General features: G+C 38.9%; 1 protein-coding gene across 2 annotated transcripts; it reads right to left on the bottom strand.

The window, feature by feature from the left end:
* Positions 1 to 68,080: 68,080 nt before the first annotated feature.
* LOC307101811 (uncharacterized protein) lies at positions 68,081 to 128,076 on the bottom strand. 2 transcript variants are annotated; one of them, XM_079775245.1, is made up of 4 exons: positions 127,965 to 128,076; positions 100,217 to 100,344; positions 68,287 to 68,459; positions 68,081 to 68,166 (listed from the first exon to the last, which is right to left on the bottom strand). In XM_079775245.1, the coding sequence occupies exons 1-3, from the start codon at positions 127,994 to 127,996 to the stop codon at positions 68,308 to 68,310; spliced, it is 312 nt and encodes a 103-aa protein (XP_079631371.1). In that variant the 5' UTR covers positions 127,997 to 128,076; the 3' UTR covers positions 68,081 to 68,166; positions 68,287 to 68,307. The 2 variants fall into 2 exon arrangements, with proteins under 2 accessions (XP_079631371.1, XP_079631370.1); XM_079775244.1 differs by lacking the exon at positions 68,081 to 68,166 and having other exon boundaries at positions 68,168 to 68,459.
* Positions 128,077 to 144,179: the final 16,103 nt, after the last annotated feature.

The raw sequence follows: 144,179 nt of genomic DNA, 5'->3' as shown, positions 1-144,179 counted from the left end.
CACACACCACAGTACAATGCAGTGCTGTTCTTGCTAACATTTCATGGCTATTTTAACTTAAGTATCATAACCCTGGTTAAGTCCAGACCTGCTTAGGAAGTCATTTCATTCTATCTGAATTGTTTCCTTAGACCTTTCTGTGGCATGTGGATGGTCCTGGATTTCCAGGGAAGGAGCCCTGTATCATATTTGGAACACCTGGGTTTCTAGGTCCTTGTTTTCCTCGTAACTAGATTATATCTAGCTAATTTTTCTATATGCTAGTTTCTTTAAGTGAAATATACTCTCAAGTTTCCACTCAAACTCTGATGTTCTGAGAATCAGGCAAGAGCACTGCTGAGGTTCCTCCCACCTCTAGCATCAGAAAGCCTGCCTTTGTTTTCATCTCTATTGGGAAACCTCTCCCCTCTCTGGAGATTCCTGATAAGACACTGTTTGTTTTCCTAATGTATTACCAACTTTCCGACCACCTTTCCATCCCACCCCCCATAAAATTCTCTTTAATCAGAGCATTTCATCCATGGTGTATAGTCCCATGAAAATAATAACCACGATAAGTATGTGAGTATTAGAAAAGGGGGTTATGAAAAGTTTTTCTGGGACAAGTAGAATATGTTTACTGGGTATTAGGTAGAATAACAAAAGAAATAGGCAGAACCAATCAAAGGTAAAAATGCGTTGCCAAACACCTCATTACAGATAATAATCTTCTTTATAACAGTGTCCCGTGCTCTTTTCAATTTTCTAGGTGGTTGTCCCTTAAAATGCCTAGGTTGCTCTTGATGACACTGATGTTATCAAGTGAAAAGCAGGGCCTCTCCCACATCAAATGCTCAATAGCCACATGTGGCTGGTGGCTGGTGGCTAGTGGCTGCCGCATTGGACCATGCAGCTTCAGAAGATTTTGTTGAATTGTTTTGGAGTCTGTAGTGCAAGGTGGCTATGAATAATGTAAAGTAAAAAAGGGATAGTATTTGGGAAAAAAAGGAAAAGAAATTTCCTTTAGGAATTGTCTTTAGGAATTGTTGAGCCTTTGGTGGCATTTGGAGAGAGTACAATGCATCAATCTTGGATGTAAACTAGATCAAGGTGACGCAGTCAGAGTGGCTGTGGGAAATGTGGCTTCCCTTCGAGCATCAGTGGTTGGACTCTGGTGAGGAGAAAGGGAAAGATATTGATACCCAGACCCTAAACTAAGGTGTGTCTTCAGGATTAGAAGGTTAAGTCAACTTGTTTCTTATTTTTAATTAACCTCATAAAGAACTCCAGTATACAATTTTTCAATGCTTTGCCATTTGTAAAATGCCTTTAGGATCAGAATGCTCTTCTATTCCTTAAACAAAACAAAACAAAACAAAACTAAAAACTAAAAAAATCTAACCTATACATAAATTTTTCTTTCAATTAAAGATCTAAAGGAGCACTGGTTATTTAGACAAATGACATTTTCATATTGGAAGATTCAGATATTCTTCGATGAATTTAGTCTGAGTGTCATTTGTACTTGGAGAGAACACCATTGTGGAAAATACAGCAGTGCTAAGTGAGCATGACTATACATTCAGATCAATATGTGACAGTGATAGAAAATGCAGAGCCTACCTAACCCGGCTAACTATGCCCCTGACAAATGCAGTGTGAGCACTGTGTCATTGGTGCTTTTCCTTTCTTTATTTGCATTATCCATCAGGACAGCCCATGAGGGAATGCTGGGAACTGTGGAGCTCTCCGTAATAAGCCACAGCACTAATGAGGCATAACAAATTTAGCAAGTATCATGTATAATCTTGATCTCTCATTGACACTATTACCCGTATACATTACATGTTGCCATTTGTTATCTGCCCTGATGCAGATGAAATGGGAGGGTGTAGCTGAGTTACTCCTCCTATATTAAACATTTTTAACAAATTGTCATCTTCCAGAACAAAAACTCAATAGTCCTGGCCTGTTTTTGTTGCTGCTGCCTCTCAGCAAGGTTGGCTGGTTGTTTTCGTAGAAGGTCAGCCAGATTTTGTCTTTCTCACAGTTTCACATTCCTCCTGGGATTGAGGGTCTAATATATTTCTGTAATACACCAACTGAACCCAAGATAAACAAGTGCCCAGAGGAACATGGCCCTAGTGTATGCCTCTGGTTAGTTCAACAACTTAGAAATCACATGTCTGCAATGATCGTTGTCTTTAGGAATTGTTGAGCCTCAGCCAAGAGAAGGAAGTTGCAGTGAGGCCATGTGTCAGGGATGAGACTTTTGAGTTGAAATCAATAATAATAATTTATAAAGAGTCTGTATACATTACTATTTCACAGAACTTTAAAAAAAACTAAATTCATTAACCTCTTGGGAGGAGCCAAATGTTGGTTTTATTTTATAGATGAATGCATTTTCTAGAGTCATTGAGGTCATTACATGACTAGAAGGAAAATGTGTAAATCTGATGTTTAGCTCTGAAATTTTCTGAAAAGGGGGAAACAATCATAAGTATAGCTACCTATGAAATACATATGAAAACACTTTTAGAGATCATGAAAATGCACCAGTTTTTCTAAGAGCCTGCTAGGTTTTGAAGATCTGGGAGGACAGGGTGATAAATGAGAGCTGTATCCTTTCATGGGTGTATTATGGTGTTGTTCTCTATAGAATATTGTATGCTGTATAATTCTAATATTAATGAGGTACACCTGACTAGCTTGAGGGTGTCGCCAGAACATTTCTGGGGTGTTAAGAGTACTACAAATATAAAGTTGGGATTAGAGCGGGAAATGTCAGTATCTAGCCATCTAATGGGACTTCCATTTATGCAGACTTGGTCCATGGTGTAGTGTGGTCCCTGTGAGGTCTGTTTGGGAAGAGCTCTACTGTCACATCTCCATCCGTCTTTGGGGACCATTGCTTTGATATGACTACTGTATCATAACCATGATGACTTCTTAGTGTATCCTTTAAAAAAGGAAACTTATGGGATTCACTCCAATGTATCTGATTTCTTCATCAGATTGAAGTCATTGCTACTGAAGTTTGTTAAGACAGTGGCTGTACAATGACTCTTAGTTATGTCTTTTACTTTTCTTTGGTAACAGATTGATTTTGGCCTTTGTCTTTATGAAATAAGATGATTGGAACTAATGATGTGTAGGTTGGTTTTTAGCTGTAATATTCTATTGTTCTCTCAGTGGAAAATCCACATTTTTAGAGGAATAAGTTGTTGTTTTAATATCCTAACTCGGATTTCATGCTACATATCACTTGAGATGGAAAGTTCTAGGCTTCCATTGATTTCTAATAAAACCTGAATCTATCATATAGTCTCTAAGTGTTAGGCTGTGATCTAGGAACACAGATATCAAACACTACTATCTGGTCAGAACCCATGGGCTCACGTCTACCTCCTAGGTTCATTCATGTTACTGGAGCAATATTTATCCTAAAGAAAGTGGTATCAGCCTTGAGGTATCCTATCAAACTAGGAGTGCACGTATTGTAAAACAGTATTGTTTTTAGGGTAGTTGGACTTTCTGGCCTGATGCACAAAAGACTCCCCATGCCTCATTTGCCCTCTGTGTTTTTCTTCCTACTCATTCGCCAAAGGAATTGCTCTGAAGAAGAGCAGGGACTGTGTCATCATGGACAAAGTTGGATCAGGAGGACGCATATAATCAGTCTGGGTCCAGGAGAGAAAAGTAGAAATCATGCTGGTAATTTAAACTGAGGTGATTTAGGACAGAAAATTGGCTATGAGTATTACAATGTTTGAAGAGAAAAAAAAAAAGATATGAAGTAACCCAGAAATTAGTAACCATTTCTAGGCTGGAGAGCACAAAGGAAGAGCCAGTGTTCGTGGAACCTGAGAGTGTGGAAGAGGGGCTGGTGCTTCTGGCAGGAGGGTCTGCTGCGAGCAGATCTAGGGAAAGGGAGGAGAAGCCTCAAGAGCTGGAGTGGTGGGAGGGATTCAGACACTGCCTGGGACCACTGGAAGAAGGGAGAAAGAAGAGAGGTAGGAAATAGGAACATCAGTACTCTTCTCCTCACAACTTCTGATTTAGCCCCTATTAGCAAAACAGGGCAGATAAGAACTAACAAAGAATACCAGAAATGCCGTTTTCAGCCTTGGCATTGACAAACAAAATGTAGAAGAGTGAGCAGAAGATGATGAGAAAATAAGTAAATAATGGCCACACCAAACAGTTGCTGGTTATAGTGTCTTTTGTGTCCTCTTTTCTTTTCCTTCTCTGGTGAGTTGCAAGTGTCCTTGTGATAAAAGAAAATGAAATAAAGAGTAATGTATGTGATTGTGAGAGTTTTTGCTGTGTCTGTGTTTGACTGAAAAGATGAGAGATTAAAGTGAAAGGCCCAGATTCTTTCTTTAGACTTATCAGGGTCTGGTTCTGGAATACTCCATGTGTTTGGCTTTGCACAAAGACTTCATATATTTCTGAATTCATATATTCAGCTGCCTGTGAATTGTCCACAGTGTCATCTCTGGTCTGAGAGCTAGAAGATTGTACCTAACATTTATTAATCAAATTTATGAGTGGACAAACCAGTTTTTTCTCTTAGCTAACACTACAGATTATCTATAATAATAAAAGTGTAATATGCTAATTAACCAGACTACCTTCCAGACTGCCGGAGGGAAGCCCGGGTCCCGGTGACAGAGGGAAGCCGGTGCCAGCAGCCGGGCGAAGGAGGGCCTACTCTTACACAAAATTTGTGCACCGGGCCTCTAGTACTTAATTAAAGACAATGTTGGCTGAGTAGTAACTTTAGACAACTCTAAATACATTGTAAAAACTTGTCTCCTTTATAGTCATTTTTATTAGTTAGTTGTGTGCATTCTGAATGAAGTTACATTTTTCAGGATATTCTGAATATGAAGTCCTGAATCAAAACTCCACATATATCCCTATATAAAGATGTAGAGCAGCTAAGAAACGACCTTAAAAAGATGTTAAGAAAATACATTTACTCCATATATGGAGTATAAAAAATAAAGCTATAGGAGCCTTGGGTAATTTACCATTCTGTGCCCCTTTCCTCATGTAAAATGGAAATAATAGTGATACCTATCACATTGTTATTATGAGCATTCATTGAGTTTATGCATGTAAAGTGCATGGAACACATTGTCTGGTCCATAAATTGGAGGTATCTCCAATGTAGACAACAATGTGATGATCTTAACTGCTTGTTCCAAGGATCCAGAGAGTTGCTCAAGGATGACCTAGAAGAGCAGGTTAGATAAGTCTCTAGAAATGTCAGCTCCTCACCAGTAGCTCTGACCTCCCCTGGCCTAAGGGCTTCATGATTTCAGTACTCTGCTTTTCTTTGTCTGAGAGGAGTGCTGACTTCAGATTGGTCTGCTCCTTGCCTGAATCATGTAAGATGGGAAACATTATCACAATAAACTTGATCTTTAGATCAATCCTCCCACCTCTTATCTTTCTTTCCCTTCCCTACATAAGTCTTTGTGTATGTGTGTGCTTCATTTTTAACCCATCACAGAACTCCTGAACTTCTCTACATGGCATTTGGAATGGCACTGTCCTCAGCTCATTCACTAGTCACAAGGGATTCCAAAGCATAATTATGCAATCGTTTCACCATGTTCCATTAACACTACCCAGTGCACGGTTATCTATAATAATAAAAGCATAATATGCTAATTAGACCAAATGTCCTTCCGGACGACCTTCCAGATGGCCGGAGAAAAGCTCAGGTCCCAGGTGCCAGAGGGAAGCCAGTCCCAGCAGCCTGGGGAAGGAAGGCCTACTCTTGTACAAATTTCGTGCATTGGGCCTCTAGTGTTTAAATAACTTATAATTACATAAATACTAAGCACCAATACAGGGCAAAAGAATGCAAGGTGTCAATACATCTGGAGGGCAAGAGCTCCCTTGGACCACTTCTGGGACCAGTTCAATTTAGTGAATTACCTTCAAATTTTTAACTTCTTTATTTTAATCAATGGGAAAGGTAAAAAAAAAATGCCTTCCAGGGTGAGGGACATAGGGGTGATATTAAAGTAAATAAAGCATTTCTGAAAAACATTGTGGATATACTTAAGTTTATATTAAACAACTATATGTACTCATTTTTGGTGTATATAGTTGTAATAGAGATATTCATATCTGCAATACTTAGTTTCTTCACCTTATAAAGTCCCTCTTATATTAGATTTTGAATGGAAAGCCCACTCAGTCTAGATAAAACTGTCAGATCATCGGAAATAATTTTATTCATGAAAATACATTCATGGAAAGGATACAGCTGTGTGTCCTTCCTGTAAAAATCTTCCTGAGATTGCATTTGCTTCACTGCAGCTCTGCCTGCATCTGGCATGGCTGACCAGTTTTTCATTCTCTCCCTGGCTACAGCTACCAGTGGGCAAACACTTCCTGTCCATTAGACTCACTTTGGTGTTCTTGTTCCATGGTGACTCTGACTCAGCCTGGCCTTGGTTCACTTGACCTGGAGAACCTACTTGTTCACTCCTGTTTTAACCAACTCCTTGGCTTCTAGACCCTCTACTTGCCCTGACTCACTTCTAGCTGCAAAGTGCCGGCACCCAGCCAGGTTTCCAAGCCATGGTCTCTGGCTGGGCTGGGCTGGTTGACCAGGAGCCTGTCTGGCTTTGCTTTAAACTCCAGCTTGACTCCCTCAGATTTCTCCAAAGACATTTTAATCTAGTGTTCAAATTTGATAGAGCAGGCCAAACCCATTGATGCAAGTGACAAGTGTCAGTGGCTGGCTGGCTGGTGAGGGACCAGAGACTGTACAGGATGGCTGTGACTGATAACTTCGCTGAGGCTGAGGGGAAGCCAAGAAAATGTGTCATTCATCATGAGCAGTCACACTTTTATCCTCAATTATGTTGTAGCTCTGTCGCCTTTCCCATTTCTAGTTGTTGTTTTTTCCTCTGTTTTTTTTCTTATTTAAGTTAACGACTTGTTTGTGTCTTATTGATCTTTTCAAATAATCTGTTTTGGATTTTACTTATGCTGTTTTTTGTTTGTTATTTTTTCTCATTTTATTAATTTTGTTATTGATTAATTTTACTTTCCTGTTTCTCTTATTTATTTAGTGCTAAGAACAACTTCATAGCCATAACCCTGGCTCCACTGAATACTAGGCCTGTAACCTTGGATGAGTTATTTGGTTATTAATAACTCCATTCCCTCACCTATAAAATGGGAACAATGATACACTTACCTCATTCTGTTGGTATTTACACTCAAAATTAAGGTAAATACTAGGCCCACCACAAGAATTTGTTAATTGTTCTTTGTAAGACATAATTATTTTATGCATCTCCAACATTTACATTGAGATAGGTTTTACAAGTCTGCCAGAGGGTTCAATGACAGCAACAAAGTTTATAAAGCCCTGTCTTCCAGAATGGAACAGCAGATTGGGAAGAACTTAGATCCTCGAGTTAACCCATAGAGGACCCTCATTCACCCTCTCTCCTCTGTGCTGTTATAGGAGAGAAATAAATTTCTATCTTTTGGGAGATATTAAATTTTGGAATTTAGCATCGAAACATATACTCTAAGTTTACATGCATACAAATATCTTATTTCACTCTGACAGTGAATGCAGTTTGGGCTGGCTGAATTATTCTTGAGTTGCATTCCTCCCTCCCACCCCCATAATAACTTTGTAGACATTATTCTACCACCTTCTAACATCCAGTGTTTCAGATGAGAAGTACAATGCCAATCTGATTGTGATTCCCTTGGAAGTTCCTTAATATTATTATCATCATCATTATTATTATCCAGAAGCTTATAATAATCTTCTTTTAGTGTTTGGATTCTAAGAATTTATAGTTGAACATGTTTTCTCACCAGTCACTTCTGGAATACAAAGAGCCTCTTCTGCAAATATGCATTCATCTGCTTTGGAAATTTTTATTTTATTATATTTATTAACTATTAATTTTATGTTTCTTTTTTTCTTTTTCAGGAATTCTCATATTAGGTTTGCTAAGTTTATCTTCTATTTATCTTGGTTGTTTCTCTCTAATAATGTTTACGTCTTTTTACATTTGCTCTGTATTTGAGATATATCTTGCATTTATTGAGTCTCAAAACCGACCATTCCCTATTTCAGTTTACAGATCTCTTAAGCTTAAATATAATGTTGTCTTTTCCTTCTGAGAACTCTTATTTTTTGTTTTCCTGCACTTACTATGTTAAAGTATATAGTAGAAAGAGATGGAAAGCATGTATGATAAGTGAAAGAATTTAGCAGAAAGATAAAAACTGTGAAAAATAGACAAATGAAAATACAATATTAGTGATGAAAACTTCCCTCTCAGGTAGATCAGCAAACTGGACACAGAGATAAAATAATCATAAACTGAAAGTTAGGTTAATAAAAATTATCTAAACTGAAATATAATCAGGGAAAAGTATGAAAAAATAGCTCGGAGCACCTAAGATCTGTGGAAAATACATAAAAACAAGAACAAACATAATGGAAATAATGAAAGTATGGTAATTGGATATATATTGTTGTAAAGTTCTCATTTTGTGACACAATAAAATGTTTTTTGAATATAGAATGTGGTAAGTTAAAGATGCCCATTATAATTTAAAAATGTTTAGGTATTGTAATTTCTAAACTGACAACTAAAAAAAAAACAACAACACAGGGGTATAACTAAATATCCATGAGAAAAGGTAACATGAAGGCTAAAAATTATATTTTATTCACCTTATATAAAAATACAAAGACAAAAGAGGGACAAAGAACAGAACGAATAAATAAAAATAAAATATCAAGATGGTAGACTTAATTTGAAATATATTAATAATTATAGAAAATGTAAATGGACTAAACATTAGATTTAGACACCTGGCAAAAGAATCTGAGAGAATGGCTAATACGAATAGGGGCTCAATATCATTACTCATCAGGATAATACCAATTAAGTACACCACGAAATAGCTACCTACACACCTACTAGGATCACAAATTATCAAGTAAAAAAGAGTAAAATTACCAATTTTTGGAAGGGATATATAACAACTGGAACATTGGTAACAGAAATATAAAATGATACCAACATTTTGGAAAACTGTCAGTTTCTATAAAAGTTAAACATCTATTTCCCCTCTGATCCAGCAATTCGTCTCCTAGGTATTGCTTCCTGGAAATAAAAACCCTTGCCCACAAGAAGCTTTGTACAAAAAAGTTTATATTATCTTCATTGATCATAGTCCAAAACTAGAAACAATCTTGATCTATGTCAGTAGAACTGATACATGAACTGCATTATCCATACAATGGAATACTATTACTAAAAAATAAAAATAAAAAATCATCTGCTGATACATGCAACAACATGGATTAAACTCAAGAATATTATACTCAGTGGTAGAAATCAAATGCAAATAATGTATCCTACATTACTGCATTTAAATGAAATTCTAGAATGGATAAAACTAGCATGTGGTGAAAACAAATCAAACAATAGTTGATTTATCAGGGGAATTAGTATGATGGGACACTAGAGAGCCTTCTTGGGTGATGGAAATATTCTGCTCATTGATATACATTCATAAAAACAGAATTATATACTTAAGATTGGAATACTCCACGATATGTAATTTATGCCTCTCAATTAAAAAAGAAAAACAAGGACAAGACTGTCTACTATATGCAAGACACAGTTCTAAGTGATGCTGGAGAAACACCCAAAACAAAGAATAGAAAAGCTCCCTGGTTTTGATAAACAAATAAACCAACAAAAATGTTTACTGGCTATTAAGGTATAAAATAACTGGAATAGTGGGTAATAATTGTTTTGGACACTTTGGAATGTAACATTTGCATTGATTCCTGGAGAATGACAAGAAGTAATCCATGGGCTGTGTTAAATAAAGAACATTGTAGGCAGAGGCCCTAAAGTGCTTAGGGTATTAAAAAATCCGTAAAGAGGTCAGTGTATCAGCAACATAGTGAGATAAAGAGGGAGTGGTATGAGATTAAGGACATCTACTGAGGTACCAGATGAATAGGTTCCTCTTGGTCATGATAAAAAGTGTAGATTTTAATCAACATGGCCAACACTGTTCCTGATGGAGTGGCAGAAATCAACTTTACTTTTTAACTTAAATAACTAGGCAACCAGGAAACATGTATAAAACAATATCTTTCATACATTGACTAATAGGCAGTACAGGACTATGCTTCCTAAAAAAGTGGAAAAAAGAACATGAGCCTTATGATTTTCCCAGTTTATTGCCTAGAAGCAGTTTCCAGTGCAAAAGAAGAATGTAAAACAGATCCTTTCAATTTTGCCAAATAAAAAAGATGGAAATTGGACTTTGAAAAGATATAAATAGGTGAAAAAGTTTTTGCACAAAATGGAAAAAAAGGAGAGAGCTACACTAAGTGAAATCACCAAAGATTAGAAAAAGAGAGAGACTCCCTCAAATCTTTGGTTATATGCTAATCTCTAGGTGGTAATGGGAAAGTGTCTTAAGCCAAGAAAATAACCAGAAAGCAATGGCCCGAACAATTTCCAAAGCTTACACAGGGCTGGAAAATATTTGCTCCAGATTGGAAAAAACTTAAAATGCACAACATATACTGTAAAGTCTTCTGAAGGATGGCCTCTTAGTTAAAGGGTCTAAATTAGTCTAAGATTAAAGTCGTTTTCACTTTAATGAAGCCTGAAGCAATACACAAAAGTATCAAACTTTTCCAGGTAAAGTAACTGAATGCCATAAAAAGTTTAAATCTACGTAAAGGATAAAAATAAAATCTAGCACATGATAAATAAAACACAAATGTCTAACTTCCAATAAAAAAATTACTAGACAGGCAAAGAGACCAGAAATGAAGGCCCATGATCAGGCATAAATTCAATAGACAAAGATAATGGACTTAGTAAAAAAAAAAAAAAAAAAAAAAGACTTTAAAACACATAAATATGTTGAATATGCTCAAAATGGTGGAGGAAATATGTGAACATGATGGTAAAAAACACCAAATGGAACTGCTAAAATCAAAATAATATAACAATTGAAATTTAATAATGGACTAGATGGAATTAATAGCCTATTAGACACTGCAGGAAAAAAATCTGTGAAATAAAAGACATAAGAATAAAAACTTGCCAAAAATGAAGCACAGAGAGGAAAAGGATTCAGCAATTGAAGACAGATCATCAGTGATCTCTAAGGTAACAATAAGCAGTCTAACATATATAGTATATAATTAGAGACCCAGAAAGTGAGGAGAGGAAAGTGAGGATAGAGAAACAAAAGAAATTATTTCCAAAATTATTCCAAATTTGATAAAGGTATGTACCTCAGCTAAAGAAAATCAACAAAATTTAAACAAAAGAAATCAAACTAATGCACAGCATAATAAAACTGCTGAAAATCAGAGGTTGTTTAAAAAACCTTAAAGCAACTAAATACAAATGACATATTACAACCAAATGAACAGAGATAAGAATGACAGCAGATTTCCTTTCAGAATCTCTACAAGCTAGGAGAAAGTTAAGCAATATCTTTAAAGGACTGAAATGAAAAAGATATTAATCTACAACTATATACCCAGTGAAATGTCTTATATAAATTAAGGGGAAATAATAACTTTTAGGAAGAAGGAAACTGAGATAATTCTTTTCCAGCAGATTATAATTAGAATAATTTTATAGAAAGATCTTCAAACAAAGGAAAATGATACCAGACAAAAACTTGGATTTCACAAAGAAATTTAAAACACCATACCAGTAAATATGTAGGAAAAACTATTATTAGACATTTTAAAAACCCTCTTTGAAAAATAATTTGATGTTTAAACCAAAATTAATTACAAAGTGTTGTGGGATTATAACATACGTAGAAATTAAGATATGACAAAACCTACACAAACAAGAGAGATTAAAGAAAATATAGATGAAACTGCATAATATTTAAAAGTATATTTTGATATATTAAAAAATTTATTCTAAACTCTGGGTCAATGACTAAAGAATAAACAAATAAAACAAAGAATTTTCTAGTAAATCAATAGTGGAGAATAAATAGAATCAGAAAAAATATTCAATTAAAATGAAGTCAGAAAAAGAAGAAAAGGTGATAAAGAAAAGATGGTATAAATAGAAAAAAATAGCAAAATTATATACATGAACTCAGAAATATTAACAATTCAATTAAAGATTAATAATACAAACTAGTGAAATGCCATAACTTCTTAGATTGATTTTTTTAAAGCTAGATTCAACCCTATCTGTTTATAAGAAGTCAAGTGTAACTATTTGAATATAGATAGATGAAAAAGTAAAATAATGAAGAAAAGATACCATTCTAACACAAATCAAAAGAAAGGTGAAGTGGCTATATAACAAACAGAGTAGATTTCAGGACTAGATTATTTCTAGGGATAAAAAGAAGTATTCAATTATGAAAAAGATGCTATTCATCAAGAAAACAAAACAATACTAAATATGTATGCACCTAATAACAGAGCTGCAACATACGGGAAGATAAAACTAGTAGAATGAAAAGAAAAATTAAAAGATCCAAAATTATAGTTGAAGATTTCAACATGCTTCATTCAGTATGTGATAGGACAATTGCCCACAATATCAGTAAGGATATAGAAAATTTGAATAAATCTTTAAAACAACTTAAATTGATTTATATTTGTAGAACAATCCATCCAACAGCAGCAGACTTCACATTCTTTTCAGGTGCACATAGATTATTCATTAAAATAGACAACATTTCAGACAACAAACCATGCTCTAATAAATTTAACAGTATGCCCACTGACCATAACAGTATTAAACTAGAAATTAATAACAGAAAGATATTTTTTAAATCCCCAACTATTTGGAAATAAAATATTTTTTTTTATTTTAAACAATTTAAAAATACAAGTGAAATTAGAAATACTGTACTAAATAAAAATAAAAACAAAAACACAACATTAAAGTTCTTATATGTAGCATAGAGAAGATTTTATAGTATTAAATGCTAATCACCATGATGTACATGTGAAACCTATCCTATATAATAAAAGGCTAATATGCAAATTGTCCCCTCCACCGGGAGTTCAACCAGGGAGCGGGGCCAGCCTACCAACCACCCATGGCCCCTCCTCCTGGCCAGCCCCACCCCTGATCAGAGCCCCCAACCCTGATCGGGGGTGGGGCTGGCTGGGCAACCACCCGTGGCCCCTCTCACCCCCCACCTCCCCCACTGGCCCAATCAGATTGGCCCAATCGGGGTGGGCTGGCCAGACCCCACCCATGCACGAATTCATGCTCTGGGCCTCTAGTACAAAATGATATTGAATGTAAACTATAATCAGAAAAAAAATTAAAAAGGAATTAAATTACCTGAACAGTTTTTCATCTATTAAACTTGTAATTATAGATCTCACTAAGAAACTGCAGGTTCAGATGGCTTTATTGATAAATGTTACTAAAGGGTTAAGGAAGAAGTAATACAAATTGTATACAAACTCTTTCAGAAAAGAGAGGAGCAGGGATCACTTTCCAGTACAGGTTGTGATTCCAGATTACCCTGATAAAATAACCAGTAAAAAAATCACAAGAGACAGAAACTATGAAACAATCGCCCTGATTAATATAGACACAAAAATCTGTAACATAATTTCACACAGTTGAATGCAACAATATATAGTAAAAAATAATACAACATGATCAAGTTAGGTTTATCTTAAGAATGCAAGGTTGATTTAACATCTGGAAATAATTCAATGTAATTCACCTATTAGCAAACTAAAAGCACAAAACAAAATATCCAAACCAAAAAGCATAATTATCTCAATAGATGCAGAAAATATATTAGACAAAATACAGCATCCACAGCATACTGGGAGTAGAAGGAAACTTCCTTGATCTGATGAAGAACATCTAAAGAAAGCAAGCTATCATCATACTTAATTAGGAAATTTGAATAGTATCATTTTATGGTTAAAAAAAAGCAAAAAAGATTGTGGTTTTTTTTTTGCTGTAGAGGGTAGGAATGAGGGGGGGGGGGGGAAGCTTTATTTTTTAACCCAGTGAGCCCTGGCACAATATTATATTTAACTATTTATTTTCAGTTCAATTCTCTCCTTTCTCATTTTCTAATACGCAGTAAGAACAAATGAGGAGGCATCTTCAACATTCTGCCTGGAAATCTCTAGCTAAATCATCCAGGTTACCAGATTACTGTAGACAACATTGCTGTTAAAATTCTAACAGTATCTAACAAATGTCTCTCCTTGCCTTCAGTTTCCAATCACCTTTTCCTCACTTTCCTTTAACCCATCACTACCGGCCTCTTCAAAGCCGTTGTAGCATCTGTCCTCAGTCCAGTCCGAAAGCCAAGGCCAGGTTTTCAGTTTTTGTTACAGTAGCAATTTGGGACTAGTTTCAGGTACCAAAATCATTCTTAGTCATCGACTGCTGTTGGAACATATTACCACAAATTTAATGGTGTAAAACAATAGTTATTTATCATCATCATCACCACCACCATCTGATGGTTTAGGTCTGACGTGTTACTGAAATCAGCTGGTAGCTGGGTCTGGAGTCATCTCAGACTTCCTCACTCATGTCTGGTTGTGGACGTTAGCTGTCAGCTGGGACCTCAGCGGGGGCTGTTGATCAAACAACAGCATGTGGCCTCTCCCTGTTACCTGGCCTTCACAGCATAGAGCAAGCATGTCAAACTCGCAGCCCACGGGCTGCAAACCTCGTTTAGTTGGCCCGTGTGAGCCTTGGAGTTTCACCTGCTCGGATAGATCCCAAGGGCCGGAGTTCCAAGAGAGAGGCAGAAGTTAGCAGCACAAATCATGCAGAGTCACTTCCTTTACATTCTGCTCTTTAGAAGCAGATCTCTAAGGCCACCCAAATTCAAGGGCGAAGAATTAGGCTCCACCTCTTCATAGAAGGAGCATGCAAGAGTCTGAGGACATGTTTGAAAACGTCGCCAGCAGCGTAAATTATACAGGTACCAACTGGAAAACAGCATTGGGAAGACGAACATTAAGCACATGCTCCTGCTAATTCCTAGGCATCTATTATGACAAGCCCAAACAACTTTTTGGATTTCCCAGCAGTGAGGACACCATTATTGGAGAAGGTATTATAAGGACGTCCTCATGACTGTAGGTCCAGGTGAGATCTGTGAGTGCTCTCACACTCTCTACATCCTGCATTTTCCAACTCTATGTCTGGACCGCTTCATTATTTTTTTTTTCATCCTCACCACCATAGGCTCTCACAACCAAAACGTACATCTTGTTATAGTCTCTTCGATCCCCTTGGTCCTTGGATATAAGACATATAAGCTTCTCCAGTGCTGAGACTTTACATCAAGTTTGCCTCCTTAAGTCCCTCTCTGATCTGAAATACTCCTCTCTCCGGTTTCCCAGGGTCTAGGCCAAGCTTTGTGCCCTGGCTGTAGGAATCAGGTCCCTCTCATTTCCGGCCTATTTTCCTGCTTGCCAGCCCCATTGTTTGAAAGACAAGAGTCTCCATGTGAGCCCCATTCCTCATGGCTGCGACCCTATCTGCTGCTGCCAACATGCCCTCATCCTGTGATCAGCCCACCTGCCAGGGAGCCACCTATTGTTCACCTCTGGCCACCGTTTTTGCCAACCACCTGCCTGCCTGGACATTTAGCTTCTACCTGTTGCCAAAGCCCCTGGACAGCTGGCTCTGCCATCTTGTTGGATTTCCCAGCTGCTGAGTCCTTCTCCAAAAGACTGTTTACTCTCCAGGTCTGGCCCTCTCCCACTATATCTAGTTCCTAGCCCTGACATCTCCCAAAGAGCATTTGACTTTCTCTCTGGCTGCCACTGTTTCCTTCTCACTCTTACGATCCGTGCCCAGTGAGATCTATGGAAGCGATTAGAAAAACAAAATTCACCAGGCGGGGATCCGTCTGATTTTCTAGTTCAGTTAAAAACCTGCACAGCATCAAACTCCCTTACTTCCTCTACCGCTTCATCTCTAGGAAAACTTCCCTGACTGGTTCCTCAGCTTCTTCCCTTTTGGCTCTCTCTTGGCTTGCAAGACCCGCAAACTCCATGCCTATGGCCTGATGCCCTGGATTTCAGATTCCTGGCTTTCTCGCGATTCAGCAGTCGTCTGGCCCTCAATGCTCAGACTGCACCTTGCACAACCAGCTTCCTGGCCCCTGACTAATCAATCCTCCTAGCTGCCACCCACATCTGGTTGGGTTTTCTTATATCTGGAAAAGTGGGAAATAAGTTAAATTATTTTGCATCTATAGTACAAAACTTTATTTCTGCTACTTGTAGATATTTTAGATTTTTAAAATGCATAACACACAATAAAACCTTCGCTAAGTTTTCCTTGAGCTCCAGTCCACTTAATGGAAGCTTGATTCTTTGACTTTACATTTACGATATATTTTTTTCTAAGACTGCTCAAAACTGGCATGAAATTTTTTGATGGGAATAATAATATGATTAGCATGTTTATAAATTAACAGTCAAGGAGGTGTGCAAACCCAAAATTATTCCCACAGGAAGCCAGTTGCTGGCTCTGACATCCCTTCTCTTTCTTAGCCTGCCAGAAACAGATGTTGACAGTTCTCTCATTTGGGGAATTTATCCAGAAGGATGAATATTACCCTTGAGAAACACAATATACTGTACATGACTTCTTATAAGCAAAGGAGAGGTTTATTTAAGCTTAGAGAAAGTACATACTGACAACCGGCGCAAAGAAAGGAAAGAATGCCATAAAGCAATCTACGAGCTTAGCCAGGCCTCAGCTTCATGGGCCTTTTCTAGGCTAGTTGAAAGGGGCAATTGATGGTGTGCTCAGAGGCTGCAGATGGAGTCAGACCTGAGAGACCAAAGCCTTCTCCACACAAAGCCAGAGTTCTCTGAGAAGTGAAAAACATCAGCCACCCAGCTGGCTGTTTTGCCCACATTTCACAAAGAAACCCAATTTCTTTTAACACATAAAAAAAAAAAACTATAATTAACCTGTTTTCACTTAAATTCAAAGGTATTTACAAGGAGCTTCTCATATACCAAACACTATACATGCGTATATGTTTGCATGGAGGCATAAAAATGGTGTATGATAGTTCCTAGTCTCAAAGACGTCAAAATATAAATTAGTTCGATTCTGAAAAGTAAAAAAGCCGTGGTGAAATAAAAGAAACTAGTTTATTTGTCTAGTAGTGCCCAGAAAAATCTAGTCTACGTTTCTTAGCATACATAGCTTTTGTTTTTTAATGCAGCATGCCTGATATTGCTGGGGGTCGAATATCTGACATGCAACTCACAGAAATATATATATATATATATATATATATATATATATATATATATATATATAGAAGTAATATGCATATTAGGTTGGTATGCTGTAATGGTCACGACCACCTTAGGAGGAGGGGCCGGGCGCGGCCCAGAGCCTGAGAGAACAACACGCAGGGGCACCTGCCCCAGGCCTCCGCGCATGGCTGGGGGCAGGCCTGCAGCAGACACACACGGGGCGCCTGCTCCGAGCTGACGTGGCCAGACTGTGGCTTAGGGGAGCAGACCTAAGCCGTCAGTAGGACATCCCCTGAGGGCTCCCAGACTGTGAGAGGGGGCAGGCTGGGCTGAGGGACCCCCCCCCCCAGTGCACAAATTTCATGCACTGGGCCTCTAGTGTGTCTATATTATTGAATGAATGGAACCATATACTGGGAAAGAAATGAAACAGCTCAGCGATTCCAGTAGATGTGGAAAGGACTGAAGCCACCAGAGACCAGCGCTGTGCAGCAATCAGAGACGGATGAGTCCCTTTGAACAAAAACGTCACGCTGACCTGGTGGGGAAGGTGGCAGGATGCAAACCCTGCAAGTGGTATCTGGCAGCCACTATCAAAGGAACAGAGTCAGTGTATAATCAGCCAATCACGCACCTCTGACTTCAGGGCCCCAAGCCTCCAGCACTTTCAAATATGCAACACGACCCTTCTATGCTCATCAGGCAGGAGGCGCGTGTGCTTCAGGTGCCAGCGGACCGCTTCAGACAACCAGTGCAGGGACACTGAGCTGCTGTCCTGTGTGACTTTGATGCCTGTGGACAGAGCCCTACCTGGCATTTGGTCCCAACATTTAATGGTCATTAAAACATGTCATATTTGATCTGAATACATCATATGTTGAAAGTTCAACACTCTCTTTTGACCAAAAGTTCTGACAACTTTATTGGTTTACAGAAAACATCAACTGAGTTAAAAATAGGATCTGCCTAATATTTTTAGCTGCCAAGGACTTAGTTCAGGGTCAATATTGTTAGTTATGCTTGTCAAAATATCTGAAAAAAAAGAAAATCTTTTAAAATAAAATCAAGGATACTATTTCACCCAATGTTTTGATTTCTATGAGTCTGTTGTGAGAAAACAATCATGAAGTAGCAAAAAATGTATATAAAATGAAGTTTGAGGAAACATTATTTATAATACATAAAACATAAATGGTTACATAAATCAGGTACATTTGCCCCATGAATAGAAAGAAATTTCAAACATAAAAATTATATTAGCAGGAAAAAATTCTCACAATGTAATATTAAATGATAGAACTTGTATTCACTCAACAAATCTTAGGTGCTGACCATGTACCGAGCATTGTTCTAAGTCTAGGGGAATGACTACAGACCAAAAAGAAAATCTCTTCCCTTGTGGAGATTATAGTCCAGTGTATCTTAGAATGTTCTTTTCACTATGTAAACAGCCAAGCAAACAAAATAAGCAAGTATAGAAAAGAAAGTAGAAGGGATACATTGTAATGGACACTCCATTCATATCCCTCAGATCCCTATATTTTTTGTGCACAATTTCTCCTGTGAGCTTTCCTTCCCCAGGCCAGCACCTTCATCTGTGGTGAAAGGCTACTCTGTCCCTAACCAGTTTGGCCCAGTGGATACAGCGTCGGCCTGCGAACTGAAGGGTTCCAGGTTTGATTCTGGTCAAGGGCATATACCTTGATTGCAGGCACATCCCCAGTAGGGGTGTGCAGGAGGCAGCTGATTGATGTTTCTCTCTCACCAATGTTTCAAACTCTCTATCCCTCTCCCTTCCTCTCTGTAAAAAATCAACAAAATATATTTAAAAAAAAAGAAAGGCTACTCTGAGCTGGCTGCAGAGCCTGCTTTGCTAGACATGCCTGGAAATACACAGACCCTGGGGGCAACCCTTATCCAGTGGCTGAAGGAAGCCTGGTATAAACATTGCATCTCTCATGCTCTGATTGGGACATCTCTCTCCTGTGGATCGACCCACAGATGCCCACTGTACCACCTTGTTTCCTGCAGCACCTTTGCTGCTAGAAGCCAAACTGAGACTAACATGTGAACATAGATGACACAATAATAACAAGTAAAGCTTATTTACTAAGCACCTCTTATGTTTCAGATTTAACATGAATTATCTTAATTTGTACAGCCACAATTGAGATAAATACTATTATTATATATCCTCATGGTACAGGTAAATATAAGGCTATGGGCATTTTATTTTTTTATATAATCATTTTTCAATATATCTTTGTCAATTTCAGAGAGGAAGGAAGAGGGAGAGATAGAAACATCAATGATGAGAGAGAATCATTGCTATGTGCCCTGACCAGGAATCGAACCATGACCTCCTGGTTCATAGGTTGACACTCAACTACTGAGCCAGACTTGCCAGGCTCTTTTTCTTTCTTATACTTCCACATCCTTTACAATTTTCTGGCAAGATATGCATTACGTTTATAAGCATACAGGACCCAAGCACTAGTTTTCTCACGTGCTGGCTTTAGTAGCTGCAGCATTGTGCACACTGGCAGCTTGAGAGCATTACTGCTCTTACATTTGAATGTAATTCTTTATCCATCAACAAATGGTAAAATGACCACATCACCACCAGGGTTTGTTTCTCAAGCTCTATCTATAAATTTCATTATGAAAGTGAGCAAATATTCATGTATTTGAGTGGATTTCTGCTATTGCCTCTGAAATTTGCTGCATTATCTGGAAGCTTTTATTTAGGCTAACTTAAACTTTCAGAACCACCTGTATTTACAAAATATTATTCTTTCACGTATAGGTATACCTCAGAGATATTACAGGTTTGATTCCAATGACCATACAAAAGCAAATATTGCAATAAAGTGAATTGCACACATTTTTTATTTCCCAGTTCGTACAAAATATGTTTATACTATACTAGCATATATTAAATGTGCAATAACATTATGTCTAAAAACAATGTACATACCTTGCTAAAAATGCTAATATACAAAAATGGCACCAACAGATTTTCTCCATGTAGTGTTGCCACAAACCTCCAATTTGACAAAAATGTAATTTTCTGTGCTGCTCCATAGTGAAGCACAATAAAAAGAGGTATGCTTGATTCCTTCCAATTTGTCCTAAAATGTCCTAATTTTGTTTTTTAAGTTAATAATGAATTTCTCTGGTCTTAATGTCATTCAGACATTAAGTTTTACATTCAGTTATGGAATTTTTCTAAGATAATGACATTTTCATAACAAAGAAAGAAGTGATCATCTAGGACAGTGGTTCTCAACCTTTCTAATGCCACGACCCTTTAATACAGTTCCTCATGTTGTGGTGACCCCCAACCATAAAATTATTTTCGTTGATACTTCAGAACTGTAATTTTGCTACTGTTAATGAATCGTAATGTAAATATCTGTGTTTTCCGATGGTCTTAGGCTCTACAGTAGCGGTTCTCAACCGCTAGCAGGGTCGCCTAAAACCATCGGAAAACACAGATACTTACATTACGATTCATAACAGTAGAAAAATTACAGTTATGAAGTAGCAACGAAAATAATTTTATGGTTGGGGGTCACCACAACATGAGGAACTGTATTAAAGGGTCGCGGCATTAGAAAGGTTGAGAACCACTGATCTAGGATATCAAAACAGAGAATAGGATTAAAAATCAGGGATAAAGTAAGCAATATTTTAGGTAATTATTCATTAAATTCCTCCATTAGTAACTTGCTTGCTATATATTAGCATTATAAAACTATGGTTATTTATTCAATTAACAATCACTGAATATCTCTTGTGTACCAACCACTGTAGTATTTATGGAAAACATTGTCTGCCCACATTGCTCACTTTGTAGGCAGCACTATCCAACAGAACTTTTTGCAATGATGATAACCCTAGCCAATATTTACAAGTGATAGTGAAACAGATGAACTATATTTTTAATATTACTTAGTGTTAAAATTAAAACTTGAATAGTTTAAGATGGCTAGGGATGCTAATACAGATACACATGCATACTACACACATGAACACATACTTATAGTTAAACCTATTAGTACTAAATGCAGGGCTTCTAAAATAAGTTTCAGAACCCAGGAGGAAGCATTTAATTCTTTTGAAATTAAGATGAGAAAGGAGAACATTTGGCTAAAATTTGAAGGAAAACAATTTAAACACACACACACACACACACACACACACACAGAGAGAGAACAGTGATGGAGAAAATGTGTTCTTGGTATTGGGAAAGGCAGTTGCATAGGATTTGGAGACCTGGAAGTCAAGTGGGGTTTTTTTTGTTTTGTTTTTGTTTTCTTAGGCCAGAAAAAAAAGTATGTAGTGGGCATTAGAAAAATATGAAGTAAAAGTACATAGAAAGGATATACAATATTCATTACACTACAATGTTTGAACTTTTTGTAAGGTGCTATTAATCAGAATAATAAGTTAATTTTTAGAATATTGTGTATTTAGCTTGTAGATAGAGGTGTCCAAGAGGCTATTAAAATAACCTCTCTGGGCTTAGAAGAGGCCTGGGCTGGTGATACTGGAAATACTTACAGAGAAGAAATGCAAAAAAAAAAAAAAAAGAAAAAAAGAAAAGAAAATAGGACCAAGGAAGCTCCATCTGGGCTGATTTTATTATCAATTGCCCTAAGAAATAATTAACTTAGAAAAGAATCTTTTGAAGACCTAGACCATTTATGCTGTGGCTCGGGAATTGAAATTTCTGAATCCTCAGAGGGCTAACTCAAAAGTAACCTCATAGGGCAGATCTCAGATAGGTGTCCCTGACTCATAGTGAGGGACACTATGAGTGTCCCTTCTTAACCTTGGAGTCCTTTTCTCTAGGCCTCAGCTGCCCTCTGGAGCCAGGTCTGAGGGTCTGGCATACAGGCCTATTACCATCATACATCCCAGGGTGGCATAAATGTTCACCCTGGACTACTTCAGAGATGATGTGCTCTAACTAAGAATTCAGATTAAAGGATCTTATTCCAAAGGTAGATTCTCCTTGTCTTTGAGACTATTACCAGGTTACTTTCATTGGGATTGTAAAATGACTTCATGTGGGTCATCTGGGAGAAGTGAGTTTTTATTGTCTTCGGGGCTAAAAATAAAATTAGATTAGCAGTAATTAGTGAAGTGGGTGTAATTTCATACCTTTGACTGTAATCATTTCCCAAAGTGGTTTTCTTTTGATTTGACTTTTGAGTGTTTTGTATTCTCTTGTTGAAAGAAAATATGCATTCTGTACCCCCTACAAGGGCAATTTTAAGGAAAGTACAGTTAACATCAACTAATGTAATGATGGGCTACATAGAACACTCTGTTTTCATGAAATAAATCGCTAAAAATACTTCATACAATAATAATATTGTAGTTCAAAACAATCCCAAGCTATTATTTTATTTTGCAAGATGTTGTTGGCAGAATCTAGTCTCAATAATTACTTTTTTAAGAAAAGAGAAAAAACAATTTAATGCACTCCAATGCAGACTCTAAAAATATCAGAAAACCAAGTATACAAGGATCAGGCTATTAATAGCTTGAAGCACTGTCAGTTGGTGGGATGAGACACTTTTTTTTTTTTGTTTAGATTGTGAGCCAAAATCTAAATTTTACTGCCGAGATATACTTTGAATCTGCAGCATGCTTAAAGGTGAGAAAAGGCTGTAAGTGATTAAACCCCTTGTTTCATAACACCCTGTAGGAGACATTGTTTCTTTCACGAGATGCAAAAATTCTCAAATGTGATTGATTCAAGTAAAATTAATTTCAAACAAAACATATAGCACTTTTACAGAATTGGTAAGAGCAATATGCAAACTAAAGTGTGATTCGATATGACAATTTTAAAAATCCATGCATCCTTGAACTAAGCGTTAGAACCAGTGTGACTAAATACAGTAGGAAATGGGACAAAAGTTCAGCAAATAGGGTTCAATCCTGAGAAAGCCTTTCAGCCGCTGTAGACCCTGGTTTATCTGTCACCTTCCACGGCTTATTCAGGCTCACCACTATACATACTGGGTAAGTATTTCACCAGTGGCCATTTCTTTGACATTTTAAAAATCACTAAGCATAAAAGAAAAGGTTAATAACATATTTTTATACAAATTACAAATTTATCTTCTTCAAACAACGTCAGGAGGGTGAAAAGGCAAGTTAGGGGGTAGAATAAGAAATGTATATATTAGGAATTTGACCAGGGTTAAACATTTTTTTCCATTTGTCACACACAGTGAGGACAAGAGCAGTAGGTGCTGCTTTCCCAGTGCTACCCATGGTGCTGGGCATAGAGTCGGTGGTGAATGACTATCTGGGAATGAATGCATGGATATCACAGTGAATTGAATAAAGGGGTGGCCCCTATTGAATGGTATACAGATTATGACCCTCTGATGGACAATTTGTTTTCCATAAGCCTATGAGAAAGCTCAATATAAGCAGACAAGGGGACGCTGACTCTGAATCTAGTACCTGAGCAATACCAACCTGAGAGATGGCCCAGATGACCACTCATCCTTAGAGCTAATGTACAAGTTCCAGTGGAGTAGTGTCTGTCTCCGCAGCCATCTTTATTGGTGCCCTGGGTCACAGTGGCTATCTAACCAAAGATGCACCTTCTGCATTAAAACAGGGGTGGAGACCACTCGAGGGGCATCCTGGTCTACTAAAAAGAAAATACACACTACCACAAATGCATCATAAATAACTAGTTTCCCATTCTGGGCTTTCGCTTCCCAAATGGTAAAATAAGAGGGCTCGTCTATGAGCTCTCTAGACCCTACTTGCTCTTAACATTCTGTCACCGAAGAGTCTGGGGAAATAGCTTTCATGGGAGAAACAGTACTTGTCATCCCTGGAGGTCAAGATGACCTGAGCAATGTGCTCTGCTCATGTCCCAGAAGGCCCACAGTATCTTTATCCTGGATCCAAAAAGGCAAACTTTTAAGTTGCCCCAGCACCTAACTACTCTTTTCTGTAGGCTGAGATGAAAAAAAAAATGACCACACTTTTTTGGAAAGTGAGCCCAAACCCTACACAACAATGCTCCTTGGATACAAGTAACATTTTCTTCTAGAAATAGAAAGTGTCCTCCAGCATACTTACAATTTCTACAATCTGTTCTGCCAATTTTTTTGTTTGTATAACTGTTATTCACAGTTGTTTTGGCAAAAATGAAAATCTAGCTTATTTCTAATAGCCTAATAATTTTCATGGGTTGTTCCATTTAAGAACTGATGAAAAAGTCACCATAGAAATCTTGTTATTAAGATGTTTAACCATAATTACCTATTTGTTATTAAAAAACAATCTGTGGAATACCATCACTGTAAAAGAAAGCTTTTTGAAAGAGTTCACCATGCCATAAACATTGCTTTCTCCTTTCCCACTTAAAAACAAATCCTTGCTGCCAGTTTAAAGAGCTGTATCCTAGAATATGTGCTGTATAACAGAGCATGTTAATTATTTTGCCTTAAAAATATAAGCTTCTCTAATAGCAATCATCAAATTCAGTGATAGAAGAGATCCACCAGCCTGCATGACAGGCCATTCTGGCCTCCTTGACAAAAGACATCATATATGAATGGCATGCCAGTACCCAATCAAATGCAAAGTAGTAACATCCCAGCCAATGGAGAAAGCATGTGTGTAACCAACTTAAGATGCCACTGATTGCGGTCAGAGTAGCTCTATCATGGGAGGGAGAGTTGATGTCCAGTCCTTAAAGTGACAAATACAGCCCAAAATTGTGTCATGCTCTGCTGAAAATCTTAATAAATACATAGGTATATACATACATCAATACTTTTACATGCCTGTGTAAGCCTCATGTAAACAATGCCACTGTCATGTAAACATGCCTTGCAACATCATCCTCAAAACCCTGATAATGATAATAATAATAGGTAATAGTTGCCAGGTACTGAACCAAGCACTTTTTAATGCATTACTTAGTATTCTTGAACTACCCTGTAAGCCAAGTACTTATCACCATTTTACAGATGAGGATGCCAAGGCACAGAAGGGTTAAGGAAATTACCCAAGACCAGTGGGAAACAAAAGTCTAGATATGAACACAGGTAGTACAGCTTTTAAGCACTTCTATATTACTTCTAGAGAGATGCCGATATGCTCTATGGTACATTAAAATGACCATAAACTCTGCTCTTTACTGCTTTTTTTTTTTCTCCCTTCATCCTCTAGGTCAGGGACAGGGAACTTTTTATTTGCCAAGGGCCATTTGGATATTTATAACATCATTTGCGGGCCATACAAAATTGTCAACTTAAAAATTAGCCTGCTATATTTGGTAAAACATTAATTAACGCACCCCAGTGGTCGGCAAACCACGGCTCACGAGCCACATGTGTCTCATGTGTCTCGGGAGCCGCGGTTTGCCGCTCTGTTGACTGAGTTTGCTGACCACTGGGATAGGGGCTTAATCACAAGGAACAACAACAGCCTGTAATTATTGGAATTGAGAGTCTAGGTCAGTGGTCAGCAAACTCATTAGTCAACAGAGCAGCAAACTGCGGCTCGCGAGACACATGAGACGCATGTGGCTTGCGAGCCGCAGTTTGCCGACCAGGGACTCACCCTAATGCCTTGGTAGGGCTAGGCCAAATGATTTTGTGGGCCAGACGTTCCCCACCCCTATTCTAAAATCTGGGTGGGCCTTAGTGACTTTCTTAACCAATGGAATGTGGTTGGGGTGCCATTCGGGACGTTGGGGACTAGTTCTACCTGGTCCTCCTGGAGCTTTTTCTGGATTTCCCTTCTCAGAACCCAGCTGCACAACTCTGAGAGGCCCAAGCCACATGGAGTGGCCATGGGAAGTTGATCTGTCAGTGTCCCCTGCTCAGCTACCAGATGACAGCCAGTGTCAACCACCAGGCATTTGTATGATCCAAGTTAGACATCTAGCTTAGTCCAGCCTTCAGATGACTTGCAGTCCCAGCTGCCACCACCTGAGAGATCCCCAAGCAAGAACGATACAACTGACCAGACAATTCACAGAACCATGAGACATATCACAAATTGTTTGGTACCACAGAGTATCTGGATGGTTTTTCTACACAGCAAAAGATAAATGAAAAAGCACCCCCCACCCAGATACAAATGAGTTATATTAAAAAAAAATACTTACAGATTGACTTTTTGAAACTCAAAACACATCTCACTTTAGTTACTTTTACAAGACTAGTAATTAAACTAAACATTTAAAATATGAGACACGTTGAATGGACATCAACTAATTGTTTTAATCATGCTTTCCTTTTGTTAGCTGCACCTAGTTCAGATCACACCTAACCTTTCACAGAAAAAGACACAGATTATGATTCATCTACTTTCAGTTAACATATTTATTTCTGCTGGCTGCAACACTTCTGACACCCTGTGAAAAGTAAATTCTTGAAAAATCTTTGCACATGGCAAGTGTGTCCACCTGGAAACACAGTACTGTACTTTATATTGTTGTGTGTTTTCCAGTTTAAAGTGCTTTGTAGTAAAATTTCAATTAATCTTCCCAACACTATAATGTTATTAATATTATTTGCATTTGTAACTAAACTGAAAATGAAGCATAGGGCGGTTAAATTACCTACCAAGGATTGAGGAAGGGGATTACACATCCAGGCCTCCCATACAATTTTATTTCATGATCTCGAACTTTACGTGTAAGCAGTAAAAACCTCATTTGTCCAGAATGTATCATATCTCATAAGATCCAGAGATGTTCTTAGCATTAGGCTGCCTTTCACCACCCCATTAGCATAAGAGGTGCTCACTTTTGCCTGTCTTACTTCCAACCACTTTGGATGCTTCTAGATTTACACTTTTGGTCTCCTTGTCTGCAGGCAAAGAAACAAATCACATAGCCATTCCTTTGGTGTCATGCACATGGTATTCTTTCAATAAATGCTTATTTAATTGAATTTAAAATCCCTATTGACAAATTAGCACAACATAGCATTTTTACAAAGAGTTTCTCTCTCTCTCTCTCTCTCTCTCTCTCTCTCTCTCTCTCTCTCTCACACACACACACACACACACACACACACAGACACTCAGACACATACACCTTAATCATTGAACTCTTCAAAACTTTCTTACTCCTTTACTATAGAAAGGATAGTACAAATATGTTTGCTTTATATTCATGCTCTCAAAAATAAAATTCAAACCTTTCTTTCTAATTTTAATTTTTACCACCTCTAAGAATGTCTTCTATTCTAGCCAGTGTACTCCAGTCACACCATACACAACCTTGAATCTAGGATTTCGCTTATTACATGCCTCTAGTGGAAATGTACTCCTCTTCATAATTCCAACAGAAAATCTTCATTTCTCCATGGACTAACATTGGTAATTTTCTCTTCTTTTATCAGTCAGGATTTAGTCCAGGAAACAGAAACCACTCCAGATATTTCAAGCAGAAATGGATTTTCCCCAGATATTTTAATGCAGGGAAATAGTTGGAAGAGCTGGAAGATCAGGGAGCTATCTTGCATCTATTGATTATAAGGTTATACTCTTAGTTACAATCTAGCAGTGAGAATATTTCTACTATAGCCTCTTAAACTCACCAAACTGTGCACCCAATTTGGTGGAACCTAATTTGGATCCATAATCCTAGCTGCAAAGGAGTCTGGTTGTTCATTTTTCGCCTTCCAAATATAAGTAGGGTAAAAATGGATATCAGGAGTATCTATTTAAGACATCTATCATATGTTTTTTCATGCTTAATATGGCTTTGATCTATATTTTGTTATATGTCCTGTCCTCTTTTACTTTTAAAAATGTAAGTTCCCTGAAACAATACCTTTTATATATTTATTTTGTCTAATAAACATTGATATAGTACTTCCCAAGTGTTTTAAGTGCTTTGCAAATATTATCCTATTTATTTCTAGTAACAGCCCTAGGAGGTAGATACTGTTATTATTTACATACTCAGCAGGATAAATCTGAGGTATCGAGATGCCAAATAACTCACTCAAGGTTCCACAGGTAGAAAGTGGACAGACCAGAATGTGATCATGAGTAATCTGTCTCAAGAGTCCATCTTCTTATCCATGGTGTCTTAGTTTTCACAGTGAGCAAAAGACTAACCCAAGAGGGAAGTGCGTGATTGTGTGTTAGTCTTGGATCTAATGGCATGCCACTCTACAGAGATTGTATAAGGGCTATTTTGATGAAATCAATGAATAAGCGACATAGCCTTTTGCAGATTAATTATGCATAAGTTGATTACAGACCATCTGACTTTCATTTGATTATATTTAAATATTTGTACAAAGTAATATGTTTGAAATTGAAAAATATTAAAACAATATAGAAATGTATAACGTAAGGACTTCTTCCCCTACCAACACCCACATCCTGGAGGTAACTACTGTGCAAAGCTGGTCTCCAGCTTTCAAACATTGTTATGGAAATATACTACACATATATCCACACACACACACACACACACATGCACAGTAGTTTTTTCCAAAATTTGAATCATTATATACATGACACTGACAACTGGCTTTCCCACTTAGGTTCATGACGTCTCTCTGTTCAGTACATGTTCTTTCTAAGGGCAGTGTAATATTCCATTCTATCTGTTATTTTACATGTGATTTCTCACTTTTGTATCATAACTTACAGTTTGCAAAGCATCTTTGTATTCCTCATCTCATGATCAAAAAGCTTTGGCTAAACATATCTGTGCTCATTTTAATAAATAAAGAAGAAATCAACAGCCATTTTTCACATTAATAGCCTCCAAGAACATAACCTAAGAACAAAAAAAGAAGTTTACTAGTATGGTCTGAATTTCTTGGTATTTTAAAATATTCTTATGAGTGACTCCATTGGTGAGAAAACAAATGGAAATCATGATTTATTGTGCTTCTACCTCTGCCGGGATCCCAGTGGATCCCTGAGGAGGGGTAGATTACATCAAGCAATATTTGACCAGAGGACCGAATCTCCCCCAGTGACTTCATCTGAGCTCTGACACTTTCCCTGATTTCACGAGAAAATCTTTGAGGCTGAGAGGGAATTGAAAAGCTGGCTCAGTGTTGGGTAAAAGTAAATCTACTTTATAGAGTCACCATATAGGGGAGGGGAGTGTTATTTTAACACTTTCCTCCTACAGTGCTCCAGTGTAATGCTCAAGGTCCCTGCCTCTTTTGATGCTATTTAAGCAGGGATTTCATTTTATACTAGTGACCCAGCACGCAAAACCGTGCGAGACCCGGGACCCTGGGGCTCCTTGATGGATTGCCCCAAAGAGGTAGGCCGGAGCCACGGGTCCCGCCTCCGCGGCGTGCACAGCCGCGAGACCCCCAGACCCCGCCCACCCATGTGCACCCACTGCACACACAGCCTCCTTGTGATGGTGTGAGGGCATCACGGCATGAGGGCATGACGACCACCTAGTATAGATATGGAAGACACAGCTCCTGCAGGAGAGAGCACTCCTGGCATTGCTATTTCATTCACCAGAGATACCTAAGGTCCTTCACTGTTCAGAGGCAAAGCAGAGTTGTCTATCTAGCACCATTTGACCCTCTCTTAAACACCCTGGTGTTTGGTTTCAAACCATGGAACATGGCCTGAAATGTACACTATTACACCATTAGAGCAGGCAAAGGCCCTCAAAGGTCTTTGTCATGCTGGAAAAGTAAGGGAAGGAAGGAAGGAAGGAAGGAAGGAAGGAAGGAAGGAAGGAAGGAAGGAAGGAAGGAAGGAAGGAAGGAAGGAAGGAAGGGGCTCTCTTTACCTCCTGGAGCTTTCTCCCGTTGCTCCAATAGGAAGCATTAGTGATACACAGCTTTGGTCAAATTATGGCTCAACGAAGGCATGCTTTTACCCCAGTTTTTCAGGTACTTACTTTTTTAAAAAGAAAAACACAAAGAATCTGACCTAATACAGTAAGATTCAGCATAGATGTTTGTTAACGAATTGAAAGGCAAGCAGAAAATTCAGTGTGGCCATGGATCACCAGAGAATATTCCAGGCTTCCCAGTGGGAAGAAGGGCAAGGCAACTTAAGTGGATGGACATCAGAAGAAAAAGAGCAGAATCAACTGTGGCTATGGTGGAGGATTTGACTGCGGCCTTACAATGAGAGAGAGAGAGAGAGAGAGAGAGAGAGAGAGAGAGTTAGAGAGAGAATTGTGTGTGAAATTTTGAGCTTCTCCCTTTCTAGTACATTGCCATGTTTCAGGACATTGGGACTTGAATTGTTTCCCTTTGACTGAGCGTGTAGCAGAGAAAGCTGTCTGGAGAATACTGTATTGCACACAGCAGTGAGGATGTCTGCGCAGAAAGGTAAGAGTGTGGTAGATGGGTACAGCACTGGTGGCACTCTGCCAGCTCGCGGTAAGCATCTGCAGCAGCACCCAGTGGCCTCTGACTTAGCAAGAGCATCATAAAGATATTTGGTGCCATAAAAGTAACACTTTATTTAACCTTCCTGTACAAACTTTAGGAGCATTAATCTGTCACAGTAGGCTGCATCTTGTACATGTAAATGGATGAGACTCTGTAATCAAATCCTAAATGTGTATTTGTAGCAATATGGCTTTTGCGAAGAATGTGTGATAGGAAGCAACAGACGGAGCAGGGGACAATTAAAGGAACAGCATCATGCTCGGCGAGACCTTTTACACCCTGAATGGAGTTTCCCAGGACTGCACTGATTTCTGAATTTTCATGTTTATTTACCAGCCAGCACCACTTTATTGGGACCCCACATGGCCTCTCCTCCTCTATCACCTGCAATGGAGACTCATTTAGGCCCAGAGAAACCTTGCCTGGATATGATTCAAGGAGCATTCTAATTTCCTCTCAACACTGGCTCCAATTATGCATTGCAGCTCTGTGTTCAAAATATTTTGAGTCTGAGAACAGTCCTAGAGAGAAATGCTTTGTGAGTCTCAGGCTGGAGAAGGGCAGGCCACAAGCTCCAGGTCTTGAGATTTTGGCTCAGTTCTGTTCCCACCCAGACTGTCCCGGCGAGGAAGGATGCATTTGCAGATGTCGCCAAGCCCACTGGATATTCGCCAGTCTGTTTGGAGCTTCTGATTTATTGAGCCTTAAATTTCAGCCACCAGAAACAAATTCCTCGTGACCAAAACCAAAAATCTTAGATGACTTTGTATAAAATATCCATTGTCAACAGTTGGGGCAGAGGAGAAAAGCAATCGTTGGACTTTAGATCAGAAGAGCAAGGGTGCATTAGAAGATATTGATGTGAATGATATCAACACATTTTCTCCCTAAAAAATAAATCTTCGCAAGATTTGCATTCGTGTTTATTGTGCAAAACATATGCATCTTGCCTGGAATATATTTTATTGTGTAGCATATGGTTCCTTTCAGCAAAGGATCTTAAATGACTTTAACAGAAAGAGTTCCTCCCTTCATTCACTCCCAGAGAATAAGGTGCTATTTAAGAGGCAATAACTCTTTCCTGAGGGCTCCACTTAAGCCCTTAGTAACGGACTTGTAAATTGCACGCCCATCAGTTTTTCTCCCATCACTCTCTTGGCATGGCTGGCTGGGCTTAACTGCCCTAGGCAACCCGGGCCCTGCAAATCCATAATAGAAGGCAGGAGTGTCTCTCACTCACAGTCTAGAGGTGGGATTCCTGAAGGAAATCCAGAAGAATTACAATCTTGGGCAGCACCGTCTAATAGAACTATTATATGTCCCACATATGCGAGCCACATACTTAATTTTGAACTTTCTAGTAGCTATTTAAAAAAAATTAAAGAGAAACAGGACAAATTAATTTCATCTATTTTAAGCAATCCACTGTAATAAAAATAGTACAATTTCAACATGTAATCAACATAAAACTATTGAGATATTGCACATACTTTTTAGTACTAAGTCTTTTAAATCCAGCACGTTTTTTTTTTTCTAATGGTTCATGCCAGTTTGAACTAGCTACATTTCCAGTTCGCAGTAGCCACATGTGACTGGTGGCTAATGTATTATATACCACCGGTTTAGGGAGAATGCCAGACAATTCTACCCAAGTAAATTGTATTCCATAGCAGAAGAGGCAAGCATCAGGGGCTGAGGCAATGATAATGATGATGACATTGGTAAGGATGAGAATGGTGATGGTAATAGTTTATATTTACTATTACTTTAACTATTTAAAACTACAATAGTACTTATTTCTTATTATTTTATACATTTATTTATTATTGACTTACTACTATTACTATTATAGGCTGTTTTAAACATTTCACATGTATTTCCTCAATTCACAAAAGACCCTTAAAAAGTAGACACTGTTATCATTCCCTTTTATAGAAGAAGCTCAGGCAAGAAGGTGACACTGGAAGGATGTGGGAGAAGCTGGTGGAGAAAACAAGGAGCAGCAGGTGGTGATACGTGAAGAGGTGGGGATGCCGTCGAACATCAGGAAGCTGGGTCCAGACGCTGCCTTCTCAGGACTCCTAGTTTTGGTGGAAGGTTAGGTCCATTGTATCAGCTCTGCTAACTAAATCTCCCCCGAGCCACCCTAAAATTAATACATGGCACCTCATGCACTCCCATACAAGGTAAGGTGAGAGAGAATTTGGAGATGAAAGGTGTTGAGAGCAAGTTTATACAAAAGAGGAGAAAAGTACAGGTGGAGAGACTCCTCCCAGCTTAGCCTCGCATGCAATGGTTCTGTGATAACCTGAGCCTGGTCGTGGGAGGGCAGCTTTTTTTAGTGGACCTCAAGGTGTGTGATGCCCTGGAGTTGTTCCCCTAAAGATCCTGTCCTGTGCTCATCCCCCGGCTGATCTGGTCTAGGAAAATAAGGATTACAAATGAATAAGGCACAGGCCACAAGTGGCCCATGGAGTGGGAAAGATGGGATCATCGTCACATAATCCCAGTGCCATGTGATAGAACTAGCTGTAAGAGCCACCGCGGGGAGAGAAGAGGAAGTCAGAGAGAAGGATGTGGGGAAGAAGCGGCGTTGGGGGCCAGGCCAGGCAGGAGTTAATGCTGAGCAGCAATCTAGAGGATTGAGGAGCTCCCAGAGGGCAAGTGGGAGAGGCATCCCTGAGATGCAGTCCTACTTACTCATCTTGTAAATTGTGCTGACAGCACACCAGCGCTTTTTCACTGAGCAACAGGAACACACATCCAGTCAGAGAACTGAGTCATCTGGCATTAACAACATGTTCACATGCCAAAACATGGCCTGACCCACATCACTCTTCTGTACACCCAAATATAACATATATTCACTGCAAGAAGTGATGAGAAGCAGTAACTTTTTCTTTTTCTTCTTCTTTCCATGGCAGCACTCTTGCTCCACGCCCGGCGCTGTGCGAAATTTACACATGGGAAAGATTGGAAAGGTCATGTGACATCAGCTCAGCCCACACATTGGAATGGGAATCTGTTGGCAAACTATTGGTCCTGCAAAATTAATTGGGACGGGAACATCAACATGTGAGAATGTGTCCTTTTTGTTTTTACAATGCCATGAAGAAGTATGTCATGAATATCCCAAAGTGTACATTTAAGAACGTGAATTTGAAATTCAGTAGAGGAGAAGGGAGAGAAGCAGGTAGAATAAAGGAAAGGGAAGACAGTAGACCATTTTTCCAGATGTGACTGTTAGCATCTCCTATTCCTCCCCGGAAAGCAGTGAATGTTGATAACAATTGTGAAGACTGGGGGCTTTCAGTATTTTGGAGAACATTTCACAAAGCAAACTTTAGTCATGTAAGATGGGTAAACATAATGTGAAATGTATTAACACATTTGGTGAATTCTGCAAATATATTTTTGCACAATTAGCTTAATTATTTAAATACATATTAAACCTTACTTGCCTCAAGCAATTTAACATGGAATGCAATTTCACATATTATCACAAGAAAAACACATTTATAGAAAATCTGTGTCTCTCCTTTCATAATAACACTTCAACCCATCATTACTTGAGACATAAATAGATCATTTATATTTCAAGGATGATGAATGTTGTATTCCAGAGAAAGTGTCTCCTAATCTGAACAAGTGGCCCCCTAAGTCCCCCTCCATTCGTTTGTGGTGCTGCAATAGGCCCTGGTACTGCTCCCTGGGTGACACCATAACAATATGCAAAGCATGTGCCCCCACCTCGTTCCAACTGAAAGATTAGTTTTAATTTACTTTGAGGAGCTTTAAAAGTAAAGAGCGTGCAGAATTAATTTTAAAGGACTTGGGGAGGAGGTGGGGATGGTTGTAGCTCTGCATATTCCCATACTTACAAGGCAATAGTAGTTACTTCAACTATGAAAATCCTGCTCTCTAGTCATTGTTGACTGCTGTTCCATAAATATTTTCAATGGATTGTGTGTAGCATTGCTTCCTGAGAGGGCAAATTATTTTTGGATGTCCCCTGTATCCGTCATCTTTGCAACAGAAAAAAGGTAGCATGCCCTGGCCAGGTGACTTAGTCGGCTGGAGTGTTGGCCCATACACCAAAAGGTTGCAGATTTGATTCCCCATCAGGGCACACATCTAGGTTGTGAGTTCGATTCCTAATCAAGGTACATATGGGAGGCAACCAATCAATGTTTCTCTCTCTCTCTCTCTCATTCTCTCTCCTTCTCTCTCTCTCTCTCTCTCTCTCTCTCTCTCTCTCTCTCTCTCTCTCTGAAATCAACAGAAACATATCCTCAGGTAAGGAGTCAAAAAAGAAAGAAAGAAGCATTAATGGTAGAAATGCTTTAAAAGAGCCGCCACATATATTACTTTTTTATGGAACAACTCAATGATCTAGGCAGTGTTTAGTACTGTCCATTTACATTTAGAGAAACTCCACTTTACAAAGAGACAAAATAAATCAGAGAGAAAAGTAACCTGCCATAGCCACTTAAACTGTGACCACACAGACAGAAGTATTTTTTTTCAAATATGTTTTTTGCATTTTACTATATGACAAGCAATAGCATTTTGAAATGAAAGCATGCACACACACACACACACACACACACACACACCCCTTCCAAAAGTATCTTTTTAATTTCCAGTTACATAGATTTGATCTCGAACACAATCGCCTGTTATATTTTATGGTTTGAGAGCTTCGGGAGGGTAGCAACGTAAGGAAATTGTCTGCCTGAGGGGAGCGAGGGACAAAGAGAACAGCAGCACAGTGGCCCCAGGCTGAGACCGCTGTGGACTTAAAGGCTACCCTGCTAGCCTTAAAAGTTTTCCCTTTGGGGCAGAAACCAGTCACACGGGAAGAAAGACCCTGAGCTCCATGTGTGTTGCTTCCCATTGAGAACTAAGCTAAGTGGGCTGAGAAAAATGTCTGTCCAGTTGGGCTGGGGGGGTGGCAGGTAGGGACTGAAGGAGCCGGAGGCAGGACTCTATTAGAGAGAATCTAAAAGGGACCCAGAATGAAGACATTTCCCTTGCAAACCTGAGGACAGTTCAGGTGGGTGTTAATGTCAGTTTAAATCCTTTGCCACTCAACAGACGAGTTTTGAGAAGGAGCTCTAGCTGCCAATCTGACTGAGGGCTGGCACCTCAATTAGAAAAGCTTCTATTCCGTGAAGGTCGCGGGGAGGAAGAGAGAGGAAGCCACTGAGCTCATCCACCCAGAAAAGGTGAGCCCAGCGCTCTCGGGAGGACAGGGCAGCACAGTGGGACTCTGAGGTTCCCATTTGTAATCTGCTCATTTTCCACAGCCCTGGGGGTCCCCGACTGAGCAGTGTGTAACGCGGAATCCCGATTTTAAATGGTGTTTGTCTGAAGGAAAAAGTGTCTTAGTCAATGAGTGAGTCTAACTGGCAACCCAAGATCCACCTCCCACTCGGGTTACTCTTCCCTCCTCAGTCGGGCACATTTCCTCAGAGGAAGAATTTTTTTTAAAGCCTCTGTGTGAAAAATGGTCATTGTGTGTGTGTGGCAGAGATAGCAATAATCCCTAGATATTCCATTTGCTTTGTTGCACTAAGGTGGGGGAGACGGGGTGGGGGAGATCTAAGGAAACCTGTGTGGAAATAATATGTCACTGTGGGCTGCAGCATGAAAAGCCACACATGGCTTCTCAATGCTCCCTTTCCACCCGAGGAAGGTCTGTCTTTCAGGGAAGCAGCGGCACGATAGGCCTCTGTTGGGCTCGTTCTCTGTGTGAGCGTGCCGAGCTGAGCCTCCCACTCACTCACGCTGAATCTGACCCATGAGTGTGAACCAATCCATGTGGGGTCAAGCACTGAGATGTTACCACTGTGGCCACAGCATAGCCTAACCCTTGCTAACGAACGCAACGGGAGAGCTACAACTTTGAACAACATTCCAAGGCAGTTAAATTAAGAAATGAAGACCCACATCAGGAGCCTATGGAAATACGTCTATGTTTGCAGATGTGAGGGCTGGCCTTTCCTGTTGCAGCTCCTGATGTAAAGAACTTAGCGATAGAGAGACAAGCTGAAGTTAAATGTTCAGCAGCAGGGCCTTTTGGGAGACTCGCGTACAACTGGTTGCCAAGTTTGGTTTTTCACCTACTAAACATATCACAAATCTCTCCAACTCTATGGCCTTAAGCTGAGGCTACCATCATCTCTCATCTAGAATATGGCATTCATCTTGGTGCCCTCTAATCCATTGGCTTCCTTCAGCCCAAGTCCCTTTCACTTCCCAGATTAGAACTCTTCAATAGGTTCCCATTGCTCTTAAAATAAATTCCAAACTACTGATTAAGGCTCCAAAGGCCACTCATGAGTGGAAGACAAGGACAAGAAGCATGGAAGGTCATCCCACTTAATTTATCCCATAGGGCTCCTAAAGCCAACTTGTCTTTGACCTAATCAGCTAGTAGAGATTTATTTATGGGTTCAGAAAAGTGTTGGGCAAACAGCTATTCACTGTTAGCAACACTCTTTTCCATAACTGAGGATAGAGGAAGTGAGAGGAGATCAAGACATGGTTTCAATGAAATGAATGAGCATTTATCTGAGTCTCACACTTCCAGAAAATTTAGCTTTTTGTTAAAAGTTAATTTCCAAAATAATTGTGTACAACTGGGGCAGAGGGGAGCTGGAAGACAATTTTCCCTTTTCATTTTCTACTCCCTTTATCACTATCAAGACCTGACTCCAATGATACCTTCTTTTGAACATTATCCTGAATCTCTCAAACAGAGTTCATTGAGCTCTTCTAGCAATGAATTGATAGTTCTGTACCAGGGTTAACCATGTGGTATTGTCATTGATATCATTATTATATCATATAATTATCATCATGTTATATCATTAAGTGTACATCATATCATATTATGTTTCTTTCTCATAAGGACAGAAAACCTTATTAATATACATTACTTAAAAGTGACTTATTTCTTAAAAAAAAAAGATATTAGTACTTTATTCAAGGTCCTATTTCCCAGGTTCCCCAAGATACTTGAATTTGAGGAGGAGGCAAAGGGCAAAGTGCTGCTGGGAACCACTCTGAGCAATAAAAATGGTGCATCTGCCATCTAGTGGTGACCATGTGTAAATGCACCGGGACATGATTAAAGAATCTCAAGGGCCATCCAATGGTGAACACAGTAAAAATAACACCTAACATGTCTTGAGCTCCTACTATGTCCCAGGCACTGTGATAAATGCTTTATATGAATTATCTCATTTAACATTCAAGACAATAATATTCAGTACATTCTATCTTTATACCCATTCTAGAGATGGAATGTTTAAGGCACTGAAAAGTTAAAGTTCCTAAGCCTGGCAGCCTAAATTCAGAACCCACATCCTTAAAATCAACACTATAATAAATGATGGTCAACTGAGCTAAGCTCTACCCAGAAACATTCATTTCTGTGTTAGTAGACATAACATTTCTTCAAATGTGTTTTTTCACTTTAGAGTTGGAATAACACATTCACCATTTGTTTTATCTTTGCAACCTCAAAGGTTGAGTGCATCGAGGGTTTGAAGAAGAACCTGGGAGTATCAGAGCACAGAAGGCAGGGAGTCGCCAATTCTCTTCTCTCCCAGAGGCTCTCCTGTGCCAAGTGCTCCATCTGCCAGAACATTTCCTCTACCAACAAGCCACATCGCCAGCACCAGCGTCCAGCCCTCCCTCCCTAAGCATGGCTGACTTCCCCAGTTAAAAATATGTCTGTGTCATCTTGAGAACTACCATTTCTTCCCAACATGCCAAACCTCTTAGGAAATCTGCTCAGACACTGCTCCAGTCAGGCCGTAGGAAGCTCTAACTAGCTCCTGCATCTGCTGGTGCTCAACTCGGGGAGACAGATAACTTTATAACAAGGATCTCAGCTTCTGATTATAGGATATGTTCTTTCCCTTCGTTGAAATGCGCTCTGTTCATTTGGGATGCACTTCAAGCTTTTCTATATTTTGTCTACTCAATGCTCCATTTTATTTCTTCTTTAAAAATATTTATTAAGATGGAATATGTAGTTAGTCCCTCACTTCAAGGAGCTTGCAGTCTTGTAGAATGATATATACAAGTTAAATTAATAGACAAGATAATGAAAGACTGTGCTAAGGACAGGGGAGAAAGTAAACAGCTGATGGATGGAGAAGACCGTGCTAGGGAGCACCTGCATTTCTGAGCATGAACTGAGACCCAAATGAATAAATGGGAAGTGGGAGAAGCCACGATTAGTGGGAATGTCTGAGCCTCCCTCGGATTTACTTTTGTAGAATGTTGTCACCGCAATCATGCCTCTGATTTCCTTCCTATCTTCTTATCTTCTCGTCTAACCTGCAGATCTCTGGGCATTTATATTCTATCAGCATACAATGTTATATAGATTTACACATCCCCGCCCCTTACATTTGTATATTATACTCACATATAAGCTTCTTAAAACACTATTTTCAAAGTTCTTCATATTTATATCTCTCTGCCTTGACGTGGTAGAGTAAGAGAAAAGTAGCAGGCAAATTTTTGCGGTGAGAGAAAGGAAATGGAAAAGGGGTAAATATCTGAAAGAAATGATTTTGGATAGACAATGGTCTTGATTATAGAACACTCAGGGTGGGTGTTCTATATGATCACAACATTGGCAAGTAAAAGGCTCTAAACAATAAAAACTTCAACTGATATAAAACTAGCTGTTCTTTTAGCACATGGATGATTTTGAATTAGTTGCATTTTGTGACATCAGATGAGAATTAAACTCTTAAATATTTTGCTGCCCACAGAAATCATCTCTTTATCGCAGCAGTGACAAGTGTGTGGGTTGTTCTTTGGTGGGGTGCATAGAGCCTCAATTACCATCCTTTTATAGAGAATATATTATGTGAAGAAGAATTCAAAGTGTCTCTATAAAAGTAGAATTTTCTTATTCAATAGTGTCATACCCTGTGTTTTCAAGTCCTATACCCTCCCTTCTTAATCCCTCCCAAAATATACAAACAAATGTAAAAACAATGACAAAAAAAAAAACACACAACAAAACCCTCACTTTTCTCTATTCTCCTTAGGCTATCAGAGTCAGAAAATCCTTCACAGAAGAGACAGGCTAGATTATATTCAACCTCACGCACCATCAACACAGTTGTCAGCCATGTAGCATGTTCATTACAGCGACAGTATAAGAAGCAAAGTGAACACAGCTGGAATTTCAGCTCCCAGGTTGAGTCTGCGGGGCTGACTATTAGAAACATCATCTTTTCACTTATACACTGAGAAAATTTGATCTGGAAGTCATTGAAGGGGAATATGGAAGCCCCATGATGTCACTCTTATTGAGTGACTTTTCCATTTCTCAGCTTTGGTTCAACACAAACAACATAAGCAAATGATTACTAAAATAACATTTTTAGATATACAATTATATACCGTTTGGAATTTTATAACAGATGAGTTTCTTTCAGGTCATTCAAAATCTTGAAATATATTTTAACTAATATGTTCTGCACTTTAAAATTTTTAAATGTTCTTTTCTCTTCATTACCACAAAAGCTGTTGTTTTTCTCTTGTGGACATCATGGCAGCTAAACAAGACTTACTGTGAAAGAAATGTAATTAATAGTTATCATAGCAGCAGTGAAAGAATTACTCTAATTATTTGTCTTCTGTGGTTCTTTAAGGACTGAATTTTTATTGTGTTTGGTTTTTAAAGGTCATATTTAGAATTATTTTGTTTGAGATCTTAAACAAGTGGACCTTTGTTTCTGCTCCAGAAGTTATTGAAATGCAAGCCAAGGTATCCCATATGCTTTTTTATTTAACTGCTTAATCAAACTATTCTCCTGAAGGAAAGAAGATCGTTCCGCTCATTCTTTGCTGACTGTTTAATTAATTGATTCTCTTCAGAGAGGACATGAACTTGATGTTTGGGGATTAGTTTCCTGAAAAAAGAATGAATATAATATCTGCATATATGGGTCTTTCCATTATTCACGCATCCCTTTCTTCCTCCTATCATATTGGGTCATAAACAGCCCAGCAGCTTCGCAAAGCACGCTGGTTACAGATCAAAGTAGAGTGTCTTTGGACTGTTTCTGGGGCTCTCTAAAAGTCTCGAGACTCCATTCGATAGTGTAGGCTTTTTATCTCATCTAACTCGCAGTTCTCTACAATGGAAACAATCTTGGAGAAATATATTCTGAAACACCCATGCTTATTTCTTATTCAACAAGCAAATTAGCTGGATCTTCCACCTTGAGCTACTGTAACCTATTAAGCCACTTTCATTTCATTAAAAGTGAAAATTTCTTTAACATATTACCAAGCTACTTGCCCGCACTCCTATTTCTTTTTTCTTCATTGAGCTCCTGTCTTTGTGCAAATCACTATGAACCTTAATTAAGACATTAAAATTCCCCACAATGACCCTCTATTGTCACTGGAATAGAAGCGCTATCTCTTGGCACTTCCCCACACTGTCCTTTAAATACTTTAAGGCAAAGAAAGCCCATGCTCAGCTTATGCAATGCTCTTTATCTTTGCTGAATCATGGCATACAGGGCCAAATCTTCACGTACTCTAAACTGCGACAATATCTGTGCGGTCCACATGTGCCAGTTCTCTATTTTAGAAGTTTGAAATGAAGGTCTTAGCACTTTATACTCAGCCATGCATTGTCAAAAAATTAAGAAAATGACTCAGAGAGAAATGTACTATATCAGACAAGATAAGATATGTGTCCCTTCCAATTTCTATCAGGCCTCGCCAGTCTGTTCTGTCCCTGTGGTTTTACTGCCTGGGGCCAACCAGTTGCTTACCCTGGGAGTGCCTCCCTGGCTGGAGCAATCTTTCTTCTCCCCTCTCCCTTCTCCCCTCTCCCCTCTCCCCTCTCCCCTCTCCCCTCTCCCCTCTCCCCTCTCCTCTCTCCCCTCTTTTGTCCCCTCCCCTCCCCCCTCTTCTCTTTTCTCTCTCTCTCTCTTCTCTCTCTCTCTCTCTCTCTCTCTCTCTCTCTCTCTCTCTCTCTCTCTCTCCTTTGTCTCTCAGTCAAGCCAACCAGGCCAAAGTTTCTGGCTAGCCCACCAATTCTGGATTACATGGAATCTGTGTCCCAAGCAGCCACCAAGGGGCCAGATGATGTTGCAATCTCCAAGTTCAGGGGAATTAACTCCGTGTATGAACTCTGACCGATGAGTCAGGAGATGAAGAGCTGGGTAGGTATTCTCTGTCCTTCATTCAATCCATGAATTGCTCCGAGGTTTGGTCATTCAGTCTTCCCAGAGAAGTACCATGTGTCCTACCAAGCAAATGTACCTGCTGCGTGGTCTTTGAAGCTCATTGTGAAGCACAGGCTGAGCAGTGACCTACTGCAGTGCCTGGCTTCCTGTGCTTTTCTGCCTCCTTCCCATTCTCATTTCCATGGATCTATACCTCTAAATAAAGCGAAAACACTTGATTCTTTGCCTCAAGTTCCGCTTTCTAGGGTGCCTCGGTGAAGGCAAACACAATAAAAGAGGCTTATACTTCTCATTTCCATTTGAGAGCCTATGAAAATTACTGAGAAAGAGGACCCTAAATGTTTATGTTTTAACAAATAATTATTTAAAATTTTATTTTTTAAACTGATGTTACCTGGAAAAATGTAAACTTCACAGTAGAGAACCTTGGCAGATACTAGCTTAACCAGATGATCAAACTTAAGATCTTCAACATTGAAACAATCCAGTATTATGTGCCTCCTAATGTGGAGACCAGCAGCACATTGCTGCCATGGTCTGCCTGACCAATATACATTACATGAATGGAGCCATGACAAAACAAGCCAGCCTTAATGGAGGGACATATTCTAAAAAGTAAATGGACTGTACTCTTCACTTTCGAATCTCAGAGAGAAGTGGGGGAGGGTGGGTGGGTGGGAAGAGATCAACCAAAGAACTTGTGTGCATATATGCATTACCCATAGACACAGACAATAGGGTGGTGAAGACCTGGGGCAAGGGATAGGGGGTGGCTAGAAGAGGTCAATGCAGGGGTGACGGGGGGACATATGTAATACTGTCAACAATAAAGACTTTTTAAATAAGATAAAATACTTCAAGGAAGATAATAAAGTCATTAATTATACCAACATTAAATGATGACCAGAAGAAGCCCAAAGGTGAGAAGTTTGGATAGAGCAGTTCTCAGAAGAGACAAAGAATTGAGTAAACAGAGAGAGAGAGAGAGAGAGAGAGAGAGAGAGCGCGCTTAGAACTCAGCCTAGCACAGATTATGTTAACAAACAAGACCAACATTTCTAGAAGCGTAGGAAAGAATAGTTTATTTCCCATTCATATAACATTCCATGTGGCTGTTTCTGGCTGATGGGAATTTTCCTCCACGTGATGCTTCAGGCACCTAGTCCTTTCCATCCCGTGGTTCCACTACCCCTTAGCATCTACCAGTTCTCCACAGTCAGCAGTGGGGGAATGAGAATGGATAAGGCATGATTGCCTCTAAAGTCTTTGGCCTGATCCCCATCACTTTTATTCACATTGAATTGGCAATAATTCACAAGTGGCCACACCTAGAAATAAGTGGGGCTAAGAAATGTAGTTACTGGCTAGGCAGCTGCCTCCTCCCTGTAACAGAACTCTATAGAGAGTGGAGCAGAGATTTATTTATTTTTTTGTGTGTGTGTGGATGGGGTAGCAGAGGGAAAGATTTTCCTATGTTGTATAATTTGCAATAAAATCACTACCATTTATTGAGCACTTACTATGTGTCAGAAATAATGCTAAAAGTTTTATGTCATTTATTCAAAATTCCTATAAAACAGATTTATTATCCCCATTCTCCAGTAAAAAGCCAGAAGCTTTCTGAAATGAAAAGCAGCTTGCCCAAGGGCCACAACTAGTTGGTGGTATTCTGAGGTTTGCCTTGCTCTCAGTCCCCTATAGTGGTTACATGCATGAATTCAGGATGGACATCTGATTCAAATCTTGGCTCTCATTTTTTAGTTCCATGACTTTGGGGAAGTTACTTCATCTATTTTAGCTGCAGTTTTCCTGTCTATAAATGGGAATGATGATCTCATGGAGGTTTTTTTGGTTGTTGTTGTTTTTAAGAAAAAGATAATGTTAACAAAGTTCTAATCTTGGCATTTTACTAAGTGCAGGGGATGCAAATATTAGTATTTGCATCCTGGGAATCTTAATCTCTCTCACTGCTTCTTCACCTGTCAAAATCAAAGGGAGGCTGTTAAAATTAAATGGCTTAATGTATAAAGTGATCAGCCTAGCGTGTGTTTGTATTAGTTTCCTATTTCTGCAGTATCAAATTACCACAAATTTAGTGGCTTAAACCACACAAATTTGTTATCTTATAGTTCTGGAGAAGTACAAAATCAGTCTCACTGGGCTAAAGCTAAAATGTCAGCAGCCCTTCTGGAGGTTTTCAGGTCAGAGACTGCCTACATTCCTTGGCTTGTGGTCCCTTCCTCCATCATCAAAGCCATAAGTGAACTTCTCTTTTCTCTGACCTCTGCTCTGTCCCTACATCTTCTCTCCCTGACTCTGACTCTCCTGCCTCCCTTTTATAAGGACTGCTGTGATTACATTAGGCCTACCCAAATCATTCAGTTCCTCAACTTAATCTCAAATTCCTTAGTTTAAGCACATCTTGTAAGTCTCTTTTGCCATATAAGGTAACATATCCACAGGTTCTGAGGATTAGGATATAGATATCTTTAGAGACCATTATTCAACCTACCACAATGTATGCAGTACTGTTTGTATAATCAGAAGTTAATCCAAATTAAATGAGATAACACATATATGTGACTAACACAATGCCTGATACTTAGTAAGAACTTAATTGGGTCACTCCCAAAAAAAAAAAATCTTGAATAACCTCTAGCACTTGAAGAGACCAGCTTGGTTCCCCAGTCAAAATATCAAGAACCAAAGTAATTATCCAACCTATTTAATTCTAAAGACTGAAAACTAACAAGAAAACAGAGCTGATATGTCTCCGTTGGTATAAAAATTCTGGAGGAAATTGAGATTTCTTTTTGGTTTGATTGCTTTTATTGAGATATCTGAATATTTTAGCCTTAATCTCTTTTGTGGCAAAGACCTGGCTCAAATCCCCTATTTTCTTATAAATTAGCTAGAAATATTGTCTTCATAGTTCTTTTTAAATATTTTTTTCTTTTATGCAATGAGCCTGCTGCAAGATGGTGGAAGACCATGGGCTATTTTGGGCTCTAGAGAAAGCTCACCCTAAGGCTTCGAGTGGGGGAAGTCATTAAAGACACAGCAGGACTACCCGATTTTAGAAACTTGCATGTACATTGGGAGGATCCTAGCTTGCAAAGTAATAATTTTCTTCTAAAACCAAATTGTTCAGCTCAACCCACAGATGATCTGGCTTTTGGTTACCTTAAGGTATGTTTTATGACATTAGAAAAATGAGAACATGTGTTATCTGGCCTGGGGAGGAAAAAGCAGCACCCTTAAATTCTAATAATTTCTTTCACAATCCAAAGGAAATCTCTTAAGTCTTTAAAAGGTTGGGTTAACAACACTGAAAATATTTTTATTTTTCACACTCCTCTGCTTTTCTTGGTTCCATCTGGGACCAGAAGCCAGTACATTGAAATACCAGGAGAAAGGCAGGCCTCAAACACTTCCAGCCTGATGAGAGGCAGGAAATAGCAGAGAGCTCAGAAGGGCAGATTTTCTTGTCTGCTTACAAGATTTCCAGGCTAATTTAATGTGTTAACAAGTATGCATAAGTAATACTTAATGTGATTTGGGAATACCCAAGTTTTGAAGCCTGTTAGGGTTTGTGTTCCAAAATGAATATTCATCTTTATTGTCACTGTGTTATTGTTAATATAAGTGATATCATTTTTATTTATGTAACAACATTCTTATGAGGATTCTAACATCTTTAAATAACATGACTGCAACAAGCCTTTGTTTTCTAAAGATCTCATTAGGAGATCAGAGTCAAAATAAAAAGTTATGTTTTTTTAAAAGATAATCATTATGTTGGTTTAAGTTCACTGACAAATGCAGCTAAGTCTTTCTTCAATTATATGAATAAATGCAAGATAATGTAGGAGGAATACCAATTGTTTAAGAAACCCAAAATGATTTAGCAAAGAATGTAAAAAATACCTCAGTATTTTCTTCATACAAGTAAACTCACAAACTCAAAGTTCTCCAAATATGGCTTCAAAATGCTTTGGAGGGGCCAGAGCCAACTCTCATGAGTCAACAAAGTAAAAATACCTTAAGAGAATGATTTAATAGCTACTTCCCATTATGGTTCTAATAGAATAGGCCTAATTTTAAAAAAAAAATCTGTAAGACATTGAGAAATTGGGCTTCGTTTGATGCTTGGACCTTTTCATATATTCATATTGAAAGACACGAGAGGACACAGACACCAGGGGGGGTGAGGGCATGAGTGGGGGGTAAGGGGAGCAATGGGGGGATAAGGACACATATGTGATACCTTAATCAATAAAGAAAAAAAAAGAAAAAGCAAAATATGAGAAACCTAGGGAAAAGAATAATTTGTAGCAGCAGCTTTTAGCCATTAGGGATTTCGAGATTGTTGAGATCAATGAGACTAAGGTTTAAAACTTTCCCAAAACAGTCCAGAAGCTAAATGGATTTAATTCACACTAAACATGCTTTTATGTGAAATTTGTTTGTGCTAGGTCTTTTTAGATCATTAACATACCGAAGGCAGGGTTTGTGTCTATAATATGTTCCTCTTATAGCATCTCTAGTAGGTTCTAGTCACCATTCAACATTTATGGAACAGCCAGTTCTAGGTTCCAGAATCTGGATTCTGTGAGATTAGAATAATATCCTAACCATTTTTAATGAAATGATTAAACATCAAACATTTCTTGGGTTTCTACTACATGCCATGGACAAGAATATACTTTAGATATTCAGGGATCTCTGTCTTTATGGAGCTTACAGTATCATGAGATAATACAGACAATAAGTGGGTTAACAATCAATCACTAAATTTCAAATTTAAAGAAGTGTTGAAAAAGAAACAGGATGTGGGGTTAGAGGAGAGGGTTTTGGAAAAGCCTATCCTATATAATAGAAGCCTAATATGCAAGTCGACTGAATTGTGGAATGACCTGTCACTATGACGTGCACTGACCACCAGGGGGCAGACGCTCAATGCAGGAGCCGGCCCCAGCCCACAGGCTCCAGGCCAGCCAAGGTGGGTGCCAGCAAGGGGGCCCCCCAATTTCCCCTCTGGTAGTCCCACAGATCGGCCCTGATTGCCAGCCAGGCCTAGGGACCCTACCTGTACAGGAATTTCATGCACCGGGCCTCTAGTTTATTTATATAATATCTAATGTGCAATCTGGATCCATTAAAATAACCAAAGAGGAGAATTTCAAGAAACCATATGACCTACCCATGTCAAAGGCTAGTGAATTATCAAGCCAGATCAGCCTTTGATCCATCAATCAGAGAAACAGCAAAGTGTGTCATCCACCTCCTGACTTGTGCCCATTTGGCTTCTCCAAGAACATAGGTTGAATCCCTTAGCACAGCCTTGCTATGGCCCACTCTCTTTACCTACCCATTTCCCACCTCTGGGGGAGAATGAAGCTAATTGTTCTAGCCAATATTATGTGCCTTCCCTACTGTCCTAACAATATGGCCTCCAAGCCCGCACTTAATCTGGTACAATCTTTTTCCATCTTTTCTAAGTCTTCTCACAATTTCAAAAGGTATGGTCAACCTTTTCCTAAAAATGCCATCATAAAAAGTTTAAGGGGTGATAAAGTACCCATGTTCACTACAAACTCTATGATCCCAATTTATTTATTGTTCATTTCTCTTCTCATTGAACTAATGCAGGTGACCGGGGTAGAAAGAAACTGACCCAAGCATGAGAGTGACCAAGGAGTTTACAGTGGGGTCTCCAGGAAGAATGGGACTATGCTTCAAAGCTACAAGTATATGGGGTTCACAGGCAGAACAAAGAGAAGATGAAATCGTGTTTGAGGATGAAATTATGTTTATAGCCCGATGAGAAACGGATTTTACAATTTGAATTTCTAGCTTTTTTTCTAATGCATTTTTTTTCTTTATCTTGCTTCTGCTTACCTAGTTTAAGATTTTGAGAATGAAAACACTTCGTGTAACTCTGAAATTTAATTTCTAGTAGTGTTAAACCAATACATTTTTTTTTAAATTAGCAATCAACTTTTTTAACCTTCCATCCTAATATTAGGGCCGAATTTTATTTGTAAGGCAGTAGATTGAATTAAAACTAGTGTGCAATATTAGGGAACCACCTGCCTTGTTTAGACAGAGGAAATAAGCAATTATAATGCATCTCTAAAAGTTGGCACAAAAGGAGTGAGAAGCATCTATAAGAAACTGTGCTTTTCCAGTTTTCTGATCTCAGTCAAGTTCTCTTTTTATTGACCACACCTCAATAACACTAAAATATTTCTCAGACAGTGCCACCAACCTAGTTAGTGACCTCATCCTTCCACAAATGTTGACTGAATTATTTCCCTTGTATATAGTTCCTTTGTAAAAGACATTTATAGTTGTGTCTTTTAAGGCTTAGAATTATCCAGCTGTTTCTGCCTTTTTGCAGAACTCATAAATATTTATGTGCTTTGATATATATGTTTGGGGCCCTGAATTTTAGGTACTAAGGTTTATCAACATAAAAGTTGTGCATTTTTTGACGGTTTGGTCATTCTACAAACATAGGAAAAGGATGCAGAATCTATCCTTCATGAGCATCATTCCCTGAAAGATAACAATTTAACCTTACAATCTCATAGTTCCAGTATATGTTTTGCTGTTGAAGGTTGTTATATTGAGCCTTGTTTTGTGGACAGATTGCTATTGAGGTTGTATCAGTAAAGGTAAAACATTCACTCTTTAATTAACAAACTTGTCTGCTCGGAGGGAAAAGTACCAAGATAAATTTGCAACCCTTAGGATACTCATGACCAGTGGGAGGAGAGGCAAGGAAAGTCAGAAGTTATGAGTGCAATGTTATGAGCCTACCTGGTCCTTGGCCAGTGTCCCAGTGGATGAATAGGGGTTTAACAGGCAGACCAAAAGGTAAGGACATTCCAAGAGAAAGAAATCCTATCTAATAATAGAGTAACATGTAAATGACCATCACTCCACTACGCCCACGATTGGGCGGTGGGAGGCTGGGGGGTGGGACTCGGGGTGGCCTATCCGGCCATTGAGAGGCACAGATCCGCTGCCACTGAGGGGGGCTACCCTGCTGTTGAGAGGCGCAGGGGGTGGGACTCCCACCCCCTGTGCCTCTCAACGGCCAGATCCGCGGCCGCTGAGGGGGCCTGCCGCGGACACCCAGCTGCGCCTCTCAACGGCAGGGTAGCCAGGTGTCCGCGGCAGCCCCCCTCAGCGGCCATTGAGAGGTGCAGGGGGCGGGAGTCCCACCCCCTGCGCCTCTCAACAGCAGGGTAGCCCCCCTCAGCGGCCGCGGACCATCAAAAGTGGGGGAGCTGGGTGCCTGTCTGCTCCGGCACCAGCGGACAGGCACCCAGCTCCACCGCGAAAAGCGAAAGCGTGTAGGGGACCCTACACGTGCATGATTCAATCATGCACTGGGCCTCTAGTATTATCATAAAGAAATGGAGGAATGAAGGAACATGGAATATCAGGGCAATGAAAGAACAGTGTGAAAATGAAAAATGGGGTCCATTTGGGGAAGTAGCTAGAGATGAGTGGGCAGGTCATGGAATTTGCATTATGGAGTTAACTTGGGCGTTTCCTTGAAGCCATTGGAGAATCACAGAAAGATTTTAGGCAGGAGAGCAATATAGTCAGATTTCTAATTTAGAAAGAGGTTCCTAGTGGCAAGGTGTAGGAGGGATTGGGGAAGGTGAGCTGAAATTCTTTGGGCACATGTTGTACTAAACCTAGAGAGAAGTGATTCAGGCTAGACAAAGGCTGTGGCAATGGGGATGAAGAGAACTGCTGTGGTATCCGTAGGAGCTGGTGACTGCTGAAGGGGTTTGAGAGAGTTGGAGAAATCGAGGGTACCTCCCAGAAGCTTGGGAGTTGCCTTGGATGCCGAAGAGCATGGAGCAATTTGTCAGCCGGTACAATCTGTATTATGGCCAAAGTGGATAATTAGAGCAATGCCCCAAATGCTCTTTGCCAGTTTACAGTAATAGCTAACAGGCAGTGTGGGCTGGCTCTGGGCCAGGCTCTGATCTCAGGGTGTTCCATGTGCACAGCATAAGGATGGAGAGCACTTACTCAGGGCCCAGACTGAATTCAAATCCTACCTTTGCCACTGACTGTGTGGCCTTGGCCAAGTTACTGAATCTATACCTCAGTGTCCTCACTTGTAAAGTGGGGGTAATAATGATAAAAACCAACCTCAAAAATGTGATTGTAAAGATTAAATAATTTGAGTAATTCAGTTTGATGAGTGATGGAAATATAGAAAATGTCCACTGAATATTGATTATTATTGTTATCACATGTGTTATATAATCATGTAAACTCACACAATCTATAGAGATAGGTGCTATTATCTCCCTTTGCAGAGAAGGAAATTGAAACACAGAAAAATGGTAGAGCTAGGAAATCAAGCAGTCAGACTCAGGAGCCTTTACTCTTAACTATTTTGCCATCATCCTCTAAATCAGCGTTGGGGAACCATTTTTCTGCCAAGGGCCATTCGGATATTTATAACATCATTCGTGGGCCATACAAAATTATTAACTTAAAAACTAGCCTGCTATATTTGGTCAAACATTTAATTAACTCACCCCTAATGCCTTGGCAAGGTCAGACCAAATGATTATGCGGACTTTATAGGGCCCGGAGGCCAGATGTTCCCCACTCCTGCTCTAAATTCAAGGGTATTAACAGCACAGGACTATTCCAGGTAGAGGCAAATAGAGGTTTGAGTGGTTTAGGGAAGGAGGTCCCGGCACACATAATTCTATTAAAATCAAACCTGAATTTGATACTCCTATGCAAGTGCTGACAGCCATAATAGCCATGCCACTTGCTGACTTCATGATAAGGACTCTGTCCCTCCTAGTAGAGAAGCAAGGAATCATTTAGCTGATTCCTGCTACCCCACACCTTGTTCCAGGGCTGCCTGGACAAAAGAAATGACTGTCACACCACTGCTATAAATTAGCTTAATTTGTCCAAATTTAGTGCTATTTTCCCTGTCTAAAAAAGGAATAAGTTTTGATAAATTTGGAGTTTTCCAGCTTTATGTTTATGGAAAGAGGCAGTTTAGTGTAGTGGTTAAGAGTTTTAGCTAGGGAATCAAAAAGACCTGTCTGGCTCTGCCAACAACTAGCCAAATTTAGCAAATGAAAATGATGGATGCTTAGTTAAATGTGAATTGCAGATAAGCAACTATATATATACTAGTAGCCCTGCGCACGAATCCGTGCGCCAGTAGCTCTCTGTGGGGCCTGGCCGCTCTGTGCCCGCTGCCCAGAGGCTCACTGAGGCCCAGAGGCCCATCCGCGGCTGGGCGCAGAAAGCTTGTCTTGTCGCTGGGGCTACGATGCAAGCGTTCCCCGCCCACCCCTTCCCCCGGCCGCTCTGTGCCTGCTGCCCAGAGGCCCTCTGTGGCCAAGGTGGAATGCTTTCCTCATCACTGCATTGACGAAGCAAGCATTCCACCAGGCCGCTCACACTGCCCGCTCTCAGCACCTGTTCCCCAGGACTGGGAGACTCCGATGGGGCTGAGAGGACTGGGCACTGCCATTTTGTGATGGAGTGATGGTTAATTTGCATATTACCCTTTTATTAGATAGGGTGTATATATATATATATATATATATATATATATATATATATATATGCGTGTGTGTGTGTGTGTGTGTGTGTGTGTGTATGTATATACCTATATATATAGATATATATTAGTATTTGATATATTTCCTGGGACATACTTATACTAAAAAGAAGTGTCCATTGTTTATCTGAATTCATATTTAAGTGGGCATCTTATCATATATCTGGCAATCCTATATGGGAGTTGACTTCTTGGTACCTCTGTTCTCCCACCTACAAAATAGGGATAATAAAATATAGTAATAGTGACCACAATTGATATTTTCTATGAAGATTAAATGAGATAATATATATTGGCTATGGTTATTGTTATGCTAAATATGTATTGGTTATTGTTATTGTTATACTGGGATGATGGGAAGCTAGCAAAATATGAGGGAATTTTCCAGTACTGATTCTTTTGATGATATTTTAAAAAGAATTGGACTTGGGAGTGAAAAATATTCTGTCTAAGCTACATGTGTGCACCTCAGAAATGGAAATATAAATCCAACTTCATTTTTCTGATTTTTCAAGAGGAACTGGATAGATGCTCTTAATTCCCAACATAATTTTCATATTTTCTCCTACTCTTCTGTTCATAAAATACTTGCCAAGCCAACTTTATAAACAAGGAGAGGTTCCAGGCACTTAGGCCTTTATCATTAATAAATTCAATGAAATATAAAATAAAATTGGAAAAGCATTTATAAATAAAATAAAGTGGAAGTAAGATGGAGTAGTACTCATTAATCCTCCCCTATTTCCTTGGGAAGAATTTGACAAAAACTGATTCTACAAACTCAGCCAGCCATCTTGGAAGGCTATATGCTCTGGGCCAATTATATATTACATGATAACCATACCCAATAATTAACAAATGAATTAGTTTCTTTGGGAAATGATCAGAAGTGTCAGGGATTGACGAATGTTTAGATTGCAGCCATGAATCCTGCTGAAGAAACATCTGGTTCTTTTTTCTTCAATCAACATGCACCCTGAAGGGTCCCAAATTCAAAAATGATTATATTTCATGTCATTTATGTGCCTTACAGTGTGACAAATTTAACTTGTAAGAATAAGTGACTCCGTGTTCAATTTACGTTGATCCCATTTTCATCCAAACATCCAAAGAGAGAGGACCATTATAGATTGATAAAAGCTGCTGATTGATCTATTGATTTCCAGACCTTAAATCTCCTAGGGACATCTTTGTAAAGTTCGTGTTCATAAAATTCTTGTTCTGCCACAAAAGCTCCCAGTGGATTGTGTTTCTCAACTACAAGGAAAATCATCAGGGACAAACCCAGAAAATGTTTCTTTAGTATACACTAGGCAGGAGGGCCTTCCAAATTCAGTCTCAATCTGGTTTCTTCAAAGGTTTATTTTTATTTCATTTTTGAAAACTTTTAATTTGAAGAGGGGGGAAAAAGCCCTTTAAAGTTTCACAACCCGCGGTGATGTAAGTGCCTTTCCGTCTCATATATAATCATGTCTGTTTGGACGTGCTGGGTGTCATGTCCAGGGCGATGGTGCCACATTGAGAACAATATTGAACTAAATAGTTTTGACAGAACAGCCAGACCTTTTCTTGGGGCTCCTGCTATATTGCATATCTGCTTCTTTGTACACAACGGGGTGAACGAGTGATGGAAAGCAGAGAGTTCAATTGTGGTTAGAGTCCGAAAAAGAGCCATCAATGGAACCTCTTTACAGATTTGCACGAACACCTGGGAGACAGAGTCCAGGTGACTATATTTTCCAGGTTATCAGGTCTGAGAGAAAGCAACATCATTTTTCTAAAATGAGTACTCTAGCACAATAAACGCCCTGGGTTTTACCCATGCAGATTAATGGTGGCCTGTGTGGACTAGGCTGAAAGAACATTGTTAATCTCAGCTCCTCTTCTCCATTGCTTTATGGAGAGTAGTTTATGGGTAATGGGTTCTGTGGGTGAACTCTAGATGCATTTATCTCTAAGCAGGGTGTTTCATGTATTTATTGACAAGAGCTCATCTTTCCGATTGTGTAATTTACGGAGATAATTTATTGAGATTTTAATTCAATAATATTAAGTGTTAGTGCCAGCCCCCCAGAACTCCACTGCCATCCCAAAGGGTGGCTCAGCTTGTAGATATGTGTGCCCCAGAGTAGATATCAGAGGCTTTGCTTTCAAAAAGAGCTACATTAATTAAAGGAAAGGAGAGGCTCAGAAAGTGGTGATGCAGAATCTATCAAAACTAGTAAATATTTTCCAGGAGGCACAGAAAGAAGATGGGTTCTGGGGCTTTCATGAGTGATGGGAGACCTGAATTATGCTCCAAGCAGCACTGAGAGAGATGACAAACATTTAATGTGGTGGCAGCAATGTCCTTTAGAGTTTCACTGAAGGATTGTGGTGCCCATGCGTGGCACAGATGGAAGGATCTGCTTACCTTGTATTGACACATGGGCTTACTCAGTGACCCATGGCCTTACCCGATTACTATAAGGAATTGAAAATTGAATCCTAATCACCTGATAGTAGCACTTACCTTCTCCCCAGTGTTATTTTGATTCTGTCACCTTTTTCAGAAATTTTACCTCTATTAGGAAATTTGGAATCTCTCCATCATGAATTTAAGGTCTTCCCATCAGGTACAGTGGCTAAAAACTTTTAGAGTTACAGTTTGGTGACTTATGGCTAAGTTCAGCCAGTAGATATGTTTTGTTTCATTAGCACAACATTATTCAAATTTGAGCAGCACTTAATTTTTTTTAATCAGAAGTTTCCTTATAAAAATCTGGAATTCAGGTTCTTTTAAAAAGCACAGATCATCTGGCATGATTTGGCTCACATTCCTAGTCTATCCACCTCTCAGAGCTGGGCAATGAATCTCCAGTTCACTACAATTCTTTCTACTCCTTTGACTCCCTTCTGGTCTGCTTCCCTTGTTTGCATGTGCTGCATGGTCTTTGTAGACATATTTGTTTGCAATCTCTTTGAACTGAACGGAAATGGATGGGTGAACTGGGACCAGAGGCGGAGTTCAAGAAGTGAAAGTTTGTAAAAGTTCAAACTCTGCAGCAAAGGGCCATGAGAAGTTCAGTGTCGCTTTCTATGTGGGGCTAGAGACATGAAGATCAGAATCTAAGTAGAAGGAGATGCAGCAATGTATTGACACAGGAGTCTATAGCTATGTAACAGATTGCCCCAATGCTTAGTGACTTGACTCAACAATCAGTGTTTCACCTCTCAGTTTCTGGGGTTCAGGAATATGAGTGTGGCTTGCCAGGTCAGTCTGGCTTGGGTACTCATGAGGGTTCAGTCAGGTAATAGCTAGGTCCTCCCAAAGGCTTCTTCACTCCTGGGTCTGGAGCCTGGGGAGAGTCTATCAGCTGGGATAGCTTTGACTCCTTGGGCGCGAATGTCTGTCTCTAAGTCATCTCTTCACCTGGTCTCCCCAGCACAGCAGTAAGGGCTTCAAGGCCAAGTACTCAAAGAAGAGAGCTAAGTGGAAGCTGCATCCCTTTATTGGATAGACAAGGATGTCCTTAGTCTCACCTCCTCCTCAACTTTAGAGGGGGAGCAGTCACGAGTCCCCATGCAGATCTGAGAAAAGGAAATATAGACCCTACTCTCGGTGGGACAGGCATCAGTTACATTGTAAGTAGAGTGTGTGGAATGGAAGCTATAGATCGGGGGCATCCCTCTGTGGAAAATGCAATTTGCTACAAACAAAAAAAAAAACAGGAAATAAGGTCAAGAACCCAGATAATCTGAATGGAATAAAAACAAATGAGAACTTGGGTTTCTCTGTAAGAATAAGAAACAGAAAAGAATGTCTAGAGATTGAAATACCTGCTTGGTTGGTTTGGTTTTTCCCCATCTGACCATAGCTCAGAGGTTAACTTGGGAATTCCAAGGCCCCTTACCATCACCAGGTTCTGAAACCCTCTCCCATTTCCACCCGGGATGGTATCATTTGTCATTACCCAGCTCTGACCTGTGCACAGTTCACCTCCGCCTCTGCCTGTCTCCTCTGACCTGGGTCCTCCCCCTCCTTTTATTCAATCACTGATCCCTTCTTCAGGGAAGCCTTTTCAGCTTCTGTAAGTTCACTCCCGGTTTCAGTCAACATGTATTGTACAGATCTCTCAAGCATGGTAGCTGCCCTTTACCAGTATATAAATGTGAGTGTGCTTTAAAATCATTATTTCTCTCCATTTAAAGAGTATTTGACATAGAGTGAGCCTTTACTTTCTTATTTTGCAGATGAAGAAAGAGAAGCCCAAATAGGTGAGGTGCCTGCCCAGACTTACTGGGCAGAGAAGGGACGCAGCCTGCCCCTGCTGGCTTGTTTGCAGCTCCTTTTGGTACTCAGGGGTCAAAACTGGTGGGCAGCCCACAGGCCTGGACACACCTGGTTGGCCAGCACACAGTGTTGTATTTTACTTTGCTTTGATTTTAAGCCTTTACAGTTCTCTGCAGACTCCACTAATCTCTACCACCAAGTCACTCACATAGTTCATTACTGGCCTGGTTTATGAAGGCGTTGAGTTTCTGTAGCTCCCACCCCACCCCCACTTTAACTTTATGTACTTCTTAAAGGGAGAAATTTTACTCAATAAGAACAGCTGACACTTGTGGATCTTTTAGTCTGTGCCAGGCAATTTACAAATGTTAACCTGTTTAAGAGTAATAGCACCCCTATGGTTATCCCCATTTTATAGATAAGAAAACTCAGACACTGAGAGGCTAGATAATTTGCCCACATCCTAACACATATTAAAGACTGAAAGCTGGAATTTGAATCCAAACACTTTCACAGAGCTCATAATCTCAAAGGCTCTGCTGAAATAAGTAGACAGACAAAAGGCAGTAAAAATAAACGTTAGATCTAATCAATCCTTTTAAAAGTAGTCATTATATTTTCAGATTTATAAAGTCTATCTGTCAGTTTATATTTTAAAGAATAGGATGGGCCCAGCTGATGTGGCTCAGTGGTTGAGTGTTGACCTATGAACCAGGAGGTCATAGTTCGATTCCAACCAGGGCACATGCCCAGGTTGCAGGCTCAATCCCCAGTGGGGGTGTGCAGGAGGCAGCCAATGAGTGATTCTCTCTCATCTTTGATGTTTCTATCTCTTTCTTCCTCTCCCTTTCTTTCTGAAATCAATAAAAATATATTTAAAAAATAAAAGAATAGGATGATAGGGCACTAATGCATTAATGTGGCTCATCTGCCAAATGAAATGTTGTCCATGTATCACGAAAAGTGAATTTCACTACCTCAAAAATGCCTACCATCTGGGTTTGATTTTTTCAGGCTAAAACTCAAAATTTAAGCATTTTAACCAAATCACCATCTAAATCTTTATTTTAGTCTCCAAATGCTTTTGTGGCTAGTGTAAAGATGAATGGAATTCGAAAGTGGCCATTAAGATTACTACTGCGTGATGGAAACTAGAGTCTACTATATAAATATAAATCCCTCCATAAATTTAAAAGAAGATTTACTGCTCAAAAATAAAAATATAAATCATTCTCATTTTCTAAATCATAGCTGCTGATGATCATCCTCCGAGTGGTGAGAGATCACTACATTATTCTGGATATAGTACTACATCTAAATTTCCCAAGCAGTCTCAGCTGCCCAGGGGATTTACTGCTTCATGGACTTGCCAAGATAGAAGGTATTTCTGCATAATTCCTGTAGCTGAACATTATTGATGCTCTAAATGCATGAAACATTTAATATGTGTAGCAAGTCCAGCAAGATCAGTTATTGACATGAATTATGATTTTTACACTAAACCATTGAAGGCCCAATTAGAAAATTGGTCACTTTTGAGAAGTCTGTCTCCTAATCTCTCCTATTTACAGAACAGGACTCAGGGGCAGAAACAACTCACAATAGGGTCAGATAGTGGTGGGCCCTGAAGACCAGGCTAACACATTTGAACCCTTACAGATAACAGAGGGCCACTTAAGGATTTTTTTGAACAAAGTGAGTGACATGATCAAAGAAGTGTTTGAGGAGGGTGAATCTGTCAGCATTGTGTGGAATGTAGTGACAAGAAAATGGACGTGTGGACAGAAAACAGTGACATAATTCACAACATATGAAGAACAAACCAAGTTCAACAGCTATCAATCCAGACCAACATTCATGTCCATTATTCAGATGCTCTGATCACTTTCAAGTCATAGCCTCAGAACTTGGGATCACTGATGACTAAAGGATGTCCCTGGCTGTATTTGGTAATCAGGGAGAAAACGAGGAGGAAGAAAGCCTGAAAAGCTGTCATGCAGTCAGAGGAGCACCTGGGGCATCCCAGGAATTGACTGGAAGAGGACGCCTGAGCCAGTTAGTTTTCATGGATGACCTTCTGTTGAGTCCTAAGATTATTTCTGACTTCCTATTGTTCCCTGAGCATCCGTCCTTTCCAGTGAACCCTTTTTCCTTTCCAGTGAACCCTTTTCTTGTGTCTTCTGCAGCAGATGCCCAGCCATCCAGGCTGTTTTGATTCCTTTCTATACTGGTACAGTCTGGGGAGGTTTCTACTCTATCCAGTGTTGAGTGGATGGCCAGGCTTTCCTCAAAATAACCCATTATCGGTAGCTCAGGACTTAAAAGCAGTCATCTTCTACCATGCCAATGCAAAAGTGTTGACAAATCACTCGTTTCCAAAATGTTTTTTTAGCCAGTTTGGGTAATAATATTTTATTGTTCTACTATTTCAGGAAATTCACCAGTACTGGGAACTGCTCTCACATTAAAAATCCATGATTTTGTTACATATACTCTGGCATGGAACCAGATCTGTCTTAAATCAGGGATGAGAAAATCCTTAAGATCTTTTACTATGCTCTAGCTCTGCATGGCCTGTCTAGAGACGTGAATCTATCAGCTGGAAAATAAACAGGATGGGCAGCTGAGAGACTGCTGAACTAATGCTTATCTCAGAATGAGGTGAGTCTCTCTCTCTTTCTCTCTCTCCTTCTCTCTCTTTCTCTCTCTCCCCCTCCCTCACTCTCCTTTTTTTCTGAACTTCCCTTCTCTTGTTTATTCATTCAGCAAATAGCCATTGGGTATCTTTGGGATGCCCGTATTGCACCACATGGTTGGTATGCAAAGGTAAAAAAGACAGTAAGGTGCCTGCCTCATGGGGCTTATAGTCCCCAATGAAAGGAAAATGTGTGTTTGTTTTTTAAAAATGAGCAAACAACTGAGTATAAAATTTGAAATGATACATGCTATGAAGGAAAATAAATGGGATGGATGAGAGATCTGCAGAGTACATCTACATGAGATAAAGTGGTCAGGGAAAGTCTCTCTGAAGAAGTGATGTTACAGCTGAAACCAAAAGAATTAACAGGAATTAACTGGGTAAAAAGGTTGGGGGAAAGGGTATTACTGGCCTAGGAAAGAGAAGGTGGGGGAGGGAAAGACAAACTGGTAAATGCAAGGAACTAAGTGACAGTCTCTCTCTCTCTCTCTCTCTCTCTCTCTCTCTCTCTCTCTCTCTCTCTCTCTCTCTTTTCCTTTCCTTCATTACTTCTCTTTTTCAGTTATTACCTCATTTTTCTATCATATTCTTTCTGTTACCATTATGTCTTCATAAATTAAGTATTGTATAAAATATAAACACAGCTTTAGGAGATTTTAGGGATGAATTCCACATTTATTTATTATTTAGAAGTTAGAGACAACTTTTTTGAAGGTCATCTGTATGATCTAGAACCTTAAGTACCACTGTGGGAGAAGGTAATCTCCTGATTTTAAGAGTTACAGGACCTCCGGAAAATATTAAATCCATCCACTAGTGAACAGAGGTCTGCTGATATGTCTGATGAACAGAGGCCTGGATAGAAGCCACACTGCAAGGAGGAACAATGGAGCCTCTCAGAGGAAACTAACACAAGAGAAAAGGGATGGATCAGTCACTGAAATATAGCACGTGAAATGCTAGAGGAAATTGTGGCTTACATAAAGTCTGAGACTGTATGAAAGCTGCTCCACCTCGGGTATCTGTGATGCCTCTGCCCTGGGAGAACGGGCTGGCTTCAGGGACTGCTAATTGTCTTACCAATCAATAGCCATGGTCTCCTTCTGCCTTAGTGTGAAACCCTAATTTTGCTTAGAGCGGTGTTCTGCCCTGCTAAAACGTGAACTACCTCAGCCTCCTTTGCAACTGGTTGTGACCATGTGACTAAATTCTGGCTCCATGTTATCGTGGTAAGGACCTTCAGAAAAGACGCCTTCAAAGGAGCTGACTCAGCCAGGAGGCATGCCCCTTTTGCCCTTTCCTCATCTGCCTTCTTGCTGGCTGGAATGGAGTTATGAGAGCTGGATCTCTAGCATCTACATTAGTTTAGGAGGTGACCTTAGGATGAAAGCCACGTATTAAGAGAGTGGAGCAGAAAGAGCAGCTTTGGGGACTGATGAATAAGACCTCAACTACGTACCTTGGCATGTATGTTAGATGAACAAGAAATAAACTTCTATATTATAGAAAGCAGTGTTCTGATTTGTTATAGTTTCGTGTTCTTTCTCTCTCTCTTTTTTTTTTTTTTTTGCATAAAGGATAATTTTCTAAAGTATAAAACCAAACCTAACCTTGATTTAGGATTGTATGAATGTTTCATTACCTACAGTGGACAACCATAATTTATGATATCTCATGATTCTGTGGGTCAGGAATTTGGGCAGGACAAAGCTGGGCCATTCTCTGGTTCCAGGTGATGCCAGCTGGAGTCACTCATGCAGCTGAATTTATGTGAGAGCTTGGCTAGAGCTGGGACACCCAAGGTGGCCTCACAATCTCCAGAGCCTCTCTCCATGTGGCCTCTAGGAATTCCGTAGCTTTGCTTGGACTTCCTTCCAGCATGGCAGCTGGGTCCAAAGAAGGAGGTCATGGCTAGATTCCTGATCAGGATACATGCCCGGGTTGCAGGCTCGATCCTCAGTAGGGGGTGTGCAGGAGGCAGCTGATCAATATTCTCTCTCATCATTGGTGTTTCTATCTCTCCCTCTCCCTTCCTCTCTGAAATCAATAAAAAAAAATTTTTTTAATCCTATATAATAAAAGCCTAATATGCAAATCGACCAAATGGTGGAACGACCAGTCAGTGGGTGGCGCTAGCGGCAGAGCGATGGAGGGAGGGGCTGGCCGCTCGCGGGCCAGCACCATCCCCTGGTCGGCCCACGGGTTGCCTTCCACAGAGGGAGGCCAGACTGCAGCTTAGGCCCACTCCCCATGTTGGACATCCCCCAAGGGCTCCTGGTCTGCTAGGGGGCACAGGCTGGGCTGAGGAACTCCCCAGTGAATTAATTTTCATGTACCAGGCCTCTAGTAAATAAATAAAAATAAAAGAATATGAGCCCCTCTGCTACAAAACTGCTCACTGAGAGGTAGGTAGAGAAACTGAAAACCTGTCCTGATGGAGTTGTAAGGCTGGTGATGACAAAGCTGCAAAATATGACAAAGAGACTCTTAGGGGGAGTTGAAAGACAGGCAACTACCACCCAGAATAGTAGATGACATCCTGCAGATGGCATCAATATGGAGCAAGACATAGTGGTGGATGGTGCGAGCAACAGCTAGAGCAGAAAGACTCCAGAGTCACAGGAATTGGTTCCGATTATATATGAGAGCTTCCTCCTCTCTCCCTCTCCTTAATCTCCTACCTCTACCTTCTGGCCTCAGCAAAGACCCTTGAAGAGACTTAGGGGTTTGAGACTGGTGGTACAAACTTTTAAGGTGACCTTCCTAGTCACTTAGACAAACTGGTGATTTAAATTACCTTAGGGTATAATATTTGCATATGCTTCCCTCTTAATCTGAATGTAAATTCATTCATACATTTCTTTCTATGTGTAACTATACATCACTACCTTCACATAGGAAAAAAGTCTAAAAAGACATATACAAAATTTTAATAGTTACTATCCCTAGATTATAAAATGAGTTTTCTTCTCTTATTTATGCATTTTAAATTTTCTAAAATGAATGTGAATTATTTGCCTAATATTTAAGTATATTTTATTAAAGATGTGTTATTACTATTTTGTGGTTCCCAGGGAAACTTACTTCTCACTTATCAATGGCCTTTAATTGATCATTTTCTCAGCAAGTTGGTTGTCACAGATTGCTAGGAAAGGTCCCCAGTCTTGCCTCAGATTTGCTTGGTGAAATAGTAACATTCCTGCAGAAAGATTCACAATCCCATGACATACATCTTAGGTGTTGCAATGCCAAAGATTAAAGAAATTTCAAAGGAACCTCCAGAAGGTTGAATTATTGAAATGCTAATGAAGACATGCCCTCAGAGAAAATGCAGGGAGTCTTCCCAGTGTTTAAGGCTTCATCGGAAAGACCTTTGCAGAATAAACATGCTATTCAATTTATGTTTCTCCAAAGGGCTGCTGGAGTTTGAATTGGTGCTCCCAGAGAGGATTTCAAAGCACAGCTTAGATCACTAACCAGTATAATTTCCAGTTGGTGTCCACAAGATCCATGTGTCTAAAATATGAATTTTTATTTCATTTCAAAACCAATTGATTCACATAATCAGTCTATAGATGGGTAAGATGCTGAATGAAGTAAATTGGCTTGGGCAGGAGGAATAATATACCGTTAGGAATGTCACAGTATATTTACATAAAAGGTTGTCATTGCTACATTTTAAATGATAGCACTTTTAAAAGATGGCCTCTCCCAAGGAAGTAAGTTTATTATACAGCTCTTAAATGTCCATGTGGTAAAGGTAATTCTGTATCTCCTATCTTTTTTAAAAAGCCATAGAGAACAACTAGACATAAATAGTATAAATGATTGTAAATTACCTCTAGAAATATTTCAAATATTATGCATATGAGTATGGTGTGTGTGTGTGTGTGTGTGTGTGTGTGTGTGTGTGTGTGTGTAGGTAGATGAAAGAAAAGATGGATAGATGAATAGATAGATACATGGATAGACAGGTAGAGACAATATTTCATATGCATAAATGTATATAGTCTTATAAGAAATATGTTTCTCAGGCCAAAATATAACACACATAGTCATAATTAAAATGTATTCTTATAGATTACAATTATGCATATTTCCATGTTCTCTTACTAGTTTGTTGACCTCTCAAATTGTTTGAATGTCATGATATAAAAATCAGAGAAATATTCAACCTTTTGTGCCACTTCTGGAACACTAGAGAAGAGAGATCAAATTCCTTGACCCTCATTACTGATAGTTTTCATGTGTGATTAAATGACTTTTTAAAAAATGTTATCCTGCTTAGGATGTGAACATGGCATTCTAATTCATATGTAGCATGCCTGGGCATTCTATATGTTGTCACACACCCAGAGACTGTAGGCGTTAGGCTACAATAAATTCTACAAGGAAAATTCTTGAAATATTTAAAAGGGAAAAAGTCAGAAATTCTTATGAAATGAGAATCCCACTAGCAACCTAGGGAAGAAAAATACTGCAAATGCAACACAAAGGTTTCATGGTTGGCTGTGTTTGCACCTATTTTAACAACCATACACTATAAAATTATTGGTGGACCAACCTATCACATGATGTTAAGCTCAGCTCCTATTTCCTCGAACTATTTAGACCAAAAAGCATCCGTGAGTTAGGACTTAAAGTGACACTCATTTCTTATTAAGATTCTTTACCCAGTACAAATGGAAAATTCATTCTTGGTCTTGCCATATGAGCAGTTTCCGTGATTTTGTTCTTAGTTCTAGCATGGTTAGATTATGGTGATAAACAAGCAGCTATTAGAGAGAAACTGACAACATGAAAAGTGGAAAAGTCTCTGTTGATAAGATTCCTTGATCTAAATTTATAGATCCAATATACATTTCCAGAGCAGCCAGTTTAATGGCAGGGCAAGCATGGACATAATAACAAGGCTTCAATGGCTTGATATTTTGAGTGTCGAGGCATTACGTTTCAGAGAAAAAGAGAAGATAAATGTTGTCATTTTAGCATACAGATAATATGAAGCAATAGGATTCCAAGTCTTTATCAAAGACTCATGCAAATCCAATGCATGAGCAATTTCTCCAGCTCTGCATTTATTGGTTATTCACTCATCTGTTAAGCAAAAAATATGTTGAGCTATGAGGTAGCGGGAGCTATGGTTAGTCCAGTAAAGGATACAATGTGATAGAAAACACAGTCCCTGTTCTATAGTTGCTCCCAACTAATAATGCTGTAATAATGTAGTAAGTACGTCGATATATATTTGGAGCTCTGACCACTAGAGAAGAAACAATCTGCATTTGCTTGGAGGAGTTGAGAATGGCCTTGGAGTAGTGACATTTTAAATGGGACTTGCAGGATGAGTTTATCAAAGAAGGGCACCTCTTGTACACTCTAGAAACACTATGATCTTCTAAGCCTGTCATGGGATGGAATCAGTGTCATACGAAGCTAAAGCATATGCATTCTAGGCAATAGAGATCTACTGAAAAATATCTTCTTGGGCTAGAAAGTGGTGGCAGCATGAGTCATTAGAGATAGGAAGACAACTAAAGATACATATTTGCAATGGCCCAGAGAAGAGAAGGTAAACAACTCAGCTGTTTCTCATTGGGGTCACTCTTGCGCTCTTCTTCATGTCATTCGGTTGAATAGAACTCCTGTTCTGGGTAGCAAGAATGTATCTAAGAGGCACAGAGACCCTGGGATATCAGAGTAGGGCCACATTACTGATCTTTGTAAGGAGGCCTACATTTGGGATAAAAGAGAACATTTAGAGACCTAACAATCAAGTGCTGGCTCACAAAATGACTACTTCGAGCAAAGAGAATGAGGCCACTTTCAAACAAATTTGTGAAATGAGGAAATGACACTGTAATGTTGGGTGTTGACATGTAAATATCCTCTGGCTCAATTCCCGGGGAATGTGTCCATTTTTCTACAGAAGGGCTTATAAGCTCAAAAAACAGGCAACCTGAAAGAAGTGTGCCAATTTTTATTGTGCATATGTGGAGAGGAAGAGATGTGTAGCAATTTGTGTGTACATGTGTATATATTTTTAACTTGGCACATTGTTTAATTCACTTGAAATAAAGGACCATCATAAGTGTAAGTAGTGCTAATCTCTTTTCTAATTAAAGAATAAATAAAAGCAAGTATTATGTACCACTTGATGATACAAGATTAGCAACAGTTGCATTAACAGAATTACTCAATGAAACTTAATAGAATATTACAGAAATTAGTAAATGTTGGAGAAAAGTTTATATGTATACATACACTCATGAGAGAGAGAGAAGAGAGAGAGAGAGAGAGAGAGAGAGAGAGAGAGAGAGAGAGAGAAGAGAAGAGAAGAGAAGAGAAGAGAAGAGAAGAGAAGAGAAGAGAAGAGAAGAGAAGAGAAGAGAAGAGAAGAGAAGAGAGAATGAATTTATTTAGGCCCAAAACACCTAAGGAATTAGATGAGCAATGGACCTGAATTTCACTTCAGCCCTCTTAGCCCTGATGGCAGTGGCTGCATCTAAAGATGTGGCTGGGAATGACAATAGCAGCTAAGGAGTGACTAAGTGGCAGGCAGAAATGATAAAATCCAGAAGGTTTGACACCAGCAGGGCCTTTGGCAGCAGCCAAGCCACACAACCAACTTCCAAGGTAGATTGTGAGCCATTGGCATCCCCAAGCTGAGCAAGCACATGGAGTCAGGGAAGGAGGAGGTAGAAATCCAGAAATAACAATGCAATAATCGGTGAGGACTCGGAGAAAATTGCTATTATCCTTCATACTCATGAGTATTTGCTGAAACTGCTGGCATGATTCAGAGAAACAAGGGTTACACGTGCGTTCACCAGGACCTGAATCTGCTATACTCCAGCTGTACCAACACGGAGCCAGTGAAATGGACCATGGTATGGAAAATATAGTGTGTGATTTACTTCTGTCAACTTGTAAAGCTGAGACAGATTTCTGCAGCTGCACTAGACAAGCAGAGATCCATTGAGCTCATTAAGATGTCAATGGCCAATCATGTGCACCATGTTTCTCTAGGTTCACAACTCTGTCCGCAACGCTGAAGTCCAGAACCTCCTGGAAATCAAAATTTTTGTATTTTTTTATAAATTCGATGATTGAACAGATGTAAGGCTACTTTCCATTTTTACTTCATTTACTGTGAATATTCACACATTTTGCTGCTGAAATTTAATGACTGGGTGCCGCCCCAAACACTGCTGGAAGTATTGCATAATGTATGACACATGTACCCAATTACCCCTCTAAACTTTCTGACTTCTGAAGCCCATCTGGCCTCGGGGGCTTCAGATAAGGGATTGTGCACATATATGCAACCTTTTCTCCCTTACAATCTTTTTTTTGGATTTAGAAGCATTTTCGCAGTATTTGTATTGACCCTTTCCAAAAATACAGATGTGAGTCTACTCTTAAATTTGCTTATAATTGCATATTTCCATGCCTTTCAAAAAAAAGAGTAATAATTATAGCTAACATCAAGTGCTTACTAAGTGCTAGACTTTGTGCTTAAAAGCTTAGTTCACCAGCAACACGTAGGTAGGCCTAGACCCTAGCACCTCAGCAAATACCAGTGACATACGCTTGCATTCCTTTTGGTTCCTAATAACCATTGTCAAAGAATCTTCTTCAGACTCTGCCTTAGTGTTGCTGAATCATTCCAGCAGCTTCCAGAGAGGGCAAATTTGGCTCTGTGGGATTCCTGAGCCCCTCACAGCCCCTTGTTCTTTCTATTTACTGCATTGATCACATTTGTCAGGTTTCAAACTCACACCTTGTCACTTCTGCCACACTCTATTGGTTAAAGCAAAACGCCAGGCCAGTCCTGTCTAGGGACTGGAGAAATAGAGCCGGTCTCTGGATGAAAGGAGCAGCCTGTGCATACTAAGATGGGTGGCATTTGTGGCCACGAAACAATTTACCACATGAAACAATTACTCTACCATCTGGCCGCAAATTGTTCACAATCCTCCCACTTGTAAAAGATGCTTACTCCTGGCCCACTACCTGCAAAAGCCTCACCCCAGGTATTACACCAGGCTTGAAATTCACCAGTTTGTGCTACCCTTCTAGTCTACACACAAATGAGATTTCTCTGTGGAGCCCTTCAGTTCTCCAGAGATCTGTAAACTGGAACTATAAGGTATCTGCCCTCTCCCACCCAAATATCTAAGACACGAAGGTGAGACAAAGGTAAGATAAGCACACTGGATATGCCTTTTTAAAAAGACGAAGAACTGGAAGTACATAGCAGTCACTGGTCTGTAGCAATTGTGAAATCAAAACAGGCCATGTCCTGGGACAAGGGCATGTTGCCTGATTAAGGGCCTACTTCTTATCCTTTGAAGTGGTTCTCTAACCCATTTTGTTCCTACACTCTAGACTGATCAGCTCTCTTATTTTTTTTAAATATATATTTTATTGATTTCAGAGAGAGGAAAGGAGAGGGAGAGGGAGATAGAAACATCAATGATGAGAATCATCAATTGGCTGCCTCCTGCACGTCCCCTACTGGGGATCCAGCCCACAACCACAGCATGTGCCCTGACCGACCAGGCTTTGAACCATGACCTCCTGGTTCATAGGTCGATGCTCAAACACTGAGCCATGCTGTAGGGCTGTTCAGCTCTCTTAGAAGTCCTTCCTTTCTATAAGAACTAGCTCACATTTGCTAGTTCTCTCAGTCAGCTTTGTGCTTGTAGGAAGTTGATGGCCCAGAAGTTTCTTAAATGGCCTCTGTCCCTTTTCATCCACCTCAAGACAGCCTCTTTAACATTCCTTATGAGATATCTCAGATTAAAGTCTACTCTAATGGATAATAGCGAGGCTCACTATTCTTATCAAGACAGGCCTTCCTCTAATTTTCCTGATGTGTCCAAGTTGGGTGATATGTCTGGATTCACCGAAGATGTTCTATTTAAGTGAAACGACAACTAGACACCACTTTAAATCATTCTGGGCTCTTATGAAAAGATTTTATGGCCACACCCATGCGGCCCCATTTGACTGAATGTAATTTTTAACTCACATTTTCATTTTCTTTGATAATCTTTTCAAATCAAGCACATCCTGGGTCTTCTATATTTTCTCTAAGCTCTACTTGCACACTGAATAGTTCTTTCTTTAGTTAATCTCTCTCTTCCTGCATTTCATTATACATAGCTATAAAAAGCCAAGTCACAGTTGTAACATTCTGCCTGGAAATCCCCTAGCCAGATCCACGAGTTCATTAGGGAAAATTCGTATCTTCCAACCGTAGCAAAGAACATTTTGCCATTTGTTTGGCCAATATATAACAAGGGTGGTCCTTTTTCCACCCTCAATAGTAATTTCCTTATTCATCTCCCAGCATCTACTCATCATCTCCTCACATTCTTCCTAGTCACCAATCTCCCCCATTACCAAAGCCAATGCCATATGTTTTTTATTTTTGTTATGACAGCACCCCACCTCTATGTAATGATTTCTGTGTTAGTTAACCATTTCTGTGCAACAAACCACCCTGAAATCTAGTGACTTAAACAATAATGGTTTCTTACCTCCTATATAGGTCTGCAGGTTGGTTAGGATGGCTGGTTTCATGTGCTTGTTCATGCTGGAGAGTCATCTGAAATAGAAGGTTCAAATGGCCTCACTTGCATGCCTCATGATGGGATTGACTGTGGCTGGGAAGTCTACATTCTCTTGTATAAACCCTTTCCTCCTCTAGTCAGTCAGGCTGGCTTACTTATATTGTGATCTCAGCCCATCATTCCAGGAGGGCACGTGCAGAATCTTCAAGGTACCTCAAGGGCCAGTCTCTGGGATTTGTACTTGAATATGTCTCTTCTGCTACGTCCTGCTGGTCCAAGAGAGTCATAGGTTCAGTCCAGTCTAGGAGGTGGAGAAACAGCTCTAACCCTGGATGGGAAGAAAGGTAAAAATCACTAATCAAAAGAATATGCATACTGAGATGGGAGGGATTTTTGGTCATTAAGCAACCTACCAGACTAAGAATCTATTGAAAGAGTGAATGTTTCATTTTTATTTAGGGTATGAACATGGCCTTAGTCCCTAATCATTTTTAGCCTCTGGTGTCAGACTCATTATGTGAGATTTCCCAAGTGACTGGTTATTCTCTGATCTCTCCACTTCCTTAATCTTTGTCAACAATGGGGTCTTGAATATCCCATGTCTGTTGTTCTCTACCTCATATTCTAGACCAATCTGGAGGGACAGGTAGATCCGGTTTTGAAACTTGGCTTTGCCATTTACTCACTATGTGACCTTGAGCAGTTTATTCACATTATTTAAAATTTCTGCCTCATCATATTTGTAGGATTAAATGGAACAGTGTATTAAAGTTCTCAGCACATGGTAGTAAATTAAAGAATATTAGTTTTCACCCGGCCGGCGTGGCTCAGTGGTTGAGCATCGACCTATGAACCAGGTCACGGTTCATGCCAGGTTGTGGGCTTGAACCCCAGTGTGAGCATGCAGAAGGCAGCCAATCAGAAATATCATCATTAATGTTATCGCTCTCTCCCTCTCCTTTCCTCTCTGAAATCAATTATATATATATATATTTAATGCCATTTTCTTCTTTTGTGTCACCAGATAGTAAAGGACATCTAATACAAGATTAAGACTACAGATTTATCAATAGCTAGTTGTTGATAATTTTTTAAACCAGATCATTTCAAAAATAAAAGAGGTTGAGAAATTAAATTATCAGCTATGTGCGAATTCTATATTAGACTATATTCTTCTAAATTATTCTTCATTTCACATATAATTTCAGAGGTTGTGAAGAAGTATATTACTATAATCCTCATATAATGATGGATTATTTAATTAAACCTAGAGATATGTTTAGGGTACTATAAAATTAGGGCATTGCAGAAAATTTATATTTGATTTTTTTAAAGGACACTGAAATAGTCACCAAAGGAAAATCCAAAACTTTGTCAAACTTTCCTACACTTATATATTTTTAAATCTTGTTTTGTTTTTATTTGTAAATACATGATATAGAAGGTACTATACTCTTCTCAGTACTTTGTATCTTTGATTCAGCCTTTCCTTCACATATCATATAAAATCTGAGGCTTCCAACAGCATTATTAGAAATGAAATGGAAACCAAATAAGAAACATATTTCATAATGAAAATAAATGATAAACCTTGGTTGTTGGTAGATTGTAAAGATTGATGGCACGGGAAAAGTCAAAGATCTCACTATTCAACAAATATTTCACATCACCCAAATCATCAATGCTATGTCAAATTAAGTGAACTATCTTATATTACATATTAAGTTTTCTCTTCTCAGAATGTTGTACATTTTCAACAATAAGTCTTATTATAAATATCAGATCCTATTTTATCATTCTTTGAAGAAAATGCCTAATAATAACAACAATAATAACAAAACAATAATACTGTGAATGATGCACTTGTCTCAATTCTGCACCTCACTACTGACATCCATTACACTCTGTCCCCAACTTTCCATGAGGTCAAAATATACTGAGTAGTTGGGGATGGAAACTGAGTCCTACAATATCAGGATCAGGAAGTACCTGTTGAAGGAGACAATGATACTGGAATCAAGAACCGATGAAGCCAAGAATCTGGGTGAAGACCACGACTGGGGTGAGCACATATAAACCTTGGGTCCCATTGGGATTATTGAAAAGTTTAGAGACAGGTGGAGGCATGATCAAAGCAAAAGTAGGTATAAGGCAAGGTCACCCAGGTTATTTTAGGTTAATATACATAGGTTCATTTTATTTTATTTTACTTTAAATTATATTTTATTGATTTTTTTACAGAGAGGAAGGGAGAGGGATAGAGAGTTACAAACATCAATGAGAGAGAAACATCGATCAGCTGTCTCCTGCACACTCCCTACTGGGTATGGGCCCACAACCAAGGTATATGCCCTTGACCGGAATCGAACCTGGGACCCTTGAGTCCGCAGGCTGACACTCTATCCACTGAGCCAAACTGGCTAGGGCCATAGGTTCATTTTATAGTAAACAGGTGGAGCATGATAGGTCAGACCTTCTAAAAGGTCAGGGTGAAGCCAGAATAGAAATTCACTGAACACATTTTTTTTCTCCTACCATGCTTGATAACATGTGGCTTTTATCTCTGAGGATTTACTCAAATTTGTAATATTTTAAGATGTCTTTACATTAGTAAGTCTAAGGGTCAGTCCTGAGCTCATAGCAGAGTTAAAGGCCTTTTAAGTTGTTTATCTGAGAGTTTAGACACATGTCCATGAAGGCCAACGAAAGAAGTAGCTAGCTTTTTGGGGAACTGGGACTCAGGAGAATTTAACTATATGGTAGAAGTAAGATTCAAGTTTTAAGATTTAGAACGATGCACTCAAGAAAATTATATAAAATGAAAAACGATCATCTATGACCCTGCACATCTAGAAATCTATAGGTAAGATATTCAGTTTGACTTTCTATCAGGTACTTTATCCTTATGAAGTATGTCAGCTTGGTCCTCCGGTTTGAGCTTAACATGTTCACTCGAATAGTAGGCACCTCACTTAATAATATTAATAAAGTGATGTTTTTCTTCTTTTATACATTTTCAAGGTCAGGAAACCTTTCCACTGTGTTTTTAATACCCCAGAACTCTTAGACCTATGGGACCTGAAGGTAATGGAGTAGATACAAGTGAAACATGTCTTTCATGACCATACTTTTCTTTCAAAACCCCCAGAGATTTGAAACATAGTTTGAAAACCAGTGGACTAAAACAATGAATTAAAACAACTCTTCTTTTCCCTTGAGATGTTGGTTTAACTCCAGTGTAGAAATCCAAGAGAGATAGCGTCCGTTGGTCTTTGGATGGTAACTGTGCAAGATTTTTATTTTCCAAAGGGCAGATGATCTATTGAAAAGGTGCAAAGTCACAGCGCCTAAACTCTGCAAAGGTGCTCAGACTTCTGGTCCTTCCTCTGGTAAACTATTTGCTATTGAAATAAAAGTTCTACCTGATCTAAGCCATATAGCATACATGTACACATTTACCCCAGGAATGAGAAACTCTTATGAAATCTCTATTTTAAAAAAACAAACAATAACAAAAAACCACAACTGTTCATCATTCCATTCTTCAGATAATTCCTCTCCAAATGTATCTTTGGGGATGCAGGTGGTATTCTGAGGCATATTAGAGATTAATCAAGTAACACAGACAAATTTCTTCTCTGGCATGAAGTGGGGCCTTGGATTCCAACAGTAATTCAGCAGTAAGAATCCTGTGTAAGAGTTATTAAGTGGGCCACAAAAACCTCCTCTCAGTAACCGTTACCTCTTCTTCCTCTATGCCTTCCATAGAAGAGGAAGAGAAGGTCCTGCACTCTGTGATTTGAGGCAATCAATATGTACATTGCCTATTTAATTATGAATTTAAAACATTATTATACATTGTCTTCCTAAGGCTTTCTATCCAAACATATTAGCACTTTTTAATTGATCTTATGAAACTCAACAAAAGCCATTATGTTTGTTTTTTTTTAAAAAAGGAAAAAGAAAATCCTCCAGTGAACATGTAATAGTGAGTTCTAGAAAGCCAGATAATTTCTTTGCTTAATAATAGTTTTCTTTCCTCTTGGCTGCAGATTCTCATAACTAGCACCATGCCAAACATTCGAAGATTGGATTATGGCCTGTCGTACTTGATTATTTTTGTCAGCATGCTGACCCGGGGTGCCCTTTTCTTGTGTTGTTCCTTCTGTTTCCATTTTTCATGTCATCCCGCTTTTCATCTTGTCAATCAGCTTTTGACTTCCTGATTAAAGTGTCTGTCACAGGAGCAGCCTGGTCTCCAGTCAGTTGTTTAATTTGTTCCTCATGGCATCCAATTGAGTTATTCATCTGGCCCAGCTGTTCCCAAGTGCTTCCAGCATCACTTTTTCATGTGTTTGGGTTTAACCTCTATATCTATGTACAACAGTGTGAATTGTTCCATTCATACTGTTGACTGTGGATTGCTCTGCCTTCCTAATGCCTCAACGCTACTAGGCTGGCTGCTATGCTGTGGCCAAACCAACAGAGAGAAACAGTATTTCAATCTGATGTTATGGTAACAACTACAACTAAACAGACTAGTTTTAAAGAATTATAGCAAGCCCACTTTTTAACAATTAGGACGATGTAATGGAAACTCTGTACTGTTCAGATTCAGATCCACCCAAGAATAATGTTGATGGTGCTTGGCAGAGGAAAGGAAACATTGGTCTGCCAATATTGTGGATATTGCCGCAAATGCTCCAGGACCTATTTGTTGCATTAGGTGACATGAGATACTCTCTTGGCTTGAATTGGTACAGATACTCTACTGGAAAAATAAAATTAAGTAAATCTGCTGAGTTTGCAAGCTAAAACTTGTCTTCTAGTGGTCAGATGATTTATATTATGCAACATTCAAGAAGCCACATAATGCAACAGGAAACTGAAGAAAAGAAAACGAGAGCACATTTACCCACTCTTCCTTTTAGACGCTCAAACATAATTAATTCAAAAGTTCAGTAGATTGTTTATGAGTGAGCCATTCCTTCCTGCTATTGCCTATCATGTTTCTCCTGTACCCCCTGCAAACCTGAAATGGCAACTCCATTACAGAACCCATGTGCCTAGGACCTAAGAATGTAGAATGAGTCTAATGAGAATCAGGCAGGAGTCTTAGTACAACTTCATAGCCTACTTCCTATTTTGGGTTGATTCCATGTAACTATTTGCAAGGAATTCAGTTGCTCCTATAAGAATATGCATTTATTTCTTTAGGCTAATAATATGGGGTATAGTGAAATAGTGTAGAAATCCTGAAGAGGATTAAAGTTGATAGTACCATATATGGAGAAGGCTATTGGCAATTAAACAGAGGAAATAAAATCACTTTTCTGACTATGGGTTTTTACAAAATATTTTGAACTTTCTCAGAAAGGTATTGTACATATATTAATTCATATTATTAACAGTAATGCTGAAACTTATTTAGAGGCTTAATATATTTTATTTTCAATTAGAAAAACTATTATCAAGTAAATTTGACTTCAACAAGTAAAAATAAAATGTTTAAGAATGATAAATCATGGAGAAATTGTAATTTGAAATGTATATTTTTTGTTTTGTTCTAGTTAAATATCACCATCCCCTCCCCACCATGGAGGTTTTCCATGATGCATTTCTTAGAAAAATAATATTATCAATCTCTTCCCTGGGAGGTTTTCCTTATTGTCTTACATGGATTTACTTTCCCAACTTTTCCAAATTCATATCTCTGGAGGAATATCCCCATTAGTCTTTCCATTATTATCCCCAGAAAAGTGAATACAGTGAATTGGTATTCAATAATTATTCCATCCATCTTCTATTGTGTCTTTATGTGCAGCAGAGCCTACAAAGTTTAAAAATTATACTTGCTAGACTCCCTTGCAGCTAGGGTTCTAGATATGCTTTGGGTCTGACCCATCAGATAACTTGTGAAAGATTTGGAAAGTGTAAGTGAAGCAAAGACCACGATTTTTAACCATGCTGGCAAGCACAGTCCTGGAAATACTAAGCTTTGCTGTAGTAGTGTTAGCAGATGTCCCTATACCAAGAAGCAAGATGAGGGGTAATCACTGTTTTGTGGAGAGAGATCTAATAGGCACAGCATGACTGTGGAGCCAACAATTGTGGATGCAGTGCCCTAACCTGAGTCACACCTAAAAGGTGACCCAAGTGCTTGCAGTGCAAATGGTGGCTTCCTGATTCCTACCTTACCAATTGTGACTCCCCTGGTGGGCCAATTCTATGTTATTTCTCCAGGAGTTTTTCTTGGAGTTCTAACCCAGAGGCTGTTCTTCTAAACTAGGGGTGGGGAACATCCAGCCCAAGGGCCATATAAGGCGCTCTTAATCATTTGGTCTGGCCCTGCCAAGGCATTAGGGGTGAGTTACTTAAATGTCTGACCAAATATAGCAGGCTAATTTTTAAGTTGATAATTTTGTATGGCCCGAGAATAATGTTACAAATATCCAAATGGCCATTTGCAAAAAAAAAGGTTCCCTGCCCCTGTTTAGACCTTCCGATGATTTGCAAGCTCCTTATTCCCTGCATCAAATCCTTGTCTGATTTAAAAAGAGTAACATTTTAACTGAAAATTCATTCTGATAGTTTGTCTTTTCACTTTTTCAAAAACTCTTGCTTTACTGTAAGTGCCATAGTGCAAAGAGCAGATGCTTTGGAGTCATACACATCATTATTAGTTATATCACTTTGAATAAATTTATAAACGTATCTAAGCCTCAGCTCCTTCATCTGAAAAAATATGCAATAATACTTAAATGCATAGTTGATATACAAATAAAATGAGATAAGTATTGGGTGCCTGAACCTCTGATGCAAGTATTCAATAAATATCAGCACTCTTCTTCAATGTTTAAATTTGAACAGTTAGTTCCCAGCATAATATTCCCACTAAACTAATCAAGGACCACATTTAATAAGGAAAACAAAAGACTGGTAACATATTGCATATTTTATTAAAGCACATTTCTGTGTCAATTGGGATCCAGTGAACCAACTACTTATGGATACTAGCACTGAGTTTAACACAGGGAACCAGACCCCATGAGATTTCCAGATTGCTATATTTAAATTTAGAAAAACAATAGCAAATATAATCCCTAATATGCAAATAGACCAAACGGCAGAACAACCCAACAACTGGTCCCTATGATGTGAACTGGCCACCAGGGGGTGTGCGCAGAACACGGTGGGCATTGGCAGCAGAGCACGGAACATGGCGGGCATCAGCCATGGCAGGATGGTGGAGCACGTGAGCGGGGGTGCCAGACCAAGGCAGGGCATCGGTCACTGTCATTGGGGCGAGCCTCTGATGGTTATTGAAAATTCCTTACTCCCATGCACCACAGTACTGCCCAGTGCTCGCACCCACTGCTGGTGCCCAGCACTGGTCCTGATCACTCTCACTCAGTGCAGTCAGTGGGTGTGAGCAGCAGCTGCCGGCCCTGATCGCCCCTGAGGGCTTCTCCACCTCCTCCTGTTCCTGAGAGGTGATTGGAGCAGCAACCACCGCTTGCACCCGCTGCAGGTGCCGGGCCCCAATAGCTCCACACCATCAGCGGGTGAGAGCAGGACCAGCGTTATCAGCGCATGGGAGCAGCGGTGGTGGCAGGAGGGGAGATGCCAGCAGACAGGGGCCAGGGGCTGTGGCGAGAGGGGCCGGGCGGGGGCACAGAGGATGGGCCGAGACCCGCCCATGTTCACCACAGCCTCACGGCCCACAGTTTCTTTCAAGGTGCACAAATTTGTGCACTGGGCTCCTAGTATATATATATTTTTTTCATTCCTTGGGATTAAAGATTACCAAGTACTACACATGTACATGCTTGCTTCATGCCATGAAAAAATGAAGTGAATGAACTTTAATCCAAAAAGATTAGGTTAAAGATGATAATCAAATTTCAATCCCATCTCCTTACCTAAGCCTAAAGACATCTTTCAATTAGTAACACAATAAAATAGTATTCTCATTCGTTCAGACAAAATAACTTTGTATTATCAGGTGCCATTTCTTCTCAAAAGGGATATATGTTAGCTACGTGATGCACTAAAGTATTCCATAATTCATCTCAATTTTCCTAAAAGATTTGGAAACTTAATTTCACTATATTCCATTTTATTAACCTAAGACCGTGGTTGGCAAACTGTGGCTCACGAGCCACATGTGGCTCTTTGGCCCCTTGAGTGTGGCTCTTCCACAAAATACCACGGCCTGGGCGAGTCTATTTTGAAGAAGTGGCGTTAGAAGAAATTTAAGTTTAAAAAATTTTGCTCTCAAAAGAAATTTCAATCATTGTACTATTCATATTTGGCTCTGTTGACTAATGAGTTTGCCGACCACTGAAAGAAATTAAATGCATCTCCCTCTAGGAATAATGAGGAGAAACAGAAAAATGGAGTTACAAGAAAGAAAGAAAAATGCTCAGCTGTTGGAGTAAAAGTGGGCCTGAAATCTTGTAGGTGCATGTGTAGAAGATATTGTGGTGGTCTGAAATAGGACCTAATAGCTACAAATTTGAGTTTAAAACTCAATACATATCAAAAAGAGATGAAGCTTTGGGCATACTTGAGTAGGAAGGCATAAATGAGAACCCTACAAGCCAGAACCATCAATGGCTTCATCCTCAGTGAAAAGAAATACTGGAGAAACACACACTCATTGGGCAAGGGAAATGACAAGGAACCTTGCCTCTACCTGGGGCACTGGTCATGAAGTAAAAAAAATCACCATGAAAAAATTAATACCAGAGCCATGAGCAAATGCATATTGATTTCACATGTTTGGGGAGACATAAGAAGTTTCAAACCAAGAAATATGAGGGGAAAAACTAATACAATGGACCTTGTGTAAGCAAATGGGAATTCAAAACACTTTAGGGGAAATCCTTCCAAAACTAAAGCTAATTTAGATATCTCTCCCTCTCTTACACACACACCCACACCCACACACACACTCACACACTGCTGCTGAACTCACAATCAAAAGAAGTTTAAAAACACAAGGGGAAAATCCTTTATAATCAAGGTTAAATACACATAACCCCAAAATTTAAGATTACAGAAAATTATGAAAAATCTATAAAAGTAAATAGGCCTTAAATGATTTAAAATAAAATAGAAATAATAAGGCAAGAATGACACTATCATAAAGACAAATTGAAAAAGAACCAATGATGTCAAGAAATAATGTACACAGTTATTGAGTTATAGACTCAATGGATATAATAAAAAGCAGATTAGATACAAATTAAAAAGTAAAATGGAAAATAGATCTGAGGATCTTACGCAGAATATGCACAGATATATAAAAAAGTGGGAAATATGGATAATAATTTAAGGTAAAATAAAAATGCACCCAATAGGTCTGTGACAGAGTATAGATAATAGTAGCTGTATACTGCTCAATAAAAAAAGAAAACACTAATTGAGACTTTTCCTAAATGGCATATATCTTCAGATTCAACCATCATAACTAAAGAGAAGTACAAATACCTTCTGCACAAGACAATGCCAAAGCCCTGCCCATATTTCTTTATTACCTTCCTTCCCTCACCCCAAATACTGGTTCCAGGTGTGCCTTCACTCCCAACTCTAATACCTGCATCTCTCTGTCAAGAGTTCCCTTTACTTCACATCCTCACCAATACTTATCTCTTGTCGTTTTTATCATAGCCATTCAAACAGATGTTGTTTAAGATTTTTTTTTCATTTATATTCATAAGGGATAACAGTTTGCAGTTTTCATTGATTATGTTGTTTTTATCTGGTTTGGCATTAGGTTAATTCTGGTCTCATAGGATGAGTTGGAAAGTCCCTCCTCTTCTATTTGGAAGAGATTGTGACGTATCGGTGTTAATTCTTCTATAAATGTTAGGCAGAATTCACCAGTGAAGTCAGCAAACCGTATTCTTTATAATGAAGGTAATATACATTTTTAGGAAAACACAAGCTGACTTGCACTTAGGCTGAAGAATAATACTCAGTGGTAAACTCAGAATCACACAAAGCAATACAGATCACAGAAATTGTTTAATATAATACAATACTTCTTTTCTACACTCCTTAACAGATAATTGTTTAAAGTACAAACAATAACAATATATCATGGGGTTTATACCATATGGAGAAGTAAAATGTATGACAATAACACAAAGGAAGGGACAGAGGAAACAGACTTTCATTATTCTAAGACTTTTAAATTATAGTGGTATAATAATATTTGAAGATAGATTGCAATAAGATAAAAAAACAACTAATGAACAACTATAAAACAAAGAAAAATAGCTAATATGGCAATAGTGGAGATGAAATATAATACTAAAGCTATACTGAATTAAGTCTCTCCCTCCACCCCCCAAAAAGAACATAGACCAGATGGAACAAATAGCAAGATTGTAGTTTTAAAATGACTATATTCATAATCATATTAAATTTAAATGTTGTACAGCAGGTATCAGCAAATGTTTTCTTTAAAGATCCCAAGAGTAAATAGATTTTGCAGGCCATACCATCTCCATCAACTACTCAACTCTGCGGTTGTAGTGTGAACATAGCTACAGACAATATATAAATGAATGGGCATTGTTGGTTTTAAATAAGTTTCTCTTTTACAAAAATAGGCAGTCAGCCTATGGCTGGCTTATATAAATTAAGCCACCCCCTCATTGAGTGACCATCTATCTTGCCCCTGGGAACAACATGGTATGTTAGCCACTGCCAACAAATCCTAGAGAGTCTAAGCATCTTGGTTGCCTCTTTAGCTTGCTGCTTGTTACATTAATTATGCCCACTTGCTTCTAACAGTTAAGTGCCCCAACCTGGCCTCTTCCATTCCAGACTGCTATCATCACATCTGAAATAAGGAGTGGGGTTCTAGAGCGGCATCTGCTACAATTAACTCTATCCTCCAGGGGACAGTCACCCCTGAGCGTGCCTACAATGTCAGCAGCACCATGCTAGCAGAGCAAGCATCCTCTGGGTCCTCTAGGGAGCATCCTGCTAGGTAGAAGTCCTCTGAGAGAATTGGTAGAACACATCTCATAAATGTCCCACCGAGTAGCAAAAAAGCTGGGGTATTTCGACCCATTCCCATCTCTCATTAGTTGAAAGTTACTCCTGGGGATGTGAACTCCTCAGCATTATTAACCAGTTCAGCACACTGCAGAGCTTCTCCAGGAACCAGCAAAGATGCCTTTAGAGAGATGCAGAGACTTGGAGAAAGAAGCCTCTGGTGTGTGCAAAGCTGCAGAAATATGCAGAGGGGATGAAGAGTAAGGCCCTCAAAGTTTCTGCTTCTTGAGACATAGAGAAACTCAACTACATGGGCCAACCTTAACCATTTAGAAGGATGTCTATATTATTGCTCTTTGCAACACTGAAAAAAATGTAAATAGTATAATCATTAATCTATTGGGAATATTGGGGAATGGATAAATAAATGGTCTATTTATCAATAAGAACACTAAGCTGTTAACATGATAAACTACACTTACTTATATTATTATTATTAGGGACAAATCTAAAAACATAATATTGGGCAAAAAAAATAACTTTAAATGTATATATTAAACCAATACTAAATAATGGTGTATTACTTATAGTTATCTGCATCTATATCCTATCTAATAAAAGAGAAACATGCAAATTGACCATACCTCTGCTACGCCCACAAGCAACGTCCATCAGCCAATCAGGAGCAAGTATGCAAATTCACCCAACAATTATGGCGGCGACCACAGAGCTGGAGAGAGCAGGAGGCTTGGGTTGCCCCTGGCAATGGAGGAAGCCAAGCTTCCACCCTGGACGGCCCTGGTCTCCGCTCAAGGCTACAAAGTTTCAATTATAGATGATAAATAAATCCCAGATACCAGGGCCTCCGCTTGGGTCACTGGGGGGCGTGACCGGCCTGCAAACCACCACAGGCATGTTGCCCAAGCCACCCAATGCCCCAAGGGAACCCCCACCCTGATCTGGGACACCCTTCAGGGCAAACCAGCCAGCCCCCACCCATGCACCAGGCCTCTATCCTATCTAATAAAAGAGTAATATGCAAATTGACCATCACTCCAACACACAAAATGGCTGCCCCCATGTGGTCAAAGATGGCTGCCCCCATGTGGACACAAGATGGCTACCACAAGATGGCCAGCAGGGGAGGGGAGTTGGGAAGGACCAGGCCTGCAAGGGAGGGCAGTTGTGGGCAATCAGGCCAAGAGGGAAGAGCAGTTGGGGGGGACCAGGCCTGCAAGGGAGGACAGTTGGGGGGGACCAGACCTTCAGGGGAGGGTAGTTGTGGGCAATCTGGCCAGCAGGGGAGGGCAGTTAGGGGTGACTAGGCTGGCAGAGAAGGGCAGTTGGGGGAGACCAGGCCAGCAGGGGAGGGCAGTTGGGGGAAACTGGGCCTGCATGGGAGGGCAATTAGGGGTGACTAGGCCGGCAGGGGAGGAGAGTTAGGGGAGACCAGGCTGGCAGGGGAGTGGTTAGGGGGTGATCAGGCTGGCAGGCAGAAGCGGTTAGGGGCAATCAGGCGGGCAGGCAGGTGAGCAGTTGGGAGCCAGCAGTCCTGGATTGTGAGAGGGATATCCGACTGCCTGTTTAGGCCCGATCCCTAAACGAGCAATCGGACATCCTTCAAGGGGTCCCAGATTGGAGACGGTGCAGGCTGGGCTGAGGGACACCCCCCCCCATGCATGAATTTCGTGCACCAGGCTTCTAGTATAATATAAAAGCCTAAGCGACCATTATGACCAAATGACCGGAACGACTGCTTGACCAGTCGCTATGATGCACACTGACCACTGGGGGCAGACACTCAATGCAGGAGCTGCCCCTTGGTGGTCAGTGCACTCCCACAGCCAACGTCCCGCGGCCCCTCTCCCTGGCCAGCTGGTCCTCATTGGCCCCTGGTGCTAAATTATTCATAGAGACCTGCTTCTGGGTCAGGGTTTTGTACATAGCAGAGCAGCTCCCTCGCTGTGATTTATTGAAAGTCAGCCCTCGACACAAGGGTTTGTCTCGATCCTGTCCTCTCCCTTCACCAGGGGCTGCCCACCCACTGCGGTGGTGGTGTGGCAGTGAGGGAATGAGGGGGGAGGCAGGGAACCACACGGTTGTGGGGCGCCGATGGCAGTGGCGACATCTGGCATCTATTCCTTCCTCACCCAGCCCGGTGACCATTGCCTCCTCTTCCAACCTTGCCAGGGCCTTCGAGCTCCGGGCTGGGAGGGGGAACCAGAGGTGGGTGGTGGCAGACACAGCCCCTTTCCCAGGGGGCCAAGGGCCAGCTCCCTCCTCTAGGCTGGCAGCCAACCTCCTGTGGTCCCTCCCCCGGCTGACCAACCTCCTGCAGTCCCTCCCCCAGCCAGCCAACCTCCCGCGGTCCCTCCCCGAAACCAGCCAGCCCCACCCCGGATTGGCCTCAATTGCCGGCCAGGCTGAGGGACCCCAACCATGCATGAAATTCATGCACCAGGCCTCTAGTATTAAATAAAATTACAAAAATGTACATGGACTGATATATAGGATCTTGGTTATTTCTGAAAGTGAAGGGATAGGATCAGACTAGAGGTGAAGCTGTTTTTATAACACATGTCTCAAAGTAAATTTTAAAACACAATCTGAAGCAAATAGGTAAAAAATGTTGATAATTACTAAATTTCATGGTGAATAATGGGTCTTATATTTTGTTTGAAATGTTTCATGATTTAAAACTTTAATGAATTTATTTTATCACTATAAAACAAGTGGTGAGCTAGAAGATAGCTTAAGGTGGTGATTTCTAGATCTGGCTGCTCATCAGAATCATCTGGATACTTTTAAAAATATATATATGCCCCAAAATCAGTTTCAGTAGGTCTAGGGCAGGATCCAAGAATTTTGTTAAAAGTTTCTTAAGTATTCAATAATTTGATACTCAGTATATTCAGCTTTGGGGGCTACTAACTTGAGATACATTTCTTTCCCTAGAAAAGCTAACTTATATCCTAGTTTGGGGTTCTATGATTATAAGTTAAGTAATTCACTGCAAACATTTTCATTAAGTTATAGTACAACGATAAGCCCTTCTTTTTAATGAAAAATCAAAGAAAGCTTTGGGATTTGCTGTAAAATCATTGATGGGTACATTGTGCTATTTAGTGTCATTTGTAAACTATAGCTTGTAAAAAAAATGACAAGCTATTTTTTACTGTCAAAAAATCTGTCATTCTAAATAACTGATATTATGCCTTTTATCTGTTGATAATTGTCATATAAGTAATTATGCATAATTTTTTGCCTGCACTGCCAAAAAAACTGAAAATAAAATTTAATACTTAAAATTATTTTATTATTTTAATAGCTTTAATATAGTTGTGACTCTTAATGAAAGCCACTTCAAATATTTTGTAGTACTAGGTTTGGTATGAGTAATTGGTGGTGATGATGATGATAACGCTAGAGGTCTTTTAATATGTGACTGCATAAACTTAATTTTTAAATTTAATCCTCAGCTCATCCTTCTATGGCAGGAATTATTATTTTATAGAAAGCAAGTTACTTAACAGATTAGTTTTTCTTCACTGATGAATAAAACTGAAATTACAGAAAAATAAGGTGGGGGGGGGGCTTAAAAATATACATAGTAAATTATTTCCCTACTAGAGGCCTGGTGCACAGATTCATGCATCAGTGGGGTCCCTTGGCCTGGCCTATGGGATCGGGCCAAAACTAGCTCTCCGACATCCCCGGAGGCATCCCTGATTGCAAGAGGGCACAGGCCAGGCCGAGGGAACCCACTGGTGCATGATCGGGGCCTGGGAGAGACGCAGGAGGTTGGCCAGCCGGGGAGGTACCACGGGAGGGTTCCAGGGTGTGTCTGGCCCATCTCGCTCAGTCCCAATCAACCAGACCCCAGCAGCAAGCTAACCTACCGGTTGGAGCGTCTGCCCCCTGGTGGTCAATGCACGACATAGCTACTGGTCGACTGTCTGCCCCCTGGTGGTCAGTGCATGTCATAGCAAGCGGTTGAGTGACCTTAGCATATCATTAGCATATTATGCTTTGATTGGTTGAACGCAGTCCGGTCAACCAGACACTTAGCATATTAGACTTTTATTATATAGGATGAATCTGCCCAACAACTAGCCACTAGTCTAAAGCCACTATAGTGTATAGTTTTTATGGCTCCCAGTCTCAGTTTATATCTTTAAACAGAGGAGATAGGTAATGATTTCAAAGATTCCCTCCAGTTTGATATGATCTTAAGTCATGAAATTTGTAAGGCTGACTTTAGCTAATATAGTAGCTGAGATGGAGCTCTATTATTTTTTCATTTTCTCTTTTCCCAGCAGAAACCAAAAGTATGGGCAGAATAGAGTTCTAGGGACTTTGGAATCTTAAAGATAATAAATACAGGGTAATCTCTAGCCTTCACAGTAGGAACATTTCTATTCAGTATATTTCCCACATTCCTCCTCTATCCCATCTTTGTCATTTTCAAATAATGAATAAATGGATTATAATTAATAATAAAATGAATATTGTGTTATTATATTTGCAGGTGACAAGTATTGCATAATAAAACATAATTAACATAGTGGGTGTCAAGCAGGACATACATTCAAGAGGTCAAAATCTAGCCCAAAATAGTATTATTCTCATGGTCTAAATATTTGTTAATTGAAATAATTACAATAACATTTATCTCTTGGATGTTTTTGTTATGACTATGTCACAAAGGTTGTCACCCCTTTTAGTTTGTCTTGTTTATACTAATGGACAGAAAAACACCAGGTTGCATTAAAAGACATTTTAGAGTACCTTCTTGTTCTACTTGTTGATGCATTTATGTCATAAAACCATTATATCCTAAAAAGCAAATTTATTTTAGGGCATGCCAGAATAGAACTAAAGCAGGCCTGAAGGCTTGGACCTATACATGCTGGCTAGTGGTACACTTCCAATTTACTCAGATTTATAGGAAGTACCCAAGAAGTTGCTGGGACTGTTTTTAGTGACTCTTCTTGATGATAAGACAGGCATATAACCAGAGTCTTCAGAATATTTGAGAGGAAGAGGAAGCTATAAAAAATCCTGGAAAATCAGAAAATAGGAGCTTCTGAAGAACCTGAGAGTATCTTCTCCAAATCAGGAGACATCACGGACAGGTGAACACTTCTGGAGGAATCTGAGGGCCACAGAAACTTGACCATCTGACCTGGAATAGTTCTTGGGTTCCTTGCACTGTGTAGCCATCTGTGTGAGAAAATTGTGTCACCTTACCAACTTTAAAGCAAGTTTACCCTTTGCTGTGTCTTTGGTGCCTTTGTATCAAACACCACCAAATTTTGATAACTGTTCATGGGGTTACCAAGAAATCAGACATAAACTTCATCACTATCAAAGTCACCCAGCTGGATCATGTTATGTAAAATGACATGAAAGACACAGAACTCACTCCTTGGTCCTCTTTTTCTTTTCTTCTTTCAGAATGGATCAGAACAGTGCAACTGGACCAGAGAGAAACACTTTTTATCATCCCCTCAATAGTAGGTTCATTTTCCCCCTTTTATTCATTTATCTCACAATTATTAAATATTCATATAGAGTGCCTACTATATGTCAGGCTTCATGTGTTGCCAGGCCTATGTTATCTCCCTCTGCCTAAAATATCCTTCCCATGTTCTTCTTTGTAAGGTAAATTCCTCCTCATCCTCTAAGTACTATCTAAAAGTACTAACCCCAATAAGGGCTTCTCAAGCTCCTTTAGGGCAACCAGGCTTCCCCTCTGCTGTGCTACGAGAACATCAAGAAATAAGTAGCTATATGAACAAGATCTGGGTGATATTTCTTATGCATTGCACATGGACAATTCACTAAATCACCTTTTTGGTTTGGGCCGTCTCTTGGTACAGTTAAATAATAATACTAATGCTCTCTCTTTCTGTGAAATTTTGTGCTTTAAAACTTTAAGAATGGGATGCTAGAAGTATCTTATTGTTTCTGTTAGATCCATTGTCACCTTGCAGTTAACTTTGTGGCCCCGATGCAAATAAATGTTGGATCCAATGATTCAGAACAAGTGATGGTAACCATAGAGTTTATGTGCTGTGTGTGCATCACATTTATGATGTGGTCAACTTCCTCACTGCCTGCTTATTGAACAAGAGCTGTCTGGGTGAAATTGTAGGGAAACAAGAAAAACTGAAGCAATTGAAGGAGTGAGAGATGAGGAAATAATAGTATCATGTCTAGATAATTCTTTGACAAATTTATTCTGAGGTGAGAGAGCGAGAAATATAGAGGTATCCAGTGAGGTATAAGGCCAGACTTAGTTAAGAAGCTAATAGAGGAAACAAGTGTAAGGATACTCATTTGCAACAACAAATGAATAGCAAAATGATGGAGGGATACATTAGTATACTCCTATGATGAAATAATCTTACATAATAAAAAGGTAATATTTAAATTACCATCACTCCGCTACGCCCACGATTGGGCCAGTGGGAGACACAGGGGGCGGGACTCGGGGTGGCTGGGGTGGTGATTGGGCCGGCAGGACGCTGAGCTCGCGTTGCCAGTGGCGACGTGAGCTCAGCGTCTGCGCCATGGCTGTGCTGCGGCACAGACAGGCCTCCGGGACAGCGAGCCAGCGTTTTGGAGGTTTGGAGGCGGCGGGGGGCTTGGCTCCCAGGGGAGGAGTCTGGCGGCAGTTGGGCCGCAGGAGCACGTGGTGGCGGCCCCAGCCTTCCTGAGTGGGAGGCAAAGGCGAGACCCTGGCCTGGGCTTCGGCTGCAGGAGGACCACGCCCCCGCCCCGCCTCGCCCTAGGGGCCCAGGGACTTCGGAGCTGCCGACCAGCGGACAGACAGCCTACACGTGCATGATTAAATCATGCACTGGGCTTCTAGTATGTAAAAGAAAACTGCAATAAACTAAAACTACATGTAGCAAAATGAATAGATTTCATAATGTAATACTGAATAAAATATCAAAATGACACACACACAACATGATATTATTTATGAAAAAATTAAATTCACAAAGTAGTGCTACATATTGTTATGTATACATAGATTTGTAAATATATTAAGATTAGAGAGGAAGGATACTCATTAAATTCATGAGGATATTTGCTTTTGGGTAAAAAAATAGAAGGGGGAAGAACTGGGATTGAAAAAGAGAACAAAGTACATGTTTTATAATTTTTATGTTTTGTTCTATAAAATGTAAATCTGGGGCATAAATTGGAAAACATTAACCATCTGTTAATTCTGGGAAGTGGATAAATAGGTCTTTGCAATGTTGTTCTCTTAAATACTCTACATTTTTAAACAAAGAAAACCAAAAGTCAATGGGAAGGATCCAGTTTAAAGAGTAAGACATTGAATGAAAATATGTTAGAGAGATTATATGTAGGGTTTCTCAAAAGCAGGAAAGAAATGGCAGGCAGGGGAGAAACATTAAGTTCTTAACATTATAGGAAACAATATCAGGAGCTCATGGGGTATAATTGGGTAGGGTATTTGATTTTAGAATGATGAGGGAGTTCCTACATGCTATGGAATGGTAAGAAGTAAGGGAAGTAAATTTGACAATAGGGAATGTTTTTAAGAATGATTTCAGGGAGTGTGAATTGACTCAAGGAATGTTACAACCCTGCCAAGCAATGGAATTTCCTTTTTGGTGACCATGACTTTCTAGTCAAACCAATCTCTCCTACTGTGTGAATTTATACAACAGCGTTCAGGCCCACAGAAAGCAGATTTGTCATTTTTTAGAATTTTCTGGATGCGTGTGACAAAAAGACAGAAGAGCAAGTAAATTTGGGTTTTAAGGAATATTATTACTTGATGGATAAGGGAATCTAACTTGAATAAGAGAAAAGGGATTAAATATAGTACTTATGAATGGGGAAAAAGCAGAGCACTCATGAGCTAAGAGGTCCAATTGAGGTCAAATAATGATGGTAGTGGGAAAAACTAAACTAGTTATTCAATTAGTGATTTGGAAGGTAGAATGGTTATGGTGATATGAATTAGTAATTGGAACCAAAGGAGGGGATAGCTAAAATATGATGGAAGAGAAGCTCATGGAGATGGGAAGGTCAAGCATTTAAGAGGCTATTGGGCCACAAGGGCCCTTCAGGTAGACATCTAAATCATACTAGTTAAACACAGGGCTTGGTTACTCTTTCACTGTAAAGAATGAAGGTTCCTTCTGCCTATGCTTGTAATTCATCTGCCACTATGTACACATTTTCTGTCTTTCATATTTTTCTTAAGAGGATATTTTTGGTTCAGTCCGTCAGCATTCAGTTTGAGGTTCTCTGTTGGATTCTCAGAGCCATTTATGCCCTAGACACTGGCCAGCCTATAAAGGTTGTCACTGAGTTAGACCTGGCCTCGTTTCTTAGTTTGTCCAGATTAGATTATACAGAACATGAAGACCTGTGCAAGGTCCTCAAAAGGAAGCTGTGTATGTGGTGAACAATAAGCAGTGTGTGTGTTTGATCATATCATATGCCATTTCTCCATATACACTCAAGCGCATATATCTTTATTCAATCAAGTAAAATTCAATGAAAATACCTGTTAGCTGCTTCTTCCCAAAGCTACCCACCAATATCTTTCCACTAGAAAAGTTAGGAGAAAGAGAAGTAGCAGGGCATTTTGAACCTATAACACATAGGAACTAGTAATAAGCAAGCACACCCTCTTTTCAAAGATGTCCAGGATGCAGGAACTATGGGAGCATTGAGGGCTAGAAGGGCAGGGCCTGGTAGAACAAGGGCAGCTGTGTGTTGTTGGCCAGAGCTGTGGTTAAGTGCCCAATGGCACTTATTCCGAGCATGGAGGCACCGACCTATATGCATGACTGATTTAACTAATATAAAAAGTTCTTTTTTATTTTTGCACCTTGAGGACCAAGAAAAAAAGGGTAAAAGAAACCCAAAATTAATGAATAAAATCAATATTATTTTTTTTGCTGGAAAATTCGAGTGAACTATACAGTAAACCCTCACAATATTTCCATCTGCTAGGTATATGAATCCAGAATGGTTTTACATTTATAATTACAGAGGGAATGTGTGAAAGACCCTTATTCCTTTTTTCCCTTCTCTTAAAAAAGTGGTGAATAGGGCCTTTAATGCTCAATCTTAAATGAATGTTGTATATTTTGGCATAGTGTCAAAGTGTTAACAGAACTTGTACTATGGTCTTCTAAAGGGAAAAAACAAATAGTTTAACACTGAGGTATTTTGAAGCAGGTGCTCTGGACAATTAAAGAACTCTGTGGCTTTTGAAGGCACCCTTCCAAGAACTAAAAATCTGAAAAATGAATACCACACTGTCACTTTGATAAAATATCTGTTTTTTGCTTCTTTGGGAGGAAAAAAACACCAGAACTCAAAGAGCACAGAGAAAAGTTGTGTATAGTAAGAGTAATGTACAAAACACTTCTTAAAAACTGCCAATAACCCAATATAAAACAGTTTATACTCCTCAGTTTAGATCCAACAGTAAAACTCCAATAGGTTACTCTAAAATTTTTGACAACTTACTGTCTTCATGATATGGATAGGAATGTATAAAAGTTACAATGTAGAATAAACAAGGCTATGACTAAAACTGGAATCTATATATATAAAGAGCCAAGCCTCTCTCTCTCTTCCAGAGGTCAACAGTTCAGCCTGCTCACCAGCAACCTGGAGCGCTGCTGATCAACCCCGCCTCTATGATCAGGCCCGGAGATAGGCCTGGAGATGCTGACTGGCATAGAAACCAACCAATCAGAACCAAATCTGGGTGAATTCCGAGGAGCCAATGGCTGCCTAGGAGGCGGGGCTTTTTACACTGACTGGCATAGAAACCGACCAATCAGAACCAAATCTGGGTGAACTGCAAAGGCAGAACCTAAGGTGGGAACTGAGGAAGGGTTTTAAGGGCATCAGCTGTTTGGTGTAAGGTGTAAGAAAGTGATTCAATTTTTTAATGACCAGTTTGGCAGTATAGTACATATGGCTGGCTATCAGTCCAGATATAGGGATTATGTGGTTTTGTCTGCCAAGAGCATCTCCTCCTGCTGAAAAAGGCTTTCCTCCCCACCCCCATTGAAGCAATCCTATCCTACATAATCTATCTATACTAATAAAAGGGTAATATGCTAATGTGATCGGGTTGACCGGCCATCTTCCAGACATCCAACTTCCTTCCAACAAAGCCATAGTGGTAGGGGCTGAGGCAGAGGCAGTTAGGGGATGATCAGGCCAGCAGGGGAGGGCAGTTGGGGGCGAGACCTGGCCGGCAGAGGAGGGCAGTTGGGGGATGTGAGAGGGATGTCTGACTGCTAGTTTAGGCCTGATCCCTGTGGGACATCTCCCGAGGGGTCCCAGATTGGAGAGGGTGCAGACCAGGCTGAGGAACCCCCCCCCTCTGTGCATGGATTTCATGCACCAGGCCTCTAGTGTTGTAATATAAAGCAAAGGGGAAATGTGTGTAGGAGAACAAATGACAGAGTTAAAGGAAAATAGGAGAAGAAAAAAGAGAATGAAAGAAAAATGGTGCAAACTGTAACACGAAATGTAAAGGAAAGGAAATGAAAATAAGCATCACTTAGATTGCTGAACAAAGCTAAGCTCCCAGAACTGTATATTTTCAACAGAAATAGGACTATTACTAGCAATAAATAGTGATTTCAAGTAGCACTGAGACATTAGGAAACTAACTCAATGTTTTTGAACATCAATCAGTTTTATCATCCATGAGAGGAAAATATAACCTCTGCTCTGTGTGCCTTACATGATTTTAGTGAGTCTCAAATGAGAAAATGGTTGTTAAAGCATCATAAAAATATCAAGTGGAAATATTTATGAAGATTTAACCTAGAATCCTATAAAGGACAATAAAAATAGTCTAGAACAGCATATCATCACAATATTGGTGACATATGAGCTAAGGAAAAGGAAAGAATGAAAGTCAAGCAAACAATGGCCAGTTCCCCTTGGGGGAAAGAGCTATGATTCATCCTCAGAGTGATGGAAGTAATGACCTCAGAGTGTGCACACTTCCTCACAAGAATTCAGAAAATGACACATTGACACATTGTACTAGTAATTCATACCAACGGAAATACCTTAGTATCACCTAAGCAAGTCTTGGTCTGATGGATATATAGATTGTCCTTAACTAAAGAGACAATTGTGAAAAAAAATCTCTATTTCCTTTGAAGTACAAAGTGTTTTAAACAGGTTATTTAACTCATTGGATTACTATAATAACCATAATAGGATTTTATAAATTTTTTTAGATTAGAATTTTTATTTTTAGAGAGAGAGGATGGAAGAGGGAGAGATAGAAACATTGATGAGAGAAAAACATCCATGGGCTGCCTCCTGCACACCCTCTAGTGAGGATCAAGCCTGCAACCAGGGCATGTGCCCTGACCTGGAATCTAACTGGCTACCTCTTGGTGCATGGAACAAAACTCAATCAACTGAGCCACAGCGGTTGGGCTAGATTAGAAATTTTAGTATCTATGCTCTTGACTAAAAATTGGGAGGGCATTAGTGAATTTATTGCTAAAAATTCATCTGGAAGTTAGAGTTTAAATATGTTTTCCCAGACATTTACTTGATTATTTTTTATGACCCTTCAATTCCCAAGAAGCTTTCTCATGGTTGATCTCATTTTGTATCTTATTCTTTATGTTTCAATTGGGTATTTGCATATTTGCCTCCATTACCATATAATTATATTATATAACATTTATAAGTTTAACTTTTTTCTATGAAACTCAAAGCAGTTAATGGGTTTTATATAAGTTATCTTCCTCCCACCCCACTGAATTAAGAAACCAAAAGCACCATCATCCCCATTTTACTGGTCAATCTACTTCTGTCTCAAATGCTGGTCAAGGCTCCATGTTACTCAAGCTCTGATTTTCTAGGTCCAGTTGTTCATAGCCCTGGCCTCACTTGAGAATCACTTGGTGAACTTTTGAGAAACAGTCATGCCCACACCCTATCTCAGACCAATTGAATTTGGACCTCTGATGGTGGGGCCTGAGCATCAGTATTCTTTCTCAACTCCTTAGGTGATTCTAACCTACAGACAAGCTTCAGAACCATTGCTCTTAAGCAGTGCCTTTCAAACATTAATGTGGGTGGAAACCATATGAGGATATTGTAGAAATACAAACTGTGATCCAGTAGTTCTAGATGGCCACTGAGATTCTGAACTTCTAACGCTCTCCCAGGTGGTGCTAATGCATAACCCAGAACACATAAAATTACTTGGTGACAATGTCCTCGATATTTCCAAGGATAGTATACAACTGGGACCATTCTAAATGCAAAGGAGAGAATTCAGTCCACCACATACAATGGACTCATTAGTACATTCAGCAGAATTCTTACAAAATCTGAGTTGAGAAAGACTGCTTCATGTGTGAATGGAAATTGAAGTAGAAAGATTGCTTAATACCCTTCACAACTTGACAGCACACTATAGTCATTTCTATCTTCAAAACCTCACTAATTCATTTGCTAGTGTAAAATGTTCTAGATTCATGGGGCATTAATATTTTCTTCATCCACTTCCATATTTGCATCCTCCCATTTATCCCATTCTACTTGTCAAACCTCTAAACTTTGGCCTCTGTCCCATCACTTTACTGAAATTACCCCCTCCGAGATGAACTATTTCTTTGTTTAAATCCAATGAACTCTTTTAACTCCATATTCCTTTTTATACCACAGACTACTTCATGCTTGAAACATTCTTCCTCCTAGCTTGGGCTGCTGAAATCCACTCCTCCCTCTCAGCTCAGCTTACTCTCTCTTCCTCTGTCCTCTCATCTTTCTCCCTTTCTCTGTCTTTCTTAAATGTTAGCTATCCTGGGATTTTACCCTTATCTTCCCACTCTACTCACCTTTTTTGGAGGCATCTTGCCTAATCCTATTGCTTTTTGTGAATGTGTTGATGACTTCCAAATCCTTGTCTCCACCCCAGAGCAATTTTTAATTGTTTGCTACACTTCTTCCCCTGAATATCAATTCCTTCATCACCAAATCGCAACCCATCACCATCCTCAAATCCCTTTTTCCTAGATCCTCTATAGTTAACTCTACAAATAATTTTTTTAAAATATATTGAGAAACAGGAGAGGTGATGATACCTGGAGAAGGAAAATAGAGTAGTAAAAACTTATAAACTTCCCTAATTCCAAATTCTGCCCTTCAGCCTTAGAGGTTCAGAAGCCTCAGTTTATCAGATGTTACCTCACAATAAACCAATATCATAACATTTATGTAAAAATTCTGTAGCCAAGTTAGTTTAATAAATTGTAGCTTTAATATTCCTATCAGTGTGACCAGGACATGATCTCCTTATAGAAAAAAATATATAGGAAGTCAAATAACCAAATATAAGCTCAGTAAGCATGAAATAAGTGCAGAGGGATTATTAAAAAATTTAAATATATGATAGAATCAGGCTAAGATTGAGTACTTGGCTTATTCTATAAATAGTAATAAAGCACAATGGGTGAAGCTTTGCTAAGGATCTTAATTCTTAAAGTTTGTCATCCACTAACTCCTCACTTAGTAAGCTGCTTCCTGATATTCCTCACTTAGGAAGCTGCCTCATGACATTCCTTTTTCTCTCTCTCCATCATTGGCCAACCCCTCCTCTACCTTCACATACACCCATGCTGCCTCTTAACTGACACAGTCACTGATGTCTTCAGGTTTTCCATCTGCTTTCCATTTATTACAGTCTCAATGTTCAGGAAGTCATTCCAGTTCTTTAAAATAACCCCTCTTTTCTACTCTGACTTTTTATTATTTATTATGTATGGTAACTCTCATTGAGAAATTTCATGTTTAACGCCTAAGTTCTTATTGTTTATTATGTATGTTAACTCTCCGAGAGAAATTTCATGTTTAATGCCTAAGTTTCCTCACTGTCCTTTACCCAAGTATTGCCTACAGATAGCATCATTCACCTGCTTCAAAATCCTGGGTATCACAGTGACTCCTTTTCCTCCTTCATGTCCCCAAACACTTAGATACCAACTACAGTAATTTCCATAGTCCTCACTTTTTCTCAGTAGCATCACTACTGTACCATCTACCTGGCCCTTACCCTTCAGGAGGGAACCTCTCCAATCTATTCTCCATAATGCCTCCAAGTGGAAGAAATAGGAACTGCTATTTTGGGGACTATCACTGTAGGCCACATGATAGCTAAACCTAAAGCTGCTGTATCTAACACAGTGCCTCTCAACTGGGAGATCTTTTCCTCCCAGGGGACAATTGCCAATGTCTGAAAACATTTTTGGTTGTTGCAACTTGGGGGATGTCACAGCCATCTAGTGAGTAGAGGCCAGAGATAATGTTAAACCTCCTACAATGCACAGAATGGCTCACATCAAAGAATTATCTGACTCGAAATGTCAGTAATTCAAAGGTTAAGAAACTGATTATCATCCTAAGCAAAATGAAGTATAGCCACCAAACTCATCCTCTCACTATTATCTTCATAAATATATGCCCCCAAGCTGTTCTCTAGCATGAGTCATCAGTTTCTAATGTTCTGAAATTCATTTTCTCAGTCTCCAACTCCACTCCGTCTCCAACTTCTCTCCCTGTGCCTCCTGAAATGCCACCCATAGTATTGTGTTTTTGTATTCAAAACAATGTAGGATTGCCCAGCCAGGGTGACTCAGTGGTTGAGTGTCAACCTATGAACCAGGAGGTCATGGTTTGATTCCCGATCAGGGCACATGCCTGAGTTGTGGGCTCTATCTCCAGTGTGGGGTGTGCAGGAGGCAGCTGATCAATGATTCTCTCTCATCATTGATGTTTCTCTCTCTCCCTCTCTCTTCTTCCCTGAAATCAATAAAAATATAGTTTTTAAAAACAACAATGTAGAATCTAAATGTTCTTGTGATATATCTCTAATGCCAATATGTATGATGCTGGTCTATTTTTTTAAATTCTCTGTGTATATTTGACTCTGCTTTTCAGAAGAGCTCCATGTTTCTCAGCTGATGCCTACACATTAAGCATTCTTAAGGTTTCTTTTATTTTAATCTCTATAAATGGTAGTCAATTAATAAGTGTTAATTCCTGAGAGAATTACAGTTTTGAGGTCCTTGTGTGGTAGTGTGGTACAATATCAAATGAAGTCCCAACCTAGACAAAAAGTGCCAATCATCATGTACTCCAAGATCACTGGCCCAATACCAGTAATAAAATCTATTTTTTTTCCTCCTTCTTCTAGGCATAAACTCACTGAAGATAGGACTCTACTTTATGTTTTTGGTAGCCTTACCTCCTAATATAGTGACTCTCAAAGAGTGGACACCCAATGTTTATCAGATAAATAAACATTAAATAAATAATAGTGAGGAACAGTCTCCCTCGCTCAGCTCCTTTACACAATAATGAGGGAAGCCATCTACAAACTTAGAGTAATTAATTAACAAGCCCACTCCCAAATTTTCCATGTTTATATGCTGCAAAATTGCACCAATGGAAATTCTTGTGAAATAAGAACTCTCACTTAATGGTGAAGACACAATCATTTAGAAATCCTAAAGAGAATTATTTTCTCTATGTCTTAATGCAAAAATATGAGGCTATCTATTATATAACAATTCTTAGATACTGATAATATGATAAATAAATTTATTATAAATAAACAATTTTAAATAAAATTATAGACTCTCTATGCAGAATCTTTAAGAAGATGCCCTTATGCATCTTTTCTCATTTTGTGTTGACAAGGCACAACTTGGCATTGGCTCATCTAGATTAATGATAATCAGTTCCAACTTATAATTTCTTTGGTTGAAATCTAGTTGAAATATTAGAAAGAATTTCACAAAACAGGAGTTTTGAAAATGTCCACTTAAAAATAATATCTTACATTTCTCTGGGGTCTCTTGGTTTTTACAACAGTATTTTAAATTAATTGTATTGACTTGCTAGGTAGCTGTCAATTCAACTGTCACATATCTTCTTTTCAGGCATAACTATTTAAATGATGAGTGATGTACATATACACACTAAGACAAAGTGTTGATAAGTTGATTCTTTGGATTGAAAGGCTTATATAGTCATTAAACTTCCATAATTAGAAATTTCCTATTGAAATTGTATTTCATATTATCTTAATAATAATTTATGTCATAGTACAATTAAAAGTTTTCTCTTTAATATGTTTAATCCCATAATTTATTCAATCCCTCAATATTAGTCTAGATTAAAACTTTTTAAGTAAATGATTTTTTTAAGCTGAAAAGATCTCAATACTACTTCTACATTAGAGCCTGTTCCACTTTAGCCAAATTAATGAACTGTCTTCTTCATTACAACCAATTCTTTACTCCATTATATTCCTCCTATTGTGCTTATTGATGAAAAATGCTAATAACCATTAATTATTTTATTTAACAAGTTTTGCTGGGGTCCTTTTACCTACTATACCAGGCATAGTTCTAGACTCTGGGGATACAACATATAAGAAAAACAAAAATAGACAATAGCATTGCCTACCTGGAGGTCATATTTAAATTGATTACTGCCTTCACAACAAAAAAAAAATGTATATTTAAGTGCCTGAAAAATATCCCTCCCTAAAATTATATACTGAGCAAAAAGATCATTATTTTAAAAATTACATCTAAGAGAATTTGATACCTGTTATCTTCAGGCAAAAAGAAAATGATCACAGAAAAAAAGTCTGAAGATGAAACCTGGATTAAAGAGCAACAAAAGGAGTAAAGAGTAAATTAAATTCATATTAACTCTAAAATAAAAAATGATATTTTCCTATGCAGTTTAATATACATAGAATTAATAGATTTTGAAAAGAAAAATCAAATAATAATAGATTTTTATAAGAAAAAGATGCACTTTATAACAAGGCAATCATAAAATATAAATAGTAAAAAAGCACATAACTTCCAAACTAAAACAGAGAGAGAGGAATCCATATATATAAAAGGCTAATATGCAAAGTGTCCCCTCCAGAGTTCAACTGGGAGACCAGGAGTTTGATTGCTCACTATGATGTGTGCTGACCACCAGGGGGCAGCGCGGAATGAAGGAAGGGCAGGAAGGCCCCAGCCAGCAGCCAGAAGGCCCTGATCCGCCCTGATCACTGGCCAGGCCTAGGGACCCTATCTGGGCACAAATTTTGTGCACCAGACCTCTAGTGGAATAATAAAAATTTACAGTCATTTCAAAAACATGGATGCAAGGAGAGTCAAAAAAGAAAACAACAGTTGGGACAAATATGAAGCAAAAAATCAGTATTTCAATTAAATGTAAATAAACTAAATTTTTCAATGAAAAGGCAAAGTATCCAGACTGAAATTTTTAAAATACTGTTTTAAAAAAAATGTCCAAAATATAAGTATACAAGAAGAAACAGAAAACATGAACAGTCTTATAACTATTAGTGAAATAGAATCTTTAATGTAAAACTATTACAAAGAAAATTCTAGACATACTGAGATCACTTGTGAATTCTGCCTTAAGAAAGAAATAATGTCAAATATTTACAAAATCTTTCAGTCAAGAGAAAAAGTGAGAAAACTCCCAATTTGTTTTATGAGACCAATATAAAGTTTTTATCAAATTCTAATGAGGACATTACAAGAAAGGAAATTGTAGTCTAATCTCACTCATAAATATAAATGAACCAACACTAAACCAAAACACTAGCAAATATAACAATATATAAAGAGAAAAATAAAACTTGACAAAGGGTTTGTTCTAGAAAGAAAATTTTGTTTAACATTTAAAGTTGAATCAACATATTTCACCTTATTAACAAAATTAATGAGATAAAATACCCATTCATGGGAAAACTACTGTAAAATAAGAGTAAAGAAAACATTTCTTAGCCAGATGAAAGTATCTGCAAAAAGCTTAAAGCGAAGGTTACACTTGATATTTGTTGAAAACTTTTCTGAGATTGGGAAATTCAGTATAATTGACATTTGGAAAGCTAAAATTTTCTTCTAAAATTAGAACAAGATTAAGAATGTCTACTTATCTTTCCTATTCAGCATTTTTGGTGTCATAAGCCATGCAGTAGATATGAAAAACTATATAGAAGAAATATAATAAAAGAAAATTTGTTTTGTTGTTGTTTGTATTTCTAAAATGGAATAATTGAACACATACAAAATTCAAATGAACCTACAGATAAAAATATTTAAATAATATGTTTGCTTAATAAGTTTGTATGGCTAAAGACAGCTAGAAAAATGATGTTTTAAAAATTCAATTTATAATAGAATCCACAAAGTAAAATATCTAGGAATAAATCTAATAAAAAAGATGTATAAAACTCTTATACAGAACTTTTAAAAATACTATTGAGAAATTAAAGAAAACAAATAAATGTTCTTGGACTGAGACTAAATTGCTCTTTAGAGTTGATGCAATCCCAATAAAAATTTCATAACAGTGTGTGTATATGTAATTTAACAAAGTGACTTTCATATGTATATAAATTGAAAGAACCAAGATTAATTAGACACTATTGAAAAAGAAAAACATAGTGAAAGAACTTACTCTGCTAGATGTCAAAAGCTACCACAATTAAGACAATGAGGTGTTAGTTCAAAAATAGATCAATGGAACAGATTACAGTCTGATGAATATATGAACAGTTGATTTATGAAAAGATTATAAGTGGGCAGAACAGTTGGAAAAATATTTTTTAAAACATGGCTGAAACAATAGGATAGCCAAAGGAAAAAAATGCTGAACATCAACTCCTACTAAAGTTATATGCAAAAATGAAATCTGGGTGCATTGTAAATATGAAAGGAAATCAATGTAGTTTCTTGAAGATAATATGAAGAAGGATTATTATCCCCTCACTGTGATAAAATTATCCTTAAAAACACTAACCATGAAATAAAAGATAATCAGATTATAGTAAGAATAGAACTTTTGTTCACAGAAAGACATAGAAAGTGAAAAAGCAACCCACAGAATGGAAGATATCTATAACTTTCAAGAGGTTTACATCTAGAATATATTCAACAAATCAGTAAGAAGATAAAAAATCCAATAGAAAAATGGGCAAGGAGTTTGAACAGCACTTCACAAAAAAAGGATATCTAAAAGGCCATCAAGGTATAAAAAACTGCTCATTTAGTAGTTAAGAAAATAGAAATTAAAACCAAAATAAAACAGTATACACCAAAGTGCCTCAAATTAAACAGACTGATAATGACAATGTTGTCAAGTATTTAGAGCAATAAGCACATCCATTCATAGATTGCTGGTGGGAGTATAGATTGGTGTAAACACTTTGGAAATAATTTAGTATTATATCAGCTAATTAGGCCATAAAATGCTATGTATCAAACAACAACAACAAATATCAATGGGATATACTAAAGTGCACCAATGTAGCTCATGCATCTACCTGGGGGCTGGACTCAGTTGATCGAGGCTGGCTCTCTCTACTGGGTTGTGATGGGGCTGGGCTTGGACTCTTGTCTGCAGATCAGATAGAACTCGGTTGATCTGGGCTGAGCTTAGTTGGGACAGTTCATCTGGTTGGGCTCTACTTCTACGGACTCCTCCTTCTGGAGTATTATCTTTCAAACTGAAATGTATCTTTGTCCAATGAGATAGGTAGTGAGGGAGATTTAACTTTTACCACACTATAAGCAAATAGCAATTTGAGTTGGCTGGATATATTTATTTGAAAAAGTATAATCTCTGTTCTTTAGAACTATTACAAAATATTTGAGAGATTTGCGGAAAGGCAGGAAAAGGAATTAAAGATTGGTCATTCTAAGTACAGTAAAAGAATGTTAGATACTTGGCCCCTTCCTCTTTGCTCTAGAAAAGGAATAAATATTATATACCTTTCTCTCCCCAATGTCTTCACTCCCTACCGTTTACCCATATACAGTATTGTTTTCTGGTTTTCTAAAAGTGTTTAAGAACTTTGATATTTTGTACACATTTTATTTCTTACCCTAACCTATTTTTTCCTAAAATTACAAAAATTCATAACTACAGCTACAATTTTTAAGAGTTAATTTTCTTCAACATGTTTTTCTCAGTCTTCCCAGAGAAGATGAAGAAAGTGGGCGGAGAGTGAGAGCTTGTTTGATAAGCCTGATTCTTATTCTGTTTTAGTGTGAAGTCTGAGGTGTTAATCTTGTCTTGTCTTTTAATCTAGGTAACGATAATGGGTTGTTTTTCAATATTGTTTCAGCTTCATTAATATGCATGTTGTCCTTTTTCATTCAAATAGTACTTTGAAGCTAACTTATAAGCCTCTCTCCTGCTTTAGGCCTGACTTTCTTTTTTACTTTCACATGTTTGTGTTTTGTCTCATTATAGCTCCTGATTCTTCTATTCGCTGCTCTACCATTATTCTTCCTGATTACCACATATTTTGTGCTTTATGTCTGGTCTTTCAGTATCTTGTCAATTTCATGCTTATAAAAACTTTATAGTAAACTTCAACAACAGTAATTTTCAATTATGTATTTGATCAACTGATATTAGTGCTTATCCTGTGGCAGGCACTGTCCTAAAATTATCTTGTGGACCACTTGGATAACCAGGGCTCCTGCCTCACATGAATAAAGTATTTGGGGATATCTACACTGATACACACCTATACTGGTTGTAGCACCCAAGCTTAGCCTGCTCTCTCATCCCCCATAAGGGTGCTTTCAGATTCACAAAAGTCCCCATTGTCAGATATTCTGTAAAAGTAGAGTGCCAAGGTTTGAAGATCTCTCTTTTAGAGCCCTTCTGCAGTGCATTTAGCTGGGAGCTACTCCTGTACCCCTCCTAGTACAATGCTGAGAGCATGGGGTTTCCACAGATCATTCAGCCAAGCATCTGCCTTTTAGTTTTCTCAATAAAGCTTGCCTTGTGCTTGCATCACATGTGATAGATGTCTGCCTTCCACCTATAACTCTATGACATGGGACATAACAAAAAAGTCCTTGTCTTCATGGAACCTCAGTGAGTTAGAGATACTATGCAAATAGAGATCACATTTATTTTAGGCCCCCAGAGAGCATTTTGGTTATTAATTTTTACTTGATAAAACTCCATTGTTTGAATAACTTGGGCTTATTTTCATCCTGGTCCTCTTAACAACTTGGCTCTGTTCCATGGTCACAGATAGTACCTCGAACCAAGTCATCCACCTTGTGTACCCACAGGCACTGCAATGAGAAAGTTAAGACAGTAAATAGATTAGCCCCAACTCACAAAACCACCAAAGAACAAAATACTTTGAGCCAATAGTCAGTATCTTCATCTCCTTACTTGGGAAATAGCAGATAGCACTTGACTCACTTGTTTTATTGAGAAGTCCCTTTTTCTTTCCTACCAAGTTTATAGGAGTTATAAATGAAAGGAAGCAAAAGGGCCTCTAACACTGTGATATATAGAAAGTGATAACTTAAATTTTTTAGTATTTATTATAAGCCTATCATTTTCCAATATAATTTTCTAGCTAAAATAATAAGCATAGAATAAATGAGATTGACCATAAGAAAAAATACATTTCAGGAAGAAATAAAATGATTCAATCATTTCTTTTTTTTTCATTGATTCACTCATTAAACACAAATTTTGAAGTGGATCAACTGTATAAGCCAAAGTTTTAAGCAATCTGATAGTGTAGAGTGAAGAAGTGATGGGGGGAGAGGGAGGTTCAAAGATCAACAAGACACATTCCCTATACTCGGAGAATTCACAGCTTAGTTTGAGATGCACAGAAGTGTGACAAGTGCTATGGTAGAATATGTACTAAATTTTTCCAGTTCTAGGACACCTTCCATTGGGTTTGGCCCTCTCAGGTTAACAAGATAAACAGAGTAATAACAAAGATCAATATAGCTTATGTATTTTTAAGGTAAAATACTGACTGCCAGATATTCATCCACACCATAAGGATTTCCAAATGGTAGATTTGGAGACATTTGCGATAAGGCCCATTCTTAAACTCTGAAGCCTCTGCCAGGCTACTTACTCCAAGTTTAGTTGATCAGACTCTCATTTACAGTAAAAAACTGCAACCCAGGAAACAGTACTGATGCACCTCTTGGTATCTTGTGGTTTACAGTACCAAACTCTCAGCAGGAAATCTCCCCCTAGTGTGTGGTCCTGACATCAGGCATAAGAGATACTACACTAGACAACTTTATGTCCTTCTAATATCCTTTCTCTATCATCAAAGTTAAGGCATCTCAAAGATTGCATTTATAAGTCTGCATAGCAGGCATGAAGAATATGAAGAATTCTAGCTCTGATTATTCAACCAAATCTTGATCATTAAAATAATTTCTTAAATATTCTAAGATACAAACAGATACAAGATGTTGAGGGTATAGCCCTAATCACAGGTAAATAAAGGGTGTTCAAAAATTATTATTTATTATAGAAGGCACATAAGAGAACATAAGGAACATATGAGGGAGAGAAATCAACCTAATAAGAAGTTTAAATACAAAATTACCATGAAGTTAATGAAGCTTAAGCTTCAAGACCTCTCACTTGCACTGCACCCTTCTGCCCTTGAAAAGGACCCTAGAAATGTATTCACTTCATCATACCTCAAATTTTCAAAGTTGTGATTTTTTTTTTTTTAGCAGTAATTGGTTAAGAATGCTATCTTTTTCTCTTCCAATTGCATCCTTCATACATTTTTCTATCCTTTGAGTGGCTTTGGAGTGGTTTCAGAAATTTGGGGGATTTGACTAAGAGAAGTTGAGTTGGAGATAGTAAATTATGTTTGTATGGTTCCCAAGCACTTTCATGTATATCTAAGTCACTGCTAACCATCCTGATGTAGGAATGGTCGGGGAATACTCCTGAGATCCCATTGATAACACTGCTCACCCAACATTGTGGATAAAGTTGTTGCAGAATTTGCAAACATGTTAATCTCATTGGAAAAAATGATGGCTCAATAATACTTGAAGATATTGACCACTATGATATTTCATAGCAGCTATGTTTTCTTTTAGTTTCTTCGCATATTATAATAACTTAAAACACACCTGACAATTGGAGTTTTTCTTACCCTTACACTCAAGGATAAAGAAATAGTCTGCCCATGATAAAACTGTTCAAGTTTGCAACAGTAAGTAAAATGACATTTTAGGGCCTCTAAAATATATTTAGAAGATTTGAAAGAGAATTTCAATTACAAAATAATTTGCAAAATGTTTATTGAAAAAGTTTATAAAATTTGCATACAATGTTTTTTAAATATATTTTTATTGATTTCAGAGAGGAAGGGAGAAGGAGAGAGAAAGAGAAAGATCAATGATGAGAGAGAATCATTAATTGGCTGGGGATTGAGCCCGAAACCCAGGCATGTGCCCTGACCAGCAATTAAACCATGATCTCCTGGTTCATAGGTTGATGCTCAACCACTGAGCCATGCCGGCCGGGCTGCATACATGTTTTAACAATTACTCAAAAAGGAATTTGCAACATTTTTGTAAAATAAGTGAGAAATTATAGACTCCTAATTCAATGAATATGAAATATACCTTCTTGCTCCTGCATTGAGAGAAAATTCAGATAAGAAAATTAATGGCATATGAAGTACAAGGGGTAGAGATGAACATTAAAATAAAAAGAAATTACTCTAACATAAAGGGTTATATTTTTAACACAAAATTTTAAAATAATTTCAAGGGCAATAACTTCGTAAGAGAGAGATAAATTTTTAACAGAAGTAATAAATAGAGCCTGGGATGTTTTCTAGTCCAGTTAATAAAGTGGTGTGAATCGTAGGAACACAATAGAAAATATAGAAATTATTTGCCAGTATGATATAAAATTCTGGCATAGAGTTATAAAAATTATAATGTATCTAGTAAACAAAGATATCAAAACAAACTGGTAAATAAGCGCCTTCAATTCAGAGTATTTGAGATTAGTTACTGTTCAAGAAATCCTAAGATGCCCTGAAAACATAAAGCTAGCACAGGAAAGAAACTTGATAGAGTTTTTGACAAATATGACCTCAGCCTTATCCTATATAATAAAAGGCTAATATGCAAATTGTCCCCTCAACTGGGAGTTCCATCAGGGGGCAGGGCAGCTGGCCAACAGCCCGCAGCCCCTCCCCCTGGCCGGCCTGGCCCCATCGGTCCTGATTGGACCCCACCCTGTGCATGAATTCATGCACCCGGGCCTCTAGCATTAGATAATACCAAATACTAGTTCTGAAGCTGAAAGAAACTTTCCTAAACTTTCAATAAAACAAATTCAAAATCAAGTTTAATCAACAGTGTTAGAGAAATGTGATCGACCTACTGTCCGAGGGAATGAGTGCACTAACCACAACCAGAAATCTGGCCTCTTGAACAGGTTTCCCACAGTAGCCATGGTGGATCAGGCACCCTCTCAGCTCCAACTTACTCCTGTTCTATATTCACCCAGCAAGAAATTTTATTATCTGAATTTGCATTTCAAAAAAGGTTTTTATTTGAGGAAGAAATTGTGCTTGACCAATTCAGATCACAATTCACATTTAATCAATTGCCATCCTCATTTATTTGTCATTCTTTTTGAATTTGGTCAAGTGACAGAAATTGAGTCCCCCCTTCTGTAAGTCTATGGATTCTACATCGACTGCCTGGATAGAAATCCCAGATTCTCCATTCACTAGCTGTGCAATCTCGGGCAAATTTCTTAACCTCACTTTGCTTTAAAATCCTCTTGTGTATATGGCAAGAATATAGTATTTACAACATGGAAATATTTGCAGAAAATGAGTTAATATATATGTAAAGTGCTTAGAAGAGTACCTGGCATAGTGACACTATAAAAGCATTAGGTATTCTGAGTATTACCTTAGATTCAATCATAAAAGGCCCTAAGTTCTGGAATCAGACTGCCTGGATTTATGTTCTAGCCTTGTCCACAACTAACCTTAGGCAAGGAATAAGCCTTTTATGTCTCAATTGCCTCAGTTATAAATGGATTTAACTATTGTAGCTATCTCATAGGGTTGTTTGATGATCAGGTGAAATAATATATTTAGAAGTTCTAAGGACAGTGGCTAGTCCACAGTAACCACTAGCTACTATCCTGTTTCACACATATTTGTTAAATGTACACAAATTGCACCTACAAAGAGGCCTAAATATAACCCCTGCTCTGAAGAGGGATGTCATCTCAGCAAAAAGATAAATATGTTAACAATAAGGTTAAAAAATGTTCTAGCTACAGAAGAAAAGAAAGAATTGGGTGAAAGTGGTGGCTAAGGAGTAAATACAATGAAGGATAAATTGGGCAAAGGCTTTGTGTTGAAATTTTATTTTAATAGCCCCATCAAAGTGTTTGTATTTTGAAAAACATACAAAAATAAAAAACTGAATGAATAAATTGTGAACCTTGTCTTCTTAATAAACAGAATCACATCAATTTAAAGTAGTGAAGACCTACATCTAAGGCAATTCCAAATTCTGAGATTAAAGCATGTTTGGTAAATGTCTACCTGCAAAGTTCGGAGATGCCCTGAAAAGTATTCAGCTCTAGCTAAAGTTCTGTGTATTGTTCTTAGTGAGTCTTTAAATCTGTGGACACATGCATTTCCTCATTTGTAAAGTGGAGCCAATGATACTTACGTGCCCTACTCACCTCAAAGGATTGTTGCAAAGGTTAAATGAGGTAATGGACATAAATACACTTTCAGCACTGGAAGTATTATATGTGACAAAGCATCCTATCTAATAAAACAGTAATATGCAAATTGACCGCACCTTCGCTACACCCATAAGCCACGCCCACCGGCCAATCCCACCGGCCACGCCCACCGGCCAACCAGGAGCAAATATACACGTTAAACCAGCAAAGATGGCGGGGGGAAAGGGCAGCACCCATGTCAGTGAGATCCAAGCCATGATGGTGGACCAGGGCAGGCGGCGTGGGTTAAGGCCGGCAGCCGCCTGCCCAGGTCCGCCATCACCAATCACGGACCAGGGCAGGCGGCGTGGGTTAAGGCCGGCAGCCGCCTGCCCAGGTCCGCCATCACCAATCACGGACCTGGGCAGGCGGCGTGGGTTAAGGCCGGCAGGCGGCTGCCCAGGTCCGCCATCCCCGATCGTGGACCTGGGCAGGCGGCGTGGGTTAAGGCCGGCAGCCGCCTGCCCAGGTCCGCCATCCCCGATCGCGGACCTGGGCAGGCGGCGTGGGTTCACGCCGGCAGCCGCCTGCCCAGGTCCGCCATCCCCGATCGCGGACCTGGGCAGGCGGCGTGGGTTCACGCCCTCTGCCGCCTGCCCAGGTCCGCCATCCCCGACCGCGGACCTGGGCAGGCGGCGTGGGTTCACGCCCTCTGCCGCCTGCCCAGGTCCGCCATCCCCGACCGCGGACCTGGGCAGGCGGCGTGGGTTAAGGCCGGCAGCCGCCTGCCCAGGTCCGCCATCCCCGATCGCGGACCTGGGCAGGCGGCGTGGGTTCACGCCCGCTGCCGCCTGCCCAGGTCCGCCATCACCGATCGCGGACCAGGGCAGGCGGCGTGGGTTAAGGCCGGCAGCCGGCTGCCCAGGTCCACGATCACAGATCACGGACCAGGACAGCTGCCTGCCCAGGTCCATCACTGATCTCAGAGCTGGGCAGGCAGCGTGGGTTAAGGCCTGCAGCCGCCTGCCCAGGTCCATGATGAGGGATCACGGACCAGGGAAGGCGGCGAGGGTTAGCGCCCGTAGCTGCCTGCCCAGGTCCGCCATCACCGATCTCGGACGAAGGCAGGCAGCTTGGGTTAGCGCCCACAGCCGCCTGACCAGGTCCTGGATAAGGGCTTCGAGTCAGCCATTGCCAGTGGCAGCTGACTTAAAGCCCCTATCAGGGATCATGGACCAGGTCAGGCAGCGTGGGTTAAAGCCCACAGCCGGCTGCCCAGGTCCGTGATCACCGATCTCAGAGCAGGGCAGGCAGCGTGGGTTAAAGCCTGCAGCAGGCTGCCCAGGTCCACGATCATGGATCACAGACCATGGCAGGCGTCATGGGTTAGCACCCGCAGAGGCCTGCCCAGGTACTGGATCACGGATCCAGGTGGCGTGGGTTAGCACCCACAGCCGCCTGACCAAGTCCCCGATAGGGACTTGGAGTCTAGCATAAGGAAAAGAATAGTCAGCAAAAGCAGGAGACAAGGTTTCATAAGTTCTCCCCCAGGTCACCACTGTTCTCTTATACATTTTAAGTATCCCAGACTTTGCATGATGGGATTTGATTTGAATTATGCCTGATAGAGATTTCATGACATGAATTGTAGGCTCATTCTTTCTTTTTGTGGTTGCCTGACTGAGAAAGGCCTTGGAATGAGAGAAGGCACTTTTATTTTCCTTTTTCATTCTTTAGAGGCTGAGGAATTACAGTTATATGAAGAAGTTAGTGAGAGAATGAAAGTCTCATGCTGTATTATTCTGTAAGTTTTATCATGTGGACTATCAAAAACTTGGTGGGATCCTTTTCAAGAGGTGTTACAAAAATTATGTTGAAATTAACATTCAAGAGTAAAAGGAGAGAAGTGAGTGGTGGGTAAAGGAAAGAACTTTGTCCTAGAAACCAAATAGAAGCCACATAAACCTTCAGATTCTTACTCATTGTGCTTTGGAGGTATCCTATCTAATGAAAGAGTAATATACAGATTGATCATCACTGCAACACACAATATAGCTGCCCCCATGTGGTCAAAGATCCTGCCCCCATGTGGACACAAGATGGCCACCACAAGATGGCCAGCAGGAGAGGGCAGTTGGGAGGCACCCAGCCTGCAAGGGAGGGCAGTTGAGAAGGACTAGGCCTGCAAGGGAGGGCAGTTGGAGGTGATCAACCCTGCAGGAGAGGGCAATTAGGGGTGACCAGGCCGGCAGAGGAGGGAAGTTGGGGGCAAACAGGCTGGCAGCAGAGTGGTTAGGGGCAATCAGGAAGGCAGGCAGGCAAGCAGTTGGGAGCCAGCAGTCCTGGATTGTGAGAGGGATGTCCGACTGCCCGTTTAGGCCCGATCCCATCGGGCCTAAACGGGCAGTCGGACATCCCTTGAGGGGTCCCATATTGGAGAGGGTACAGGCTGGGCTGAGGGACAACCCCCCTCCGTGCACGAATTTCGTGCACCGGGCCTCTAGTTATCATTATATTTGAGAACGTATCATCCTTCTGAAAATCATTTTAAAACATCAAAATTTCTCAACCTGTAGGCCAATGGATTGCTAGAGGTGGGTTCTCATTATCCTTGAGTTAATTAACATCTAAATCCATTCCATGAAGTGATTTCTGCTGCCTTAAGGATCATATTAGAACAACGTTGAGGAGGTTCTGTTCACTGCTAAGCTCTCAGTTCAAGATCTGAAATCACTGTTTATTGGGATTTTTATATAACCTCTTGTTTATCTATGTTCCTTTTTACTGTTTCCACTGAGGTAACATAAATCCAACACTTGAATCCAATACACCAATGTATATGTCCCTTTATTTTTATGAAGCTTGAGTATTAAATGATGGGACAACTGAAAAAATATTTCCAGAACACCTCTTCATTTTTGTTCATTTTTACTATTGTCCTTCTTTCCCCATTTTCAATTTTAACAAATTAGTTCATATCATATTTGTTTCACATTTTACCAGTAATATTAAGCTTACTTTTATGCAGTATTCATAATCTATCTGGTAAAATTAGAATAGGTTTCTCTAAGTTTTTATTATGAATTCTACAATATGGATAAATCATTATAATAAAATTTTTACATGCTGACATGTATGTTTATAAAAATTGATAATAATACACTATGTTTTTATTAAATGGATAGATTATTTCACCTCTATTCCACGATTATTTTTTGCTTAGCAAAATTTGGTTTTAAATTTAATTCCACTAATTTGTTAGGAAAACAATATTCTCTCTGGTATCATTATTTCCTTCATGATAAAATTTGTAGGAAGCACCTTTAAAAAGTGTGGCAATCTTGCCCATACAGGAAAAATATATTGTAAGTGTTGTGTTAACAATTTAAGTTAACTATTTGTAGAAACTTTAATAAAATTATAATTTATTTAATGTCTACTACCTTCCTACACTTTATTAGACACTGTTCATTAATTCTTTCAACAGGCCTATGAATTGAATTTTCTTATCCAAGTTTTACATGTAAATTCTTTGAGGCTAAAAAGTTGAGTTAAGTAGTTCTTAATATTATTAATATTATTGTGGAAATGTTATAGATGAGGAAATTAAGGATTCAAGAAGTTTAGTGATTTTTCCCAAGATAGTGTGCTCTAGTTTCACTAGGCTCTTAGTCATTCATGCTCTGATTAGTGGTACTAAGATTTTATCCACCAATTAGCTACCACTTACTATGAATTTATGGCATCTAGACTCCCTAGAGCTACTGATTTTGTTTCCAGATGACTTGCATCTATTGAATTCTTGGCAAGCCTACTAATATTATAACAGACCTATACAGAAAAAAGAACATACACACACACACACACTATATATATATATTCTGCTAGCCACTTAAATCTATATCAGAAAACTCAGCTCCACCTGGAGCTTTGTAGCCAAAGCAAAGATTGAAGAATCTTCCTGGATTTTTTTAATGTATTTTTATTGATTTCAGAGTGGAAGGGAAAGGGATAGAGAGATAGAAACATCAATGATAAGAGAGAATCATTGATCTGCTGCCTCCTACACACACTCCCACTGGGGATCGAGCCTGCAACCCAGGCATGTACCCTGACCAGGAATGGAACTGTAACTTCCTGATCGACCCCAGCTGGGTGATCTTCCTGGATTTTTGAGATTAGCCCCTATCCATGCTTCCACATTATTCCATTACCAGAAACATCTCAACCACAGATGTAGATATAGGGAATTAAGGTTATGATGTTAATTAGATTACAGATGTCCAGTGGATAGGAAGATTGCTGGTGTAGAGTGGATACAAATAAAGAAAGTCTGTTTGTGCAAGACTTGATCTACTAATTAGCTCCTCAAAGACCACTAGAGGTAGTGTGTGGAAGTCTACTCTGCTATTGTCAATGTGGCTAATAAGAAGCTTACTGAAAAGGTTAATAAAAAGATTAATAGAAAGGTTAATAAAAGTCTTTCATCTTCAAGACAGAATAAAGCCTAAATATTAATTTTTCTAAAGTTTTATTAGAATTTTTATCATAGGTGCACTTACATATTACAGGTGAAAAATGCAATTTATCAAGGAAAATAATTTTTTTAGAAACTCACACTAAGTTTCCATATTCTTTGTGGCTATTCTAATTGTAGTCCCATTAAATATTTACATGCCATTGAAATAATAAATTGTCTTCTTCTTAATATGTGACTTTTTAATTGGAAGAAAAATGTACAAAGACATTGAAATAATTTATTAATGGTTACCCAATTTCGTTGGAAGTTTAGAGCCTTAGTTCTTATTTCTAACTTTCCTCAGCTCAGAAAGATGTAGATTTTCTTCGCAAGAGTCACTGTGTAAAATATTCTGAGATAGAATTTTTTATCATAATTAATAATAGATGAAAATTTCTGAGTTTTTGATGTTCTAAACTCTATGCTGTTTGATTTAGGGTGTCTTTATAGTTGTTTTTCTGGTAATTCTCAGCCTCTTCCTGTTGGTATAAAGGTTAGTCATCTTTCTTTTTCTAGATGGGTCTGATATAATTTTGCTTTTTTCCATATATCCATGTTTTACTTGTATGTATATTTTAATAAAAAGACCAATTCTATCATAATGATACTAGAATACAAATTTTTTACATTTCAGGTGGAATTTTTATTACATCTATACAGCTACAAAAACACACTTTGCTATATGCATTCTTGAAATGTAAACACTACATGTGAGCATCACAACTTTTAAAACTTATTTCCAAACCAGACACCCACTCTTGTGACAATGATCAAAGCTAATACATAAGTAAATTTTGTTCATTGTGAAGGGTTTAGTACAAGTACTACATTATCCTTTTAATGTTGTTTTGTAGTTATTTGCGGCCATTAAAAATGGGAAGTTGAAATATAGTTTCAATTCATACAGTGCAGATATTTTCCATAGAAAGCCATCATGGGGAATGCAATCCCTCGGATGTCTTCTGTTTTTCTGTGGTGTCTTTCTCTTTCTTGAGCTATAGGCTCGTGAGCAGGCAGCAACAATATAGGTTTTATCATATGCTCCCCTCCCTTTGTTTTCTTTCTTGCTAGTATCTGCAATCTGACTGCTAATTTGCACCTCTGCAATGGGATAACTTCATTGTTTTGATGTTCAATTATCAATTTGCACCTATAAGACATGTGATGTGTCTCACATTTATTGTTGAGCTTCTGTGCATTTTGGTGGAAATGGATAACTCTACCTATAACATATGGGTTTGTCGTCAAAGCAGAACCTCTGTGTTTCTGCTATCTATATCTTAATATTTTGGTTAAAAAAAAAAAAAGATCGTTGAGTCATAGCTAAGGGTAGCTATTCCGCATGACTGACCACTTTTATTTTTTATCATTATAACTTAATAAACAGCCATTTATTTTCCTTCTGATAACCTTGGGCAATAGCATTCTTTTGTACATTTGGCCTTTTAAAAACTATGGTTGGGTGGTCTATGATTACTATAGAACCAGGCATTCACAGTTAGCAATTCTTTTTCAAGAATTAGAAAAATGTTTAGTGAGAAAATGTTTGTTTGTTTGTTTGCAAACTGCTGCATTTCCGAATGTTTCCAGGAAATAAAAAATTATGCCCAGTGTAAATTGAGGCATTTTCATTCTCAAAATGTGATAATCGTTTTCCTTGAAGCCAGAATTGGCAAAATACTCACTGCAATTCCTGATACACACTATACTTCTTCGTAATTGTTGCCTGTCCTAAGAACAGCTATTTTCACATCAGTATTTTCAGACTGAGCACCTTTCAGGGAATGCTGTCAATCTAAAAAATCAAAGTTACATAAGTAAAAGCTATAAAGAGGTAAACGCAATGTTTCCATTCTTCCTAGTCTAAGGAGACTATGACTTTAAGTAGTAGCTTAGGGCAGAAAAACCTGTTTAAACAACTAAAATTAATTTTAAGGAAAGCATGGGCCCAACCCTGAATAAGAGTATAGGTCTGTACAAATTATATGGGCTTGAATCTCCCCATTTAATCCTGAAAGCAAGCCTTTTTTGTGGATGTAATTTCCCCTCATTTCAAAAATGAGGCTCAAAAGGGTTTAGAGAGTTGTCAAAAGTCAAATGTCCAGAAAATGACAGAGATCTGCGTCTGAGTCCAGAGACTGAGATCTTAACTAGGTTGTACCACTTCTTAGTGACAATAAATTTTAAAGCGAGCATAACTTGGTGAAAACAAAAATGAGGTTTGTTTTCCACCATGAATCAGAGGTCTGCTCTGAAACCCAGCAAAACAAAGTTACCAACCCATGAGGAATTTAGCCTCAAGTTGAGAAAAATCTTCCAGTCATGAAAGAGACTTTGAAGTCACTTGTATGACTAGAAACACCTACAAGTCCTTTTCATCTCTATTTTACTGGGGATTTCATTTGCCTTGTTTCATTTCATTTGCTTTATTGGGGATTTCATTTGCATTTCCAAAAGTGAAAAGACTCCTTACCCTCATTTAATTAATAAGGAAACAGACACAAAAGTATGACTAGACCTAGAAAAGTTCACAACCTTAGGTTCTGAGCTGCTGAGTTCCTAAGGTCTAACCTTTTAGAGCACTGGACAAGAAATCAGCACCTCTCACATTGACCTAATTGTACAGAAACACATGCAAAACTAAATGTTGTCCAATTTAACTAACATAAAAGATACCCTATGACCTTTAGAATACTGCAAAAACACATTCTCTATTCTGTTAATTTAGGATATGTTTATGGGACCTTCACAGGGAGTGAGGCCTTGCAACTCTGATATTGAGAGAAGGTAAATAGGATGGAAGAAATTTGCTCATAGCAAGGCTTTGGAGGACACTCTGATCTAGCTCATGTTGACTCAGTTACTACTCACACAGTACTTATGAATTTATTAAGAATTTATATACATATGCTGTAATATCAGGGAATGTATTAAGAGATGTAGACAGAAACTGACCCTGCTCTCAAAGGGCTTTTAACTTAGGTCAAATACCTCCTACCTGTCTAGTTTAAAATAAATATTAAAACACTTAAATTGGACGGATTAGTTTGCATACTCAGTACTCAATTATAATTTGCCACTGGATTTCTGCAAAAGAGCTTTAATTGAATCTACCATGTTGAGTATGGTATATAGAATGCTGTCCAAAATTTGTTCTAAGCATAAATGTGGGTTGTTCACTTTATATTTTTATTGTTTCTTATACAGTGTTTCAGAGTAAATGTTTAAAATATGTATGCCTTTCAATAAAAATGTATGTGCATTATTTAAAAGTATTATTGAATTAAGACTAAAATAGCTTTATTATAATATGATGTTTCTGAAGATTCTTTTCTATAACATCTAGATCAATCTCTATTAGTTCTCTTCTATGAGCAATTGACAGAGTTGAAAATTTAGTATATATGAAATATTTAAATCTATATTTCTGATAACTGTTTATATTTTAAATTTAATGCATGAAGTAGTTAGAAGCACAAATTACTCAATTAAAAAAGTGAATGTTCTTTGAAGTTTCTTTGTGAAAGAAAAGAGTCACTATTTCTGGAGAATTTAACCTGAAGTTATCTTCATCAAAGACCAAAGACTTACTCCATACCACCTAGTACTAGTATTTATTGTTTCCTCTAATGTCTTTAAATATATGTATCCTGCAGAAAGGAAGCAAGTGTGTCAAGAGCATGGGAAGGGACAGAAAACTTGGCAGAGAAAGAACACACAGCTCCCTGGAACAGCTTTGAGGAACATGTGGGCTGCAGAGAGGGAGGTATCTTATGGTGGCTGTTTCATATATAAGGACAGCATGAGAGAAAGGTGACAGGAATAGAGGTGATATCAAGCAAGTTTCAAAAAAATACTCAAAGTATTTTCTGTCCAGAATAGGGCCCCCAAAAGTCAGTTTTCATTTGTAATCAGACTACATGCTACTAATAAAGAGCTCATCAGAATTTGGGGATGAATTCAGCTAATGTCACCATCTGAAATTGAGGCAAATAAGAATCTGCATAAAACAGATAAGTTTTGCTCTCTGCAGAAGTAACTCATCTTGAATATACTGCTGATGAGTACAGGGATTCCCCATTTCCTATTTTTAAGGTTCTATGGTATCACCCATATTTCATTAAGATGGCCATGTCAGAAAGACATGACTAAAATGTTAAGCTGAAGAAAGCCACAATCTTTTTTTTTTAAATATATTTTATTGATTTTTTTACAGAGAGGAAGGGAGAGGGATAGAGAGTTAGAAACATCGATCAGCTGCCTGGAGCGGAACGTGCTGAGAGGGGTGCAGGCGCCTCCCAGCCTACAGGCCAACGATCTGGGTCACTGCTGGGAGCAGATCTCGCTGGAGGGCATGGCCGCCTCAAGGCCCACGGCCTGGGCCAGGGCTAGAAGCAGATCTAAGCGCGGGCCTACAGTCTTGGAGCGGCCTGGGTCTGGAGGATGTTTATGGGACCCAGGCTGCTCAGCGCCCGCATATGCAAATTAACCGCCATCTTATTCGCTCTGATTGGCTGTGGGCATAGCGAAGGTGCGGTCAAATTTGCATGTTTCTCTTTTATTAGTATAGATTCCCTCTCTGTAGCCCAGAAATAACAAACATATTCTAGAAAACGAAGATCAACCTGAACAGGTGAGAGATACTTTAAACCTGAATATAAGAAAGCTTAACTCTTTTGTAACAAAGAACAGCAATATGTCATATTGGTGGTCCTTAAAGAAATGGTAAAGATTCAGAAGTAGAGCCCTAGCCGATTTGGCTCGGTGGATAGTAGAGCATGGGCCTGTCAACTGAAGGGTCCCAGGTTCAATTCCAGTCAAGGGCTGGTACCTTGGTTGTAGCCTCCTCCCTGGCCGGGGCTCATGCAGGAGGCAACCAATCGATGTCACATCGCTATTTCTCTCCATCTTTCCCTCTCTCTTCTACTCTTTCTAAAATTCAATGAAAAAATATCCTCGGGTGAGGATAAAAAAAGATTCAGAAGTAGATACGTCTTTATTCCTGTGTTTCTTTACTCTTTAGAAAGACAATCTGTTTAGAGGGGAGTGGAGATAATCAAGAAGGGTCCTACCTTGTTTTAATGCCAAGTAGGTTGTTTGAGAGGTATATGTTCTGAAAAATGCTGGAAAGGAAGGGTAATGTTTATACTAAAAGTCCTCGAAATCAATAATTCCTTCATTTAAATGTATTTTTTTACAATATCTAATAGAGTGCCATGTTTACATGAAATAATTTATGCTTTAGGAAGATAAGAAAAAAATGAGTTAGTTGTTGTAATTGATGTATAATCCTATCTTTTATTTGAAGAACTGGGCCAGACAAAATTATCGCTGGCTAGAATAAAAGGAGGGAGAGAAGAAAACAGAATGTAAAGCCTCACAGCCAAAAAATATAGAAAATGAGGTTAAGGCAAAGAGTGATGAAAGTCAGTGGTGGTTTTTAAAAAAAGAGTATTAATGACAGAAACTCAAGTACTTTCAAAGATGAATTACTAAGCTTCGAACTGGGATTGTCTTAGCCAAACCATACACATACATTACTTTCACATTGTAAAAATGGCCTTGGTGAGCAAATTACAATTTCAGTGTTTAGTTATGAATTTAAAAGCAAACTATTATTAAGCTAATAATGCATATTTCTTCATAAATATAATAAAATTACATACATTTGGAAAAACCTACTTTTGCTTAGAATAAACTGAATTTTAGCAATATAATAATTAATCCCAGTAATAATAATTATTATACACTACTACAAACTTATATTTACATGATCTGAATTATAATATTAAAATATGTTATAAATATATAAAACAATGAATCATAAATGCTTTAAATAATGAAACCTTAATATATACACAATGGTGTTCACATGTTATAATCCATTAGAATATGAATTTTTTACCAAGCACATTCAATGAGCTTAACATTGACAGAAATGTGGGCACATCCAGTACTGTTTCAACTCTATTGGTAACTTATTTGGGTGAATGAATCATGACTTTTCCTTATGTTAGGCACTAAATTAGCTCTTTCAAGCCACTAAAAGATGATGTACAGAACTGAAGTAGGGTTTCTAAATAACATCTGATGGATACGGAGATTACTAAATACTATTGATTCTTTTCATCAAAATATGACTTCCATTCATATCTATTTAGAAAAGCACAATCTAATCATATCTCAAGTTCCAAGAAAATTAATATAGTAGCACCATCTTTCTTTAGCACTGATGTAAGAATGTTGAGGTAAGGATTAATTTAGATAGAATCTTAATGTTTGGTTATGTGATAATGCTATGCAAAACATACAACAGACTACCTTGACAAGACTCCCTTGATGAATGAATTAGTTCCTCCTTGATTTTAAATATTTGTACAAAACATGTAAGATCTATAAGCTTAATGAGCTGGGGAAGGTAAAGGCAAAATCAAAATATCTTGGTATGGCAAATTGAGTCCCATTCCTCTTTAAATTCCAGTGGCTAGGAGAACAGATCAGGGAGGAGAGCATCCAATCAATCAGATGATAGGACTTGCCCTTCATGCAGGATGATCTCAGGGCACTTAACTTTAAGGCAACTCGCTTTCCTGACTACAACAGAAGAAAGGCAGAATAAAACAAATTAGTCTAAGACTCAAAAATGCCAAGGGCCCTATTAAGTATAAAAAGCTAATAGGGCATGCTTACACCCATAAGTGTGTGGATGTGTCAAGGAGAGTGGCAATGTAAAAAGAAATTAGCAGCACATGCTGCTTTAGCAAGACCATATAGAGTTTTCTTGATTCATAACCTGACTTAGGAGCAAATCTCACACAAAACAAAGCAGCTTTAAAAGAGGAGTTCAGGTGGAAAGACAACAGGGTTACTTAGATGCCAAGGTTAGTTTTTTTAACATCAAAGCAATTCATGTTATGTTTTGATGCTATATTGGTGGAATACTGAAAACAAACAAACAAAAAAAAACCACTCCTTCCATGTATAAGTATTTTATGCACTGGGGGGAAATTAGTTAGAGAGGAAATTTATTTTAGTGGTAATATCAAGAGAAATCTTGGTGATTATATGCAATTTTACATCCTTTATTATTTTCTATTTATTGCTATTTCATGAGTCTAGATTTTTCTTTTAAAAATACACTATAATAAAGACATCCTATGTGATTCCATTGATGTGTAATTGAAATCACTAATGGAAGCAGTTGCTAAAACTATATCCAAATATAGGCTGCAAAATACATTGTGATATGTACATTGCAACTATAGTAGAATAATTAAAACATTACCTTCAAAAGGCCTTGGTATGAAAGAAAAGGCTAAGTCCTTTTGCATATGTGTTTTGTTTCTATTGGGTGAATAAAATATGGAAAATATAAAATAAAATAATATTTTCTTACAAATAATGTTTCAAAATTCCATTTTTTATAGAGTGAGAAATCACAAAATGAGAGGCATTTGGGGATCTGTTTTAGTTAATAAGGAAACCAGATGGCTATAACATAGAAGGCTCAAGATTATAGGCCATTCTGACAAATAAATGGTCAGTAAGAATTTATCAATCTTTTCCATGTGTCCACAGTTATGGAATTGCCACTATCACCATTCCACACCCAAGCCCCCGGCCAAGACTGACCCAGTGGAAACATCCAGGGTGTGAATGATGGAGGATGGGGAAGCTCCCTCAGAACTCACAGGCAATATTCCTACTGAGAAAGCCCTCGCCTAGATTGTGCATTATACATCCTCACAGTGATTGTCTATGTCCACAACTTGTCCATTTCACCATTTAAGGGAGAAGTTCATCTCTTAATAACTGTCTCAGCAGGTTTTATTTTCGGCCACCAAAGATGTAGATTCACCATTGCAGTATCACAGGTCATTGAAATCCATACCTATCCAAATTATTCTTAACTAGAGGCCTGATGCACGAAATTCATGCAAGAGTAGGCCTTCCTTCCCCTGGCTGCCGGCCCGGGCTTCCCTCTGTCACCCGGGACCCGGGCTTCCCTCATAGCCCTGGCTTCATCTGGAAGGTCGTCTGGAAGGACGTCCAGTCTAATTAGCATATTACGCTTTTATTATTATTCTTAACAGTAATAATAATGGCCAATGGCCAAGATTTAAAATTATGTAGGCACCACTACATTATTTGCTTTGAAGATGAAGTGCCTAATACTAAGAGAGGTTAAATTACTAAGATTATAACTGTTATAGTGGGCAAGCTCAAACTTGAACCCACATATATTTTATTCTACACATCTTTAAACCACTATTCCAAATTAAGGTAATTAAATTATGTATTAAAGCAAGCATAATTTACACTTATGAAACTAAAGCAAAGTAAAGACAAATGCATGAAGGAAAAACGCAATTAAAAAGGACCCTCTCACTCACTTGCCTAAGAGGCTATCTACTGATCTGAATAAGTTGTTATTGGAATATTAACTTCATGTCAGAAACCTCTCAGCAGTTTGTCCTCAACTCTCAAAAAGCAGATGCCTCCCTAGCAATAATCTGGTCCCTAAGAGCTTCAGAACTGATCAAGGAGAAAATGTGTGTTTACCTGTCTGGCTTTCTCTCTGTGGCAATAGTGGCCATGCCTTCCCCACCATCACTGTGAGGAGGCACTCAGCTCTTCATGAAGAAGATAGAAGGAAAGAAAAAGGAAATCACTCTTTTGCTTCCCAAGGCACCAGCTCTTTATTTGAATGTTTCTTCATCACAGTTACCATCTCCTTATAGTATATCTGCCCAATTAAGGAGGTTTATTCCCCTAACCCAGTGGTCGGCAAACTCATTAGTCAACAGAGCCAAATATCAACAGAACAATTGAAATTTCTTTTGAGAGCCAAATTTTTTAAACTTAAACTATATAGGTAGGTACATTGTTATTAACTTAATTAGGGTACTCCTAAGCTGGCCTTTACTAAAAACTCAAGGGGCCAAAGAGCTGCATGTGGCTTGCGAGCCGCAGTTTGCCGACCAGGGCCCTAACCCAGTGGTCGGCAAACCATGGCTCGCGAGCCACATGCGGTTCTTTGGCCCCTTGAGTGTGGCTCTTCCACAAAATACCACGTGCGGGCGCGCACGTACAGTGCGATTGAAACTTTGTGGCCCATGAGCAGAAGTCGGTTTTCGGCTCTCAAAAGAAATTTCAATCGTTGTACTGTTAATATTTGGCTCTGTTGACTAATGAGTTTGCCGACTACTGCCCTAACCTCTGAGAATGGAGCAAAGTGATCCTTTTCCTTCTGCAATTACTAATACACATGACTTATTCATTGTTTTGTTTTAGAAGTTCTTTTCACTACTATTTGAAGGCATTTAAAAAGAAATAAGATTAAAACTTTGAACTTAAATTCACCATGTTTTTAACTGGTTTTATATCTGTAGAACTTAAATTTTTCTTCTGAAGAACATTCAAAAAGACTCTAAAAAGGCACAAGATCTACCTACTTTCAGTAGCCTGACTATTTAGTGCTGGTGAAAGTTATTAATTCCTCTCAAAAGAACTACCATGAAGGTGAGTTTTCAAGATGTGCAATTGGCTTTTAGGAATCTGACATATGTGAAGGCGAACAGCTCTTCTGGAGCATAACTTTCCAGTGGAATCCCCCAGAAGTAAAAATCTGAAATGCAGAAGATCCTTGCATGTGCAGATTTTCCATCCATGATTCTGAGCAGCCATGAGTATTCTCAAAGGTCTCATAATATGTAATCATTTGTGCTTTTTGTTGAGGCATGCATTTCAAGCACTGCGGGCTGTTTTGCCTAACTCATAACTCAGTCTTGCCAACCTCCCAGCATCAGCATTTGGTCATGCATGCCATATTCTCTACTCATTCCTGGGAACCATTGGTGCAATTAAAGTAAAATCCAAACCTCTTAAATGGCCTACACATCCCTATATGGTCTGCTCCTTTCCACCCCACCCAACTTTCTGGCCCCATGTCAAACTACCCTACTTTCTTGTTCCTCTAAAGCCATCCTGGTCTTCTCCCTGAACACAGATAGTCCATTCTGAAGCAAGAATTTTGCCCTTACTATTCCCTTGTCCTGGAGTATTCTCTCTCTTCCCCCTGGTATCTACCTTCTTGGCACATTCCCTCCATTCTAGTGTCTGCTCTTAACATTTTATCAGGGAGGCCTTTTTTGACCCTTATATCAAAAGAAGACTCCAAATACTGAGCCTTCCTATCTCCTTTCCTGGGTTCGTTGTTCTTCATGATACTTATCACCATTTAAAATACTGTCCTTACTTAATTACTGGCTTATCGTCTCTTTCAGCTCTCCATTCACTCCCAGACTGTTCCTTCCTGCTTCCTCCTTCTTGACCCTCTGGGATACCTTTATTTCTAGAAAATCCCTTTCTTCTTCAGTAGTTACCCTTTAAGCCAAGTCAGCCTGTACTAAGAATCTCTAACTGGCACACCAGACTTCGGTTTTCCCATCCCTAAAATGAAAGGGGGTTAACTTCCAAAGGTCCTTTTGCCACCAGAGCATCTTTTAAAAAATTGAGCTGTATGGTTCTTAGATGAAAACGGCAGTCCCTTTGTATGGTGAATTGAAGTCGTTTTCTAGTCCCAATTAGGTCCCATGATTTTATACCAAGTAGCAAATTACTCAAGTACCAGACAATAGAGGTCTGCCGAAAGGACCTCCCAAACAGTGAAGCTCTGCGGACGCCTGCGAAGCTTGCGGAGCCTTGGAAATGCCATCTGCACTCAGCAACCCCACCTCCGTGAAAGTGTCGACTTCAGGGATGTGAAGTCCAACTGGTGCTGCCCGCCCCCGCCCCCAACTCCAACCTGAACTGTTCAGGCTACTTTTGATAATCCTCTCTAGCCTCCTCAAGGCAGAAACATCAAAAGGGCACATCAAAGCTCCCAGCCACCGGGGAGAGAAGCCCTGCAAATCAGGTGACAACTTTTTTCTTCAGGCTCCTCAACACATACAAGCTGTAGGCCTTCCCCCAGGGAGGAGAGAGTAATGTTTAACAATTCTCAGCTGCCTGCCCTGAGGGAGGCAAGAGACACGAACCATCTTTGCAGGTAGAGGATAAAGCCACTCCTCCCCATCACACATTTCTGAGAGTTGGAGGGCTGTACTAACCACAGAAACCACACACATGCAAGAAAAGTTTGAGCCATGCTTCACTGGTGTGTGTATTTTAAAATGCAAATAACAAAAGCTGAAAATGATGAAGTGAACATGTGCTGTATCACTGACAGGGGAGACAGGCAATTAATGAAACGCTGGGACTCTGTATCAGCTGCCTGCTGACTTCTGCAATTGAATTAAAACTATCATAAGAATAATACAAGGACTTGCCCTTGTCCTTCTTGTCTATGTGTTTATTTAATTTTCTGTCCAACTGACTCTCAAATAAATTGGAAACAGCTGCCATTTTTTGATTCAGTAGCTCCATTACCCCCTTGTGACATCATTCTGGGCACGAACACTAACAATAGGTCATTATGTAGCAATTACTTTATTGATTTATGGAAGTTTTTAAGCTCCATCAGGAATATGCACAGTCAAGGGGAAAAAAGACCACTTCTGTGCTCTTGCTAAAGGAGAAAAACCGAACTGCAGTGCCTGGAATAATGTTGCTCAGATGGGACCTTCCTTACAGAGGAAAACCATGGGAACAATTCCTGTTTTGTTGATTTTCTTTAAGTAAGAGAGAGAGATGGGGAAAGACTATAAAGTTTGAAAGTTATAGTACCCATAATTGAATGAAGTAACTAAATAAACAGATGACTCAAGTGCTGCTGTTATGTAATAGGAGGACTTCGGTGATATAATAGAAGTTGCTTAAAACAAATTAACAGTGTTGAAACTCCCATGACGAATGAACTTTGTGAGCTTACGCATAACATTTTAAGAACACCACTGCATAAAAACATGCTTTCTTTCTCAATTCAAATGGATATCATAAGACTTCACATTGAAGTTAAAGGCTTGCCCCAATCCATTCAGTGGATCATACTTGTAACAGCTGTCAGGTCTTAAGCTGTTTTCTTGGGCCTCTATATATAAATAAGCAAGAATTTTCTCTCTCATAAATAGCTGGCTTTATTTTACATTCTCCTGGGCTGGGGAACTCTGGTCTAAAGATAAAAAAATAAAAAATGAATAATGTGCCCTCTGGCTAGTCACTTATCGAGATTCTAACCTGAGGAGCTGAGCAACAGCCTGCCTACATTTTGAGGAAAATGGTAGCTCCTTGATTGAAATCTGTATCTGAGACTTGTTGGCTCCTACTGGAGGTCAGGAGTTTAATATCCTCGTTCTTCTTTCAATGCCCAAATAGAGGAACCACCCTGGGCCCAACATCTGGCTCAGTTCCCACTGGGAAGACGTTATGGAAGCAACATCCCTGTGGAAACACATGAAGCTATGGCTTGTCCAAGATCAGTAACTGAGGATAAACAAGATGCTTGTGTGTTTCAGAGGTAATGGGTAGCATATGAGGAGCTTGAGCTTCTCCCATCAATTTTTTTTTTCTTCAGTTCTGACCAGATCCTGAAAGGGATTAGGAAATAAAGTAGTAGGTGATCTTGCTTAGAAAATCCATCTTTTTAACTCAACTCAGACAAATTTGATGAGCCCTTGATCATTCACAAGTCTTAAACCTTATATTAAGATAAATGCCCCAAAAGTGATTTAGGGGTGAAAATCTCCTTTTTACTCGATTCTCAAAACATCGTTAAGGGTCTTCCAGATAGAAAGTACACTCAGGGCAAAGGATACCTAACAAATGCGAAAACTGAGACCTGCTCCAGAGAGAAAAGCAAACGAAAATAAAGGCATGGTTCCTGGACTCTGGGCGCTTACATGCAGCTGGACCCCTACATGGCAGTTTAAAAGCAACACAGATGACCTTATGTAATGTTAAAAAAAAAACAATAATACTGGCCTTCACATTAGGAGACCTAACTTATAATCACAATTATGCTATTAATTAGATGTGAGATCTTAAGTCATAATTGTCCTATTTCAGTTATGAACTAAAGAAACTGGGTTAGATAACACCTAGTCCCTTCCAGTTCTCACAAATTCCATGATCCTGATAAATCATATATCACACAACTTCTTAGCTGAGTTCATATGCCATGGTTTATTACTATATTCCAGCTAATGTCTGAAAACAGTGAGTCTCTGTTTATCATTCCAAAGAACAAGAGTACTTTATCTTGCTTATGCACAACACATCTTTCACACATCTGAATGCCACAGTTGTTGCATTCCTCACAAGACAGCTCAAACCCATTCACTCTTTATTAGGAAAATATTTGTACTCATGGTGAAAAGCACATGTTAACATAAAGACTTTTGTGCTGAAATATCATTTCTGAACCACCAAATTGTGGTCCCTTGATAATTGGTCTTTAGAGTAATATTTCCTAGGAGGATGTAAAATGAAGAGAACATTTCATTTGGGATGACACAATTGATTAAAATATTTTTTAAAGAGATAAATCTGGAGCCAGGTCTTGGAGAAAGGTATAGGCATAGCTTCATGCAAGAGAGGAAGAGGCTATAAAAGCAATAACAAAGAAGTGGGCATAGTGGAGAGACTGGATTTTGTGAGATGGAGTGGATGACTCTGTTAGAGATAAGTGGGGTTTGTATGACATGGTATATAATAAATGAGGGTTTGGATGCCATTTGCATATATAAACAGACCACCTGGCTTCATGGGGAAATGCATAATTAAAGTCAAGTTTAAGGAAGACAATATTTTTAGCTGTGTGATGAGTAGGCTGAAGAACAGAAGTATTAGAAAAAAAGTAATACAACCAAGATATAGTTAACATAGTAAAGACATCAAGTTAAAAAAAAAACAAAACTCAGGCCCTAGCTGGTTTGCTCAGTGGTTAGAGCATCGACCTCCAGACTGAAGGGTCCCGGGTTTGATTCTGATCAAGGGCACATGCCGGTGTTGTGGGCTCAATCCCCATTAGGGAGCGTGCAGGAGGCAGCCAATCAATGATTATCTCTCATCACGGATGTTTCTATCTCTCTCTATCTCTTCCTTCCTCTCTGAAATCAATAAAAATATATATTTTTTAAACAAAACTCTGGACTAGGATAATGACTTTGGAAATGGAAAAGAAGGCTCAAATCCAAAAAAACTAAGCAAGAAAGAATTAATAGCATATGAAAACTGACTTGATATGTGAAGCCAAATGAGATTTTTTAAAAAGGAAGTAGTAAAAATTAACTACCAGATGAATGTCCCAGAGAATTAACTGGACAGTTGAGTCATTGGGAGAGGAACACAGAAAGAGAGAGAATGTTTATTTTATGGAATTCAAGGCATAAGTGCCCCACCAGAAGTACAGCTAAGGGAAAACATCTAGTTAATAAATAGACATGGAAGAATGGTGAAAGGTCACGGTTGGAGTATTACATTTTTATTCAGCAAACATTTGTCAAATTCTCTTATGAGCCAGGCACTGTTCTAGATACCAGTAATAAAGAGATAACAGTCATGAACTCCAGAAATTTTTGTCTAGTGTAAGAAATAGAAAGTTTCTTAGCTACTTATAAGCAGCTTGTAATCAGAAGTATAGAATATATAATCAACATTATTCATTATAAGATGCCCACTGCCCAGATGACTATGTGAGTTCAGGAAGAAAACTGGGATAATGCCTGGAGTAGGGGATTTTACTTAAATAACAAGTCAGGAGAAAGAATAATCTAGAGATTATAGCTTAAATATAATAGGCAGTGGAATAAAATAAAATATATATTAGAGAAAATAATAAAGAGTTTACTATCATCATTTTTAGCCAACATTGTATGAATTTCTATTCTGTGAAAATAAAATAAATAAAAACTTAAAGGTTGGAAAGAAAAAAGAGAACTGTCATCATTCACAGATGAATCTGCATGTAGATTACACCAAAAGATTCTACATACAGAATTTTAAAATTAGTAAGTCAAGTTAGCAAAGTTACTTTATTAAATGTCATATTAATGTATGTCTTTATGCCTCTAGCAAAACTGGAAAATAAAAATTAAAATAGCAATATTATTTATCATTGCAACAAAATGCATCAAATACCTGGGAATAAATATAATAATTGATATTCAAGACCTTTGTACTGAAAACTATAAAACAATGCTGAGATAGAGAACTAAAAAATGTAGAAATATACCATGTTCGTAGATTGGGGGATTCAATGTTTTGGATATGACAATTATTCACATATTGATTTGTATATTTAATGTAACCATAATCAAAACCCAGTGGGTTTTTGCAAAAACTGCTAAAATGATTCTACAATTACATGGAAATAAAAAGAACCTAGAAAATCACAGTAATTTTAAGCAAGGAAAACAAACATTGCCCTACCAGCTCTCAAAACTTTTATACATCGAAAGTACTTAGAACATGTACAAAACTGGAACAATGGAATACACTAGAAGGTCTGGGAACAGACCTTAACATGTACAATCAACTGATATATGGCAAAGGTACGACTGTAATTCAGTGGGGGAAAGGACACTCTTTAATAAATGGTGTTGCATTAACTGGATATCTACATTTAAAAGAATAAACCTTGAACTTTCTTTCATATCACACACACACAAATAAGTCAATATGCATCACAGATCTAAATTCAAAGGAAAAACAAAAGGTTCTAAAAGAAGACATAGAAGATAATCTTTATGAAATTATTTTAAAGTAGTGAGTATAGAGTCTAGAACCATGACTGACTTTCACAGACATTCATAAATAAAGAACAGAAGAAAAAAATCACAAAGCAGAATATATAAGAACTAGAGGCCCGGTGCATGAAATTCATGCATGGGGGTGGGGGTCCTCTCAGCCCAGCCTGGACCCTCTCCAATCCAGGACCCTTCAGGGGATGTCCAACTGCCACTTTAGGCCCTATCCCAGAGATCTGGCTTAAAGCGGCAGTCAGACATCCCTCTCACAATCTGGGACCACTGGCTCCTAACTGCTCACCTGCCTGCCTGCCTGATCACCCCTAACTGCCCCCCCCCCCGCCAGCCTGATCACCCCTAACTGCCTCTGCCTGCTGGCCTGATTGCCCCTAACTGCCCCCCCCTGCCAGCCTGATCACCCCTAACTGCCTCTGCCTGCTGGCCTGGTCACCCCTAACTGCCCCCCCCGCCAGCCTGGTCGCCCCCAACTGCCCCCTCCCTGCCGGCCTGGTTGCACCACACAGCCTGCTGTTCAGTCATTTGGTCGTCCCTCACTAACCCCCCTGCCAGCCTTGTCACCCTAGGCAGCCTGCTGGTCGTTATTGTTACTTTGATGGTGTCCCGGACAATTTGCATATTCCTCTATTATTAGTATAGATACTGCAAACATAGGAGGAATACTCATAGGCAACAGCAGATGAGTTTTACTCCATCAATTTAAATGAACTCCATGATCAAATGAGAAAGCTGGCACTGTGGTCCATATTCCATGAACGGAAATGCTGACATTTGTCCTCCCTCCCTCCCTTACTCCCCTCCCCCTTCTTCCTCCCTCTCTCCCTCCCTCTCTCCCTCCCTCCCTAATCCCTTGGATCACACACTGACTCTAAATAGTCTCAATGGGCTTTTTTCTGTGGTACAGTCTTTATCTCCTGAACAGGATTCTGGTCTTTCTCTTCTGTGTTTATACAGGAAAACAGGTGAGGAGTTTCCTTTTCCACATGTTCTGCCATATTCCTCTAAGACTTGCCCCAGATGGGGTAGGTGTGATCTCTTACCTGCCACTATCTGATTATTTTGTGGTTTAGCAGAGGTCAGAGGAATAGTTAAGGGGGAGTAGGAATAAAACTGAACAGAGAATAAGAAATAGCAGAATGGCTGGGAGCAAAAGAGCAAGAGCATTTAAATGCGCCCAATGCTAACATGGGTTTTCTAAAGAAACCAACAACAAGAAAGGATGTATCACAAAGATTATGGTGAAAGAGGATGGTGAGTAGGTGGAAATAGTCAACATAATCATGTAAGAAAGTCATAAAGTTTGGAAATATTTATAGAGAAAGAAGAATTAAGTGCAAAATTTTTACTTTAGCGTGTGAATGTCATGAATAGAAAAAAAATAATGTTTAGGAAAATAATTTATTATAACATTTCTTCTAAATCCACAGGGAAGGAGTGAGCAAAAGAAAGAAATGGATACCGCCTTTCAAACTCACAGAATTCAACTTCTAGCACAATATAAAAAGAATCAATTTTTGTGTCTTCCAGCCTTGTTTTTAACTATACTATACAGGTGTGTGTGTGTGTGTGTGTGTGTGTGTGTGTGTGTGTGTGTGTTGGGGGAGTGTCTATTCAGACATGGTTGCCATGGAATGTGAAAGAGAGAAAAAGGAGGTGATAGGGACTGGAGAGCACCACTTTGAAAGTTAAAGATTTCAAAAGTGCTAGAAAGCAAGCAAGTGTTCTGAAAACAGGAGTACAAAACATGACAGGGGGTTTGTAGTTCAAACCAACTGACCTTTCAGTTGAGTCAAAATCAACCCAGAGCTCAAAGCACATAGTACTGGAACTCTAGATGATCACTGAGAGAAGAATCCCAAAGTGAGCAGTACTACAACACCTAGGTAATCTGCACTGACTGCTTGTAAACTGTGTGGTGAGTCCTGCCGAGCCCACAGGTGTATGGGTGGCAATGGCTGCCAAAGCGAGAGTGAAGTATCATAGAAAGTTGTTACATTATTTCATACATTTCATTTTGGTTTCCTTCCAATCTAAATCATCAGTTTGCCAAAGATGGAAAATGATGTGATGTGATTAAAAGCTTTAAAACTACTAAGGTTAAAGAGTCATCACACATTTTAATTGAAGTAGATGTGAAGTGGCCTTTTCCATGTATAAATATCACTCTGCTATCCAACCAAGCCAACCTAAGACTTTAATCTAGGAACTCTAATTGAGTATATATATATATATATATATATATATATATATATTCTCACACACATATATGTATGCATGCTGGTGAGTTTTAATAATTCCTATACCATAAAATGAAGAAAAATATAAAGATACTGCAGTCCTAGCCAGTTTGGCTCAGTGAATAGAGCATTAGGCTGGTGCAGTGGTTGGCAAACTCATTAGTCAACAGAATGGCAAACTGCGGCTCGCGAGCCGCATGTGGCTCGCGAGCCGCAGTTTGCCGACCACTGGCCTGGTGGACCAAATGGTCCCAGGTTCAATTCCTGTCGAGGGCATGTACCTTGATTGCAGGCTCCTCCCTGGCCCAGACCCTGGTTGATCGGGGCTCGTGCAGGGGCAACCAATCAATGTGTTTCTCTCACATCAATGTTTCTCTCTGTCTTTCCCTTTCTCTTCCACTCTCCCTAAAAATCAATGGAAAAATATCCTCAGGCAAGGATTAACAAAAAAAAAAAAAAAAAAAGGAAAAGAAAGATATTGCATGAGAGGGTAGAAGGGAGAGGAAAGACTATATATTCTAGTTGAGATAAGTTGTTTTCAAAAACATCCTTCTGCTACCACTCCCCTCCCCCATCTATGTACTATGAACCTGAACTCTGAGTATTTACTCCTTTGTATAGTCCCTCCCCTTAAATCTGGACTGGTTCTGTGACTCACTTTTGACTAATAGCATATGGCAGAAGTGAGCTTCTAAGGCTAAGTCATAAGAAGTCATGGGTTGCTCAAAACTCACCTTTCTGATGTCTCCTCCCAGAACCCAGCCATTAGGCCAAGTGCATAGCCCAACTCAAGGGTTCCCAGTGATCTCCCAGATTACATCCAGCATCAACTGCCAGCCACCTGAATGAGCCAGACCAGAAATTCCAGTTCAGTCTTACTCCTAGATAACATCAATATCAAACATCCCGTGGAGCAGAAGAACAGACCAGCAGAGAGAGCCCAGTCAACCCACAGAATTGTAAAAGATAATAAATTGGTTGTTGCTTAAGCCATTCAAGTTTTTAAAGTAGTTTATTCAGTAAGAATAAATAACCAAAATGATCTATTGATTTCTTAATGTGATATCACACCAGTTAGATATTACCCTGTAACAAATTACCCTTAAAACTTGGTGATTTAAAACAGGGAGTCATCAAACTTTTTTAAATGGTCAAGATAATAAATATCTGAGAATTTGTGGACCATACAGTCTCTCTCGCAACTATTCAACTCTGCCATTGTAGTGTGATAGAAGCCATAGACAACACATAAGCACATGGACATGGCTGTGTTTCACTAAAACTTGATCAAACTGGTGGCTGGCCCGTGACCATAGTTTGTCAACCCCTCTTTTTTTAAAATGAAGCATTGATTATTGCTCACAATTCTATAGGTCAGAGGGGTGGTTCTGCTGATCTGAGCCAGGTCTAGCTGATCTCAGCTTGGCTTGTTCATGCACCTGTCATCAGCTGGCAGGTTAGTAGCGAGCTGGCTGCTCTATGATGGCTTTACATACAGCTGGTGTTTTGCTGAGTGCCAGCTGGAGTGACAGGGGTGATTGGGCCACATGTCTCTTATCATCCATCAGGCTAGCCTAGGCTTGTTCACATAGTAGTGACAGAGATCCAAAAAAAATAAGCAAGAGCACACAGGTCTTTTGAGGCCTAGACTCAGAATTGACCCATTTTTACTTCTGCTCTATTTTATTGGCCCAAATAAGACACAGATCAATGCACATTCAAGGGATGAGAGAGCAGACTCAACCTTGATGGAGGAGATGCAAAGTCACAATGCAAATGGCATGTGTACAGATAGGAGTGAAGAACAGTGCCATTTTAAAAATCATGAGACTATGAATATGTAACTCTAAGAGCAAAGATTCTAAATGGAAGTTGTCTCACTTCCTTTGTAAAGGAAGAAAATGAAACCCAAGGAAAGAGGCTGACTCACCAAGTCATTCTTGCTAGGTAGGACAGCCTTGGGGTTAGAACAACTTACTCGCTATGTGTATAATTAGGGTGTTACGGTTTTCCTGACCCATTGGAATGTCCATTTAGGGCCTTTAGGGATTCTTAAGCCAACTGGGAAGTTCCCCTTCTACACACAATTGCAGTCAGGTGACTTTCATTTCAAAGTCTCTTATTCCAGTAAAGTCACACCTAGGATGGGAAAAATTTATTATCCACCAAGATCCCTTAAATTCCCCTTATTCCCAGAAGGTCCTTCTTTATTATACTCTTAGAATTCTAATTCCTAATTTAGCATATCTTCAACCTAAAATGTCTCCAACTAACTGCATCACTGGTCAGATGCTATGACTGTGGAGTGGCCTGGTGATAATAGGTCCAGTGAGAATGACTCTTACTCAAACAGTTGAGCCAAAGACTTGCTATAAACACACTTAGAATGAGGTGGCTACAGGCTACAAATTACTCACCAGCTACCATAGTCATAGGCAGCATCCCTACTGGTCAATTTGTAATCCATAGGGATTTATGAGAATGTTCAAAAGTAGAGCATTATGCTAAGTGAAATAAGCCAGTTGGAGAAAGATAAATATCACATGATCTCACTCATATGTGGAATATAATGATCAACATAATTTGATGAACAAGAATAGATCCAGAGACAAATGGCAGGGGAGGGGGCGGTTAGAGAGCAACCAAAGGACTTGTACGCATGCGCATTAGCATAACCAATGGACACAGACACTGGGTTGGTGGGGGCTTGCCCGGGGTGGGAATGGCTGGGGGGGGGGGAATAGTGTCAATTGGGGGGAAAGGAGACTTATGTAAAACTTTAGATAATAATAAAAAAAATCTTCCTTTCTATTCTCAATTGCTATGATGTTGGAAAAATAGAATTATCTTCCCAACCCTGACTTAATGGCTTCTGGTAAGGATACAGCCCTATATTAAGTTCAATACTTTGTGCAGTTTAATAGGTTATAAAAATAAAATTTCCTACCTTTTTTTACCCTATGGACAGGACTGACTTAAGCCAGAGCATATACAAGAAGCTGGGTCCCTGACTCCTGGAACTTACATTACAATTTGTCCTGGAATCTGGACTATCCCCAATTTGGCTGCATTTCATTAAGCTAAATTGTTCTAATGTTTTGTTTATGTTTTCATGGCTCAAAAATTCCTTTGTGGCTTACTTGTAAAGCAGCTTTCTAGTGTTTTGGTCTCTACATCAAGTACCTTTTATGTAATTCAAAACTTTTAAGAGTAATACTCTAAATCCAGTATTATGCAACAAACAATCTCCCAAACATAATCTGAAACTAATTATCATGCCATGACAATAAACTGAACTATGAGGCTCTAACATCAGCAGTTTTCTATTTAGGCTCCACAAATTCATTCTTGCTCTCTCTGCTCACTCATTTTTATGACTTCAATGGTTATGCTCTGACATTGCCATTCATCTTTGTTTCCCTCTATTCACGTACAACTTGCCAAAGATTATAGATTCTACCCTCTTCACATCTTGGCAGTGATTTCTTTTCATTCTCTTTGCCCCCACTCACAGGAACTGCTTATCCAGGCAATCTTGTGCTCTTCATGTTATTCCTTGCAAACAAATGTCTTCTCTTACCATCTGTGCCCACTAAAGTCTCACTTATACTACAATAACTTGGTTTTCCCTGACCAAATCTGATCACTACATTTATAAAACCTGTATCTTTTTATGTCTCTATTGTGAATGAAAATTATCGTATGCTTTGTAGGTCCATTATCTATTTCTATTTGTATGATGCCTCCTTTCCCTAGGGGAAGTCAATTTTTCTCTAACTTAATGTGTTCCTTTAGCATGTTTGACCTAGACATTAAACTTTCTAAGGCAAGATCTGCAAAGGGCCTATCGTAATGTCTAATCCTTTCTGTTGATACAGCGGCAGTTGTACCAAATCCAGCAGCAATAAGAGTCTCATGGGTAAGTGGAATCCATATTTCCACAACCATATAGGAAATGTAAAGGCAAAATTGTTAATAGCCTCCCCAGGGTGTTCGCTCTTGCTATGATGCCTTCCATGATTTCATCATGTTTTAAAAGAAGTGAAATATCTCTATTCGTGTTTCAAAGCATAAAATAAAAGTAAGTGTGCTTTAGTCATCTTTTCCAAAGCCTGGTTTTATTGTTAAGGTCTACAAGTTTCTTTCATATGTAACCTGATCACACGACAGCATTAAAATTTATTTTTAAGCTGGATAGTATTACCATGTATCCTGTTATAATATTTTAACATCAATTCCTTGCACAGCAATATTGAATACCATATATATTGTTTTATACCTCTTTTCTTCAATATAAGGTTAACTTCTTCCCTTGTTGAAACACTCACTAACTACATTAGTAAAAATGTTCTATTTTCTCAGTCGAATTATTATACATTTCTTTGGGATTTTGAAATCTATGTATGTGCATAGATGAGAGGAGAGGAAATTTCAGTAGTCCTGCACTATCCTCAAAACAGATAGATAATAATTAGGGTTATTACCTCCTGGATATAGAGCAGCAAGCAATATCTGAACAAAATTTGTGCATATACCTTTGGATACATATTTGTATGCCTGACTAAGGCTTGCTTTTCTTTTTCTTTCCAATTTTATTTTAGAAGGGTGACTAAAATCAAATTTACATGTCTGATCCCAGAAGAATTAATTAGTTTTGCTTCATTCCACAGTAGCTTCCACTTAATGAGTGCCTACTCTCAGCCAGAATTCATGGCATGCACTTTCTACATTTATCTCAAAAATTACCAAATCTGGTTCCCTTGCTGTATTTCCTCTTTCTGTGAAAGGCACTCCCATCTATCCATTTGGCAAGCAAGAAACATACGTCTATCTCTTCTCTCACAACCTTTATTCCCAATTCATGTCAGGTTCTATAATTTTACCTTCTAAGTGTTATCTAGTCAGTTCACTTCTCTCTTCCTTCACTTCCATTCTCACGTTTTAAACTTAAGTAATCTCTAAGCCAAACCACTGAAAGAGCCTCATAACTAATTTTCTTGCATTTACTGTTGGGTTCCTCTTATCCACTCTTCACCCTGGTGCCTGTCCAAGTTTGCCTATTTTTAAGTAGAATCATTTGTCTTTTTATTATTGAGTTTTAGGAGTTCTTTGTATGTTCTGGATAAAAGTGTCCTTTTCACAATGTACAGCCAGTTCCTGGCAAACAATAGGAAGTTATCGTTCCTTGTTGAATAGTTGAATGAATAAACTGTTAGAGCATAAATTACCCCAGTTTATGGCTGAGGAAACAGATTCTCAGAGAGGTTAAGTTACTGCACAAGGTCACCTAACTAATAAATTTCAGAACCAGGATTGGAAACCAGGTCTATCTGATATTAAAGACAGCACTTTCCACTGTGCTGTATTGATTCCCAATTCATTGTCACAAAAATATGCCCTTAAATGTGTTTGTTAAATGCATAGAAACACAGGTGCTATCAGTAAAAATTATGTAAAGTTTATGCTTCATTGTGATTGTATCAGCGACCCATCTATCCATACATTCATCCATCCATAATTTATCTATCTGTCATCTATTAATAATATAAAAGATACCTTTTCACCCTAACCAATTTTGCTCAGTGGATAGAGCATCAGCCTGCGTACTAAAGGGTCCCAGGTTCAATTCCGGTCAAGGGCATGTACCTTGGTTGCGGGCACATCCCCAGTGGGGGGGGGGGTGCAGGAAGCAGCTGATCAATATTTCCCTCTCATCAATGTTTATAACTCTCTATCCCTCTCCCTTCCTCTCTGTAAAAAATCAATGAAATATGTATTTTTTTAAAAAGATACCTTCTCTATTTATAGAGTGTAATCTATATAGGCATACTTCTTTATCCTGATTAAGGAAGCTAATAGTATTAAGCATATATTAGTAAGAGTTATTTTTTACAGTTCATTTTATAGTAAAATTTGCCTCAAAAAGATGAACTTGACAAGTGAATACAGCTGTATAACCCACACCACTGTCAAGATAAAAAATATTTCCATTGCCTAGAATGTTCCTTCATGCCCCTATCCAGTCAATTTCATCCACCACAGAGGCAACCATTTTTCTTTTTTTCATCGTAGATTAGTTTTGCCTATTCTGGAACTTTGTATGAATGGACTTATAGTGTATTCTCTTTTGTGTCTGGCTTCTTTCTCTCAGCCTAATGTCTTTGATATATATCATATTGATATATTTTCAGTTTTTATAGATGAACACTATTCTATTACATGAATGTCCCACAATATTTGTATCCATTCTCCTTTTGATTGACATTGAGTTATTTCTGGTTTGAAGATATTAAAGATGAAGCTGTTGTGAGTCATTTTGAACAAGTATTTTTGTGAACATATGCTTTTCATTTCTTTTGATTTCATGCCTAGAAGTGGAATGGTAGGTCATATGGTAAATGTATTATTAACTTTATAAAAAATTGACAAAATTTCTTCCAAAAGTGGTTGCACCATTTTTTATGCCTATCAGCAATGTATGAGAATTCTAGTTGCTCCACATTCTAGCCCACATTTGGTAATAAAAGTATTTTCAACTTTAATCATTCTAGGGTTGGATGGGGACATCTTATTGAATTTTTAGTTTGCATTTCCTTGGTGATTAGAAATACTGAATAATTTTATGTGCTTACTGGCTATTTGAATATATTCCTACTCATGCCTTACTGGTAAGAACTAGTTACACACCCCACTCCTAAATATAAGGGGCAGGAAAATGTGGTCCTGGTTGGGCAGCTGTTCCCATCAATAACTCTCCACTGAGGAAGGGAAACAGGATTCTTTGGTGGTCAGCTCTCCTCTTTGCCAAAGCCTAATTTTTAGAGTTGCAGTGAGGGTTTAATAAATGAATCCAGGTAAAGAGCTTAGAACAGTAGTTATTACACAGAAACTAAAGATAGTGAAGCCCTTCTTTTTCTCCTTTTTTTCATTCCCCTGTGATGCTCAAATAGCTATCCCCATACTACTACTTGAAACTCAGCAATTTTCTTTTTAATCACCATTTACCCTTTTCTAAGGATATTTTCTTAATTTAAAATTGATTGTCATTCTATTTTTCTTTTATCTCCCCTTATTATATCTTTTTCATTTATTTGGACCTCTGATAATGCTTATAGTAAAATATCATAGAGTGTCTAGCTTTCACTATACTTCTGGGAGAATTATTTTTAAATGATATTTTTGTCCTTTCTTTTTTTCATGGAGAAAACAATCTGAAATTTTGGCTGTAAGGAACATGTAAAGTTGTCTGACTCTCTCAAAAACCTTATCCTCAATTAAACTAAACAAAAGGAAGTATGCTTCCCTTGTTTGGAGGTTTGTTTATTATTCCTCTGATTAACTCTAAGCTCACATATGCCAGGACAGTGTTCTTATATCTGTATAGAAATATACTGAGCTATATCCTAGAATTTAGTTTTGGTTTTAATACATATGAAATTAGAGTTGCTGTGGGCCAACTCTTATAAGTTATCCTTCCTGCCATAAAACTCTATGTTCAGGATATATATATATATATATATATATATATATATATATATATATATACACACACATACATATACACTAGAGGCCTGGTGCACGAAATTCGTGCATGGAGGGGGGGTGTCCCTCAGCCCAGCCTGCACCCTATCCAATCTGGGACCCCTAGAGGGCAGTCGGACATCCCTCTCACAATCCAGGACTGCTGGCTCCCAAATGCTCGCCTGCCTGCCTTCCTGATTGCCCCTAACCACTTCTGCCTGCCAGCCTGATCACCCCCTAACCACTCCCCTGCCAGCCTGATTGATGCCTAACTGCTCCCCTGCCAACCTGTTTGCCCCTAACTTCCATCCCCTGCAGGCCTGGTCACCCCTAACTGCCCTCCCCTGCAGGCCTGGTCACCCCTAACTGCCCTCCCCTGCAGGCCTGGTCCCCCCCAACTGCCCTCCCCTGAAGGCCTGGTCCCCCCCAACTGCTCTCCACTGTAGGCCCGGTCACCCCCAACTGCCATTCCCTGCAGGCCCAGTCACAACTTCCCTCCTCTGCTGGCCTGGTCACCCCTACCTGCCCTCCCCTGCAGGCTTGATCACCCCCAACTGCCCTCCCTTGCAGGCTTGATCGCCCCCAACTGCCCTCCCCTGCTGGCCATCTTGTGGTGGCCATCTTGTGTACACATGGGGGCAGCCATCTTGTGTGTTGGAGTGATGGTCAATTTGCATATTACTCTTTTATTAGATAGGATAGAGGCCTGGTGCATGGGTGGGAGCCAGCTGGTTTGCCCTGAAGGGTGTCCCGGATCAGGGTGGGGGTTCCCTTGGGATGTGGGGCCACCTGGGTGAGGGGCCTGTGGTGGTTTGCAGGTCGGCCATGCCCCCCTGTGACCCAAGTGGAGGCCCTGGTATCTGGGATTTATTTATCTTCTACAATTGAAACTTTGTAGCCTGGAGTGGAGCCAAGCCTCCTGCTCGCTCTGTGGTGGCAGCCATTTCTGTTGGGATTTATGTATCTTCTATAATTGAAACTTTGTAGCCTGGAGCAGAGTCCAAGTCAGGCCAGGGCTTCAGAAGCTTGGCTTCCTCCATCGCCGGGGGCAACTAGCCAAGCCTCCTGCTCTTTCCAGCTCTGTGGCTGCCACCATTTCTGTTTGGATTTATTTATCTGCTATCATTGAAACTTTGTAGCCTTGAGTGGAGACCTAGGCCAGCAAGGGCAGGCGGAAAGCTTGGCTTCCTCCATCGCCAGGGAAACCCAAGCCTCCCTCCTGCTCTCTGTGGCTGCAGCCATCTTGGTTGGGTTTATTTGCATAATTGCTCCTGATTGGCTTTGGGTGTGGCTTGTGGATGTAGCAGAGGTGCGGTCAATTTGCATATTATTCTTTTATTAGATAGGGGAGATATATATATTTTTTTTTTACATGTATTTTTTTCTCCAAATTTTTTAATTTTAAATTTCTGTGGATTGAATTGTACTTTTTTTTAATTTAATTTTTTATTGTTTAAAGTATTACAAATAGTAGTACATATGTCTTCTTTTTCCTCCATTGACCTCCCCGCAGCCTCCCCCACCCCCCAATACATGCCCTCACCCCACCAGTGTCTGTGTCCACTGGTTATGCTTATATTCATGCATACAAGTCCTTTGGTTGATCTCTTACCCCACCACCACCCTCCCCTGCTTTCCCACTGAAGTTTGACAGTCTGTTCAATGCTTCTTTGTTTCTGCGTCTATTTTTGTCCATCAGTTTATGATGTTCTTTATATTCCACAAATAAGTGAGATCATATGATGTTCATCTTTCTCTAACTGTTATTTCGCTTAGCATAATGCTCTCCAGTTCCATCCATGCTGTTGCAAATGGTAACAATTCCTTTTTTTCTATAGCAGTGTAGTATCCCATTGTGTAGATATACCACAGTTTTCTAATCCACTCCAATAAAAAAATGGGCAAAGGACCTAAATAGACACTTTTAGAAAGAGGACATATAGAAGGCCAAGAAACATATGAAAACATGCTCAAAGTCACTAATCATCTGAGAGATGCAAATCAAAACAACAATGAGGTATCAACTCACACCTGTCAGAATGTCTATCATCAACAAATCAACAAAGGACAAGTGCTGGAGAGGATGTGGAGAAAAAGGAACCCTCCTGCACTGCTGGTGGGAATGCAGACTGGTGCAGCCACTGTGGAAAACAGTATGATGTTTCCTCAAAAAATTAAAAATGGAACTGCCATTTGACCCAGTAATTCCACTTCTAGGAATATATCCCAAGAAAAGAGAAACACCAGTCAGAAAGGACATATGCACCCCTATGTTCATAGCAGCACAATTGAAGTGTACTTTTATTAATTTAACAAGGTGCCTCTACCTACTATCTGTCATTTCAGTTATCAGTTTTCTATATATTTGCTGAAGCATTGATTAATAGACATGTATAGCTAATAGAATCATATATAGTAATGAATTAATTATCTATATCTTAAAGAATTATGTCTTGACATCTTCTACTTCTAGTCTTAAGAGATTAGCTGGTACTGAACATGCCCCCTACCAAAAAGTATAACACCAGGCAACATAGCTATGGTAAATATTGTTAGGAATTGAAAAACAGATAGTTCCAGATTGTGATTCTTAAGAGAAAGAAAACATGTGAGGTGTGCCCCATGAATGCTTTTGAGTGCTCTTACCTTTTCCTATGGGCACTTTCCTACCACAGAACAGGAATGTGGAACTTAAGTAGTACGGCAGTATCGCTTTGCTGAGGAGCATAATTGAATTCTGGGTTATTCCAGTCATTGGAATTTGCTGGGCAAGGTATCTAATAAGAACAAGCTTCACAGGGGGTGGTGTCTAAAAGTCTGTGTAAGGGTTTACTGAATGTCCTTGAAAAATCATTATTTGTGAGATCAGATGTGTGGGTTGGAATTACTCAGGTTGAGACAGAAAATCTGAGCTGAGGCTGAAGGGAGGCCTAACTGACAAGCTTAGACCAAATAAGTCCAAACAAAACCTGGTCACTGGCTTTGAGACCATTGATAAAATTTTGTCTCAGAGCCAAGAACTGTGATTGGAAGCTGTGCATAAATATGCCTCTATCCTAGACTTTTTTGATATTGTTTCTTTTTATATGTTAAACGTTAAACATACAAAGCTTAGAAAGAGAATGCTTTAATGAAGAATAAAGCAGCCAAGGACAAGTTCTAGTTTTACAATGAAATGCTGCTTTTTCATTACAAGAAAAATATTTTATTTCCAAAGGTTAAATAAGTTAATACTTAAAGAAAGAAATCCACTGAAAAAGGAATTGAATCCAAACTATTCTCTGGCACTGTGTCTATTGTGCTTTTATTTGATTATCTGATGAATGTACTTTAATTCTTTGACACCCTGTATTTTAAAAAATATTCTAAAACAGATTTTTACACATCTAAAAACTCTACTAGCTCAATAATTCTGCCTTCCACAGTATTTGTATGATTTACATTTATTTCTATCTTAAAATAGATCATTGTTTGTAGATGTGTTTTTATTGAATGATTATGTACCAAAATTTATTGGGGGCTTGGTCATTAATGAACCCAGTCTTATCCACTTTCATTTAGAAGTTTCTATTATCTTTTAAGCTCATAGTTGCAAAGAAATCTTTGTGAAGGTTCAAGTGTTTCTCTGCTCTTTATCATTCTTTCAGTATTTTTTCAACTCTTTTGATACTTACATGCTTGTAAATTTCCATTTCCCACCAAGATTATCCCAAGCTCAACTGAATCTAAGGCATAGAAATAATCACATAATTTTGGGGGAATGATTCAAAGCTGTTAAAGGACATACCACAGAAGAACAACATAGGTAAGTAATATTCAAATAATCTACAACTGTCATTTCTGAGTTCCATAAGGAAAAAAAAAAGACCCTGATGCCTTAAGATTTTCTGGAACTATGGAATCTGGACTGATAGAAAATTAAATACTTCAGAAGCAAAGGAAATTACATTTTATAAGTTCATTCAGTACATAAGTTTTTGAGTCTTAGGTGTCAAGATCCGGTGTAAAACCTGGGGAACTGAATTGTGCCCTGCAAAATATGTCCAGTAAAGAAACATGAGGAGGCACCTTTTCTAAAACTCACCAAAACTTTTTAGTGCTCAAAGAGGCTTTGATTGAAGCAGAAATGGGCCTGCCCTCAAATAAGTTAGAGCAGAGGAGACAGACTTTAAATAACTAAGTAAGCAAAACAAAATAAAGTTACAAATTGTGACAAGTGCCATGAAGGAAATAAGCAGGGTGCTAAGAGAGGAAATGACAGGGACAAAAGGAACGCTTCTTAATCAAGATTCTTTGTCAACTCTCTGATGAAATCCAGTGGATGAAGTACAGTGTGGCAATGGAGAAATGGGGGTGTATCGGGCAGTTCAGAAAAAAAAATCGTGAAAGAAGACCAGAGTGGCTACAGTTTCTCTGACAGACACACAAAAAAGGTGTTCCGTAAGGTAATATATGTTACTCTTCTAATTTAATGCCAATTCCTCCAATTTCTTACTTTCTATAAATTCCTTGATAACAGGTCATCTCTTAGTGGGAAACATTTGGAAGCAAAACATTTTGTGAGTCAGGACACAGCTCCACAAATTCTGTCTTGTCCCAGGATGCAAAGCTTACCACTCCCTCCTGGAACAATGCAAACACAAGCATAGCAGGAACCCCAGATAAACAGTCTAGTCTTGAATACCTTGCAGGCTCATCAAGTCTGGGCTGACCTGTAAGTCCAATATTAGGGGTCTAATTTGCATGAGAGACTGAGATACTTAAGCATGACCTTCCTTACTAAAGGTAGAACAAATTAAGGAACACAGGTTTGGTCCCTGGAAGTCACAAGGGAAAGACAAGAGGGAAGTACAGCAAAGAAGGTCCTAGTAACATTATCCTCTTGTCTGTTTCCCCTGGAGACCATGCCTTGGGAGAGACCTGGGAGGGAAGATGGTTAAAATAACATAGCTGGATAACAAAATCCATTTAAGATATGAATGAGAAAAGGTAGAGGCCCCATCTCCTTCTTTGTTATTGAAGATCAAAGGAGCACAAAACTTAATCATCATAGCCGCTTGGACTGGAGGCAGCTACAAGTGAAGGAAAGGACAGGAGACTAATAAGCACATATAATTTGCAAGGCATTATTCCAGGCTCTGGGTGCAAAACAGACACATCTCCTGCCCTCACAAAGCAGAAGAGAGCCATTGATCAATAATCATGCCAATACATGAATATAAATCGTGATAAAGACTATGAGAGCCACTGATCAATAATTATTCCAATACATAAATATAAATTGTGATAAGGTGTCAAACAGTTCTGTCAGTGTGTGTCTTTGAGCTTGTTACTTAATTCCTATGAGCCACAATTTCCTTATTCATTTTGTTGTTCTGCCATAATCATTGAATAAGATAATGCATGGAAACCACCTGACATGAACTTGGTCTTTAATGGGCTCAAATCAATAATACCTATTAATATTTGAGAAGTGCAATTAGTCAGGTTTTGGCTGATCTAGAGAAATGCTTTTTGTTCACTGTGTTTGCTGGAGGAAATATAGATTGCATAGATATTAAGACATTTGGTAACTGTGTCAACGTTCCCTTTGTACACTTACTTACCATGGAGCACTGGGAAATGGGTACAAACCCAGACCTGTGGACAACTCTAGCTATTTCATAGCTTCTCAAGGTAACAAATTAAAATTTGATAATGGTCCTAGGTATGTTTTAGTCTATATTAAATGGCCTCTTAGCAACTCACATACTCAATTCCTGAAAGTGTTTCTGTTGCAAAACTAAGCTTACTGGAACAGGGCATTTAAAAACATTTAGAGGGAATATTGAAGAGCTTTTAAACAGTTATAGAACGGGGTTTTACCACATGCATTATATGTCAACACTTTTTAGTCTGTCTTGTGGGAACTCCTCCAACATCGTCCTGTGCCTATCACTTTTCATTAAACAAATGAAATCAGTTCTATACCTTTACTAATGCACATTATACTTTAAATAGATATAACTGTACTAGCTAGCTTTATCTTCAAAACATGAATGACAAAAAGTAGAACACAAGTACAATATATTAATCACAATACATTGAAAGTGAGGACACCTTCAGTTTCTAGAAACCAAATCAGACTAAAAGCACAACAATTTCAACAAAACAACTTTATGGGCAAATCAAACTAGCTAAATAGCTAGTTTAGGAGAGGAGGGCGACCTTAGCCATGAGAACCACCACAAATATTTTCCTTCTTCCTACTTCTATTTGGTCATCACTAACCTCCCTCATTTACTAATTTCCAATATCAAACCATTAAGGATAATTCATTGAAAAAATCATTTATCCAGTTCAAATGAAGTCTTTGAAGACTACGTACCATATTTGAGGCAAGAAATAAATAAAACAATGCAGCCGGCAAGCACCAAACTTTACCAACGCCTCAGTCCCATGCCCTACACAGGACATTTTATTTTTAGTTACATGAAAGGAGAAAAGACAGAAATAGAGAGAGAGCAACCCAGATTAAAACTAATTAAAAACTCTGCTCTACAACAAACCGGTCTCAAGCACATAAGTGTGTTGTTTGCAAAACCTACCCATGGTTTTGTTTTTGTTTTGTTTTGTATTTATATCTTTAATAAATGTCCCTGCAAAAAAATGTGGATGCTTTTTCCCACTTCAGAAGTCTTTGGTTACCCAGGGCATCTGCACAAAACACAAGAGGGCATTCAGTTTCCACTCGTGTTGAATGGCAGCAGAACTCTGGGTAAAAGCTGCACTGTGCAGAGCCATGGCGGGAACTACTCGCCAGGTCAAGCAGACCCTTTATCCTCAGTAGCCATCTATCCGAATTCCCATGGAAAGACCTAAAAATCTTTAACTTTTCTCCTAAAAAAAAAAAAAAAAGCCCCTTTGGATGCAAACCTCCTGAAAGCACACTGTGAAGGGTCCTTTCTAAAAGGCCTTCCAGTTATGAAGTGAACGTGGCAAATTATGACTCCTAAGCTTATATTTCTCTGTTAGATATTATCTCACATCCTTACATAAAGTCTGATTTATACAAATTGGCTCACTTTCTGAGGATTTGCTTTTATTTTAAATACGGCTTTTCAGTCAGACTTCACTTTTGGTGGAAACACATTTTTGATAGCCAGGGCTGAACATAAAATTCCATTATTTAAGTGGCAAAGAGTTGGTAAGTCAAGTCCGCGAGGCCTGTGGCAGTAACTTACTCTGTTTGTGGTTTCTACTTTGTTAGACTCTGTGGAGCCATGAATCTATCTTGTCCTTAAAAAACTGAAAGAGGGGGCTTTTAAAATGAATGTAATGCTAAATTTATGTGCCCCAGGAGCAGCATATCAAGGCCTCTGGACTGATTAAACCCAGATGTGGGTAACAATGTTAGTGTTATGGACCAACTGCAGGTGTGGGAATAGATCCCCTTCCCTGGGACCCTCAGCAATCAGACCAGTGGTTTCTCCTGGCTCTCGGTTTGGAGTTTTCAATTAACACTACAATGGTATTGTTGTTCTCCAGCATTAGATCATATGTCATGTAAATGAAGCTGAATATACAGTTAAACTTGACAAGGTGATTTAGGCCAAGGATACATGTGTTCAGTATTATAACTTGATTGAGGTTAAATAATAATAATAAAAAAGCCCTGACATGCTATAAAGTTTTTATTATTTGGCTTATCAGTAGATTTTCACATTATGCTTTCATAAAACAGAATGTCATTTATAGCAGGGTGAGACGCTTATGAAAAGGGAGACACAAACCTACTTATAAATGACTGAAATGATTAATTCCAGATTGGATGCTTTTATATAGTCAGCATAGCAACTGGAAGTTCCCCATGTGCTTTTTTTAAATTTTATTTCCTTGTTTCCATTTTCCAAAATTCTGTCTGAGTTCTTTATCTTCTCCTTTCATGTGAGTGATCAGCACCCCCATAATCACCCCCATTGGTGAGAGCAGCAGTAGTGTCTGGGCTGGAATCGTTCTGAAATATTACTTGACTCAAAGCGATGAATCCATCTCGTCGATGACCGGGACCATATTCCACTCTCCTATGGGCATCATGATGCTTAGGAGAGAAGCCCAGATCACTAAAACATATTCCAATAGCTGTCATTTTTTTGAGTTAGACTGTAAGCTTCTCAGGGCAGGAACCTTATTTGTTATGTGTTTATAGGTGCCACAGACACTGATCATCTCATGAATAAATACCAATAAAAACAGCTCCGCAAGTCTGATCTCTACTTCACTCTGGTAGAACATTTATAACTCTCATTAATGTTGATGGACCGTGCACAGTACAGAACTCTCCCTTTTTACTTATGTCTTCGTTTGTTGCAGCAGTCTCTTAGAGACCGGCCCACATTGTAAGTCAGCTCAGTAAAATGTGCTTCAGTGTGCCAGCACATAGGGAAAGCTTTATGCCTTACGAATGTGTACATTACAAATGTAAAGAGAGACTAGGCTCTTTTTTGTTAGAGAGAGAGTAAGTCCATGATCTAAATTCTTCACAACTCAATAATATCGTAACTCGCAAGTAACTTCTTTCGATGAATAACAAATAACTAGGAAAATAAACTTAGTGTTAAGGTCACACCTAACCTCCCTGTTAGGATCAGAAAGGGCTGATGGCAGTCCAGTCTCTTTTCATTGCAGCCCATAAATGTGTGTGCACAGTATTTTGTCTTTAATTTTTATGAATTGAGCTAAAAACATTGATTCCTGGCATACTGACAAATACTTTGGCAAGTTACTAATGAATCTCAATTTACCTACCTGCAACATAAACATAATGTGAAATGGGATGAATGTGTTAATACGGTCTGAGGGAAAAGTCAAATACTAGTACTCTTTGAGGATGAATTGTTTCAAGATACTACATCGTAGTCCATTCAGGCACTTACTCAGCAAATGCTGACCATCTGTAATGAGCAAGGCACAGCGCAGGGCACCTGGATACAAAGATGAATAATGCACAGTCCTTTCCTCAAGAGATGACAGATACGTAAACCTGAGTGCCATAAAGCAGGTCCATAAGTGCCATGATAAAAATGCATGAAGTCACGGAAAATATGTCAATATCAAAATTAAGTGAATTAAACCCCAATGAGTGTATAATTTTTAAGGTTGCCCCATTGGTTCTCAATACAAAGGAGGCTGTAAACAATAGCATTTACATTGTGTAAAATGTGATTCGGCTCCTGCTGTAAAGACCATAGTCGGCACTAAGTAAAACAAGTGAAAACGTATGACATGAAAAGTGAAGTTGCTTGGCCACTGACAAAAAATAAATTCTTATTTTTTTTTACTGTTCTGGATATCTTAGGTATATTTGTCATTAATTTTCTAACTTAATTTATATCTAGAAATTCCTCTTTACCTAGCATTTCCTAGGGCCCTATTAAATGTTTATACCC

Source organism: Cnephaeus nilssonii (assembly GCF_951640355.1).
Source record: "Cnephaeus nilssonii genome assembly, chromosome: 6".
Classification (NCBI taxonomy): Eukaryota; Metazoa; Chordata; class Mammalia; order Chiroptera; family Vespertilionidae; genus Cnephaeus; species Cnephaeus nilssonii.
This window is presented reverse-complemented; position numbering and strand designations above follow the sequence as displayed.

Coding starts and splice junctions, on each gene's coding strand:
- LOC307101811 (XM_079775245.1), bottom strand. CDS start 127,996: ATGGCTGGGTTCTGGGAGGAGACATCAGAAAG. Junction 100,345..127,964: donor TGGGAGGAGACATCAGAAAG/GTGAGTTTTGAG, acceptor TTCTCATTGCAG/TGCCTGTGGGTACACAAGGT. Junction 68,460..100,216: donor AAACAATGGAGTTTTATCAA/GTAAAAATTAAT, acceptor CTTCCCATCCAG/GGTTAGAGCTGTTTCTCCAC.